Raw genomic sequence first — 135,991 nt, 5'->3', positions numbered from 1 at the left:
AAATATGGGTTTCCTTATCCAAAATGTTATATATATAAATATAATTTAAGACAGCTATATCCCGTTTCGCTAACTAAACCAAGTTTAATTACAAACTTTTACGCGAAATTTTAATTGGATTGATCGAGTCGATTAACTCAACTACAGTTTTTTACTGTGATAAAAAAAAACAGTTGATCGATTAATCGGACCAGCCCTAATTATTATTATTTTTTTTTCAAGGGGGAGCCATTACCGTTGCCTATCATTTATGTTTGGACTTGTTTGCTTCTAGTTCGATAAAGATCTACGAAAGATTCTAGATTTAGGACATACAGGAAGATTAAAAATTATATACAAGTCTATAATTAAAGTTTGTGTCTTCTGAGAAATTTATATCTTCAACTGTTAATCAGAAAGCTATAAAAAAACTTAATGTCTTGGAAGAACGTCTGAATGAAGGACGGGAAAGAAAAATTGAGAGCAAACATATCAAAACTGTAGAGGTTGTTTTCTATGCGAAACGTATTTCACACTCTGTAATTTTTTTGCAAACATTTGACTAAACTGCTCATGCTTCCATGGCAAGGTATCATTGAGGAAAAGCATTGAGTTTACAAAATGTGTTTTACTGAAGAAATTCTTTTGCAAACACGGTGATTGAACACTGATAGCTATGCAGAAAGTTTTGGTCATGGTCACCCCCAAAAGGGGTGAGGCTGACATGATTCCAGCCCTGGGGCCCGGGACGGTTGTTGTCATTTTTTGTTTTTTCACGCTATAAATCAACTATAGAGGGCATGGGGGCCCGCCAAAGACCTCTGCCCAGGGGCCGTGCTGAAGGATGTGGGAGCCATGGTTTTGGTCTTTGAAGGGAAATCGAAAATTATCCCTCATTCTTTCCATCAAAACGTTCCTAAAATTCCATAATTTTCCGAATTTTCATAATTTTCTGATGCTTTAGTAGAGTGGTTATCAAAGTGTGCGTCACAGCTTCTCTGGGGAAGGGGTCTCCGACTTAAGTCAGGGGCATCGCGGTGACCTAGCGATTGCGATATTGACGCGTGCCGGTTTAGTGCTTTGACGCGATTCCTCGTTGGAACATTATGGGATTAAACGTTGAATAAGACAAGGGGGGAATCGCGGGTAACAAAAATTTGAGAGCCACTGATTTAGGCTGTAGACAGCTGAGAAAAACGTGAATTATAGGCACTTTGTATATTCTGAAGATAAGAAAAATCAAAATTTTGTATTTATACAATCACTTTTGATCATGATTTCTATGATCATCATATTTTCGATACAATCACAAATTTTCGTTCAATAAAACATTAGGAACTATTGAAACATAGAGCTCTCGAAAACAAAAATTCAGTTGAAGCAATGAAGCAATACCAAATCACCAAGCTTATAAACCCTGAATATTTTTATACTATTATAATTATCCGAAATAAAATATATTGAGATGATACATCTGTATGCATCTATAGTTTTTTCGAGAAATATAAGTGTATAGATGTATAATATAAAGTTTGTGTACATAATAAACTAAATACTTACATATAAATCATAAATTTCAGGGGCGCGGTAGCCCGGCCGATAAGATGCTCGTCTAAAGTACCAAAAGGATGTTTAGAGGTGTCGCGAGTTCGATACCCGTTTCGTCCTTGTCAGAAAACTTTCCTGACACAGGGGTACAACAAAAAACGGCGACTTGACCGCAGCAAAATATTGCTACCGCAGGGAGTCCCCCATCGAGGGGTTAGCGTACCAACCTCTCGATGAATATGAAAAACAAGCCTGCCGTTCGGAATCGGCAATAAATTGTAGGTCCCGGTCTAATTAGCCCTCGTGTGCAGAAAATGGCCGTGGTGCGACAAAAATGATCATAAATTTCATGATTTTTTTTAAATCAATTTATATGAGCATTGAGGGAGAAATCTTTTAATGCAGTGGTTCTCGAACTTTTGTCCCTCGCAGCTTCTTTGCCTTATTCATGGTTTATCTGAGACTCCCTAGAATAGTTTAGTAGATATTTTGCATTAATAAGAGAACCACGTCAAACATAAACAGGCACTCAAGTCAATATATCCAGCTCGTCGCGACGCCCCTAACAAAGATTGACGATGCCCCTAGGAACCGCGACACACAGTTTGAGAAACCCTGTTTTAATGAATAAATATCTGCTCAGATGGGAAAATGTTATATAAGTCACTTTTCCCAAAAAAAGTAAGTTGCTCCGCATTCTGGAGTCTCGTTCTTTAAAATTTTGTGAAACGTGGCGAAATTTAATCGCTCTCTCTCTCTCTCTCTCTCTCTCTCTCTTTTAAATTATGAGGAAACAACGGAGGCAAATTGTAATAAATCAAAAAACCACAGCATCGCATGTTGCCAAAATATTATTTACAAATTCGCCATCGTGAAATTTTAAAAAAGTGACATAACATTTTGCCATCTGAGCATAGAAATAAGATTCCCTCACGTTAACTTTGCCCTTTTTTTCTTTAAGCTTTTGAAACCGTTAACCATTGCTTGTATGGGTATGTAATATAATGTGCAATATAATAATGAAAGAAATTCATGAGCTTTTCATTTCCATTACACGATTTTCTAATACTCGATTGAAGAGGGAAAGTTGAAGTACATTTATTTTTCATTGTGTTTTTTTTTAACTTTAAATTCCCTATTTTATTTCAGTATAACATCAGGATAATACATTCAGTGTAACTAATTCTTTAGCTTGTATATAGGCCTATTCAATTTCTAGAGTTTTCTCTTTCATGTCGGTAATATTCCCATATAAGGGGGGAATTTCGAGAAATACTGACGAAGAGCAAAGAACTAGAGAGGTTTGTTATGCGTGAGACCTTTCTTATAAATATGCGGCGCTAGACCATGCAAACAAAGCAATAATACGAAGGTTTTAGTAACTGGCTGAGATGAATGCAGAATCCACTGAGGAGCACTGAGTTTGTGGGGAAGGCGGGGGGGGGAGAAACACAAGGAATTTCTTCTTCCAGTTACTAATCTTCAAAGGGCCTTTTAAATTGAAAGTTGATTAAGATGGTACACAAAACTATTTTCCTTTCGATGTTTTATTATTTTGCAAAGATATTTAAAAACATTTTTATCGCTTGTGGGGGGGGGGGGGGTGTAACGGACTCACTGTGTCCCTTTCTGTGATGACCGCTTCTCTAGATGCGAGATGATATTTAGGTAAGAAAATTCAACTGCTTTTGCGGGGAATTGAACCTACGACCTCTCACATGCCGGGTGAGTGAGCTAGAGCACTATGCTATAAAATAATGTTTTTCTCAAACGATGGGCCACGGCCCATGGCATGAGTTAAGTGATTCACTGATTCGTTCTTCCTCATTTATTTTCCATTAGTCATGTGTATGACTAGGTCATCCAATTACAAAAAAAAAAGATCAACTGGGCCGCGGGCTTCAAAAGGTTGAGAACAACTGCTATAAAAGACACGACGATCTCACATCATCTTATATTATGGCTTGTTTGGGATCGCCCATGAACAGTCAGGCCAATGGAAGGGAAGCTCTAAGGAAAGACGTTCGTTGCTTCTAGAGCGTAGTAGTCTAGCGCGCTCACCTGGCATATGAGAGGACGTGGGTTCGATTCGCATAAAAGCTGTTGCATTTTCTTTCCGAATTCCTCTTCGTATCAGTCAGTTATTAACGCCTTCGTATGAATAGCGAAAATTGGCATCATGTTCAGAAAAGCAATAATAACGCCCATTATTGAATAAGAGTTCTTAATTAGTTTGTGGTTTTAACATATATTTTTCAATGATGATTCTCGCCGCAGTTGCAGACGAAACATCTGGTTATATTTTGATTTTTTTTGGCAATGGTGTGACAGCTAAGTAGAGAAGGAAGGACGTGTTCGTGTTATTAATTGATCATATGAATAATGTACAAAAAAAATAGTGATTATTTATAGTAGTTTGTCTGATTAACGTGTAAAAACTTTCAGGACTGGGCCGTAAAATCATAGAAGTTCAATTTACCTGGCCACGCCGGGGGTCTCAAAAAAGCTTGAGAAACTTCGTTATTAGAGGGCTCGGTCCCATGGGAGCTCTATTGATCCGAGAGTTCCAGTATTGATTGAAGCATCTCATCACACACAACCTTTTTCTTCTTCAAGCGTACTACATACTCACGACTGAAAAGAAACGCATGCTTCTTTAATATATACGTGGAATAATGATTTCATTTTATCGTGAACCGACGCCGGTCTTTCAAAATTGCAATTATAGGAAATATTTGCAATTACAGGAAAACGCGACAAACATCAGCATCAGCGCCAGTTCCAGTGTAAACACCTCGTACACTTTCATGTTGATCGGCTTTATAGATTCCTTTTGACTGGACGATTTGTCTGCTTTGCACCCTCAACTTCTCTCTTGGGATTCCAGAAGTCCAGACACCCAGCGATACACCACTTGGGAAAATATAGCACCTATTTGTTTTTCCTTGGTGGCGGTACACTTTCATGAAAGTTCTCTTTTACTGAAAGTTCTCTTTACTGCACATTGGAGACTATTGGAGGAAGTATCGATGAGTTGCTAAGGGATTTCGATTCTTTTACTGGGCACGATGGCGCCCTTTCCAGACAGATAAAGGATAATCAAGTACTGTATTTCCCGTTACTCTTTTAATGATTCCGACTTTAGTATTTCTTGGAAACATTTAAAATAATCAACTAATTTATCTGTCAGTAAGATATTACTAATTTATCGAATATTTTCATAAACGCCGAAAAAAACAAAATTTCTTTGGGGCTGTCGAGAGAGCAAGAAAGGCTATAACTATGAAATATACACAGCATTAAAATGAAAATATTAAATGTCTCGTTCAGGGCCGGAACTAGAGGGGAGGGGCAACTGCCCCGGGCGGAAAAATTTAGAAACACCGTTATGGAACTATCAAATTATAAAGTTGGGGGGGGGGGAGGGGGGTGACAAAATAATGTTTGCCCCTTGCGGCAAAAATCCTAGTTACGGCCTTGGTCTCGTTAGTTACTAATACAATGAGTTATTCGCTCGAATGAGGAGAGTAGGATATAGGAGAAAAACTTCAAAATATTGGGGACTTGGATAGTTTAATACAAAAATAAGCTCTTTTTGATAAATTTCACTTTTACAGGAATATGTATATCATACAATACTTGCTCAACCCCATGCCCTGCATCCAAATGCGGTCCGCGACCTCAAACCTAATTTTGTAAAACTGAACTGTGAGTGGCACATTCAGGCCTATATATCACTTAAGGGACCCGCGGTATATCCACAGACAGGGCAAGATCTTTTATCCTGCAAATTACGCGGCCTCACAAGGTGCTAACTGAAAGGAAACCAAACGATTTTTTAGGGTGCCAATTGAAGAGGAAGGCGATTTTTTATCACCTAAATATCATTCGCTTACTTTTGAAAATGTCCAGAACCTGTCCTGTTTACAGATCACTCGACCCGCGACACAGCACCAATGCACTGAAGTAGCCCGTGGTGCAACTGCACATCACTCATGTGGCCCGCGGTACATTTTCAGACCACTCAAGTGACCCGTGACACTTAAGATAACTTGAGCATCACAAGGCACATTTTCAGATCACTCAAGTGACATGAGACACTATTCCAGATTATTTGAGCAGCCCGTGGTACATTAACAGAGTACTTAAGTGACTTGCGTTGCAGTTCCACATCACTTGAGTGACTCGCGTTGCAGTTCCACATCACTTAAGTGACTTGCGTTGCAGTTCCACATCACTTAAGTGACTTGCGTTGCAGTTCCACATCATTTAAGTGACTTGCGTTGCAGTTCCACATCACTTAAGTGACTGTAAGTCCAGACATGGACCACGCTCTGTCCCAAGAGGGATATAAGCGATTTACCCCAAGAGGTTGGCCCTCAATCCCTATGATTGAAGCTCTAATTAAGTGACTCGCAGCAAAGTTGAAAATCACTTGAGTGATCCATGACACAGTTCCAGAGCACTTAAGCGACTTATGCTGATGTTCCTCATCACTTAAGTGACTCGTGATGATGTTCCTCATCACTTAAGTGACTCGTGATGATGTTCCTCATCACTTAAGTGACTCGTGATGATGTTCCTCATCACTTAAGTGACTCGTGATGATGTTCCTCATCACTTAAGTGACTCGTGATGATGTTCCTCATCACTTAAGTGACTCGTGATGATGTTCCTCATCACTTAAGTGGCCCACGGCACAGTTCCATATCACTTGAGTGACACGCGGGAATGCTCCAGGTCATTTAAGTAAGTGTCCAGCGACACGTTTCCAAATTAATGAAGTGGCCCGCACTGTCAAAAAGGTTGAACACCCTTGATGCATACACATACGTCAAATATATGTCAATGTATGATGCTGGACTCACTTTTAGTTAATTATTATTTTCTTAACTGTATACTCGACTGGTGAATGCATTTTTCTGAATGATTATTATTAAAAAAAATTTAATATTAATATGTAGTTATACTCGCTTATATATGGGAAAAAAATTCAAAAAATTAATATTATAACAATATTAACAGTAAATATACAGTATAATACATAAAAAAGGAGGTATTGCAAAGAAGAAAGCAGAAAGGAGCACGTGATAGTGCAAGAAAAACGTATTGCTTACTTGCCGTATCGTTTCATTTACTCCAACTCAAGCTATTGTCATCACCTTTTTCTTATTGGTTAAATTTGCTTCTAGCGGACGTTAACTACTATTCTAATCACCAGCGAAATATAAAACTTTGGGAATTATATCATCAGAGGATTTCGATACACAGGGGATCCCGCTTATAACTTTTTACAAAAAATCGTCATGAAAAACGTTGTAAGCGAGAAAACACTTTAAACGCGAAACATTTATGAGAGTAAGTTAGAGGTGAGACCACGAAAATAAATCGTACTAAGTAGAGAAACATTATATGTGGGAACGTTATAAACGGGATCGACTGTATGTATATAAATATATATGTATTAAATTCACAAACCCATTTCCAGGATTGAAGTAAAACTCTAAGCCCAATTTTGCAGATTGGAATTAAAACGGCATTTCTTAAAATCAACTTTTGAAAGTCGCGTTATAGTGAAATCGCGTAAAGCGAGGGATACCTGTAATGCAATTCGTATGTCTTAATCACATTTTTTTCTTTAACACGTGCTATATACAGTGGATCCCCCGCTTATAAAGTACCCATTTAAAACGCTTTCCAGCTTATAACGCTCCCATTTAGAACGTTTTCCCACTGGGTACGACTTATTTTCGTGATCCCAACTCTCACTGAATTTCCCGTTCAAAGCACAACATTTTTAGTGATGGCGTTTTTAAAAGACGTATAGATGGAACACTTGAATGGTTATTACCTGCTGACACATCATGCAAACGAAAGAACACAAAAGGCTTTCTGCTTAATAGACGTTTCATAAACGGCACATTAGCATCATCAAATGTTCATTATCTAATTTCCCTTCATATTTGTTACGGTAAACGTGATAAATCAGTAATTATGCAAAATCGCTGTTTATCAAGCATAATCATCAATCATCTCAGCAAATATGATAAATTTCATTGCATTTATCATTTTATCAGAGATTACGCTTCATTCTCAAATGGTGTTGGTAAGTTTGATAAATATGGAAGAAATCAAACCTAAACAACAGTTTAATTTAACCACAGTTTCTCGCTCGCACATGATATATTCGCACTACGTGTATATTTTGCCATGAAAATTAAAATAAGTGTGAAGATAGAAAAATAAAGTTTTTTATCGGCCTCATTGATGTTGACTTTCTTCATATTTATCAACACGTGCTAAAGTTATTGAAAAATAACGATGCTTATGTGTGTGCGTGTAAGATTATTATGTATACAAATTATAAAACATCTCTAGAGAGGTACCTAGAGATCATCGAAAGTGAAATTGGTATGCATATTTGTGTTACTCTATTGTGGTTCATTTTTGTGAATATTAAATCAATTATCGTATTTTGATTTTTGTTTTCTGCTTCAAAATTTCAAACTACCTTTCTTTTTTTTTTAATCAATCTCCTATTCTCTCTCTTGCAGGGCCGCAACTAGATGCTTGGTCAGCTGGGGCAAGCACGCATTTTATCGCCCCCTCTGGTCCGGTGCCTAGGGCACCAGACCCGTCTGCTCCCTCCCTCCTAGTTGCGGACTTGCTCTCTCTCTCTTTGCTTACGATTCTGTATTATCTGACAACTTTCTGTGTGCTTGTTTGTGTTTTGTCTTTCATACATATATACAGGGTGCATATAGTAAGCACGGGGTATGACACTTTACTAGCGAACCGTCGAATCTAGAGATATACAGTATTTCCGATTAGAAAAAGTTTCGAAATAACGTTTAGTATTCAGATATGTCATTCATGTTTCAAGGGGGTTGTATAGTTATTAAAATAAAAAAACTTTTAAGCAATTCCCGTATGCCCCAAAAACCCAATTAGAAAGTTGTTGCCCTTTCTCTCCTTATGCCAACAAAAAAAAAGTTTCACGTTTCCAAGTGCAATATTCACTAAGATATTCCAATTCAAAAAACGGAGGAAATATGGGAAGAAACAGCGTTAAATGCGGGTAAAACGGTTTTTCCCCCAACTTCCTTCTTTTTTTTTCGAATTCGAATATCTCAGTGAATATTGCATTTAGAAACATGGAATTTTTTTTGTTCGTATCAGGAGAGGCATGGCAACAACTTTCTAACTGGGTTTTGGGTCACACGCGGACTGTATAAAAAGTTATTCTTTGTATTTTAATAACTATACAACCTCTTGAAACATGAATGACACAGCTGAGTACTACACGTTTTTTCCTAATTGGAAATATCCGTCTAAATTCGACGGTTCGTCAGTGAAGTGTCATACCCCCTGTTTGCTAAGCACCTTGTATATCTTAAGAAATTGTATGTATAATCAAGAGTACTATAGGAAAAAGCTCAGAAATATCAATAAACAACTTTTTTCAGACAACAAATTTATTATTTTATGCACATACATGTACTACTCGACTCTATTCAGCTGGATTCCAATATGTAACAAATAGTTAATTCACGCATGCCCTGTTATGATTGGTCGAGTAAAGCTTGAGTATCTGTATCAACATGCGCATACCAATGTTCCAACCCTGGAGATCGGAACAATTACTGTACCAACATTTTTTTCCCCATGCTATAAATTCATTACAGAAGGGCCCGTGAAAAATCTGGTTTGGGGGCTTGCATAAGATCCGAGCCTAGGGGAATTGCTTCAGGGTGTGGGGAGGGGGGAGGGGCATGGAACCGGTAGTGGACCTCGGTAAATGTCAAAATCTGTCAAACCGTCTGTAAATTTTACAACATTCTTTAATGCTTCTTAAAGTTCCAAAATATGGGAAGTTAGTTATTATACTGGAAGTTAGTTGGAAAAGCCTTTGATTATACAGTAGACGCCGCTTTTCAGACTCACAGATATTAGCATCATTCGGGTATGTTATGACTTTTGCAAAGTACGGAACAGACCAATATCATGACATGGGAAAAAATTAGTTTATAGTTATCATAATGTCGGTTTGTTATCAATTTTTTTTCCGTCAAAAGTTTTTTATTTTTATTTTGACGCCCTTTCCTTCAGTTCTTGGTCAGTAAATAATTCGTAAAATCAATTAATAATTATCGGATTTCCTCGTGATGTGATCACATTAAGAAGCGGCGTGCACTGTAGAAAAATATGCGCAAAGACATGCAGTAATTTGTTCCCCCTCCCCCTCTTCCGTGGCTTGAAGGGAAAAACGCCGGATTACTGGACGGGCAGGATTATCGAGATTCTACTGTATATATTTCGAGAAAAAAATTCTCAAAATATCTCTCTAGTATGAAATACGAAACGAACCCGAGAGTCACATCCTGGATTCATTTGGAAAGGTCACCATTCCTGCGATGACGACGCATTTTTCAGAAATCATTTAAAATGCATCACGCGCGTGTATAATAACACGGCAATTTACAAAAAAAAAGGAAAGAAAAACACGTCATTTTATTTATTTTTAGTGGGAAGGTATCTAGCGGAAATGGCACTCCCACTGTATAAGCATAATTACGTACCATCATTGCAATTCGCAAATAAAATAAATCTATGATAAGAAAGAGTGCGAAATAGGTGGGAAAGATCAGGTGATGACGCAATTGCATCGAATAATGATGAGCAAAAAAAAATGGTGACTTTCGGGTGAATATTCTTTCTTTTTCAAGAATGTCTCGGCTAACACCCACTATAATCAGGAGCAAACACATCGCCGGAATAACCACGTAATAATTTCTTGTACTTCAATATAATAAAAAAATATATATTAAACTATAGAAATAGTACAAAAAAAAAATTAAATCGTAGTCACGCAATTTCCATTGACCCAAAGGAAGAAAAAAAAAATTAACGAACAAAAAAAAAGACATTAAAATTGATATGCCCCCTTGACAGACACAAGGCTACTACTACTACTACTACCACGTGATGAAGGTGCATGGAAGTGAGAGCGTAGACATCGACTTGGGAGGTGTCTATGTATAACCGGTGAATCAACTTCCAACAGCAATGTTGACTTGAGACACCCTAAAAGCAAACTGATAGCATGTCTGTCTCTAACCCCCCCCCCCCCAACCCCCCGCTTATTCATTCTCCATGGACATAAGAAAAATACTGAAAGAAGGTAAGAGAGAGGGTGAGGACAAAAAGAATTATTTTTTTTTTCAAGTTCATAGTCTGAAAGATCTCAAACCAATGTCCGAAGACCTGCCCGAGGCGAGGCGGAGTCTTGGGTCGAGACCACGCCTTGAACTAGCTCGACGAGTACCTGTTGGCTAATGAGAGACAAGAGGGAAAAACTATTTTCCCTTTCGTCTTCCCTTTTTGATGGATTTCTTCTATCTTTAATTCTGCTTTTCGTAGAGCTATGACTTGGCGATGATTGGTGAAGGATAATTGGCGATGATTCGGCCAACAAGATCGTGAGAAATATGATGCTTTTTGTATAGCAATTTCGGTAATCTTGTGATACGTGAATAGGCAGTATTTATTTTCATTCCAGATATGAGGATTATTGATTCGTTAATTATAAGAACGGATTAATGTACACTAAAAAAAGTGGTGAAATATGCTCTAAAAAATATGTAAATATGCACTTAAAAATTCTCAAATATGCACTAAAAAATCCTGAAAAAGTTAAAAATCTCGGAACATGTACCAGAAATGGGAAGTATGCAATAAAAAAATCACCATGAAAAAAAAAAAATTTAAATACATGTTCATGTATTTTCTATTTCTTAGTGTATATTCATTTACAAAAAAATATCTCCACGTATGTACATACTGTATATGCAAATGACAGCTACATATTTTAAATTTCGATATTTTTAATTTCTAGTGCGTTGTAACGAAATACCAGTAACAAAAGAGAATTTTGACACTATTTCTCAAAAAAATTGAACGCGCTTTTGACGTAGTTCTAGAAATAGTCTTAGAATAACACGGTTGATATTTGGAAAATACAGTATCACAAATTTTTTTTGTTAATTCACTAAATCCCACCTGCGGAAAAAACCGATGTTATGAAAATATTTTATGGGCAATTATTTATTTGGAAAATTATATTTAAAAAAAATAATTGAGCTAAACCAGGGATTTTGATTGAATCATTGTTATTTTACTGTTTCCAATGGTCACTTTCGTCGAGCTACCAATTTTGCATCCTTCATTAAAGCGTTTACACGCCAGAGAGTTTCGATGAAATTTTAAACTTGCTAAAAAATATTGCTTTGTTTTATTGACCCCAATATGTAGTTTGATTAAAATAACCGCGTGAAAAAACGATCGCGTAGTAAAAACTATGCAGTGTATGCATCTTCCCTCAAAAAACTTCATTTAATAGTAGAGAGAAAATTACCTCATTTTGGTTAAAAAAAAGTGTTGATTTTTTGGGAATTTTTTTTTTTTTTTCAAATATATCTCATCAATTTGAAAAATCTGGTGATAAATTTGCCAGTATAGGACAAATATATTACGTAATAGCAAGGTTTCTCTTCACGAACAGAAAAAACGCCAATCGTGAAAGAAGACGATCAAACTTGGCTTCTAACAGGATTGAATACAGGTACGCAAAATATACAGAAAACTGGATGTTGTGAAGATGAATATGGCCTTTCAACAACACAATGTTGTGTCATGAATACTGTGTACTTCGGTGCATTCTCAAAAAATGACAACAACCTCACCCCCTCCTCGCTGAGGGGATAAATTTACTTTCGTTCGGTGTTTGGCGCGTAACTGACCGTTACAAAAATGGCACGTCACTAAATTTCGAAACGATAACGATAGGCGCGCAGATAGACTTGGAAGTCTGGGAGGGGGCGCACGATGATGTTGATGATGCCAATTCATATATGCATATATACATTAGATCAGTCGACTTCACCTTTGACGCAGGGGGGGGGGCAATGCCTTACCCCCCGTCCCCCATATCTACGCCCATGGTCATAATTCCCTTAATATTCGTCCGATACTAAAACGGGAAACACTTTTTTCCATATTATTTTTTCACAAGGAAGCACGAGTGTAATTATTCGGGTGGTCGATACCCCCCCCCCCCCCCCGTATATATATATATATATTTTTTTTTTTTTTTTTGTTCCAAACGAAAATTAAAATATGCACCGTAATCTCTAGCATTCCGTTTCCAAGAACAGAATATCTCGTTTAGCGCTGTAGGTGCACAGTTTACAAGAAATACGATACCTATTGAAATTTGTTTCGGATGGAAGACATACCTCTCACGCAACGTTTTTCCTATGAGCTTATCCAATCATATTTTTACATTTTCCAGACCTTTCAATCCAAAAATACCCAAAATATTCAAGAATTTCGAGTAGTATATCTATTTGTCTACATTAACGTTTCTCAACTTCTCTGAACTCAATCATCAGCATCAAATATGTTTGCAAGTGCTGAACAGAACACGATGTAGTCAAATATTCAAAATATGTTTGCCGAAGTACAAAAGATGCAGAGATGGGACGGGGACGGCGGTCGAAACATTGCCAGGCAAAAGAAAAATACAACTATGAACAGGCCATAAACACAAATGTGTATTGTTTGGAAGAACAAATATATAACATGGCGCTGCAAAGAAATTTCAATGAAAAATATTTGCAAAGTACCATAGGTACTGCAGAATTGAGGGGGGTTGCAACATATTTGCAGGGCCCTACAGAAAAATACAACTGGGAATAGGTAATGTGAACAAGAGTGTGAAACGTCATGTTTACAAGCCATTTATATGGTGCTGGTCAGGAGATCTAGTATGTTAAAATACATTTGCAACAAGAAACAAATTGAAACGTGTTTGGGAAGATAGAATGTGTATGCGGGAACCATAAGCGGATACGGGCTCTTCGAAACAGGGTGGGGGAAGGAAATCATCGAGTGTATGTATAGTGATCGGGAGGGAGGCATAAATCTCCCCCGTATCCCCCTTCGGAGGAGAACACAACAGTATTGCAGCAAAATACAATTTGCTCTCTATCCCATATTCTGGTAGGGCACCTGAGGGCCGCCCTTGACTGTGGAAGCAAAGCTCAAAATAATTGGGGGAGGGAGGAGGCCTCAAACTCAATATTTCTATAGGTATTATGGAGAAGTGGCAAACATTACGCAGGATATAGTTTACGTTTACGATAATAATCAGTAAAATATCTAAAACAATTCGACAGAACATATACAAGTAGTACGTAGGTTTCATCTCACCCAAGACCATAGGGAGAGGGAGGGACCAGGCAGGGGGGGGGGCGCCGGTCCCTCGCCGAAACGTTAGAAATGACCGATTTTTATGGAATAACGTGGCATGTCCCCCCCCCCATATCCTGCAGCAGGCCTCTAGACGGCTATTTTGCCGCTGTTGTGGTCAAGTGGTCATAGTGTCTGGCTCGCATGGTAGGAAACCGGGGTTGAACCCCCACCCCCCCGTCGCCACAGTGGTGGTCGGCTGAAGTTGGTTTTTTGTGGTTCCCGACTTTGAGATGTGAATGCGAGCCGATCTGTGATGTGAGCCGATCTTCCCGTTAAAAGGTAACAGAGCAACAGGCCCACAACGGTACAAATATTTATCATTACACTTCACTTCTGAAATATAGATGGCAGCACTGAAAAATCAGACACAACACTATATATGCACTCAGACTGTTAGGTGCACACACTCACATTTCCGGCACAACTCACTCAGTAGAAAATTTCCCATGGCGAGTGTCGTCTTAAGGCATGGGCCCACCCGGGCACGGCCCAGGGACCTCAAGAGAAGAGAGAGCTTCACAAAAAACATCTGGCGGAAATTTCCAAGAATTTGCCTGGTAGAGCCACAGAAAAATTACTTGGCCCGGGGCCCAGGAGCCCCGTATGGTGATAGACCTGAGTTATGCTCTGTTTGAAAAAAAGAAAGACTGCTATTTTGGACGGCCTCTGGGTTTACGGCATGGGCGGAGATAAGGTGGAGTCGACTGATGACTGATCTAATGTATATATGAGCTGACATCATCATCGTGCCCCCCCCCCCCCCAGACTTCCAAGTCAATCTCCGCCTATGGCTTACGGGGCCTATATAGTGAATTTTAATGTGAAAAAAAATAGCAAGAATTTTTCCAGTGCCCTAAGGCTAGAGCCCTGTTCCCAAGGGCGTAGCGAGGGGGGGGGGGACTTGGGGGTCTGGTCCCCCCCCCCGAAATGTGAGAAAATGACCGAAAAAAGGGAAAAAGATGGCCAAATCCATTGTTCTGTCACTTTGGTTCCCCCCCCCCCCCGAACGAAATTTCTGGCTACGCCCCTGCCTGTTCCAATCTTTTGGAAGCCATGCAACCTGGTTTAGTCTAGCGCTTTCTCCCCCCCCCCCCCCGAAACACCAGTTGTCTTCTCCGGAAGAAATTTCTGTTTGAACCCATTTTGTGAATGTTACTAATACCTGGGGCATGCCACATTGAATTTTTATTAAATTGGAATAGAATTTCAAGTCTGCTTGCGAACCACCTCTGATCTCCTCTAATCCAGAATCATAAGTTGAGAAACTCTACTCTATGTTGTATCTAAAAATTTTTTCGTCTTGTAATAAAATTTGAAACCGTATGGGGGCGTTGCCTAACCAGCTAGTCATATTTTTGAGAGAGAATATTCCACAAACTTTTTTCTAAATTCGTAATGGAGTGCGAATAATAGCTGATCATCATGAAGTCTGGAATCATTTTCCTTCATTAATTATTAATTTTCATCAGTTCTAGAGATAATATTTCTCTTTCAATAATTCTTAAATTATTTCTTTCATCAAGGTGGTGCATGTCATTTCTGCATTTCCGTAATTATCTGAGCTTGTTGGAGGACCAAGAGGAAAACCTTCAATGTTGCCCACTGGAATGCTTTGAAGACCCTTCCCTCCTCCTCCCCCCGTATGGTGTTTAACAGTTCAATTCTAATAAACAGTTCTAAAACAGTTTAATCTTCTCAGCGGCTATACAAAGAAATTCCATGTTTGTCTTTCCGAAAATACCTAGTCTCTTAGGGAGTCTCGGTTAATCAATGGAAAGAAATTGAGTTTTATAACGCGTAGCCTGTTTCATTTATACAAATTTATGCTTTTCTTCACTCTGCAATAGAGTGTGAATAACCTATCACCGTATTCGTTTTTACTCTTAAAGTAAAACGAAAAATGTTTAGCGAAAAGAGGGAAATTGAGCTGTGATAGTTTCATTCCTGTAAATTTATAATCAGATTGAACTTCACAATAAAAGCTTTTTACGGCCCGTAATGAAAAAAAAAAAAAAGATTAAAAGTAAAATTTGAGCCCTTCTTCATTATACCTTTCAGACCGGAGCATTCATTTTTTTGGAATTTTTAAAATGTTTTTGAAAACATAAATATATGTCAGCAAATCTTTATTCTTTAATTATTTATTTGTGAAAAAATAACTCCTTACGTTCAAATTTTTTCATCCAAGATGTGTAGGACATATTCATCTATACAAAGGTTTTTAACAGCTGGCTGATGTGAAGATATATTTTGGAAAGAGAGAAAATTCAACTGCCCCTGCAGGGAATCGAACCCACGTCCTTTCACTTTCCAGGTGAACGCCCTAGACCACCAGACTACAGAGGCAACAAATATCTCAATCTTTCCTTGGAGCTCGTGTGCAATGGATGATGTGACCTAACTCAAGCCAAAGCTCACAATTGCTGACAATACCACCAGATGGCGACTTATCAGAGGATGATGTCACTTTCCGCTATCCATACAAAGGTTTTTAACAGCTGGCTGATGCGAAGATATATTTTGGAAATAGAGAAAATTCAACTGACCCTGCGGGAAATCGAACCCTCATCCTTTCACTTTCTGGGTGAATGTACTAGACTACAGAGGCAACTCTTCTAAATATATCTTCGCCTCAGCCAACTGTTAAAAAAACCTTCGCATATTCATCTACACATACAATTTTTTCCAGAATTTTATTGCTAAATTTTATGTAATAAATCACACTTTTCCCGGAGGCACTTTCTCCTGGAAGCCATCTAAAAACCCTTTGAAAGTTCAACTTCAAGTGCTGACCTCTGATGAAAGCCCCCAAAGTTCATGTTCACTATATTTCTAACTCACAACTTACACAATCGTTCAAGTCGGCTCAACTCCCTGAAGTCAGAAGAAAAAATTCAACAGTGAAAAAAAAGCAACTCATACATTTGTGGCACCAGGTCTGAAAGGGTTGTACGACAGACGTTTACCCTGCAATTATTTGAAGACACATTTGTGGAGACATCAATAATTGAAATTTTTTAGTTTTTTTTTTTTTTTTTTGTAGGTTATTACCTATTTCTTTGAAGAATTAGTTATTTTAGCATATTAAGGCAAAAAAAATCCAAGAATTTCAATCATTGAATTCTCAGAAAATTTTCACTGAAATGTTATGCTGTAAATTTGTAATGAAAGAATGCAGAAATTTTACTAGCTGATAATTTTTTTTTCATTGGGGGGCTATACAGAAGTCTAAATTTATATTTTTTTTCACAACTGTTACCTTACAGGAGTGCCACTACCACATTCCCTTCTTTTTATTGATCATTTTTCATATTTTTCTTTAATTTTAGAAACTGTAGAATTTTTATTCTTTTTAGATGCTCTTCGTGAAACCTCTGTACATTATAAAATAAACCCGTTTTTTTTTCATTTACAAATCTTTTAATTTTATGACATTTTTTTGATTAATAAATAATGCTACTATCAAAATTTATTTAAGTTGCATTAATAATATATATAATATATATAATTTTTATTGTTGAGTTATCAATTCAAGGACTTCATAACGTAATCCTCGTCTCATGTAGTTTAATCATGTGCTGGATAACGATTCCAACTTCAGTTTGACAATTGTACTGAGATGAAGCTGAAGAAAAATTCAACACGTGAAATAACGTCACACTAGAATATGAACTTGATAAAATTATGAATTTGGAAAAAAAAAACTATTTTCATCAAATAAACTTTAACGTTAACAAAATTTTCATATAATCTAAAATAAAATTAATATTTTCTTCAGTGGCCACAACTATGATTTTTGAATCTAAATATCAACAGAATTAATGAAAAATTAGATTTAAAAAATATATATATTTTAAAACTTTCATGATATAATCAATTTAAGATACTATGGAAGTGACACATTTCTTCCAATAAGAAAAATTTTATACATAAGATGGAGAAAAATTTTCCATCGATGAATACTTGAACACCTATTTTTTTCTACCCAATAATGAAGAATAATCGAAAATGAATTTTATGAAAAAAGTTCAGCATAAACTTAAACTTAATTTGGAAGAATCAAAAATATTTATTCATATCAACTAGTGTTTGAGCAAAACAATGCATAAAAGAAATTTCAAGCAAATACAATCTAACAAAATTCATAAACAATCTATTTACACATATAAGTAAAATTCATGATGAAAGGCAACATTCAAATTACTTGTAACTAAATTTTTGTTTCCTTCCTTATTGATAAAAATAGTTCGTTTTTCTCTATTCAGTAATACCACACAATGATATTTTAATAATCAGTATTTCCATAAAAAAACAGTTGAAATATCCATTTTAAACAAATTTAATACAAATAATATGGATCAAACACAAACTGCAATTCTATGCAATACATATCCCCCACCCCTGCAGATAATTTTGAAATGACAAAATTTTAAATCTTAATTTTGAAATTCCATTTTCAACAATGAAAGGACTTATAAAGCTTCACAACATTGAAAATTATGTTTTTCAACTAATATGTACAAAAAATAGCCTAGTAACACAGCTATCCATAATTTTTCAAGCATTTCACATCAAGATTGAAATGAAGGATTTAACACAGCTACCTACACACACAAGTTCCCAAATTACAAATTGTCACAACACACTGCTGCAATGATAAATAAATATCTATGAAACATGTTTGAAACTCTTAATAAATACTTAGGTATTCATCCATCCATTAAGTCAGATTTCTGACCAGTTATTGCTCTAATTTTTGTCACATTTTTAGTCACCATGAGTAGTGAACAATGCTGATGAAATCGAGGTTGAATTGCATCTCTCTTTCCCCCCCCCCCCTCTCTCTCTCTCTCTCTCACTGCCCATTTACAAATTACACATTTCGAATGCTTATTCAAAGAAACCTGCCTGATCACTATTACTTTTTTCAGAGAAAATTGATTTCCTAATAAGGTGGTTACCAAATAAAGGCAATTTAAAGAAACTATAAATATTCAAACTGAACAAACTGCAAAAATATCTCACAATTTTTTTCTAGAATTATTTATACTACTACTGTTGACACTCGTTATAACAACACAACACCCCCCCCCCCCGTTATAGCTATCGTTCCATTACAACGACAGGTAGGATATATATATATATATATATAAGTACCAAATGTTTCCATAAAACAAATAAAAAATATGTCAATATGTTTTGTCCCTTTTGATGTAATGCCCTTCCAATACAGCATCCTATGTTTGGAGGGATGATGGGGGGGTCATTATAATGAGCGTCGACTGTATTATTTTTCTCTATTTGTTTGTGAAATATAAAAACTAAAGAAATTTGATACCAATCCAAAGGAAATAATTTCATGCAAAAAAAAAAAAAAAAACACTTGTTCTGAGAATTATTTGCTTGATGGAAATTCAGAGAATTTGTTACTATTATTATGATTTACATTGGAAAGCATATTCCAGGCCAGTGGCATCGGAGCCAGTCTTAACGCATGGGTCCACCCAGGCACCTGAAGAGAAGAGGGGCCTCGCATAAATGAGATCCAGTTGAAATTTTCAATAGGATTTACCAGGTAGGGCCTCCGAAAATTCACTTGGCCCGGGGGACCCATGTTATTCTTAAGACGGCTTTGATCAGAGCCAGAGGTTCTGCAGGTACTCGAGTATGCTCAGTATTTTGAAGCACAGGTCCAAATACCCCAAAAAAGTTATTCATAAATAAAAATTTCTACATAAAGCTCAAGCTGAGCCCTCACAGGTCACAACAGGGAATGGCAGCATACAGGTCTGGTGACTCGGAACAGGGAGCCTCTGAATTAGCCCTTTCCCTTGCTTTTTCCATTTGTTCACCATTATAGAGCTCACATCAGAATGCACGCTTGTTCTGGGTGAGGAAGTGTATTTTTGCACCTAGTTAGTCCCTAAGCATAATCATAATAACTAAGTTATAACTATAATTTTGATCATAGGCCATAAGCATACAAAGACCACTTAACTGTTCAGAATTTATTAGAGGTACAAGCAGCTTGAATTCTGTTTTTTATAAGGCTTAATTTCGGTTTTATTTCATTTATAATTTATTGGCAATATGAAAGATGGATTCAACTTATATTTTCACAAGAATTAGTAAGAAATAAGTCTATATGTTTTTAAAAAACATTTTTAAACAAAAACAATGATACAATTCGTACTGTTATAATGAATAGCAATATTAGTGTAACATCAAGTGAAAAACCTGTTCAAATTCATAGAGAACAGGATACAAGCTCTTACAGTGATTGGACGGAATGATGCAAAGCTCAGACAATTTAGCAGAAATTATAATTGTAATTGTAGTATTCTCGCCGCTCAAAATTAATTTGAGATGCGTAGGTTACAAATCGTTTTTTTTTTCCATTTTTATCTTGACAGTTAGATGCTTTTTAAAATAATAATTTAAAAAAATGTAATTTTAATCAACATTTCCATCACAGTCTCATAATTTTATTTAAAAACCAAACTGAGCGTAAGTCACTGAATACTTCGAATTCAGATGATCATCTCATTACCATCATCATCAGGATAATCGCTGAAGTTAGCATCATCAATGGTATGTGAAATATCATCATTTTCAGCAGATATAGTATCTGGAATAGTTTTCATACAAATATATTAGAAGTAAATAGATATCACAAACATCCTATAACCATGGAAGTTAAAGTCCTATAACCAGTTTTTAAAAAAAGTCTTTAATCAAACCTTCACACAAACAAATATGTTTTTTTTTTCTTTTTTATAAAACATCGTACATTAAGAAATCTTTTCTATCCCTTGCCATCATTGAAGATAAACAGTGAGACATACCCCCAAACAGCAGAGGCATACCCAGGGAAGGGGGGGAGGTGCTCAGGGAGCCTGTGCCCCAAGCTGACCAAAAATTAGAAAAACATTTAATATTTTGGTAGAAAAATCAAAATATTGAAATAAGCCCTTTAACATGCTATATTATTGTTATTATGATATACTAGGCCAATTTCTGTTAATTTAAATGCTTTTTCAAGGGTGGTAACTCAAAATTTCTTTCTGTAATAAAATTTTTGTGTCCTCTTCCAAAGGTTGATCCTGCTAACACTCCTGATAAATAATGTTTCACATACAGTAGTTTTGACTATTCAAACATTTATGAATTTCAATGAAAAAAATGAAGCATTAAGAATATGTCCTAAAAATAAGTTTTCTGATACTGTGTAAAAAACAAAACAGAATATGCAGTATAATGTATTGTTATATATGGTAAAAGCCTTGTGGGGGAGAGAGAAAACAGAGCTAATAAAATATTCTTTGATTAAGGTCGTAAGCAGCAGAAGATTTTGGAAACAGATCTCCTCCACCCTTGAAATAAGAGCAAGAAAATTTCAAAAGAAATAACCACTGTGGGTGTAATCATGTGATTAACTTAACCATCTCACCAACTGTTCCACACAAAAACAAAATCTTTGCTATAGCAGCTACTACTACTATTTTTTCCACACACATATCTCGTACATATTTCTCTGCGGAATTTCTAATGAATCAGTTATATGTCAGAATGTGTGGCACAGAGTATATACGTTTATGTTGTCAGAGTTGTGCTTGATTCGTGTTCTTGCTGGTGCTGCCATTTGTTTTCCATATTTTGAAATGAAGATCCTGTTATGTAAGTAGTATCATGTTGAAGGTCTACCTGCTCTCTGCAGAGAGACTTCCTAAAATGGAAGACTGACTTGCATTCAGGCCTATGGTAGTACTATAATACAAACAACAAAAAGAACTTACCTTCCACAACCTCTCTCTGATTATTAGGCATATCTGGATCATCTAATGCTTCAGGATCTTGTTTATCATCACTTGAATCTGCAAACTTGCTACCAACAGGAATTGTAAGCTCTTCTTCATCTATCTGTTTTTCTGGATTTTCATCAATTCCATTCCCATTCATTTGAAAGACTGAGATCAAGGGAAAACCAAAAAAAGCAGCATTTCAAAATATGAATATAAAATGCATAAAAATACACATTTCCTTACATACCATGATGCCATAAAAAGTTGCCAGAGATAACTTTTCCTTAGAAATACATACACGTTCAAAAGTTTTTCAAACCATTAATCATACCACCGCCACACAAATGTTTCTTAATTTAGTAGTAAACTGTTCTGGTTAACGAGTTTCTTACCTGAAGCAGCACCAGATATATTAATGGATGGATTTTTAGACAGCTGATCAAAAAGGTATGCTATGTGCTTTTTCAGTTTGGATATATCTTTGAGTGCATCAAGATTACAATTTGACAACCCCAGATCATCAGCTCCTTTGCCCAAGCAGAACCTCAATAAATAAGTAAGAGAGACATTCAGTTTTTCTTCCCAACCCTGAAAAGAACAGATAGAAGTTCATTACAACTAACAAAATAAATGCAAAAATATAATTTTGTGTATTCAGTATTTTTTTTAAAAAAAACCACATGCTAGTGCAGTATATAGATATCCTATCCCTGCCGCTGCTCAGTCGTGTGGGCATCGTGCAAGACTCTCGCCCAGGTTTGAACCCCATTGACGACACAGTGGTGGTCAGCTGAAGTTGGTTTTTTTGTGGTTTTTCAGCTTTGAGGCACAAATGTGAGCCGGTCTCTCATTTGAAAAAGTCTCTCCGCAGAGAGCAGGCTGGCCTACAACACGATACTGACAAAACATGAAAATTCAAGCATTTCCATCTTTACTTCAGAAAATGAAAGCTAGATGGCAGCATGAACATGAAACAATCGCAACTCGACAACATAAATACATTAGGGACAAGCATACTCAGAACACACATTCCAGCATGTGCCGATTCATTTGAAATTTCGTAGAGGAATGTGTACAAGATGCATGTTTGGTTGAGTAGTAGTAGTATATCTATATCAGAAGAAAAATTAATAAAAAAAGGATGAAAATGGTTCTGCTATTGATATTTATGCACTATTTCAATTGTCCGGAACTTGCTTTAATTTAAAGTAGCTTGTATTGAGCTAGGCATCAAAGGAAAAATTTTCTTTGATATTGCATAAAAATTCAACATGTTACTGTATAATTATACTGTAAAGACTATTACTTAACTTTGTACACGCAAGGTTAAGTAAGCAAGGTGCATGTGTACATGCTCCTTAGACACATTCCTCTGCCAAATTTCTAACAAATTCATACATGCAGGAACATGTTGCGCAGTCATAAGGTACATATGTTGTCAGAGTTATGCTTGTTTTGTGTTATACTATCTAGGGCTGCCATCTGTCTTTCATATTTTGAAGTGAAAATTGCAGCTGCTTGAATTTTCATGTTATATTAGTATTGTGTTGAAAGTCTGCCTGCTCTCTGAGGAGAGACTGAAAAATACTTGTAAACGTTCCTATTTTGAACTTATCAAAAAAATTTGTAAGAGCCTATTTCCTTCTACCAATGATTGTGTGAACAAGAACCTATTTTTATTAATCTATCATTAACTAATGATCACTAAGTAATTTTTAGTTAACACAGAATACATTTAAAAATTTATTAACATTATAATTACTAGATGATTATAAATCCCTTGACAGTTCTATGTTCCAAAAATTGATTATCAAATAACAAGGAAGAATTAAGCATTTCTATTCCAGACTTTTATCAATTCTGTAAATCTTGGATTTTGCCAGTCTTCAGACTATTACCATGGCATGTGCAACTATGATGTTAAAACTTAAAACATAATTTTTTACAAGATAACAAAAAATAATCAAATTGATATTTGCAAGAATGATTGAATCGAAAAAACAAAATTATCATTTATACTATATATTTTACCATTTTACAATTAATTCATTTCCAGATGGAAAAAAAATTAATGACAAAATAAAAATCATGCCTGAATTGAATCAAAGTCAATGTCTGGATAAAAACATGCTGAAATAAATGAATATTCATCTTCTTTCAATTTGACTGCCCACCGAAACAGAACAAATATCAGCCGAGTAGCAGCACTCAGAGCACAGCAACTGTTTTCCAGGGTTATGGTAAGCTTCGCAAGTGATTCTGTCAATTGAAGGATCTGAAATTTGAATAGAACTTAGTGAATACATGCATCGCGCACACACAGCTTCATATTAATTTTCATATACATATTAAAAACATTTTGCTACTGAAATGTACACATTTTTTATGTACTTTAATGTGAAGTTTAAAAATTATTTTGTAAATTAGAAAAATGTTCGAAAATTGCATATTGTTTGCAAACAGAGGACAAGTTTGTAAAAACATGTTGGTATGTGAATTTGAAGTTCATAAAATTGAGCAGCGACAATATAATAAATGAGAAATATGATTTTGCAATAAAATTTTAACACAGTATAAAAAAATAGTTAAAAAAATGACTTGAATGAAAATTTCAGGATAAGCAAAGAGAAACTTTGTTCTATTCAGCCATTATTAATTACAGGAAGGACAGTTAGAGTCATATTGCCATATAATATTCCATATCTGTCATAATAACTACAACTTAATTTATTGAATAACCACAGTAAAACAAAACAGGCTACATTCAATACAATTTATAATTAGTTGGATGCAGAAATTAAACTTATAGCAATATTATTTATCTTTTATACCATTGAAAATTAGGAGAGTAGGTACATGGAATGAAAAAGTTCAATATTTGTTCATATAATGCAAAAGATTTCGGATACTTTATGATTAAAATGAAACAAATGCATACATGTCTATGAGTTGCTTCTAGTAAAGTGTCAAGATTATTCAAAGGAGTTGGGGTCTTATCTTTCATTTTTGTTAGCAATCGTTTCTGCACAACTCTGAACTGTTCTGCTCGCTGACCAAGAAGCATCTCCATTTCTTTCACTTGGGACCTGTTCTGTAGGTAAATACAGAAGAAAAAAATATTGTATAGTCCTAATCTAATCAAAATGGTTAACATATTTTCATTGATTCACTGAAATTTGTAGTGATAATTATGGATATTACATACTTAGTCAGCCAGGACAAGTGTGTATTTCGGCACCCCATTGTAATATTGAAGCAGAGGTTGAAGGGTGAAATTTTTGCACCCCCCTTGGTCCGGAACCCCGGGCACCAGACCCCCCCCCCCCCCACTAGTTGCGGCCCTGTATAAAACACATACTTGAGTCTCTGAAAAATCATCTCATTTACTTACACTGAAATGTTCTTCAATCACATTGAAGTATTCCTTCAATGGCAGTGATGAACTATGTATAAATATCAATTTTTCTCCCTCCTCTTTTTTATATTTATATTTCAACCTTCTAACCAGCTCTGCAAATACCAACCATAATGCAGCAAAAGTCTCACTCTGCAGCCTGTATCTAGCTACAGAAGAAACAATAACAGTTCTTTTAATATAATATACACGCAATCTGGAAATAAAAACCAGGAATTAAAAACTATATTGATTTTGCATATTATTTTAAAAAGCATAAGATAAATGCAATAATTCAAATTCTAATTTCTTTATTGACCATAACTAATTAATGACAGATCAGTTTAACTATGAAACTTCATCGTTATTTCTTACTAAATATCATTATTCAAGGAGTCTTTTTAAGGTTAAATTTGAATTATATATATCAGTGGTTTTCAAACTTTTCCCACCCGTGGTTCCCTTGGTTTTATCATCATTTACCAGAATTCCCAGAATAGTCTAGAAAAGAATTACTTCAAAGCACTCCACAGACAAAAAGAACTTCAACTCCTAGCAATGCCCTTAACAGGGGTTTGCGATGGCCATAGGAGCTGTGACACACACTTTGAGAACCCACTGTCATACATGAATAGAGCATAAAATATATAATGCATTTTTTTCAAGCTAATTAAATTTTCTCTAAATATATATATGCAGGAAAGAATGGCCTACATTTAGTGCATGTATTTTCATGCATAAAACATATAACATATAACAAGCATATACATATAACAAGTTATATTCAGAGTTTTATAAAATTAGTAAAAATATACTTGATTTTCATATATAGCGAAAATCCTATATAACCGTAATCACCTACATAACGGTATAACTCTCTTACTTTCTTGTCTCAATGCACTTTTCATAGTGTTAATATACTTTATCTATAATGGTAAATTCTTTATTATGATATGTTTCTATAGCCCCTTGAGTACTGTTATGTAGGTGTTTCACTGTATATTTTTGATATTTTAAATGATTGTTTGAAGGGTTTAAATATAGATCAGACAATTTATTATTTACAAGATGACTTGGAAGGAACAATGGTGACTTGCTGGCCCCCATAATATTCAATTCCCATAGCTCCTCCAACCACTGAAGTGCTATCTGGACCAAGGTCTGTGAAATAGAAAATAAATTGAGACATTTGATCACATACATCAAACAAATTTAAACAAGAAAACTTTTCATTTAAAAACTATGATTCTGTACATCTGAAAACAAGAATGCCTGAATATGACAAAAGAAAAGAAATGAAAACATACTAAAAAAAATAAAATCAAACCTGCATGCTATAACGGGTTAAATCGTATGGATAATGGTTCTCATTCCATATTCTCTCTCTCTCTCAATTATTTTTTTAATATAATGAATATTTAAGTTTGGACTTATTACTTATGAACACCATCTCACTAATGTTGCAGATCTGAAGGAAACAAATAAGCAAGAGGATTAAAATGAACGTTGCAGTTTTTTTTTCGACTTTTTAACAAAATCTATGTTGTATACAAATGTAATATCCTAATGCTATACTATAAATTACCTAAATGTAATTTAACAAGTAAACAATCAAAAAAAAAGTCTGAGAGATTTTTGAAAAAATTCACCTGAAAATATTTCACTAGATGGTATGACTTTCTTGTTCATATCAAAAGTAAGTTTGTATTCTGCATTTTTTGATGGTGGACAAGCTCTAGCAATCAAACTAAATGGAAGCACCGAAGAAGTCTCAAATACCCTTGGTGTCCCTAATTGACAGGAAAAGCAATCTAAGTTAATAACGATTCAAATTAGAAAATTCCTAGTAAGCACTTACAGAAACTGATTTGATGACAATGGAAAAATGACTTAAATAATTCTTTTTTTCTTCTTTCAATACAAAAAAAAAAATTTTTGAAAGCTATAGGTATATCTTACTGAAAATTGTTTCCAAATACGAGTGATATATATTTGAATGATTTCTTTCTTATAGAGTAAATAAGTACAATAAGGATTTGTTAACAATTTGTTAGCTTCAGATTCAATTAATTGCCAAAATTACTAGCATTCTTGAATTTTTCAAATTGGCAATCAAAAAAGAAAAATTTTAATGAGGTTCATGGTCATTGAAATACTGAAATTTTTGAATGGTTGAAATGCTAACTAAAACCACGTAAAAGATTTTATACATAATCACTTCCTTTAACCCTTTCCGACTTAGTGTGCCCAGTTTGGGAGCACCTAAAAATTCCCTTTTCAAACACTGAAAATAAATGATAAATAAAATGAAAATTAGTTTAGGGATTACTTTGAACCTTCTTCTTCAACACTAGATAACAGCACCACACAAGTGCATCCATATTTTTGGATTGTGTATATTTTTTGAAAACCCTTATTTTTCAAAGAAATGGATTTAAATTTCAAAGAATTTTTTTTAATATAAAAAAGGATTTCTGGAAAAAAAATTCTATGTTATTTTGTAGACTAATCCCTTTATTCTGTATAAGTTTTAACTTTTTACATTGAAAGCTTCCCTAAAATTGAGTACCAAATTCAAGGTTGGACACACCCACAAAATTAAAACGGTATGTGCAATCTTTACAAAATTATACTTGCATACTCCTCTAGGCCTGAATAGACTCTGCCCACAATTTTTTTTTTTAATTCCAACTTTAAAAGGTAGCAAGCCAGAAAGAGTTAAGACAGCAAAAAAGAAAAAAAATAGTGGTAATCCATATACTTTGGTTTTTTTATTTTCTCATCCATAACTTATCCGTTTCAAGCAAGATTAGAGTGATATCGGTTATTTTTTTAAGTGTTTTGAGTGATTTTACATTTTTTATTGCTATATAAAATAAAATGTATGATGCAGAAATAGGTATAGATCATATGTTGTTATGTGCTGTCACTTAAAATAAATGCAAAATTAAAACTTCAATTTTTATACCTTGGCTACTTGTATATACTGCATGGACGGTCAGCTTGAGACTTGAAGGCATATATACAGAATCAGGAAAAACTGAAACAGAAATTTGCATACTGTCTGTGATGGAACCAAAGGTGAACACGGTTTGGGCAGCTTTGAATGGTGGATCAGCATTTAACATCAACCTGACATCATGAACAGTCGTTGAGCATTTGATGTTCATCTACAGAACAGATATAATAAACATAGTTTATTGGATATATCAAGATTTAAAAACTAATTACTATGCATAATTTGAATATAAGCCACATCCTACTTCACAATCAAAAAATGATTTGCCAGTAAAATTGTCAACCTAAGATTTCTGATATTATTATGTTTAATAAGTTTATTTTTACAATGCTGTGAAGCAGTTTTTAGTCTCATCATCCCAATTTGAAAAAATTTAAAAATTAATCTAGCATGATATAGGGGTATATGGATTTCTTATAAAAATTACAAAAAAAAATCAATGGATTTTACTCAAGGTATATGGATGTAATTTATATTTTATTATTTTACATTCCATTATATCCATGATTCCTCAATATAGTTTTCATTAACTTTTTAATGGCCGAATTATATGATTTGAACTGATTTTCTAAATCGTTTTTCGCTATTTCCCCTTCTGATCCTTTAGTTTAGAGCAGGGGCCAGCAACCTTTTTGGATGTGGGTCAAAATTAACCAAAATGTGTGTATTAAGATGTTTCGGGTATATACTTTATAGGCCCAAATATAATTATACTTTATTTTCGGAACTCAAGTGGATCACTTGGTGATCCATTTCATAGGTTGGGCCTGGTTTGGAGCATAGTTTCTCAAAATTTTTGTTCAATCGCCCTTTCTGTATAAATTTTTTTTTCTCTCATCACCCCCCCCCCCCCCAACTCAAGCTTACCCATATGATCCTGTGTTATATTAGTCACTTCTATCGCCCCTCCCCAAAGACCATTCTATCGCACACCAGGGGGCGATATAGCTCACTTTGAGAAACACTGATTTAGAGATATAAAAAAAAAAAATTCTTGAATGTTTTTTGGACTTCTCCATGTCCATAGAAGCATTAAAATAAAAAAAAAATTAAATTTTATTCTTCCTTTAAAATAGATGACTTAAAGAAATTAAATTTATGACATAAGTGCTGAAATGAATGAAATTTTTGTTTCGTAAATGAAGTTTGGAATCTCGTGCATTCAGAAAAAACAATTCAAGTGCTTTCATGTAGGAAAAATATTTTTTTCTAATCAATCAGGCTGTTTGTTAAAAGGTTAATTAATGTAAAGAAAAAAAGTTTTAAGAGGAGAAGCAAAGGGAAGAAGAAAAAAAAACATTACCTTCACTGATACTGATGGGACTTCACCAAAAGAGCCCAAACATTCTCTATTATCTGCCACCTGCAAGTCATTGTTCAAAAAGTCAATTTTAATGATGATACTTTTCTGCAATTAACTGTAATATTGCAAGGGTACATTTTATCTTTTTTTTTATGTTAAGAACAAAACTTTGTGACATTATAATATGCATTTGAAACATAATAATATAACAAGACTTAGACTCAGAAGTTCCTATGAAGAAATTTGAAAGTAAAAAAAAATTTAATGCCTACTGCTACAGATTAATGGAATATAGCATACAAATGACTTACACTGGAAGCATGTGCATGTTGAGGCACAGCCACACTGACGGTAAGCTCATTCCCAAGATTATGTGTACCAAGTAGATCTGAAACCATTGAAATACACAAAAATCACACACAGTGAGTTAAAAAAAATATTTTTGAAGCTTAAACTCCAATATCTATCAAATCATTACTGGTCCAACAATTTAAGAAAAACTTTAATAAAATCTTTTTAATTATAAAATTTATGATATTACCATACTTGCTCAAGTTTTTTTCTTCACAACTGATGCAGTTTTCAAATGTTTTGAAGAAAAACTTTTGAATGATAATTTTTTTAACCAAAGCAAATGCACATAAAATTGAAATTGTGAATGGTAGAAGTTTAAAAAAAACAGACTTTATAAGTATTATTTATTTATTATGATTTTACTTTGATTTGATGCCTTTATGATCTTCTTTAATTCTTTCATTTCTTTTTCTGCTTCAATAAAATTTATAGGCTTTGGTTCAACCATTGGGGCAACAAATAAAGATGGTTCTGTGCCAAGATAACAACAAGCCAAATGTCCTTGAGGTGACAATAAGACAAGCAGACCTTTCACATCCCTATAAATTAAAAACATTAAAAAAGTATAAGAAATTTTTTAAGAATACTCGCAATATTAATACAAGAACAACTTTAAGTATATTTATCCTTTGAAATATATTTATTCTGCTAAAACAAACAAATAATAAGTAGAGTACAACAAAAATCTAAGTTTGGAATAGACGAAACTCAAGTATCAAAGAATTATCACTTTGGAAACCTCAAAATTTGGACATGGATGAAGATACTACTAAGTGTCTTCAATTTATTACAAAAATGGGCTGCATTATAACTAACTTTACTTTTTTTTGGCCCAGAGACTTTTTCCGTGGGCCTCTTGAAAGAGATATTATCATGTAAAATAAATTTGTTTTTTGTGGGGAGCTGTGTGACTCTTTTCTATTATTTATATAAATAAAGGTTATTTTCCCACCTGTAATTTTCCCCTGAGTTAATGGCAAATAAAAAATTTAAACATTTTTGGATTTTTTGACAGATTTTTCCCTACATTTTTTTAAATCTAAGGATGAATTATTGATAAAAAAAAAATACCACAACACATACATGAATGTGGCTCTTTCCATGCAGATAGGACGGAATGGCAACTGTGCAGCCCATTTCAGGTGGTCTTCACAGTAAACCAAAAGAGTCTGCTTCAGAGTTGCTATCAGAATTATAGGTGAGTTATCGATACCTGAGAGAAAACGAATGAAAAAGTGATGAAAACATATTTTGAATATTTTTTTTTAATACATGATGATGACGATAGAAAACAATGCATTGAGAATTAAAAAAAATAGTTATTGCAAAATAGTACCATTTTTTCAATCATGGCGTATTAAGTCTTTTGCAGCTGGTTTTTTTCCCATCAAAGTAGACTTGCCCAAGTTTTGACTACTTTTTTTTTTCTCCTTTTTTCTATATTTTTACTCTTTTTCCTCCTCACCCTTCTATATGACTTAGACTTGTTTTTCAGGTTTCTGCCTCTCACGAGATCTTTCATTTCCTTCTTCACAAATTCAAAACATGCCCATACTGCCCATCTAAGCCATCTTTGGCTATCTTGGACTTTAGAGAGTTAACAGGGCCACAGCGTGCTGCCTTGGGCAGACTTTTTCCCTGGGCCTCTTGAAAGAGACATTATCATGCAAAATAAGTTTGTTTTTTGTGGGGAGCTCCCATTTGGCTCTGGGCCCCAGAGCAGTTCCCCAGTTGCCCCAGCCTAGTTATACGCCTGTGTATCAATTTAAAAAAATGACAGATTCACAGGAAAATAAGACACAGCAAACATTAAAATTTGATAAGAACATTTAAAGTTGAGACTCATTCATTCCGAAACCTTACAACATTTGTAAGAGAGTATCTATCATACATATGAAGTATTTTATGAAATTTATGAAAAGAAAACAAAAAACTAATAGAATTGCACATACCTTCATTATGTACAAGCATGCAGCTCGGTGTAAAATTGAATCTCTTAGAAAACTTTCTGATACCACTTGAGCTGAGGGCAAACAAAGACTTGTGACCTGATCAAAAGAAAATTCTATTAAAAATCACGTGTGTGTGTGTGAGGGGGGGGGGGTAGGAACAAAAATTTTAGCGTGAAAAATCTAGAGATATGAAGATAGAGAATGAAGATATAGTTTAAATAGCTTTCTAAATGACAAATTAAATTAAGATAATTATTTGAAGGAAAGAAAAATAAGATGGAATTTATGTAAGAGTGAAATAAAACCTATGCAGTAGGTCCTTATCGGGGGAACCTGATGGTTGAAAAGTAGGCGTTTTTGAAGGATGACTAATTACACCACAAATGTCAACTCTTGTTCCTCGACGCCTGCCTTCTCAAAAACAGATTGGACAAAAAAAAAAAAAACATATTGAAGTAGTACACAACATTTGGAAAATATACAGAGCTTCAGGTTATAAGGATTTGAACGATGCATGGGGTTCCCTCGACGATGGACCAATGCATAGGTTCTATTTCACTCTTGCATAAATTCCATGTTATGTTCTTTCTTTAAGTAATTATTTTCTGTGTATATATTTTTGAACGAACAATTGAGCAGCACTAGCACTTTTGTCATTGGAAAAGCTATTTTAGCTATAATTCTTCATTCTACATTTTCATATCTCTAGATTTTTCACATTGCAATTTTTGTTCCTACTATATATCATGGCGTGACAAATTCTTTTGTGATTTCACAAAACATCTAGGCACTAGAAAATTTTTTTGGGAGAAAAAAAAGGTTTTTTCAAAGAAAAATATATTATAAAACTAATATTTCTTTCACCTTTTCCAGGACATAGTGGCCCCCTTCCATGTTGATAGATACGCTGACATGAATTCCTAAAGTTTTGTGTTGTCTTGACTCCAATTCAAGGGTGTAGCGAGGGGGGGACTTGGGAGTCTGGTCCTCCCCGAAATGTGAAAATATGACCAAAAAAAGGGGGAAAGATGGCAAAATCTATTGTTCTATCACTTTGCACCCCCCTTCCCCCAAACAAAATTTCTGGCTACAGTCCTGCTCCAATTTAGTAACCACATATAGAAAATTTTGGGTGCCAATCCAAATGTTTTAGTTGCCATAGTGACTTGTCGCCTGGGATTTGTCCAGCCTCGACATGTATATAAATACATTGTTTTTTAACCAATAAAATAAAGTTTATCTTTAAAGAAAGAGTGAAATATAACAAAACTTTATAAGAAAAAAAAACTTGCTCTTGCACACCTCCTTAAACATATTTACTTTCAAAAGTGATTTCAAACAGCACAGTAAACATTCCTACCATCGGTATGATCCAAACCTAGCAAAGGTATAGGAAGTGTTTTGATCTGTGGATGCTCAGCTTCAGCTTTATGTAGTTTTGATTTCTGAATTAATTTCCAGTGGTCTTTGGCTACTACTGCTTAAATGTACATGCACCTCGTAAACATAGAATCTCTAACAAACTGACAGGGCTTTGTTAAAAGGCCTTATGGGCCCCAGGGCAAATTAATTTTTCCTTGACTTTTTAATATTGGCAACATTGCAGAACCACAACATACCTAACATTACTATAAGAGGTAGACACTGGCCTCTTTCATTCAATGAGAAAATTTCAGTTCCACTTTCACCTGCATTGTAATTCCAATCCATCTATTAAAAAATAGTTAATATATGTAAAAAACGTGAAAAAAGAAAATTAATGTAGAAGTAATAAAAAAATAAAACAGTGCTATAATCTCCTGTAAATAAGTCATATTCAGAAAAATGATGGAGGAAAAGAGAATTTTGGTAGATCATTGATCAAACACATGTAAAAAAATGCTTGCTCACCGAAACTTTCTTTCCCTTGAAATTCTTATTCATTTCCTCCTCGCCACTTTCATCTTTAGCTGTAGCTAAAGTCTGAAATCTGTTGGTTGGGAGGGGGAAGGAATTTCTTTAGCATACACAAAATTTTTTACCAACACTTTCAGTAGTTTAAAATGAAAATTTCATCAAAAATATAATGTTATAAAAAAAATATTTTTTTAAGCATTCTTTGGCAAAACAATTTTCCATCAAACAAATTGAATAAACCAATTTACATTTATTCAATTCAAGATTTCTTTTTCTTCCAAAAAAGTAAAATTTATTATTCTTTATTTATTTTTCAAATTAAATAAAGATTGTGTTTAAAAAAAATAAGAAAAATTGAAAAGTTAAGTGATAGAACAAGAAATTTCCCCAATGTAAAATAATGTGTATCTAAAAATAATTACTTAAATGAAGAAATTCTCCACAAAAGTGTTTCAAACACTGGCAAAAAAAATTTTAAAAACAATGTATATACATGCAAATAATTTTTATTTTACAAAGTTAAAATTTATTTACTGAATTGAATTATAAATTTCAGATAAAACATAAGGCATGTTGCTTATTTTCTGTGATAAAATACCGTAATTGGACTGCTAAGAAAATGCAACACAAACCTGTAGCTTTCAACAGAATAAGCTGAAATTGTAACAATTGAATCTGTTTTCTTGACATAAGCAATAGGACCAGGAAGAAGAGCGTTTGGCAAATAACGACTGAAAGCAAATGTTTCCTGCTCGTAAAAATTCAGAGTGCAGTCCAAAGATTGAACACAAATAAGATCTCTATCTGTTGATAGAGGGGAAAAAAATCATACTCAATACCTTTATCATACACATGCTTTTCTTTACAAAAGTCCATTGAAAAATTAAGAACTGTTTCATTTGTACTTCAGTTAAAGTTATACATGAAAGAATTCACAGTCAAGCTTCTTTACATAGAGCTTTCAAAACTCGTATTTTCAATATCTGTAAGTACTATAATCTGTCATGCAATATAGTAATATTGATGACAGTGAGCGATTGATCTGATGAGAGAAAAATAGATCATGCAATATTACATGATCTATTTTGCTATAAATCATACTTCTATCACTTGAGCTAAAATCAATTTCCAAAAAAATTTTGAGGTATATTAAAGTTTGACTCTGTTTTTAAACTAATAGTAAAGAAAGCTGCTTAATTCTTTTGGACAAGACATAGTGATATACATCTTATACAGCAGGGGTTCTCAAACTGTACGCCGCCAAACTTTGTCAGGGGTGCTGTGGAAAAAGTTTTCAAATGACAAATTCAGTTTCATAAAATGTCATGATTTATTTGGTTGTAATATAAATTAAAAAATAAAGAAATTGATATTTTGTGCCAACTCAATCAGAAAGTTTTTGCCCTTGGCAACAACAAAAACTTCCCTGAATTAATGTCATTTTTTTCCAAACTTTTTTCCAGTGTTTGAATTGAAATATCTCAGTGAATAACTGCGCTCAAAAAAATTAAAATTGTTTTTGGTGGTCTAGGGAGAGAAAGGGCAAGAACTGTCTAATTGGGTTTTTTAGCACACAGGGACTGTATAAAAAGTTAATTTCTTTATATTTTTATGTACACTACCCCTCAAAGTAATAACATTTTAAGAAACTGTATGTTATTTGAAAACCTTTTGTAATTAAAAGTATGCTTCTAAAGTCAATGGCTGCAATGATGGACAAATATGGACACTATGGACAAACAGTTTGAATCACCCTGTACAATGGATAACATGTACACAGTATCAACTATGTGTGAGAGAGAGAAAACACAAGGGCTTACCTTGAACGCCACCAAAAGGTCCCACAACCATCGAGAAAGCATGTCTCTGTAATAAATGCTCATAGTTGAGGGCAAGATTGTAATATGTTCCGTGTTCAACAGTTCCTGGGACAGCTTCACAAGAATATACATTAACATCAGTATTAATTAATAACAAAAACCCTCATAATAATTGTACATGTCTGAAGACAGAAAAATTCAGCTATACTGAAAACGCTAAATAATCACTGACTTTATCTAGGTTCTCATATTAGTTACATTTTTAAACTGCAGTTCTCTTTAATAAAAACTGAGAAATATCTGCAGCAATGGGAAGCTAATGTATCAATGATTAAAATTCTCACATTCATTTGCATTATACTCATACCTAAACTAACAGTATTCACCTGTTATTGTGTAAATTGATAACTTGAAAGGATGTAATATGGCGAGATGAATTTGTTTGGAGGATCTACAAAAGAAAAAATTAAACAGATCAGTGCAGTTTTGATTGAAAAGTAATTCTTCACTAAATTTAAGATTTAATTCGATTTTTTTAATTTTTTAGACAAAATACAATTGATTGAATTATGACATGAAACTTACGCAACAAATAAACCAGCAGCAACATGTATGATAGGAGCACTAAGCTGAGCTTCCAGAAGCAGCTCATCAGCTCTGAAACCAGAATATGACCCATCTTCTTGTTTACTGGGTTGGGGTTTATAAATTCTTAGAAAACCACTATGACTGCCAACAACTATTTTAACTTCAAGTAAGAAAAAAAACATTTTTTTTGTAAAAAAAAATATTGTGTTAAAGTATTTGCAAGTGTCACTTATATATTCACAATGTACACTATTTCCAATACTATGTAACAAAAAAACACTTTGTTCTGGATTAGAAGTAGTTATTTCTGTACTCGCTTAGCCTGAATAGTTATGAAAATAATATATGACTATTATTTTCCCCCAAACTTTGCTTTTCTGATAAAGGAACCAATATTTGTAAATTGGTCATTTACCATTGGCTGATTGGGTGACTGAAATATTGAAAATGATTAGAAAATAACTTTTTGCACTGATAATCATTTTAAAAAACTTCAAATCCCTTTCAGAATATGTCATGTTTCCCAGGAAACAAAATTAGAGTTAAATTAAAATTTTTAATTCAAGAAATGATAGGACTTTGTCCATCTTTATTCCCACCTACACTTAATCTTCACGTTTTAGCTCCCAAAAATAATCTCCATGATATTTAAACTTGGTTGTCCCTAATATTATCACTCAAGAATAAGTTGGGAATTCCTAGGTGAAAATGTTTGGTTATTTTTTTGAATAAGCACCAATGCCTTCTTTGAATTTGTCGAGAAAGCATGGAGGATGTGATGTGCCAGCTACTTGTTTTTTTTTTTTTTTTGGCATTCTACTTTTATACAGATTTTCATGTTTTTCCCCACAGCTCAAGATGGTTTCTATCCTGTGATTACCTAGGAAGCCATTAAGCATGCAAATATATCTGAAGCTTCTTTTTGTCTTTGAGTTTTTTGGAAAGTTATTTTTATTCCCCAATCTTTACTGTAGTCCAATAAAACCTCTCTTTAAGTCTTTATTGCAGAAAACCTAAGAGAAATATTCTAGGGGTTTTAATGCTGCTGATTTCTCACCTAAAGGTGTGACTAATTATTTAATGTGACAAAATTTCATGTATAATTTGGCAGCATCAATACTTTTTAAAGATCAGTGATGTAAAATATCCAAAATGTTAGTATTTTTTTTGGAAATTATAACATCACATGATGCAGTGCTAACTAAGGAGAGGCTGTGACCAATCATACCACTGGATATACACCCACAGTTTTTGAATCTCAAATCAGCTATTTTTTTTGTTTGGCTAAACTTTGGTTTTAGTAATAGCAGTGGCGTCTTAATGCATGAGCCCACCCGAGCATGACCAGGGCCCTCAAGAGATGAGAGGCCTATGAAAAATGAGAAGTAGTTGAATTTTTCAAGAATTTAACAGGTAGGGCCTTAGTAAAATCACTTGGCAATAACAAAAACATTTGTTCTTCCAAGCTCAAAAGCAAAGTTTAAACCATAAAAGTGTCATTTTCCACCGTTTTTAGTCGCACGCGTAACTCATAAGTCATTTCAAAATGAGACACTGGTTAACCTTGGAACAAAAATTGGGTTATAGTTCATAGGTGGCTAATAAAAATAATATAAGGCTTAAATTGTTATCATGACTTGCTATGCCACAGGCATCCATTGTGTCAATCACAATTTTAAGTTTCCAGAAATGAAACATGCAGTCGAACCCCAATTTAATGAATCAGAAGAAACAGACAATTTTATTTGTCTAATCGAGGAAATCGTTAAATCTGGAATTGATCAGAAGCATACACACACACACGTGAAATGGCAAATTTTAAAAGCTATTTATTTTGGGGGTTGCTGTTACAATTTCTTTCTGACAACAATGAAAAAAACATAACTTAAGGATAAAGTTAGAATGCATGAAAAAATAACTAGATCGAAGTTCGTGTGATATGTCCGACACTTTTATCAAATTATGTCGAAATTGTAATTTTTTTGCTAATCAAAAAATATTTTCTCTTCAGATGGCCCGCCATTCTTCACCTATCAAGACAGAACACTAATATGAAGTAACTTCATTTTTTTTACTGAAATCTAAGAATGAGGCAGCACAATATTTTATGGTTTTGGTGTTATATCGATTGCTGAAACCCCCAAAGCAGAATGTGCCGAAATGTGCGATGTACGTCGCAGAACAACCAGTGCTGTTGCAGAACAATCTGGAAGAATTTTAAGAATAGTGTAGAAAAACGCTATTATGTATATGCGAATTTTTACTGCAGAACATTTTCAGTCAGCTGAGGGCTTGTTGCAGAACATCGCAAAACATTCTGCTTTTGCGGCTGAAACCTTCCGACATAGGCTATACCAAATCTATAGATTTGTGTAATTGAATCAAAATTTAGCCAGAGCTACATTAATCATATTCAAATATGAATTTCAAACAAATTTTACTCACACACACAAAAAAAAAAGATAACAAACCAGATCCATCAATGCTGTTGTCGATGTTGGCTACACATAGACAGCCTTTGTCAAACACTTCACCATCATTACCACAACTTGTACTCCACCAATCCCGAGCTTTGAACAATGACATCTCAGCGCATTTCAGAGATCATATAGTTTGGGCATCTTCATCAGCTGAAAGAAGAATGTTAACAGAGTGGGAAAAGAAAAGAAAACCTTCACGTTATTGAACAATCTTCTCATTTAATCAAATTTTTAAAATAAAATACAAGCAAATGATTATGACATTAATAACAATCATTTTTTACATTGACTATTATAAATATATACACCGTATATACTCGTGTATAAGCTGACCGCCCCCCCCCCACTTTAGCACTACCAAAACCGCAATAAATTGAAAACCCGTGTATAAGCTGACCCCAAGAAATCCGTGCATTTCAGAGAAAACAACTTTTATATTTTCATGCAAAATGAATAGCTTACGGAAATTCACAATAGAAAATGATTCAAACTTTTTAATCCGTTTCTTCTGAGTCTCCAAGCTCATGGTAATCCATTAGATCATCATAGGGGGGTGCAGCATCTTTGTTTTTATCTTCACCTGGGATGTCATCACCATTGTCACTTTCAAACAAGATATCATCTTCAGTTCTGTCCATCGCATTGCTGATGCAACACTTTTTGAAGGATCGCATGATGATTTTGGTGGAAATAGAATTAAATGCCTCATGTACCTATTCGCACACTAGGACAATGTCAGGTTTCAAGACACCACTTTTTGTAGTTTCTTTATCATTGGAACTTTCCCATTCAATCCACAAATTCTTCAAATAGTCTATGAGAGGATTGTTGATTCTCACATCTAAAGGCTGTACAATGAACGTTAGCCACCACCAGCCAATGATGTTTTCGATTTCTTTGCCTCGGCATTGACATTATCAGGTCTGTGGGGTTTGAACATATCCCATACCAATAATGCTGGTTTCTCAAACACTGCTACAAAAATTACTACTGATTGCGAGACTTGATATTTTTTCCATCAAAAACTGACCTGAGTATAAGCCAACCCCCTACTCGGGGAACAAATTTTTCCAAAACAAAACTCGGCTTATACACAAGTATATACAATATATTTCTTTTGTGATATTTTTGAAAATTATACAAAGGAAATCCATAGGTTTAGTGGCACTGTGCTTGGGAACCCAGTCTTTAGTAGAACAAAGCTAAGCACCCTCAGAGTTCATCAATCACTTGCTCACTCAAATTTTCTTGTCAAGAAATTGCATACAGCAAGGGTACTTAAACTGTGTGTTGCTACGTCCTTGTGCACTGCCAACCATCGACAGGAGTGCCGCAGAGCAGTTGAAAAAGTATTTAGTGGCTTAATTAGTTGATGAATAAAATCATATTGATGAGTTGGTTCAAGATTCAAAACTCTGTTTTAAAATATCAACATTTTAAAGATTTGCTTTGTATTGGTCTCAATAGGGAGTCTGCTTGCATTGAATTGCAGTGGGAAGTGAAAAAGAGTTGGGTGTTGGGGGATATTTAGAGATGTGGTTTCTACCATTCTCCAGATGTACGTAACTCAAAAATGCAATTTTTTGGAGATGTTGTTGTCTTGAACCACCTCGTGGATATAAGAAATCCATTGCTTTTATGAAAACTCTTTTTGTTTGTTTTTTTAAATTCATCAATGCTTGCCGGGAAGGAAACATCACCCCACCCAACATCACCATAAGCCAGTTACACACAGAATTCTCACAATGCCAGTTGAGGGTAAATTACATTTCCTTTGAATAAAGTATGAAATGCAAATCTTTCACCATTGAAATAAATGATTGAAAAATTGAAATTAGTTTAATTGCATCAAATTAACACGTGACTTGAGGGGAAAGGGGGGGGTGTTTAAAAGAAACCTCTAGCACCAAGACAGTGGGGGGGGGGGTCTATTTTGTTGTGGACAGATTTGTACTTTTCTCAACGAATCACAAGAAGCAATTTTACATAATTTTAATTCAGTAATGCCATTAATGGTGTTTGTGAGATTGTGTCTCAGCTTAAACGTTACCTTATTGATATTTTTACCCGGATGAGACGCATATCCAGCTCTGGCATCAATAAAATAAAATAACAATGCCGGTCACAATCATGATCCACCTCATGTTCAGATCATGAATGTCACAGCAACCGTACATTCAAGAAAATCTCTACGTGAGATGTCTCTTCATGAATGAATCAACAAAGCCATCAACAAAGTGACTTTGATATGAAGCTCAACATGAATATTTTAAACAACGGCGTTTTTTGCTGGTAATGCACCAGAGCAATTTTAACTTACGTTACCATGGTTACATCCAAGTACTGCACTTCACTTCTCGAGAAAAAAAATACATATAAAAAAATAAATGTCGAAATATATAATTCAGTTTCAACTCAATTTTTTGATTAATATTCAGTGTTCAAAACAGAAATTAATGAGTAAAATTTTACTCTAAAAAAAAAACATGTGTTTATGTTTGAGGTCAGTGGAAGTCACAGCCGAACGGATCAGGGTTTTTTTTTTTTTGTGAAAGTCACGTGAAGTAGAGATAGTGTATTTTGTATTGTAACGTGAACTATTTTGTATTGTGTTGTCCAGTGAAATATAAAATACGTTTTGACGCTGCTGAGCTATGGGAGAAATTTCTCTATAGTGTCTATATAGCTTGATAATAGTACGATTTCCCAATGAGGATTGGGCAAGTTTTCTCGCATAATAAGTCAAGCGTGTAACCAACGATTACCAGTAGATTCATATCCAAGAGACGTTTTAAACATAATAATGAATCGTTCAAAACGAAAAGTGTTGTCAATACAAAGCCATGTAGTCTCTGGGTATGTGGGAAACAAGAGCGCTTGTTTCCCTTTGCAGGTGAATTTCTAATTATTATTGGGCTTCTCCACCCATTATTATTCTCAGTTGTCATATATATATATAGGGCTATGTATTTCAAAATTAATTTTCATAACACTTAGAAAAGTAATTCTGTGCAAAATTGTAAACTACCATGTAGCGTTGTAAAATTGCATCACAACTTTAACTGTTCTAAGAGCGAGTTTCAGCCAATATTGTTGGAAATACAATAGGCACTTCTTACATCACAGATAATGTTATCATTCAGATATTATTATCTCTTTAGCTATGTACAGAATTGACCAGTATCATGGCATTGGAAAAAGGGGAGCTGCTATAGAAAATTCCCTTTTTGGCAATGTGTTGGTGATTTTTCTCTTTGGTGAGAAAAAATTTTCAATAGCATGACAAGAAGTTGCCAAGAGTGAAACAGTCATGCTTTTGGACATCTTTCTTTCCAAAGGAAAAAATCTCCAAAAAAGTATAGGACTATGACTGTTAAAATGAAAGAAATGACAAATTGAGTTCACAATGTCCTGATCGGACCATAGTCGCCACTATGATTCTGTGTATGCGTAACACTTCCTTTGCAATTCCTTTCTTCTAGTGAAAGAATGTGTAAGGTAAAATAAATTCCCTTTCTTCCGTTTGTGATCAGTTTCTTGCACCTCACGACATTCACAGTTGCTCGACCGGCAGATTTTCACAAGAGAATCTGTAGAATGTACAGCGCATTGTAAAAACTATTGTACTTCGTAATACACAGTATACAGTTCCATTCTAACTCCTCACAATTTCTGAATTAAAAAAAAAAGATTTATCTTGAAAGGGAGGAGGGAAAAATCCTGTTATACACAATTGCAAAAAAAAATTCATGATTTAACATTTTTATGTGAGAAAGAAAAACGTCCCATTTCCATTTGATTTTTTCAGATATCGTCATCAATCAGTTATTGTTATTCCAACCACAAGTCCTGATGTGCTCCCTCTTTAATGGCATACGCTGTATATTGCAACCGTGTTGTGGACAAGATCACTCCATACACTCATACGCGACTTCATCTCATTCTTTTTTTTTCTTCACATCAGCGCATAGGTTTTGATTTTTATGTCGTCATGTTCCATATACATAGAGCAGTACCTATGGGTAGTGAAGCCAAGCTTGGGTCTTGGCACCTTCCTAGAAAGATGGGTCACATGAATCCACTTATGGTGCTGTTATAAATGTATTTAATGTCCACTGGTTTCATTAACCTCGAAAACCAACTCTAATGCAATTTTAAAAAGCTTATCATCAAAATTTTAAAAAATATGTGATTCAAGTCTTATCAATATTTTATATTTTTTAAAACTCCATATTTAAATAATTTTTCCTCTTATTTACCAGCTGCTGGGATTTGATGTTGATGCGATAAATTCGGTGCAATTCTCAAACCATACTGGTAAGAGTTTCCTAACTTTTTCTTTCATTTGCACATACACATATCAAAGATCTTTTCAACAAAGGCCAGGGTTTGACAAATGATTATTTAGAAAAAAATCTAGGCTCCAACCAAGACCAACGGTTCTGAAACTGTGTGCTTCAGTGCCTGACACTTTTGTCAGGGGCACCTCAAGAGCGGTGAACCTGACAAAGGTTTTTCAAAAACATTCTTTGTTAAACAACTCTGTGGAGCCAGCTGAGCTTGCAGATAAGCATTGAATAGGGAAAGCTGCACCTCAGGTAGAAAAAGTTGAGAGAGCCCCTGATGTAGACACTTTTTGGCCCTGTTAAAAACAGTCTAAAATAATGTGTCTCAACTTTTTGAAGGCATGTTGATCCCTCCTTTCATGTCAGTATAGATATGCTGATATAAATTCCAAAATTGTTTTTGTTGGCTTTTCAGATTCCAATTTAGAATCATGTATAGAAAATTTTAAATACGATACCAATTTTTCAGTCATCTGGGATTTGTCAAGCTCGGTCAAAGGATATAATTTTCTTTATACATTGACATTGCAGTTTAAAAACTGTTGAACCCTTTTCTTTACAGCGTACAAGCATATGAAAGGACAGGTTTTATGCGCGAACGACTTAAAGGATTTATTTCAAGGGCTGAAACTCAATAATCTGCATCATTACTCTCATGTACTAACAGGTATATATATGTATTTATTATTCAAGTAGTAATAAGCATCATTTTTATTCGGTTTCTAGGGATGATGTTATACCAAGGTCTAATTACAATTATAAGAACTTTTTTTTCACCCATGCACAAACCAGTTATTACAGCGTGGCCACAGCCATACAAGATTTAGAAGGCATGGTGCAAGTCTCTTTGATGCATCAACACGAAATTGATCCTTACAAGTAGTCATTTCATTGCTTGTCTTCTAAATCATTGCAACTTTTCATCTCGTCCACATTATATGGGAGCTCAGCAAATCACTCGATTGAGAATGTCACATGATATTGGCAATACGTAGCATGCTTTCTATGGAACCAACCTTTAACCCAATCAACTCTGATTTCAATATCACGTTATGATGAAATACCCTTATGATTATTAAACACCCTATGTATAAACACTGCACTCAGATTTTACCGAATCAACTCATATGGCATGATGTTAACATTCTTGCCTTTAGTTCTGTTAATGTGAATGTCACGCGCCATGCATAAAAGTTTTGCATTTTTTTTTTATACTTGTTATCCTTACATTACTGATTTTTTTTTTGTCAATCTCGCTCTGTTACATTGATAATGTAATGTATTCCAATACTTGTGAACCTCTGATGAATGAGATTAGAGTTGCAAGTTTTTTTTCTTTTGTGATGTAATGATCCAAAATATGGGATTTAAATTATTAAGGAATTATAGGAATTCACGGGAATGTTTCTCATGATGTTTCAAATTTTCTTATCACTTCTATAATGTTCACCACCACACTGTATTTTGAGGTTGAAACAAAAAAAATCTTGAAATATAGAGAGATTACTTTTTTAGTGATAGAATTAATGGAAGATGAGCAATTAGCAATGAAAAAATATACCATGGGACTATTACAAGTGATCCTTACATTTGGCCATTCTGACTTTGTTTCTCGACATACCGATAGGTATGACATAACCTCGACATAACCTCCGCTAGGATCATAACTAGGATTTTTCAGAAGTGAGGGCACCCTCTCCACAGTAAAATATGGCAATTTAATAACATAGTTTCTTTTTCTGCTTAAAATCTGCCTTTCCCCCTCCCTCTCACCTAAGTTTTGCTGCCCAGGTCAATTGTCAACCCCCTCTAGTTCTGGCTCTGACAATACAGTTCTTTTTTTAATACTTATTGTTTTTTTATTTCCTTTGCTACTGAGGAAGGAATTTCATAGAGGTTGAAAATACTACTACTACTAAACCAGACATCCATCTCGTCCATATTCCTCTGCGGAACTTCTAACGAATTGGTACATGTTGGAATGTGTGTGTACATATAGTAAACCATGAAGTTTTTTTCTGTGTAATGGCTGTTACGTGTAGCACTACCATCCATTTTTCTAACTATACGTGAAGTGTAATGATTGAATAATATACTGCTGTAGTTGCTCTCTGTGGTGAGACTTTCTAATGGGGAGATCGGCTTGCATTTGCGCCTTGAAGTTGGAAACCATAGAAAACCAATATCAGCTGACCACTACTGTGGTGGGGTTTGAACCCGGTTTCTCGTGATGCGAGTCTGTCACTATAACCACTCGACCACCACAGCGGCAGGTTAAAAACACTGGAGTGTTACAGTTACTGCTATATTCTTTTGAGTTCATCCACATTTCTTACCTCTTATTGGAAAGTCCTGAAGTGTGCCTGTGTTAGTTACTATTCCATTTTCTGTAAACTTTACGTGCATTGTTTTTATTATTGAAAAAGTAAATGCAGAGCGATTTGTTGGAAGTTAATGAATGAAACTGTTTTTTTAAAAAGTTCAATATTTCTGAAAGGAAATAATAATTTGGAAGTTTGTTACTGAAAAAATTATTTTGCCCAAATGAATTTCAGGTTATGTTGGATCAGCATCATTCCTTTCTGAGGTGGTTCATGTGATTAAGGATCTACGTGAAGTTAACCCTGACCTTTGTTTTGGTGAATATTTTCTTCAGACGTTAACTTACGATTGAGTGTAGTATCAGCATTATTAATATGAAGAAAGTAATAAATTATATTTATTGCCTATTATATCATGCTGTGAGATAATCATGATTCATGTACATAGATTTTTTTTTTTGAATATATTTGTTTTTTTTTTAATTTCAGTGTGTGATCCTGTCCTAGGTGACAACAATAAAATGGTAATTTAAAGTTTTGCCTCTCATTCAGATTATTTATAATTTGGAGGTTTTGTTATTTTTCCCTTTCATAACAAAAGAAAATATTTCTTCAGTTTTCAAGCAATACACTTGTTAATATTATGTAGGTGTTCCATTTTTAGTTTATTAACATAATAAAAATTTGTCTTTGACTTAGTCTAGTACTTTTTGCGAAGGAAAATGATGAAATAACTTGATACCAACAAAAATAATTGTTCTTACTACATTGGAATTTGAAAATAAATTCAGTTAGCTACCATGTATAAATTCTGTGTAATGGACATGCAATCTAAAAAAATTGTTCATGCATTGTTTTACACAGTCTGGCCAGCTTATAACGAGCCCACTTTTAGCAAGAGTCTGTTTTAAGTGAGCAAAGTAATGTATTTTTTTTTTTTTGGCACGGAATGCCTAATTGTCATGGTAATTTTGTCGCTTTTAGGGAGTAAATCTTTCACCGTAAGTAGGATTTAATGATGTATTCAAAAGGAAAACGTTGAAAAAATGGGAGAAAATGGAAAATAAATGAAAGAAGAACAAAAGTATTTGAGTTCCTTTCACCACTTATAATATTGTGATAGTGTACTTTTTAGAAGGGATAACTGTCATTCAAATGGTTGGATAAGAGGCTTATCACTCCTCTACATTTGCGGTCAATGTACGGGAACAGCAACACTGGAAGGGACAAATAAGCGTCTAAAATGAAGCTAAGAAACTGACCAATCAGAATTTTAAAAAATGGCTAATTCAACAATGCTCTAACATAACATAACATAATTTATTTGTCCCCAGTCAATTACAATAATACTATACAAATTAGAATTTACAATTAAATTACATATATTGCAATATTTGAAAAAATGAGCTCCTCATTATAAGTGGATCTGACTCCATCTATTGAGACACATGACAGTGATGGCACAGACATTGTTTATAATATTTTTTTCTCTTTTTGCTAGTATGTTCCAGAAGATGTTCTTCCTGTCTATAGGGACCATTTAATTTCATTAGCCAATGTATTGACACCAAATCAGTTTGAAGCAGAGTAAGTATTGTTCCTCCCGCTCCCCCCTTTCAAACTATATGCATAGCCTATTGTGCCCATGTCATGTACATGATGATTAAGGTGGAAATTTTTGTTTCAAAATACTCTAGAATAAAAAACACTCGTCAGAATGTTTTTAAATTTTACATAAAGGACTCGTGTAACAATAAGATTAATGTAGAAAAAAATTATTACAGTCAATGGTTGTTTTTTCCGAACTCGTACGGACTTGGTAATTAGTTCGTAAATGGAAGAGATGAAAAAATGTGGGAAATAAAAAATTATTTGATTTAGTCATTTCCCTTTATTATTTCCATAAAATCAGTTATTTTTGTTTACTTGATTGCAACATTTTGGTAAATATAAGATTTTGTAGAATTTATGCAAGATACTATTTCACAAATCTTGCCTCTCTAAACTATTTTCAGGATGGTAGAACCCCACTGGAACCATTTGCCACACAGAAATGACCTTTTGCTGATCTTTGATTAAAGGGCTCAATGTAATTTTTTTTAATCCCGTACTTTTTGGCGATTTCTGTCTTTATAAGAGTTTGCACATTAATTTCTTTCCAAAATACTTTTTTTTCATCCACTGTGAAGCACAATATGCTTTCTTGACATTACAAAGAGGAAAAGTAGATGAACAGCAGTTGGCTTAAATAGTTCCATGGACTCTACATTTAGAAATAGCCTATTACCTAATGTATCATACTATTTCTGAAACCACCAGTTTATCCAATCATAATGCACAAACAGTGAATCAGGTTCTCAATGCATCTTCAATTCATGATCACCCCGCCAATAATCGAACTCTCCTTCCTGGCATGTGTTTGCAAAACGCCTGTATGTTGGTGATGACAAATTGGTAAACTCTCTACCTCCCTTCTTTCCCTTTATTTTTCTTTTAAGACACGTAGAACGTCCAAATTGCAGTTTACTTTTGATTACAATAAACTTGGAGGTGACTGAAAGAATAGAGTAGATGAAAAAGAAAGCAGTGAAAGAAAAGAAGTTCATAAAATAGAGAGGATTTTAACATTAGTTCTATGGCATGCTGTTTGGAACAGAAGACTAGTTCATATAAAAGAACATGTGTAAAATTATGCATCAGCTGTATTTGTATAAATACTTGGCATTTTTTTATTTATAAATATCTTGTTGCAGGCTATTAACGGGTATACCTATCAAAAACACTGATGATGCTTTAAGAGCTATTGGAATTTTACATGAAAAAGGGATTGAAACTGTCATTCTATCAAGTTCAAAACTTGGCGACTCATCGAACGGAGTACTCTTCGGGAGTTCCATCAAATGTATGCATTTCACCTTATTTCATAACAATCTGTTCATTCTTTAGTGAATCTAATGTTCGAGCAAATTTTAATTTATTTTCAAAAAAGAATATAAACCAAAACAAACAGAAATACTGTCAAATCCTGTTATAGCAAACTCCAAGAGACCAGAGAAATCGCTTCATTATAAAAAAATTTTGTTTTAAAATAATTCTAGTGTTTTACATTGTTCCTATGTAAACTTATCTGGGAATTAGGAAAGTTTTCATTGAAACAAGATTTTTGCTATAACTGTATTAGTTAAAACAGGATTCTGCAGTATTTCAAAAAGCAATGAAAAACAAAATTTGCACTCAGTTTTTTTCATGAACTTAAACAATGCTTATATACTTGAAATATAAAAACATGGGAAAAATAATAATGCAGTAAAACCTGTCTTTAACAGCATATGTATTAAGCAGAAACCTATCTTTATGTAATCCTTCCTTTCTTGCCAGTGTGAGTTCTACTTCACCCACCCTTAGATTAGCAAAAACTGTTTCCGTACTTCATGCTGTCATTTTAAAAAGCCATGTGTAGCAGAGCATTTGCTTTTTGAAATGGTGACAAAATTTTCCTGAAAAGCAGGCTTTTCTACGTTAGAAATCGGTATAAGTGTTGGATTTCCAAATGATGTGCAAGACCTACAAAATTGTATGCAAGCTACTTTCCACAATTGCAGTACTGAGCAGGGCTGGAATTAGAGGGAGACAAAGGGGGCAATGGTCTGGGCGGAAAAATTTAGAGGGTTGGTGAATTTTAGGGGCAACAAAAACACTGTTGTAAAACCCCTAAATTTTACAGTCATCTGGGTAGCAAAATTTGTTTCCTCCCACCCCATTTACAAAAATCCTAGTTACAGCACTGTTGCTGAGGATTACATAAACATAGATAACAGTGTACAAACTAAGATGACACTACAGATACCAACACCCTCATTAGAAATTTTAGAGAAAGCCCCCCCCCCCCCCTCCCGTCAATGCAAATGAATAGTGCGGGAGGGTGAAGTTTTATACAGAGATGTTGTGGAAATCAGAATTTTTAGTAATTATAAAGTAAATAATGTACATTATTTTATCTATATATCTATTCTATAATATAAAATCACAAACAAACTCGAAAAGGGCCTGTTGCTAAGCAACCGAGTGACGGAAGTCTGTTACGGAAGTGGGTTCGATTCATATATCGATATTCACATTCATATATCGATATGATATCATATATCGATATTGGGTCGATATTCACATATCGGGACCCATTTGACCCATCGGGACCATGTTATGTGCATGTACCAAGAGGCTCCTACATCCTACAGCAGAGCCCTTAGGCTGGAATTTAGATTTCGAGCCCCCAAACCAGCTTTTCAGGGGCCCCTCTGTGATTAATTTATAGTGTGAAAAATCAAAAAGTGATAAGAATCGTTGTGGCCCCTGTCAGCCCTTCCTTTGTGGAGGGGGGGGGAGGTCCATGCCGAGAGGTATATATATGTATAATATACACACACAACAGCAGTGCTCCCAACACAGGGTCGGGGTACCCGGGGAAGATTTCACGTATAAGTAAAAAGTTTTCATTTCCAGGGGCCCTTGATGGATCTCATTGTTTTCTTGCCGCTTTAACGTTGAAAAATTTCGATAGCGGAAGCAAAAGATATATCCAGTCTGGGGCCCCACCAAAAGTAAGCGAATTGGTGTCCCGGGTAATTGGTTGGGGGTCCTGGATTTTATTCGTTGGTAAAACGAATACAAATGAAAATTTTTCATGGCACTCGCTCCGGGGGATGACCGACAAGCTTCCAAGTCGGGGGCCCCATGTTTACAGGTTTCATTTTGGGGGCCCTGGATGAATCTCATTCTTTTCTGTTGTAGAATTTGCAACAGCGGAAGCCCGAGATAAAGCCAGTCTGGGGCCCCACCAAAAGTATGCGAATTGGTGTCCCGGGTAATTTTTTGGGGGCCCTGGATTTTATTCGTTCGTAAAACGAATACAAATGAAAATTTTTCATGGCACTCGCACCGGGGGATGACCGACAAGCTTCCAAGTCGGGGGGCCCCATGTTTACAGGTTTGATTTTGGGGGCCCTGGATGAATCTCATTCTTTTCTGTTGTAGAATTTGCAACAGCCGAAGCCCGAGATAAAGCCAGTCTGGGGCCCCACCAAAAGTATGCGAATTGGTGTCCCGGGTAATTGGTTGGGGGCCCTGGATTTTATTCGTTGGTAAAACGAATACAAATGAAAATTTTTCATGGCACTCGCTCCGGGGGATGACCGACAAGCTTCCAAGTCGGGGCCCATGTTTACAGGTTTCAATTTGGGGGCCCTGGATGAATCTCATTCTTTTCTGTTGTAGAATTTGCAACAGCGGAAGCCCGAGATAAAGCCAGTCTGGGGCCCCACCAAAAGTATGCGAATTGGTGTCCCGGGTAATTTTTTGGGGGCCCTGGATTTTATTCGTTCGTAAAACGAATACAAATGAAAATTTTTCATGGCACTCGCACCGGGGGATGACCGACAAGCTTCCAAGTCGGGGGCCCCATGTTTACAGGTTTCATTTTGGGGCCCTGGATTTTATTCGTTGGTAAAACGAATACAAATGAAAATTTTTCATGGCAGTCGCACCGGGGGATGACCGACAAGCTTCCAAGTCGGGGGGCCCCATGTTTACAGGTTTGATTTTGGGGGCCCTGGATGAATCTCATTCTTTTCTGTTGTAGAATTTGCCACAGCCGAAACCCGAGATATAGCCAGTCTGGGGCCCCACTAAAAATCTGCGTATTGTGTCCCCGCTACTGGATGTGGGGCCCTGGATTTTATTCGTTGTAAAATTGATAAAAATGAAAAATTCTCAGAGGGGGGTGTCCGACAAGCTTGCAGGTCAGGGCTTCATGGAAATGTTGGCAGGTTGTAATTCGGTGCCCCTGAATGTATCTCATTGATTTTTGTGGTTTAACATTGTAAAATTTGCAACACATCGGTAGCCCAAGATATATCCAGTGTGGGGCCCCACTGAAATTCAGCGAATTGAATCTGGGGACCCCCATGGGGGAAGTTTTCTGGGGATACTTGATGAATCTCATTTGTTTTTTGTTGCTTTATTATTATTTTCATTAAAATTCGCTTCTTCAGTAGGCTGGTGCTTTCACACGTCCCTTTCCCCTTTTCCATAGCACGCTGATGAAGTGGGACGAAATAAACAAGATATGTCCGGGAGAGAAGTGGGGGGGGGGTTGGCCGCCAAAGGCGGCAGGGGGGCAGAGCCCCCCTAGTATATATATATATTTAAATATTACTTTATTTTCAATTAATTTATTTTTATTTCAACTACATACGAAATTGTTACACAATTTTACACATTATACCAATTGAACCTTTATTAAGTGGAAACCTGTGTTCAACAGAAAAAATCTTGGTCACTTGTGATTCCATTGAAGACAGGTGTTTTACAATAGCAATTCATTTTAATACAGAAGAGTAAATAATCCTTTGCCTTATATAATCACACACTATAGACAAACATATTTTTTCATCTGAGCAACCCAGAGTGAAGATTTGGTAGCCAACCCAAGTGCCATCCCCAGTCAGCCTGATAATATATATCCTCTGAAGATGGCACCCATTGTTTGTGTCAAAATGCATTGGAAATTTCATGGTTTTTCCTGTATTTGCTTTTTTTTGTTGGTTTCCTTCTGTGGTTATTCTGTATTTAAAAATTTAGTATTTCATGGAGGGTAATGAGAACATTTTCACAAATGTTATGGGGGAATTAATTAAGAATTTTAATTTTTTTGAAATACTTATTTTTTGTTTTGTTATTATCACTTTTTTTTAACAGCAGGAGTAAAGATTTCTATCAAAATGGAAATTCCATGGTTGGAAGCCAATTTTATCGGTACTGGTGATCTTTTTGCTGCTACTGTGTTAGCATGGATGAGCAATCTTGATGGTGATCTCAAAGTTAGTTGTTTTACAAAACTATTCCATACTCAAAAGTAAAACTAAAAAAAATGAATAGAAATTTTAAATCATGATCGAAAAAATTTCTCATCAATTTAGATCATACATGCTCAACCCATGGCCTGCAAGTCAAATGTGGCCCTCAGAATCATGTGATGTAGCTTGTGACCTCAAACCTAATTTTGTAAAAATGAACTAAGCACCACATTTACAGATCACTAATGTGACCAACAGCACATTCCTACATTACTTAAGTGAACCACAACATATTTACAGATTATTTAAGTGACCTGCTGTGAAGCACCACATCACTTAACCCTTACCGCAGCAATCAAGAAATATCTTGTCAAACTTGATCTGCTTTATTTCGATCACCCCAAAATATCTTGAGTTCTTAACACGCTTTTATTTCAAGTGCGGCAATGCGGATCAGGAAAATTTTCAAAACTGCTTAAAGGGTTAAATGGCCTTCAGTGCAGTTCTACATCACTCGAGAGAGGTCCACAGCACATTTCCAGGACACTTTAGGGACCCGTGACATATTTACAGATCACTTGAGTAACCCACGATACAGTTCTAAATCGCTCAAGCGGCCCATGGCCTGTTTTCAAACCAAAGAAGTGCCCAGCATTCTCCTGAAGGTTGAACACTAAAGTGTGGTGTTTTTTTCTCAGTCTACTATTTAGTTTCACTTTTGATAGCAGTCAATAGCATAAATTAAAAAAAAAAAACCATTGTGTCTACCAAAGGTACTTTAGTTGAACTAAGCCAGGATTACACTGTAAAAGTTTATTTACAAAACTTGAAAAATTCGACTAATGAGCATATCGGTAACCAATAAGCTTATTGGTTGTTATTCTAAGTTTTATTAAAGATCTTTTATCTAACTTTTACTGTAATCCCAGCTTAAGTTTATGTTTTTTCAAGTAGTCATGCTAGCTAACATGTAGATAAACTCAACATAAAATGTTTATAAACTAGTTCAGTTTAATAATTATAGAAACATCTATAAATATAAAATAATATGTATAAATGGTAACATCTATTGATGATTCACTTGCTGAGAAGATTCCTGTGCAAAAAATTTTGCAACACTGCTGCCAATCTGAACAAGCTTCTTTGAAGTATACAGTACAAGTCTCTCTATATATAAAAGTATGTCTTATAACAAGAATCTTGCTATTATGATTGATTTTCAATTTACCATCAATGCTAATGTTGGAGATACTCATTGCTTACAATGAGGAATCTATTATAATGACAATTTTTTTTGCTATTGTGTAACTAACCCACTGACTTTTGGTGAAAAAGATTTCTTTCATTGTTTTCTACAAATTTTTGCTAAATATTATATATGCTATTGTTTTGGTTTTCAATTAAACCAAATAAAAATACTTTTTTTTCCTCTTGTGTTGCTCTTGCATCAATACTTTATTTTTTTTTAAATTGAAAAATTTATAGTAAGCTTTTGAAAAAGCTCGGTTAAGATCATTATTTAAAATGAAGATACAGTGAAAGACACAAAGTTATTAATGGGATCCATCCTCGCATATAGTTCACGGCTAAATTCAGAACCAATAAGACACTACCTTTTCTACACATCCTAGTAAGTAAACTATAACAAGTTTTTCTACAGTGTACAGAAAATCATTTTTTGTAGCATTATCATCACATCGCAGGTCCTACTATTGAAATGTCACACAAAATCTCGGCTACTCATCCTTATGTCTGTAAAGTGTTCGACATCCCCTCTGGCAGTGACTAGTTAGAACAAAAACTCAATTTTTCATTCTTGCAGTTGCTAAAGACAGGGAATTTGACTCAGAAATGGGTAACAGCATCATCTGAAAACCGATGAGACCTAAACTTAGAATCATCCTCCACAATAGTAAACATGTTTCTGTATAATTATATAGTTTTAAAATATTATTCCTCTATAATTATATAGGTTTCAAAGGTTTATGTGGTTAATATAAATTTTGCATTATTGTTGTAGGCTTCTTGCGAAAAGTCTGTGAATACTTTGCAAAGTATCCTCCAAAGAACATTAGACTACGCTAAAGGTAAAAAAATTTATTTATATGGGTCTGGACAAATATTTAAAACTTTACATGCCTGAGTTAATATTTTGCATTCTAATGTCGGTCATGTGGTTGAAAAAATACATGCCAGTCAAAATTTTTAAATAGATTTTTCCAGCTCTGGTCTCTACGATTTCTTTTATTGTGACCAAAAATTTTACCCCACATCAGGACAAAAAAAAAAAATTCCATTAATACAGTAAAACCTTCATTATCCAATATAATTGGGATAAGCCAACCTCAGTAAATTGTAACTTCCTGAATCTGCATCAATTTGAACGTCCTGCATTGTCTATAATAGTTATAATCTGATATAGATATAATTTATTTTTGTATGTCTGTGTGTGTATATGTTCTCTATACAAATCAACAATTTTAGATCGATACTAGCCAAAAATTTTGCAAACAGGACCGGACTTGAATGATAGGCTTTTCTAAAGTTTGTGAGAGCTGGGAAAATGCCTGAAATGGGCAATAAACTGTCAAGCAACAATGGTTCTTGGGGCCTCAACAATAACTTTTGTAATGCTTACTTTGATTACCATTGTTCCCAAACAATGTGTTTCAGACATGTATATGGGTCATTCCCAAAAAAAATTCAGAAACCGTTTCTGTGACTTTATAATTTTTTTACAAAATTCCAGAGCACTCTGGTGGTGATTTTAATTTTTTCTTCTAATTCTTCATTTAATTCTCTTTCATGGCATTTCTTAATTTGTTTCCGATGGTATCTATTATTATTTATTTATTTTTATTTTTTTGAAAAAATTTAAAGAAAGACATGGTGCAAATCTGGATATTTTTTTTTCTGAAAAACTTGGAATCACGTTTTATATATGTGCCATAGATAAATAAAACTGACAATAAAATTTTCAGTTTTTCGTATGAAAAAGTATTGTTTTTTCCATCTTAAAATGTTCACTCTGTTACGGTCATTTGGGAAATATATTTTTATACCAGATTAAATCTGATAACACTTTTGAGCTCATTGAAAGGTTTACTTTTAATGCTTGATCAATAATTTTGGATTTGACTTTTGAAAAATGACTTAAAATTCATGTTATGTCTTCAGTATCAGATTTTTCACTGTCAGATGTCAACTCTGTTACGTCATTATCATAAATAATTGAATTTTTTTTCATCTATATTAACATCAAGTGATAGTACATGGAGATATGCTTCAAAATGTAATAAAAATTTTCATCAATCATTTAAATTTGTAATGAAAAATATTGATTTAGGCTAATTTATCCACTCATTTTTAAATATTCCAAAAACTCCACCAATGCAACAGAATGGAAACTGTAATTTAAAGTTTTCTTAGTTAAAAGGTTTTTGCAGTTTTAAGTTAAATTTAATAACTTATCTATTCAGTTTAAACCCTTTGCCACATTCTCCATCATTTTATTTTGTCAGTTAAATGCAAAAGTTAAGTAGTACAGTTAAAGTACAATCTCTTTTTTACCCCTTTCTTTCAAACCAAGCACAACTCAGGTCTATTGCCATCTATGGGCAATAAGTAAAATCACTGCCAGACACAGATCCAGGGATATATGTCATAAGGGGCATTTTAGTATGAGTAAAGGTCATTATATGGCAATACATTCTGTATTTTATGTGACAGAAACTTAATTTTCCTATATTATTTTTGTTTTCAGGCTCTACCCCACCCCACTCTGGATCACTAATGTGAGAGGCATAAACACAAGATTTATATCAACATCAAATTAATATTCAATTTCAACAAAAAACGCTGAAGTAAAAGAAAAATCATCCTGATAATATAATATACAGCTAAGCAAGACCAGTATCCACTTTGACCAGATTTTAAATATTTTACCAGACCAAAATTCAAACTACGAGATGGGGGGGGGGGGTTGCGTGTTCTTTGAATTTCCTTATGGGGGTGGATATTTTTCAAAGGTTATATAGAAAAGTCTGGGTGACCAATCACATTTTGCATATAACTTTTAAGAAACTAAAAGTGTTTGTACATAGCCTATTTAGAATATTTGAAATATCTTTTTCTCAGTTAAACGTTTCTGTGCACGCTGTTACAATGATGTCCACTCTGTTACGGGAACTAAGATGATGTTCTTTTTCTTTACAGCAATATTTGTTTTTGTAACCGAGTGGACAAAATCCATGGCCTTTAGTCATAAAACCTAAAAAATAAAATATTATTACAAAATAAAAGTGAAAAATGTTTATGAAATATTAAACTTCAAGTCATTGGTTATAATTTCAGATCAATTTTATTTTGAAAACTTAACTCTGAATTTTTCGTTTCGAAAATTTGGAATGTACACTTTTTTGAGAATGACTCATGTTCCTTTACAATGGTCTGTCACTTTTCTTATGCTGCCAGCATATAGAAAAAACCTTGGCAGAGCTGGATATTTTTGCTAGTTGAATATAAAAAATACAAAAAAAAAGACATAGAAAATTTATTCATTCTTTATTTTGCAGCTGCATCATTGTGTTTTTCAACAGCTTTATTTTTATGAATAGCAACGTTCTAGCTGCTCTAACAGTGCGATTCCTCAGAAGCATCGCTTAAAAAAATTTCCCATGATTATTTGCACTTGGTAGGATTTGCAATTTTCAAGGATCAATAGAATAATTACAGACTGACCATTATTTTCTTACAAAAAGAAATTATCTCTGAAAAAACAAGTGTCAAAGTCTGTTTGAAACTGTTGATGTTTAACAAGCATTTTGGAAAAAATCAAGATTCTACTGTATTCGTATTTTAATGTTTTCTTACTTTGAAATATTTGGTATTGAATTGTGCATACTTAATTATTTTGATCCATTTCTAGATGTGCAAGTACATCAATATGTGAAATTTACAGAAGTATTTTTTTATAATCATTTGAATTTCAGAAAATGCTGGACCTGACGGTGCCCTTGTGCCAGAGCTTTTGGAGTTACAATTGATTCAAAGCAAGAGAGACATTGAAGATCCAAAGCCACTATTAACTGCCACTATTTTATCAGGAGGTATTATCAATACATATTTTTTTCTCTGCGATGAAGTTCATTGTGATTTACTCTATCTTTATGCGGTTGTGATTTTCAGAGTTTTCATAGAATATTTGCCTCTTTTTAACATTTTTTTGTTAAAATGTTTTTTTACACTTCAGTGTCCATCATTTATGTAGGCTGAGTGTATATGTCAACAAAAACTTGAATAAGGTGATGTTAAGTATGATTTATGATGCTTTTGTACCCCCTGAACCAATGAGATGTTATCCTGAACTAGTGAGATTATAATAGAACATTTTTTTTATTTGCCCACCATACAACCTACAATTTACCAAAAAGGAAAACGTTTTCATATATCCTAATGCCGAAGTGTTAGAAACTTTAAATTACTGCAACCATCAGTTAATTATGCCAATGAAAAATTATTTAAAAAAGCTGATATATTTTTAAATTCTAATGTAAATGATCAGATTTGATATGCTTAATGAAATGAAAAATGATAGAACCTTAAAATTTACTGAACCTTAATTATTTTCTGTTTTTCTAGCTGAAAATTCAATTACAGAAACATTCCCGCAAGTGTCATAACAAGCAAGAGAGAAGTGTTTGAAAAATTTCTGCAATTTTCAAAATGAGTGTTCAACTATAGAAAATGGCTGCAACAGTAGGTGTATACTTTGGGTTTTTTGATTATGTATGTTGGACAAAAAGATGATATTTCTTTTCTTGTGCATACCATGCTGAATGTTTTTATTTATAATTGTTTTTTTTAATTATTTTTAATTTTATATGATTTATTTATTTTATTTATTTTCAAATTATTAACTATGAAATAAAAATAGTGTATCGTTGTGTTTCAAGAAATTTCCAAATGCAATTCAAAATGTTGGAACCTTTTGTTGGGTATCTTGATAAAAATATTTATATGCATACTCCTCTACACAGAAAGATTAATTTGTTCCTGAAAGTTACATTTTGACCATCTCCTATCTCAAATTCAATTTTTTTTCCTGTATACGAGTAAAATGATTGAAACTTTACATTAACTTGTCAAAGAGTCTGTTTCAGATATTAAAGGAGTTTATCACAGCTTTTTCACCTACATCTCATACCTGTTAGTTAAATATTTACTCTTCAGTTGTTGCGTTTGTTTAACAAGTATTTCTCACTCATGATGTTAAATTACTTCCAAAAGAAAACACCCACCAAAGTCAAAGGACCACTTTATATATCTTTTTCTCCTCTTTATGTGGAGAAACTATATTTTTAATGTTGGCACTTCCTTCATTCCATTTAGTCTTAGAAACAAAGCATCACTATGTTGTGAGTTTCCTTTACAATCAGAACAAACTGCTATATTTCATCAAGGTATCACTTCTTCTGGTGCAATAAACATTCACAAAATAATTTCACTGGGAAATATGACTGCAATTCCTTTAAAACAGGGTTGCACAACTTTTAGCCTGCAGAGTGGTTCCATCCACCCTGTAAAAATATCAGTACATACAATAACTGCATCAGTTTATGAACTGCTTCCAGTAGCCATATGTAGACGACAGCAGACTGACAGTGTTGTTCACTCTTTCTGCTTTACATGTATGTGCACACAGCGCCGTCTTAACGCATGGGCCCACCTGGGCACCTCCAGAGAAAAGGGGCCTCACAAAAGTGAAATGTGGTTGGAATTTCCAAGAATTCACCACGTAAGGTCTCAGAAGAATCATTTGGCCCGGGGGCCCATGATGTTCTTAAGATGGCCCTGTGTGCACATGCACCCAGTGAATTTGTATACCTTTTCCTTTCTAGAAATAATTTTATTCTTCAAACAGGACTGACAATACAGACCTCTAGGAAGCAATTCACCAGATTGGCATAGTTCGTATCACAATGCACCACAATTATTAATGCAATTATATAGCCCCCACGCACACACACCAAGGCTCTCCCAGGCATTATTTGAGTGTATCTATGCATTAAGACAGTTCTGTCTTGGTGTGCTTCGTTCAGGTTTTTACTGTTCACATAGTTGTGTAGTGCATTTGTTTCCTTTTTTTAATCCAAAGGGGGTTAGATCCAACAAGACAATAAATTTGTATCATGGTCCGAAATCAAATGTAAAAGTGCTAGAGCCCCCGACACTCATTTTGCTAACATAAATGGGCACTTGTGCTATTCACTCTTACTATTTCATATTTTGTTTTCGACCATGATGACATCTTGCAAAAAAAATTGTTGCCTTGGTGAGTTCTAGTTTTTTTTAGAAACTGTAGAAGTTTGTGTGTGTGTGTGGCCAATCTTTTTTGAAATACCCAGTATATTGTCAAATTTAAATGTTTGTTTATTGGTTTAAACACCAGTGCAGAGCAAGTTATTGTTTGCTTCACAAGTGTGTGTGTGTTTTGCATTTTTATGTGAAAGAATTATACTGAATTATTTACTTAGTTTTTTCTTTGTTGATTTTATATATTTACAATTTATCTTGTTAAATTTGTAGCTGATAATTTTGGTTTTATATAATCCATTTTTTTTTCACTTTACTTAAGCACTAACAGCTGCAGTAATTACTAACAGTCGAACCCAGATCCTATGAATCAGTTGAAACTGACATTTTTATTCATTAAATCAAAGAAAACTCGATACAAGGGGTTGAGCTCAATGCAAATATTCATATGCAGACTTCTAAAAAATTGTTAAATTGAAAAATTTGTTAAATCAGAGTTCATTATTTCTGGGTTGGACTGTATTTTATTTATCAAAAGTCGTGTTGTCTCATGGGTACTTTTGTTAATTGGTGCAATTTCAACAAAATATCCCAATATCAAAATGGAAATCAAAGTGCATCAAGATGTGGGCGTTATCCTTTTATATATTTTTTAATATTATATGGATAATTCTAATCTGCGTGCTTGTTAATAATTGAAATAATAATTTAATGCAATAATTTGAATTTTTGTCTAAGACTGAATGATTACTTGTGGTTGTTGCTCAGTGAGGTGCATTTAATAATTTTTGGTAGTCTATTCTGCAATATTTATTGGTTGCTCATTGTAATTTTGAAGAATTTGCATCAAATGAGATGCATTTATAGAATGTATTATCATTCATTATTGTTCCATAATTATAATTGTGTACTAGTCAAAGACTTTATGTTCTTAGAAAAAGATATCCATGTAGTCTAACATATGTTAAAATTTTGTTCACATGTAGAGAGCACTGTCTCATTAGCATCGAAGACCCTTGTGTAAAGTGATGTTCTGGGGGTCCTTATCTGACTGGAAGTGCGCCTTCTAAATTCTTGCTTCTACTTTTGCTTTCGTGAAATTCATTATACTAAAACTAATTAACAATGAGGACCCTCCTATGTGATTGAGCAGAGGTCTGTCCAGCCAAAATTCTGGTTCCCTCACAAAATTCGTCTGAAAAAGAAGCCCTTCACACACAAAATATAAACAAACTCACATTGTTTTTCCAAACAATGAACATTTGCACAGAAACAGGACCCTGTAAAAAAGTCTGGATAGACATACTAACTGAAACTCTTTAGCTGTTCCCAGGTTTTCCATGCATTAAGATAGCCCTGCGTGTGGAGTGAACCCTTTATATATTGACATCAATCAACCAATACTGTTAATAATTTTTCCATAAATGTTTTTTGTAACGTTTAAACATTCTATGTTTGGTTTTTTTTAGTTATGTTGTGTATTTTTTTTAATATGTTTATGAATTGTTTTATGTAAAGAATTAAATTACAGAAATATTATCTTTTTACTCAGGTCTTATTTATTTTTGCCTATACTTGCCACACATTCTGTGATTAAAGATGGATAATGATGTTAATGAAAAAAATTCATGATATTGATTGGTTAATAACATAGTGTATTGATTATTACAGTGTATCCTCCCATAAGAGACATACATTAACAGACCCACCAGTGTCCCATTAACAGACACTTTTTGGTTTACGTCGACAGGCCTCAATATATTTTACTATCCATTAACTGACACTCTCCTTGTCAGCAGACAAAATATTCTGTCCAAAGGATGTCCATTGTCGAGAGGATCTACTGTAATGATCAAAACCAGAAATAACCAGATAGATGTATTTATTATATGTAAGTGTTGTGACTATAACAATTTTGGTGTTTGAATGTTTAATGGTGTAATGAACCTCCAATATCTTGCAGTGTTGTTCACGCTAGTTACTGTATTGAAATTGTGATTCGATGGTGAACAGATGTCTCATTTTTTTGTTATCCATGATATTAAATTGTTAAATTATTGACAATTGTTCAATGCATATAAAAAAACTTGATAAGCCATATTTTGATATCAAGTTTAAGCATGTAATAAGAAACACAAGTTTTGAATTTGTTTTTCAATACTGGAAAATGTCATGGTAACATTTATTCAGAATTTAATTCATAGTTTGTATGTTTTGTTTTAGTCAGTAAATTGAATTGCTAAGCATAAGCAGAGGTCATGCCAATAAAAACTCAAGATTAATCAATCAAAATCAGATTATTGTATCTGTGTACGAGCTTGCTTGTTGGTTTGTTCTGAAATGATTGAGATAATTGTTCATCATGTAGCAATATGCTAGCTTGAGGAAAAAGAATTATGGTGTTTGTTCCCCCCCCCCCCTGTCAATATATTTTTAAGCTTGAGGTGTGCTTTGGTGATGCAAGCTTGCTAAGTCTTCCAAAATATTTTAAAATATTTTATTTTCTGTTGTTATTTGTTAGCTAGAATATAATCACAAATTACTGAAAATAAAATATCAATGTAAAATTCATATCTAAGTCAAAATAAATTGTATGGAAAGTGCAAATTGATGATATTTGTATTATATTTATGAACATTGAGATAGTTGAATAAATATTTATGCAGTTGACTGGACCTTCCCTTCTTCTGAAGTCTGAATTTCAAAGTGTATTTTATTCATTGCATTATCATTGTTTTCAGGTATAGTATAAGTGTTCACACCATAGTTAACATTATTTCTTGTGTATAATCTGCATATACCAATATCATTACTTGAAAATGTCAGTCGATAAGCTGCTGCAGCATATGATCCGCTTATTTAAATTCTTCTAATTGTTGTCTTTATCAGCAATATGTAATTGTAAGGAATGCAAGGGGTTGTTGATCAGGTTCTTTTAGGAAAACATTGATTTTTCCGCTCACATCTATGCCTATGTGTAATCTATGAAAAGTTTTTATTTTAATATTTATTTCAAAATCTCGGGAAAAAAAGACTGCAGATAATGCTCAGTGGTTCCATGCTAAGAAATTACAATTTTTTGTTAATCTGCGGATAATATGCAGGGTATTGGGGTATATAGATTAAATCAGAAAGTAATGTGCCATTTAATTAAAATTTTTGACTAATTGAGGCTAATTTTTTAAAGAATTTTCTTTGAGGCAAAATAGATAATATAAATCTTACATTATAAGTATGCCGCACCAACGCATTCCATTATTAATGTATGAATTAATATCTTCAGAAGTATTTTATTTTGCATTATCATTAATGCCTCACATCTACACTGCTCAAAACAATTAGGGGAGCACATGGTTTTAACAAAATTACGCAAAGATGTATACCGATAAGTAACATAAAATGAATCATCCATAATTTAAAGCCTAGCAGGAAACGGAAGAAGAAAACTTCATATGCAAATCAAAGTTCATGACGTCAAAAACCAGAAAAAGGAGATAAGGGCAGAAATCGGGATGTTGCAGAAACGTCTGTTTTACTGCCGTAACTGTGAAATTCGATTGCGCAGTATTTTTTTTTTTTTTGAGACAAGGTGACTTGAGGATGTCTCAACAACGTGATTTACCGGAATCCATGGCATGGCGTGTTATAGGCAGACTGGAATCCGGGCAAACACAACGTAGTGTCGCGGACGCTGTTGGAGTCGCCAGAAGTGTTGTTGCAAGGCTGTGGAATCGATTCCAAGAAACAGGAAATGTTAGACGTCGACCAGGGCAAGGTCGGCCACGCGCCACTACAGTAACTGATGACCGGTATGTACGGTTAACAGCCCGTCGAAACAGAACAGAGAATGCTACGCAGCTGCAAAGACGGTTGCTCTTGGCAACAGGACGAAGGGTGTCCAGCCAAACAGTACGTAATCGGCTTCATGAGGAGGGCTCTATGCACGTAGGCCAATGGTCTGCATTCCGTTGACCCCACGCCACCGTGCGGCCCGAAGAAGATGGGCTGCTGAACATCCAGATTGGGAGCAACATGATTGGAGCCAAGTGCTGTTTACAGACGAGTCCAGATTCAGTCTGGAGTGTGACACCCGACGTGTTCTGGTATGGAGGGACAGGGGCACTCGAAATAACCCCGCATTCGTTCGTGAAAGGTCACAATACAGACGAGCTGGTTGGATGGTATGGGGTGGAATCAGCATAGGCGGACGTACGGACCTGCATATCATTCGGAATGGCACTTTGACGGCCCGAAGGTATGCAGACGAGATACTGCGACCTCGTGTCATCCCTTACGCTGGAGCCATTGGAGATTCCTTTGTTTTCCAGGATGATAATGGCCGACCGCATAGAGCTCGTCTGGTGGAGAACATGCTTGAAGCTGAAACAATACAGCGTATGGAATGGCCAGCGTGCTCTCCTGACCTGAATCCAATCGAGCATGTTTGGGACATGCTCGGACGACGCATTGCTGCGCGACCAAGGCCGCCTGTTACTGTCCGAGACTTGCAGATTGCACTTCTTGAGGAGTGGAACAGTATTCCCCAAAGTCTGATCGATAACCTCATCGCATCCATGGCAAACAGGTGTGCAGCAGTCTTAGCTGTTCGAGGAGACCACACGCCCTATTAAAACTCATGCATCATGTCTAAACAGTACTTTTTTTTATCGTTTACATGTAACCAAATTGTTGCCCTAAATCATCTTTCCATATTTTCAAAGAATTAAAGCTTAATTCCAAATTTTTTTACGTCTTTTTTCTGTATTGCGCATTGATACGCGTGTACTATCCATTGTATGCCAATACGTGGCTGTCTCGCACGGTTTTCTTCACTTTTTTGCTTGCTCCCCTAATTGTTTTGAGCAGTGTATTACATTTTATAAATTTTTTGATGGGCAATTCACGTGAAATTTTTTTGAGACAAGATGGCATTGAATCTATAGGGCATGATGCAAGAAAGCTCTACTAAAATTAAGTTGATTCATTCCTTAACCCTTTACCTGTGTCGCCCGAACCTAGTTTGGACAACTGATTTTGACATTGTAATCACTTTTTTTTTGGAACAAGAAAATTTCTTTTTTATTTTCACCTCAAAGGCCAAATTGAATTTATCTTTTAATGAACGAAATTCAACAGTTCACGTGCACTTTTTCTGAAACATATTCGACAGTTAAGGTGTTAAACAAAATTCGTTGTAGAGTAAAAGCCTCCCAGATAAATAGAGTAGTACTCTATTAGACTTTGGAGTTTTGGTTTTAGAGCAAGGTAAAAAAAACAAAAATGGGAGCATTCCGGTGAAACTTTAGTCTAATACATAGAGTGCATAGGAAAATAATAATAATAACAACGTGATCTTCACGCATTCCCAAGGGATCAGCATGATCCGTCCAGGGAATTTGTTAGTGTTAGTAAGCATCCATGCCCGAACCGGGATTCGAACCAGGACCTGCGCAGTGAGAAGTTAGTTCCCTAACCACTGCACTGCCAAGCGGCAGTGATAATAATATATAATCCCTTTATATATTATTAATTTATATTATTTATTTCATTCTGGAATAACTCATGAATCGTTTATCCTAGAAGCATATTTCTAATTGGAAAGAGTGTCCAAATAACGAAAAAAATTCCATGTTTTCAAGTGCAATATCCGCTTAGATATTTGAATTCAAAAATTATTGAAAACGAAGGAAAGGGTCGCATAAACGAATGGACAAGCTCTAAGCTCATTCTATGCTTGATATATGCTGTTCTTTCCCTAATTTTCCAATTCAAATATCTCAGTGAATATCGAACTTAAAAACATGGAATTTTTTTTTTTGCGCGCAGAAGAGACGGCAATGACATTTTAATTGTTTTTTTTTAAACAGGATGACCAATTAGAAAGCTACTTTTTTTATTTCAATAACTATACAACCCCTTGGAATACGAATGACGTATCTGAAGTCTACACGTTATTTCGATGCTTTTTCTAATTGGAAGTATGCTTTTAGAATCAGTGATTTGCGAGTTATTCTCTCTCTCCAAGATAAAGGGGCTTTCTTATGCACCTTTGTGTACTCTACTGTACGCGGATATTTTGACGTATGCGACCAGAGGCGGATTTACAGATCTGCGCTTGCGGGATATTTACATTTTGCCGCCCTTCTCCCGTTCTAATTTAATGTTCTTGACCACCAATTACTAAAATTTTATGTAGTTTTTCATTCACATTAAATTGCTGAGAATTTTAGAATCAAATAAGAGAACATTATGAAAATCGATCCTTACGCTGAGCACTCGGGCCAGGATTTTTCACGGGCCCAAAAATTGAAATTTAAAAAAAGTTAAGAGATGCGTCTCTCCAAGCTCCCTCGTAAAAAAAAATGGTGTGGGGTAGGGCATGATATATATAGGTACACTGCAGTTTTTGTAATCACTGTGTATGTGATTAGTTTTTAAAATTCTCTCATGATTATTTTTACTCATCCGAGGGCTAGTCAGCCTGCTCTACCCCTGCATTAAAATTTTCACCTTGCCCCTGTTGAGTTAAAAAATTTGTGTGCAATCTTTTTGCCTGTGGCCTGCATATACCATATTTAACTCCGTTAGCAATAAATACGTTGTTTGTGACGAACCTGTAGGCGCCGACGTCAACGACAGAAACGTGATAAGACAAAAGAAGATTGCGTAAAATTCTGATGAAGTACATCAAAAACACCTTGTCGCGAAATAAATAGTCTGATAATAATCTAGCGCATGCGTATTTAAATTATAATATACTTTCAGTCTTAATCTTCTTGTGTATGAATCTGTATCATCAGTGCTTCCTACAGCACAACGTCGAATCGTCTCGCTATCAGTGTCCCATCTAATCTACAGTATCGTCTGTTATATCGGATTGACGCAAGCTGTATTTTCATCCAATGAAAAACAACGCACAACCCCTTCTTAATTAATTCATACTAAAGTAACTATGGAAAAGAGGTTTTTCGTTTTTTCAAATGCAAAAAATGCACAAAACTTTTTTGGAATGCAAAACTCATTTTGACTTTTGATATTGTGAACAAAGCAGCGGATCTTAGGTAGGGGTGAAATAAACAACAAAAACGAACCGTTCCCGAATTCTAATGATCGCATCCATGAGAGAAGTTTATGAAAGTCACCCCGATTATTGTAAAAAATGCTGTAGAACTTGGTTAATTCGAACTTTTACAAACTCCCCTTGAGTTTTCTATCCAATTTAATGTTAAAATTTCATGTTTAATTAGAATTTTTTGGATAATTTGAAGTTGGAGGAGAAAAATCATGATTTTTTAGTATGGAAAAGTTTTTTCTTTAACCTTTTAAAAAGCCAGACACTGCTTTTCCGATCAATTTGTTAAAGAAATTTTCAAACACAAAAAGGTTTTAAAATTCTGTTTTTCTCTACTTTTTTTTGATAATTTAATGCCCGTTTTGACATTGTTCAGCTGGAGTGCATCGAGAATATGTACCACTTGATACCGATTATGCTTTTAACTTATAGATCAAGGTGTAACATTCATGATCTGAATCCTTTTGTCAGCATTAAGAGTATGAAAAGTATCGGAAAGTTCAGATTTTGTAATACGTTAATGAAAATACATTTCCTTTAATAGCAGAAGAATGATAAGCAAAATTCGGGAAATAGTGTCGTAACGGATGATCACACATGAACTTTTCCCTAAATCAGGCTTTGGACATCGTCAAGAAATTCTGCAGTGATGGTGATTCAGAAAAAATGGAATAATGCAGCCAAGATAATTATATTATAATTATAAATTATTAAAATTTTTGGAAAAAAGTTTCATAACCGATGACAAAATTTTAATGATTGGTAATTATTATCATGCATAAATATCGATGATTAAGTATTTGTAGTCAGTTTACGGATCCGCGATAGATTAATTATAAAAAGCGGGTTTGTTCACCACAACCCCTCTAGTTCACAGATAACGTGCGTAATCTTCAAGTGGAAGTCCTAAAGCTTTTAAAAAATGTGTGTGCAAGCAAAGCAATGACCAGATATTTTTACCACGGTCCTTAGGGAAAGTGCTAATGAACTATTGTGGCCAGTTTTGCACACATTTACAGAAGTAGTGTTGCTGAGGGTATCGTCTCAGGAGATAGGAAGCTTGCTGATGTTGTTCAGATATTTAAACAGGGTAGTAGAGAAAACGTGTCGAATTATCGTCCAGTGAGTTTGACGGCTCCCTCAAAAATTTAGGAAATTATTGTCAAAGAACCACTGGTGAAGTGGAGATGGACGAAAATAACATACTGTCGGAAAACCAGCATGGGTTCAGGAAAGTGCAGACCTGCCAACTCTCCCGATTTAGGCGGGAGACTCCGGATTTTTCATCCTTCCTCCCGCTCTCCGGATTTGTTAAAATTTCTCCGGATTTTGGCAGAAAATTATATTTCACGTTGTCGTGGCGTCAATAATTACCGTCGACGTTAGGGAAAACACCCGTAGAGGACAGCCGTAGTCATTTTCAAATACAAATACAACGCCACAACAGGCAAAATGCCCAACGAGCAGCCGTAAAAAAAGTCTTTGTGACCGCATTTATGCAACTGGCAAAGACGCGACTTTGTTTTCGTAGCATTTATCGGCAATCATTTATCAGGGGCATGACCTTCGTTGCCGAAATGTAATCGTTATTGTATTCCATTAACAGCCGCGCGGTAAACACGGTTTTTCGTCCGCAGCTTTGTAATTTGAATTTTTTTAAATCGTTTCTTCCGATTAAACATCTTCAGAAAGAAAATAGAAAACTTTACAGCTAAATATAAAGCTTTTAAGAATTCATATACCCAAGATTATCATCAATCACTGATAGCATCCACGAAAGGAAACACTTATAATTTATGAACAGTATGTAGATGTGATTTCTCTATTCTGCATGGAAAGACTGGCATAGAATTATATTCTTCTCAGGGACAATGCAGAACGTGCCTTGTGGGGGGGGGGGGGGAAGAATGTAACCTTTTCTTAATTTATTAAAAAATTTTATGATTTTTTTTTTTGATCGAGCCTATGAGTGTCGAGGAGGAGGGGGGGGGGAGAAATCGGGAGAATCTCCGGATTTCTGGATTTCAAATGTTGGCACGTCTGAAAGTGGGCAAGTCACGTGCAACCAACCTCCTTTGCTTCTATGATCACGTGACTAAGGTATTGGGAAAAGGTAAAAACGTCGACATTGTGAACCTTAATTTCTAGAAGGCATTCTATCGAGTCCAACATGGTAAACTCTTGAAGCGTTTGTTGAACTGGGTAGAATCGTGGTTGCGAGATAGGTCACGGTGAGTTATGGTGAAAGGGGAATTTTCGATTGGACGGGTGTTTAAAGTGAGTAGAGTCCCTTCACGAAGTTTCCTTGGTCCCATTTTTTTTTTTTTTTCACTTTTGATCGAAGTGGTTAAAACTTTCAACGGGGTGGATAAAATGATCCATGAGTTATTAATACATCGTCAATCAACTGCTTCGAACAAGGGGACACCAGTATCAATTGGTAAGGTATAATTCTAGGTGGTGTTGGTGAAGTCTTTCTCTAATAAGGTTGTGAATAAATGGAATAGATTACCTCCGGGGATCATGAATTCCAACACAATTGACACTTTTAAAAAGAAATACGATAAACATATTGGAATTGGAATAAATCGGAAGCTATCCCTTCTTAGATGGCATATGAGCAGTATGTATATTTATATTTTATAAGTACTGGTTTTTTATTACTCTTATTGGGTTGCTGTATTTTTAATATAGTTTAGACATATATTCGACAACCATATTTTCATGGGCTCTTTTTTCAGCCACCTCATTGGGAATTTTGTCTATTGTGGCGTTTGTAATTGGATAATTCGAACTTTTTTTCCCAGTGACGAATTAACCAAGTTCGACTGGTTTTTTTTTTTTTTTTGTATGGTTAAATAATTTCTAACTTTCCTTTTCTAAGGTGTAAATTAGAGAGTGATCTTATTTTCCCAATGATTTCTAATCACACTCGATCTAACAAGCTGAACAGATATATTTTTATCTTTATATACTGATAAAGTGTCGCGTATTTAATTAACACTAATAATTATGAGTCGTGCCAAAACATTGCATCAGCGTACGGAAATTATGGAAGGGGTGTTGAGGTTCTCTTCCACCCCCGCGCCTAGATTTCAGAGTGATGGGGGACCCCCCCCCCCCCACTCTTGAGAAAATCCTGCGTACGCCTATGGGCCGTATACTAAGCAATAGTGGGAAACTTCTTTTTTTCCTCCGGTGATTTTTCTGGGTGCGGCTTATTTACCGGAAATTATGATAATTTAAATGTCATCAAAAATATTAATCTTACGTCTCATTAACACGTAGGAGGACGCTACTGCATAAGCCAGAAATTTTTACGGTCCCCACTTTGATTTCCTAATGCAGCAAATGCATAGCGCAAAAATTTGAAAAATATATGAAGTTGATCCCAAGTTCAGCCTCTCACACTTCTATTATTGTTAAATCTGCAAAATCCCATATAATCTAGTTTTAGCTAGTTTTTTTTTTTTTCACCGTGATTCTTTTTTTTTATTATTATTATAAAAACTGATTCAATTCTTCCACTCTATGAAATATAGTTGACGCTCTTAACTGAGACTAATGTTGTTAAACATTAAAAGGGGAGGAGAAAAAAAAAATCCAAGCGATAAACACTTGCAAAGCTGTGAAAATATCTGTGGCTACGTGTTGACTGAATTCCAGCTCGCCTCCCCAACTGCCCATATCTGGCGTAAAGATTGGAATCGACAACTTAGTGCGAGGTAAAACTCGCTACAAAAAAAAATAATGAGAAGCAAATTCATGAAAACATATACGAGAATGCACATAAAAAAATTAAGTTATACATCGTTTTTCATTGAGTAAAAAAATCCGTCCCCCACCTACATGTACTTATATCTGTATGAAATCGGTGACGGGAATGTACTCAGTCAGGTCTTCTCAACAGCAATTCATAAGAGGCCGTTCAAGTATTGTCAGCCGATTTTTAACCATTTCTTTGGCTCCCTCCCCAGCCTTTCAGTAAAACACTGACCTCCCCCTCCCTTGTCAGCAAACTTTCTTCAGCTCTACCCCCCCCCCCCTCCTAACGCATATTGAGATCAGAGATGCACGCTATACCGCTCCTCCAGATCAAAAATTTATTTTTTTTATTTAAAAATTTTGGAAGAAATTTTAATTTATTATAATCAATTTTTCCGTTAATTTCAATGCTGTTTGAAGGGTAAGAACTCAAAATTTCTTTTTAAGAAATCATTGTGACCCACCCTTTGAGTCAGCCATCTTCAACCTATTGCTCGACTATTTAAGACCCATTCCAAGCCATATATGCTATACCCATGGCCCACGCGCCAAATGTGGCCCTCGAGGGTTATCTCACGTGACCTACCACCTCAAACTTAATTTTGTAAAAATGAAGTAAGCGACACATTTAGAGATCCCTCTTAAGTGACATGTGGCACAAATGGGGAATAATAGTTCATGTGCCCACAAACTTGGAAAAGGTTCTCCCGTTTTCAGAATTCCCAGCAAAGATTTTGCTAAGAATATTTCATATTTTTATAAAGGGTGGTTGATGGCTTATATAAGTATCATTTAAACACCGTTCCCCTCCTTGTGAACAAGTTAGCAAACCCTAGCCGCCGCCCCCCCCCCCCATCGATGCTAACGTAATACTTGAATTACCTCTAAGCGTGAACTTGCATCACGTTCATCAGTATGATCCCCTCCCCCTCAATATTTGCCCCTATCTACAAAGCATCCTAGAAATATTGAGTTTGAGACGCCTCCCCCCCCCCCCCCTAATACTCTATTTTTCTTTTTTTACTTCCTCCTACCGGTTTGACGAGTAAAAAGAGAAAAATACAGTCTAAAGTGCTGCAGTGGATAATCTGCGTGCACTGTGTACACCCTCCCGGCGCGAGTAAACTACACCCTCTCGGAATCAGAAACAGGCATGCTCTATATTCGCACCCTAACACGGAAATTGAGGTACCTGCCATTTTCACTTCCAAATATGGAAGGCAGATGGCAGCACTAGTAGAACACGGACACGCATAACTCTGTCACCATAAATACGTTGGGGCCATACATACACTCATAACACATTGCCACTCTGGCACGTTAGAAATTTCCCAGAAGAATATTCGATGGGCATCTGTGGTTAAGTATTAATAGTGATGCCTCGAAATTCGACGCTAAAATTCCTCGGGATCACGCTTGCATGAAATTTCCGGATGGACCTGTACGGAAAATATTGTCCCTCAATTCCAAAACGGATTGGTGTCGAATTGCGAGACACCACTACACGGACTTGGGAGGGTTTAAGTCGAAACATTCTGAACGAACCGACTCAGATTCGAGCCAGAAGAAATATCAGTTGGTAAATAAAAAAATACTACAACGCTGCCAACAAGTGCACTCAAGAACAAATTAAAAACCAATGTATCCACAATTTAATCCATACGTAGAAAGGCCATCAACCTCATGTTTTATTGCACATTTAACAGAGGAAAAAAATACACTTGCAATAAATACCCTTTCGACACCATCAGTTGCGAATTTTCTTGTCGTACGCTCTGGCCTCACGAACTCATTAAAAAAAATCTCTCATGTGAGAGAAATGTTTGCACATCTGCACCACGGCCAGCGATAACGTCCCAACTCCGAAATAACCTGCTGCTATACGATACAATTTCTACCAGCTCATCCTCCCACAAAAAAATAAAATAATAATAAATGAAACCGAGTTTTCTGCTATTCGACGCTGACCAAACGCGTCAGAATTTCGTCAGAGTCAGCCCGAGTTCCTGAAAAAATAAAATAATAATAATAATACGAATTTGTGTAATAATCAGAAAGGATAAAGAAAAAAAATTTCTGTCAATCGAGGAAAAATTTTGTCAGAAAAAAGTTTGAGGTGTCTTTCCAAAATAATGTGTGGCGCCTCTCCACTGCAGCTGACTCTCAGGATCTGTACGATCTTGATCTGCCTGCCAGCATACCATGGTAAGCGATCTCTTGTGATATATGTACTATCAATGCGTTTTGTGTGTGTAAACATTCTTTGGATAATTGCAGCACGTGAATAGATGGATCGCATCAGCTCAGTGTATCTGAATCCCATTTAAAGTTACTGGCCATAAATGTGAAGGGTGTTTCCCAAAACAAAACCGCGGCGGCTGCTTGTATCCAATATTAGGAATAGTGCATCGTGCAATTATTAGCATTAAGGCCCGTAGCCTCACGCTCAAGGATCACGAAAGGCCAGAACAGAGGGGCGATGAGTTCACTTCTTGTTCGTGAGTTCATTTCCATTCGCGAACAACCCGATGTACTCAACTGTCTTTCTTAGTACCGCTAGTTAGAGAAAAAAAATAGTTCCGAAAAATTTTTATTCTACAGTAAACGCCAGAGTGACGTAGGGGTAAGATGCTCATCTACCTCCGTGAAGGTTTCCGTCAGGTCCCAGGTTCGAACCGGGGAAAGAATATATATAACAAGATATTTTTTCCTAACGAGCTTGAGGTGACCACCGATGGATGGCACTTTCATTTCCAACCCAACTCGTTAACGGCAGTGAATTGCAGTATAGCTATATGATCGGAGTTGATGCGTGGCGCAGTAGTAATTAGAGTAAGTTTTATTACTTTATCGTTTGTAGCCCGCGTTTACGGTGATATGAAGAAAAAAAAACTTCTCACGCGCCATTTACAAAGAAGAAAACCGGTGAAGACGACCTTGTTATTGACAAACAATGCTTCTGATCCTCCCAGCCACGTGGGAGGGAATCGGTTATGAAAAGTTTGAGCTATTCGTACGAGTATACAGGGCGATTCTAAATTCATGGGACAAACTTTAAGAGGTGATATAAGACTCTTAAACAATCATTTTTGGTCTTCGAATGTGCGGTCGAATCGCGCGAATAGCAGAGGCGATAGAGGGTGGTTTTAGAGAGCGCACAAAACAGCACTTCACTGGGAGTAAATATCATATTTTCAGACAGATTTACTGCAATAAGTGCAATCAATCATTCGAGGGTTCAGGGTATTGTGATGTGGTACGCCTTCTCATGGTGCAACTTGGGTATTGCAAATTCTACTACAAGTCAATGTACCGCTTGATCATTGGCTCAGCATGATGGTCCTCGCACCAATAAAAAACTCAAATCCAATCCAAAGGTGCATGGACCCTCGAATGGTTGACAGCACATATCCGTCGGAAAAATATATTTGCTTTTGGTGAAGTGCTGTTGATCACTCTAAAAACACCCTCTACCCAGGCCCGTCATTTAGGGATGGGGGGGCGTTGCTCCCCCGGCTTTTGAAAATACACTAAAAATGGCATATATATATATATACACACACACATACATACATCGAGTACATGTGCTTTGCCTCCCCCCCCCGAAAAAGTTGAAATGATGGCCTGCCTCTACCACTTTTGCTATTCGACTGCAATATGCTTATTTAGGTGTCATCACGTCTTAAAGCTTGTCTCATGAATTTAGAATCACCCTATAGATAAATTATACTATACTATAACAACGATTAAATTTCTTGCCTGTCAACCTGCCTGCCCTCTAGTAACTCCTAAGGCGAAAAATAACGTACTAATTTGGAGAGCCGCATCTGGACTCAGATGGCATGCGTCTATACACAAGCATGAAAACATTTTGAAATGCAGATAAAAACAAATTTGTCTCGGCATGTTATCTCAGTGAGGATTCTATGAATCTCAGTCTCTGGTTTTTCCCGCCATTATTCATTCAGCTATGAAGTCAGCTCTCAATTCTGTTCAAGCTGAATAAGAAAATTGAATGTTTCTGTTACGCCCGTTAAAATAAATTATTTTAAGTACTATTTGGTTGTAGCTTACAATGTCTACCTCTGTTTAGTTTGAATTCTTTTAATAATTCGCAGCAAACAGATCAATGTAAAGTTTCTTATGAAATGTGTAAGTTTTTAGGAAATTTTATGCATTTCTATTATTTTTTACATGAAAACACTTTGTTCAGTACTCGTCACGAGTTTCGGAACGAATTTAGCGACGAATACCAAGATACCGCTGCATAAATTAAAAATATTCTATTAATTAAAAAAAACGTGAATTTGAAAGTTTTATACCCCCCTTCCACCACTCACTTAATCATTACAGGTCTGAACACCTTCTACACCAGTGGTTTTTAACGTTTATACTAGGCCACAACAACAGTGATTGACATACTCGAACCCTCCTTCAAATTATGAATACATAATACGTGGGAGAATATTTTTATCAAGGAAATTTTCTCAAGCTTGCTTGATTTCTTGATAAGATTTCTTTCTCGCAGCTCCAGGGATGCTGGTAAGTAACCATTTCTCTGTACTGAGCATCCGCAGGAGCATTCTGACATACTTTTTATGTTGAAAAGAAATCAGCTCTCGAATCAGCGCAATACTAACCATTGGATACAGTTCGAGACAAGAGCAGATACAAACTTCTCGAATAGGGGTGGGGGGCGCAATAGTTCCGCCCATGATTTAAGAGCGCTCGCAATCAATAACATTATCAGAGACGCAGACTTGACGAAAACATTGGGCTGAAAGTTGTCAGTCTTCCCGTATATACGGGACGCAAGCCTGTACGCAGAAGGTGAGGGTTGCATTGCATATCCGATGATTATGTATATCAGCTAGGGGATGATTAACGGTTATCCCCCAGAAAATTTATTGGGGGCTGAAATAGCCTCAGCTCCAAGGTTCCGGCGTTACGGGTATGATTTTTGACATAATCATCGGGTACGATTGGACATAATTAGGTGGAAGTTGCTTACCCTGTATTATCAGAGACAATGAGTGCGATACGAACTGTCAGACACTGTTCAATGAGAAAATAGAAAACAGAACCACCAAAACCGCAGCTTCTTTCAGTTGGAAAAAATAAAACTTTTCCCGCTATAAAAAACCGCAAATAAACTTTTCCCCGCTAACTTTTGCTTATAAATGCGATTATTATTTCTCACTCTCAATGATTGAATTCACTGTTATTATTTATTAGCCATGCCATGGACATACTGGTCTCCTTCCAAATCGACGACACGTGAAGACAACGTAGAGATAACGACAGCCGTCTTACAAGGCGTTTCACTATACTTCCGCTGCATGATAAACGTGAGTACAGTATTCACACGTCATTACATAAGTGTGTGGGAAAATATAGTATCACGACAGGAGAGCTATCGATAGTTTTACGGCTAATAAAAAAATTTAATAAGAACAGCTAACAAAACTACCGAGGTCATTTACACATATCGGGAACGATTTTGGCAGAACAAATAAAATACGTACGTAAAGCAAATAAATTATTTTCTAATGTTTTTTTACTTGGTAGCCTCGTCTTTAGACTGTCATGTTACAGCTGCATTTCCAAGATATTACAGCTTTCCATAAAATCACACACACTCACAAGGGGAAGAATTTCCCTTCATTTCTTTTTCACAGTTTTCCCACAGTCTATCCAAGGTAGCGTGCCAGGTTTTTTCCCGGTTCAACTCAATCTATTTATATTGGGGGGGGGGGGAATTCCCACACCCGTGAAATTACATTCTCGCCACTACGTTAATGAGCTCTTTCAATAAACGTCACAATCATCATCACTGAGGGATAGGTACAGGATGATCCCCATAGAAATCAATGTTAAAATTGCTGATTTTACCGTAGAAATGCGGAACTTTAGTGAAATTTTCCGCCATATCAATAAGTTTAAAAATTGAATTCTTGATTTCGAAATATTGAGTTCGCTTAGAGATACGAAGCCCAGAAAAGTAAATATAGGCCGCTGTGGTGGTCGAGTGGTTATAGTGACGGACTCGCGATGCGAGGATCCGGGTTCGAACCCCACAGTGGTGGTCGGCTGAAGTTGGTTTTCTGTGGTTCCCAACTTCAAGGCGCAAATGCGAGCCGATCTCCCCGTTAAAAAAAGTCTCGCCACAGAGAGCAACAGTCCTACAACGATAAGTCATTCAATCATAACACTTCACTCATAGTTTGAAAAACTGGTGACAGATGGCACCACTACACATAACAAAGCATTACAGAGAAACACAAAAAAAACTTCACGTCAGGTTTCACTACACGCACATTCCCGCATGTACCGATTCGTTGGGGGAGGGGAGGGGAGGGGTTTGTAGCAGTAGTAGGTAGGGCCTCCAAAAAATGGCTCGGGGATTCTTGATGTTTCTTAAGTCAGCCACCTCGTTGGGCAATTTGCCTGTTGTGGCGTTGTAGTTGCCAAATATAAAGTAATTAGCAGGACTACTTTTGAGTTGAATATTCATGTAACAACATTGATTTCAACTTTTTATTTATATCTTCTCAAGCACGAAAATGAAAATTAATGTCTCCGTATTGTCTTTTGATTATGCAACTGCATCAATCCATATAGTTTAGGATGTTTTGAAATTAATTATGGGTCCATAAATTACATTCAAGAAATTCTGCAGCAAGAATTTTAAAGCACTTTTTGAAGCAAAAACAGGCAGTTCGATAACTTCAACTTTAAGAAAATTTTCGAAACATCTAGCACCCATAAAAAAGAAAAGAAAAACGATTCATTTCTACGTTTCTTTAATTTAGATTTATGTCTTTCATGAGTTGCGCAGGAAGTTGCCATATTGGTTACCTTGTCTACGATTTGTATGTGTTCCTCAAGAAAGAGGGGAAATATCACGTAATCCAAAAAGCCTCGCGTACTGTATATTGACAATAAACAATTTTTAATTTCACAAAAATTTTGGGGTTTTTAAAATAAAATTCATAAAATTTTCTTTCAGAAATCGAAAATACTGATTTACTTGCCAATTTTTTATTTTCCCTTTTCAGTGTTTCAAGAACAACATGAATCTGGATTTGAAGGAAAATTTCTCGTGCGTACGTCTCGAATTAATCGATTATATATTTTTCGTTATATATTTTCTTTTCACTAACTTTCTTCTGACATTGCATAAAAATCCACCAAATTTTTTTTACTCTTAATAAAAAGATTTACTTTATGAATGCGAGTTTAAAACGTAAAATTTGCCGTGCAATTTTATGGCACAGGCTTATAGGCTTCTTATAGGCTACCAATCTTACGCATATGATCTAAGAAAAAAATATTTCACAGTCTGCTTATATTTCCATTTAATTCACGCAATCTACGCGAACGAATATGAAGGGTGTCCCATAATTTAGTAAACAGTTTAAAAATTCATAAAAATTGAAGGAATCAGTATACTTGAACACGGTTTACGAAATTTGCAAGACTGATTTGCACAATTCCTTTTTGTTTTCTTTCGTACAGCGGCAGCTTTCGACAAAAATTTTAACTGAATTTTTTTCTGTACCAAAAAAAATCTTCATGAGAACAATTTTTTTACAAACTCTATTCAAATAAAACAAAACCTGTCAATTTTCATGAATGTTTTAACTATTTACAAGTTTGTGGGACACGCTGCACTTGGTTTCTGAAATTTTGTATAAATCAAGACTTGTGGTAGTGACATGGTTCCCTCCCCACATCCTGTAGCAGGGGCCCTAGATTAGGATATTTGTCGGGCCCTCCTATATTGATTTTTTAGCATGAAAAAAAAATAATAGTGAGAATCGTCCAGGGTTCCTAGGCAGGAGTCTTGTCAGCCCCACCCTTGTGGGGCCATGGATAGAAAAAAAAACAAGTTAGACCTATCCGAACGTAGTTTAGTACAAAAAAAAAACAAAAACAGAAATGATTCTAAAATGATCTAGTAGGTTATGGAATATGGTTTCTGACTAGTAGAGCAGAAAGTTGTAGCTGTTTTCACAGTTGCAACAGATTTGTGCTTGGGCAAAAAATTTTAAAAAATGCGGCCAGCATCCCCAAAAAAAATTAGTTTTAAAATCAAAACTTTTTTGCAGAATTAAGTTTTATGCCTGATTATACATGGGTAAAGATAAAAGATTGTATTAAATCAAAAATTAATTTAAAAATTTCTTCAAGAATTCTTTTAAGCCAAAAAATTTTTAAGAAAGAAAATCTATTCCAATATAAATATAATATATATATATCATATGTATAACCATAGAATATATATATCTTTCTTCCATGTGCATATAATAAAATTTTTCCCCCCAGATGAATACATAATTTTCCAATGTTTTTGTAACTCTCATTTTTCTTCTTATTCCTCTTAATCCTAGACAGGCACGCAGGAGATGAGAGTTGTTCACAGTATGGTAGAAAAAGTATGCCTTCATTAACTCATTATTCAACTACTAAGTAACATTAATAGCAATCTATAAATTGTAAATATTGTTCTGACATCAAACTATAATGTCTAAAAAAAGTATATTGAATTTGAGTGCATAAATTTGCAATTTTGTAAAATGTAATAATATTTATGTGCATACATTTCTAAATTCAACTGTGATTAGTGAAATGTTAAAAAAAGAGGAATTTTATACTGATTCAGAAAATCCAAATTTACAGGCACATCCAACAGATGATCAAATGATGAATGCATTGCAGGTAATTTTTTCTCTCTTTGTGTTACTGTGTCTTCAGTCAAACTGTATATAAAAAATTGATTTTCTGTATGTGCGTCTGTGTTTCTGTTCTCTATGCAGATCTACAGTTTTAGACCGATCTCGCCAAATTTTTCATACATATCATGCGTAAAAAATTTTTTAAAAAAAATTGTTTTTTCACATACTAAAATGATACTAACATTACTTATGACATCAATTAACAAAGAACTTTTTAAGAGTGAAAAAAGAATGATTATATTGAAAAAAAAAATTATGACATAACAAAAAGTACTAGATGAAAATAAGATGGCATGAAGAAATTATGAATTTTTTCTTACCATGAAAAAAAATAGAGAGAGAGAAGATTAGTCGCATGAATTAAGATTAATTAATAAAATAAATATATGGTACAGTAACTTAACTTGTCTCCCCCTTACATGCTACTGTATGGTTATATGGTTATGCATAATCATTAATCTTCTTGGTGAGTTTGATCTTAATTTTATTTTGCTTTTATCACTTTCATCAGCGATTATGCATAATTCTCAAATGAAGTTGGTAAGTTTGATAAATATGGATGAAATCATATGGAAATATCACTTCAATTCAAGCACTTATTAGTTTTGCCCATAGGCAGGGCCAACGTCAGGCCTGAGGAAATGAGGCGGCATTTTTTACAACAGATGTGTTATTAGTGTTTCTGCATTTTTTACAACAGACATGTTATTAGTGTTTTTCTCTCCCAGATTTCTACAGATTGAAATCATTTTGAGAGGAAAGCACGCGAGCGGGTGAATAAGCACAAATATATTCAATGCTTTTGAAATGCTATTCAATGCTCAACTTATCTCAATACACCTCTTTTCCCGCACTTCCAAAAAGTGCCGCCAGTCCCAGTTGCACCCATCCTTTGGGAAGGTTCAAAATTGCATATGTAATAGAAATCTGGGTGCATATAGTTCTCTAAGTTCACATCTCTACTCTCTACAGAAGCTGGTTTCCAAAATTAGGTTTCTTCTCTTCTTTTTTAAAGGATCAGATTTTTTTACTCTTTATCAACATTTTACCAGTTGACTTTTCTTTTGGCTGAATCCCTCAGCAAGTTTGATTACTTGTTCATCTTCCGACAGATGTCCCTTTCAGCCAACACCATACTTCAGATAAACCAAGAATCAAGAGGAAAAAAGAATCGTTTTCGCTAAGAATCATTTATCAGCCCAAAAATCTCACTTGCATAGTCTTTAGTAAATCAACGTACATATCTTTTCTAGCCTTCAGGTTTTTTATTTATTTTTTCAAATAGAAATATTATATATCAGCTGAATACAATCTATTTGCATGGAATAGAATGTTACCCCAATGAATAGGAAGTACAAGCCTGCCTACAAGTGCTACTTTTGCTGAAAATCATTTGTTAGCCCACAAATCCCACTTATTTGTAGTCTTTAGCAAAATGACAAAACCATGGCTGTGATTTCCGTGGCATGGCAGTTATAATGTGGATCAGGAAAATTTTGAAAACCGCTTAAAGTATTTTTTACACTTATTTAAAAGTGTAAAAAAATAAAATTTTTTCTGACTTGTAAATGTTGCCTTTAGTCATATTTAGCAACATATGCAAACATTACCAATAGAATTCATCATTCTAGACCAAAGTTTATGCACTTTGTCTGGTAAAGCTAAGTAATTCATTGGCAATTTATCAAACTTACCAGTAACAGCTGGAGATTATACATAATCACCAGTAAAGGTAATGAATTTGCAATATTTATAAGATTTACCAAAATGTTCAGTGATTAAAAATAATATAACAGGCAATATGCATAATCACCGGATTTATCGCATCTACTGTAAAAAATATATGAATCGTATTAAAAACATAATAGCGGAGAATGTGACTGAAGATACTGTAAAAATAATAATTAGATTGATAAGAGGATAAAATAGAAAACATCTCTTAATGGGGGGGGGGGGGGGGGGGAAATAGTTTATATTAGCTTTACATAAAATAAATTAATGAATAGCAGGCAATATATAGATACAAAATATAATTTAAAAGTGCATATAATATCAGAGGTTTAGATCAGAAGGGGTATAAAACACACTGCACTTACACCCCTTGTGCTTTAGACCCTTCATATATAATATTCAGAAATGCAGAACATCAAATACATATTTGAATTTCCATCACTGATTATGTATGAGCGTGGTCTCATTAACAATTTAAAATAAAATTTCATTGTAGTGTCTACAAAAGGGATGTCGGCTACAAATGCATCCACCTCTTTGTGAAATGGTGAGAGATCTGAGTAACAAAGAAAGCAATAAAAGCATCGTGACAGAAACAATAACTATAGTTCCTGAGTGTTCCGGCAGCCAAACTGAACCACCAGATCCATATGAAAAAGAAAGTGATTCAAAGTTTCTCTCAGATGCAGCTCCACCAACATCATCACAAAGTGAAGCAGACATGTCTCCAAAGTTCCTATCAGATGCTGATCAAGCACAACGGCCACAGCCACCATCACCAAGTGAAAATAGAGCATCTTCAAAATTCCAACCAAATTCAACCCAATCTCAACAAAATGGAAAGGATACAGCACCGAAGTTTTTATCAGACATGAATCAAAAACAACAGCCCACATCACCAAATGGAAAAAACGATGACTCAAAGTTTATTTCAGATGCAGCTTCCCATAGCAAAAATGGAGATGAATATGATTTTAATTACTATTATGCACCAGATAACACAAGAGCTCATCAAACAAATGTTAGATCAGGATCACCACCTAGTGCTGGCAGTAATGACAAACCTGCATATTTATCAGCTTTCACTCCTGGTACAAGAAAGACAGAGAAACGATCAATTCGTGATGAAGATGCACAGTTTCTCTCTGATTTTACAGCTGAACCATCATTTATGGGACAAAAGAAAACAAGGGATGGACAAAGTGTGCCTTCGGAAATGGATAAACAAGATTATTTTTACTACTATGGAGCACCTGTCAAAAAAACATCAGAGGGACAAGGAGATTCTGAAGATAAATTCCTATCAGATGGCCAAGCAATCTCTAGAAGGAATGAACCTAGACAGATTTACAAATATGATACAACTAAAAAATATAAATTGACAGCATCAACACCAAAAAAGAAATTTGCAGCAAGTATGACACCAGAAATTAACACCATCACCACAGAAAAGACTAAACAAAAATTAAAATTTCCAAACAAAGGAATGACATCGAAGATTTCAAAAAAAGAAGCATTGATTGCAAAGGAAATATCTTCAAGAACCCTACCAATGAGTTCAGAAAAATACACAACTGTAACATTCCTAAAAACATCAATTACAAATCAAAACACAGAGCCATATACAACATCCTTGGCCATTCAGCAGCAGGAAGAAAATGGCAGTGATTCGAAGGAAAATATAAATGTAACAATAAAGCCTGATAGCATTCCGAATTCAACAAGTTTTTCAAGTGACAAAACAAGTAATAATTCATCTATGAATGGGATTGAAAACTATGGCGAATCAACAACAATCGCTGTTACACCAGCCATGGGGCTCAAATATATGAATACAGGAAACTCTGCACAGACTATTTTTGAAAGTGTAACAACAAATTCTGATCCAGTTTTTAATCAAACAGACGCTCCTGTATCAGGTGAAAATAATTTAACAACCTCACAATCTCAGGAAGATGCCACACTCAATCCATCAATACAAGACTCTACTGCAACCACAGCAAATGGCAGTGATTCAAAGGAAAATATAAATGTAACAATAAAGCCTGATAGCATTCCGAATTCAACAAGTTTTTCAAGTGACAAAACTAGTAATAATTCATCTATGGATGGGATTGAAAACTATGGCGAATCAACAACAATCGCTGTTACACCAGCCATGGAGCTCAAAAATATGAATACAGGAAACTCTGCACAGACTATTTTTGAAAGTGTAACAACGAATTCTGATTCAGTTTTTAATCAAACAGACGTTTCTGTATCAGGTGAAAATAATTTAACAATCTCACAATCTCAGGAAAATACCACACCCAATCCACCAATACAAGACTCTACTGCAACCACAGAAAATTCTCCAAAAGATAATGATGATACAGTAACAAACTCAAACCTATTAACAAACATGGAAGTTACAAATGCAACAGAGAACCATACGGGCACATCATTTTCCAAGCAAATAAATACAACCAGTTCACAAATGGCTAGTGTAACTTCAACTTCTGAATATGAGGTTCACGATGGAAGAACAGCATTAAAGACAGAAAATGAAACAAGCCCAACGAGCACTAATCTTCAAACAGAGAAACAAACAGGTTCATTTACTGAACAAAGTCGTACTTCAGACATGGCAAGTGAATACTACAGGGCCGTAACTGCAACGACAGAAGATTTACCAGAAGTCAGAACAACAGCATCATCAGAAGAAGCGGGGGGTATTTCAATGAAATACGATAATCACAGCAACCTCAGCACACTAACTCCTGCAAAACTTTCAAAAGAAGATGATGAAAGTATCACATCATCACTAATTATGGGTGCTGTTACAACCAATACTCCACCATACACAGACAATACTCAAACAAATGTTAAACCAGCGATAACTGAAGCAACTCTGACACCAAGTGTACTGTCCAGTGCAACAGAAATTCCACTGAGTGATACAAATGATGCAGCACCTATATTCTTATCAGACTCAGTTCCTTCTCAACTGGCAAAAACTTATGCTACGGAATATCCCTCCTCAGCTTCAGGAGATGAAAAAGATACAGTTCTAAGGCTCTCATCCGATTTAATTGAATCAAATAAAAATCCATTAGATCTAACATCTACATCTGATTCAATTGGATCACCACGATTCACAGAAGCAGAAAATCTAACAGCTGTAAACTTTTCACCAGATTCAATTGAATCAACGCCGTGGACAAAAACAGAGAACCAAACACCTCTGAAATTATTATCTGATTCAACTGCATCAACACAGTTCACAGAAACTGAAAGTACAACAGATCTAAAATTTTTACCTGATTATACTGAATCAACACAGAGCACAAAAAAAACAGAGAGTCTAACAGCTCAGAAATTCCTGTTTGATTCAACTGCACCAACACTTTTAACAGAAACTGAAGGAAAGAATACTTCACAGAGATTCTTATCAGATACAACTGAACCTACAAAGTTCAGTGAAACAGAAAATCCTGTGGCAGAAAAGTCCTCACCTGATTCAACTGTACCAACACTGTTCACAGCAACAGAAAATCCAACGACCCTAAACATTTCACCTGATTCCACTGAATCAACACAGTGGACAAAAACAGAGAATATAACAGCTCAGGAATTCTGGTCTGATTCAACTGCATTAACACAGCTCCCAGAAACTGAAGGCAAGAAAACTTCGCAGGCAGTAAAGTCCTCACCTGACTCAACTGAGCCTACAAAGTTCACAACAACAGAAAATCTGCTGGCAGAGAAATTCTCACCAGATTCAACTGAGCCTATACAGTTCACAGGTACTGAAAATCCAACAGCTCTAAAGTCTTCACCCGATCCTACTGAATCAACACAGTGGACAAAAACAGAGAGTGTAACAGGTCAGAAAATTCTGTTTGATTCAACTGCACCAACACTTTTAACAGAAACTGAAGGAAAGAATACTTCACAGGCAGGAAGATTCTCATCAGATTCAACTGAACCTACAAAGTTCAGTGAAACAGAAAATCTTGTGACAGAAAAGTCCTCACCTGATTCCACTGAATCAACACAGTGGACAAAAACCGAGAATATAACAGCCCAGGAATTCTGGTCTGATTCAGCTGCATTAACACAGCTCCCAGAAACTGAAAGCAAGAAAACTTCACAGGCAGTAAAGTCTTCACCTGATTCAACTCAAGCTACAAAGTTCACAACAACAGAAAATCTGCTGGCAGAGAAATTCTCACCTGATTCAACTCAACCTACAAAGTTCACAACAACAGAAAATCTGCTGGCAGAGAAATTCTCACCAGATTCAACTGAGCCTATACAGTTCACAGGTACTGAAAATCTAACAGCTCAAAAGTCTTCACCCGATCCTACTGAATCAACACAGTGGACAAAAACAGAGAGTGTAATAGGTCAGAAAATTCTGTTTGATTCAACTGCACCAACACTTTTAACAGAAACTGAAGGAAAGAATACTTCACAGGCAGGAAGATTCTCATCAGATTCAACTGAACCTACAAAGTTCAGTGAAACAGAAAATCTTGTGACAGAAAAGTCTTCACCTGAATCCACCGAATCAACACAGTGGACAAAAACAGAGAATATAACAGCCCAGGAATTCTGGTCTGATTCAGCTGCATTAACACAGCTCCCAGAAACTGAAAGCAAGAAAACTTCACAGACAGTAAAGTCTTCACCTGATTCAACTCAAGCTACAAAGTTCACAACAACAGAAAATCTGCTGGCAGAGAAATTCTCACCAGATTCAACTGAGCCTATACAGTTCACAGGTACTGAAAATCCAACAGCTCTAAAGTCTTCACCCGATCCTACTGAATCAACACAGTGGACAAAAACAGAGAGTGTAACAGGTCAGAAAATTCTGTTTGATTCAACTGCACCAACACTTTTAACAGAAACTGAAGGAAAGAATACTTCACAGGCAGGAAGATTCTCATCAGATTCAACTGAACCTACAAAGTTCACAACAACAGAAAATCTGCTGGCAGAGAAATTCTCACCAGATTCAATTGAGCCTATACAGTTCACAGGTACTGAAAATCCAATAGCTCTAAAGTCTTCACCCGATCCTACTGAATCAACACAGTGGACAAAAACAGAGAGTGTAACAGGTCAGAAAATTCTGTTTGATTCAACTGCACCAACACTTTTAACAGAAACTGAAGGAAAGAATACTTCACAGGCAGGAAGATTCTCATCAGATTCAACTGAACCTACAAAGTTCAGTGAAACAGAAAATCTTGTGACAGAAAAGTCATCACCTGATTCCACTGAATCAACACAGTGGACAAAAACCGAGAATATATCAGCCCAGGAATTCTGGTCTGATTCAGCTGCATTAACACAGCTCCCAGAAACTGAAAGCAAAAAAACTTCACAGGCAGTAAAGTCTTCACCTGATTCAACTCAACCTACAAAGTTCACAACAACAGAAAATCTGCTGGCAGAGAAATTCTCACCAGATTCAACTGAGCCTATACAGTTCACAGGTACTGAAAATCCAACAGCTCTAAAGTCTTCACTCGATCTTACCACACAGTGGACAAAAACAGAGAGTGTAACTGGTCAGAAAAGTCTGTTTGATTCAACTGCACCAACACTTTTAACAGAAACTGAAGGAAAGAATACTTCACAGAGATTCTCATCAGATACAACTGAACCTACAAAGTTCACAGAAACAGAAAATCCCTGGGCAGGAACTTTCTCAACTAATTCAACTGCAACAACACTGCTCACAGCAACAGAAAATCCAACAGCTTTGAAATTCTTGTCTGATTCAACTGCTTCAACACAGTTTACAGAAAATCCAAAAGCTTTGATATTTTCATCTGATTCAACTGCTTCAACACAGTTTACAGAAAATCCAAAAGCTTTGACATTTTCATCTGATTCAAACAAACAAGCACAGTTCATGGAAACAGAAAATCCAGAAAAATTCTCATCTGATTCAACTGATGCAACACAGTTTATAAAAACAAAAAGTTCACAACCACTGAAGTCCTCACCTGATTCAATGGTGTTGGCACAGTCAGCAGCAACAGAAAATCCAGCAGAACAGAGTGACAAAAATGATGACGCAGTGACAAAGTTTCTATCTAATCAAGCTTCTTCTCAAAATTTTATAGAGACAACAAGCTTATTTGTGAATACAGAAGTTGTAACAACATCAGGACTTCTATCAGAAAATATGTCATTCACAGGAACAGAAAGTTCAGAAACTACGTTACTCACAGCGACAGAAAGACCAACAGAAAATATTCAGTTTGAAGTAACAAAAAATATAATAGAAAATATGCAATCTAGTAAAGCAGAAAATCTACCAGAAAACATGCAATCTGACGAAACTAAAATTTCACAAACCAATATAGAAATTGAGAAGACTTCAGGGATTACAGATGCTTTAACAAAGTCATCAGTTTTTGGCACTGGCACCAGCAAATTCTTCAGTACTTTCAATCCTCAAATTGGATTCACAACTGCTTCAAGTGTGACCAGTGATAGTGAAGGATTTGAAAATACAAAGGCACATCCTACGGAAACATCAACAGACATGATAAGATCAACTGATTTTGAAAAACTTTCTGAAGAATCAATTCAAGGAAGTGCTTCTGGAGTACCCAGAACAACGGTCAATGAGAATAACTATCCCACACTTACAACGCATTACGACGGAAGAATCAAAAGAACGAATGAAAATGGAAGTGCAGAAATAGGTTACATGTCCAGAACTCTATTCTCAACCGCATATTCTAACTCTGAATCAGAAGCAGAAAAAGAATATTTGAACACATTGTTGCTGTTAGATGAGGAAAGTGATGTAACAACAGTAAATAGTTTTTACTTTGATGGAAAACTGTCACAGAGGACAGACAATTCCACACTACATGATTCATGGGTAAACATGAAAGAAAATGAATTGACTGAAAATTATTCGAGTAATAAATTTTTACTTTCTGATGAATTTATAAAAGAAAATTATTCATACGGACAGAGTGATGCAGAGAACAAGAAATTACAGACAGGTGCAAAGTCTGATATACTATTCCAAGAGCATGAAAACAAAATTAATGCAACAGAAGAAAGCACAGTTGTAGCTGACAGTGCATATGTGACCAAAAAGATCACCACTGTCTCCGAAAAATCAACTTATTCATCTCAAATAAGTATGGAAGATAATGCAACCCCAATAGATGATAATGAAAGCATGGATGAACAATACCCATTTGGAAATTTCAAAAACCAGATGCAACAAAATGATAATTTTGTTACTGAAACAAGCAAAAAAGAAACAATTTCAACAAGATCGCAAAACTCTACCTCTTATATTATCTATTCATTTGATGATGAAATAAAAACTCAGGATGAAAATGAAAAGAACAGTTCAATCTCTTTATCACAAACTCCTTTCAGCCCATTTATTTCTGATAGTATAAGTGATACGGAAGAATCGACACAGACTACTACCTGCAACCCTGGTTCAATCACAAATGCACCTTATAATGGGCAGACAGTAACAACTAGTGATGTACCAATGAATGAGTCAGATGATGGAATGGCCCAAAATGAAAGTATAACATCAGAGAAACAGACGACTGAATCTATCAAAGAAATGCAAAATGAGGATAATATCATAACAGAATCAAACTCAACAACCATAAAAAACAATTACTCTACATGGATAATGGACAACAATTTAAAACCGACTGAAAGTACAGATTTAACATCTACAGAGGATAATAACTCTGTATTGACAGTAGTTAAAAACTCTGCAACCGTGCCAGACAATGATTCAGTATTGACATATGAAAACAATTTTATCTTAACAGATAATAAGAACTCAAAATTTGAAGAAGACGCTCTACCAGAATATTTTGACAATAAAATGCCAATACAAAGCAACCAGGTTGAGAAGCAAACAATGATAAATGATAATTCTATACACTCTACAGATAACTCAATAACAAAAACTGATATTGATAGTGGTACAACAAGAGAAAGAAATGAACAAAACCCAGAAATATACAGTGCATATAACAATATTGAAATAGAAAATACAGAAAACATGATGATGTACATCAATAATGTAACTATGGAAAGAGAAATTATTGATACAACAACAGCTGGAAGTGTCCAAGCTATCAGTATTGATGACATAGATATGACCACCATGCCAGTAATGCAGGACAACTACATCTTTAAAATCTCAAGTGAATCAATGGAAAATTTCATCAAAACAACTCCTGATGACACAACTGTAACAAATTATTACAATAGTAAGTTTGCAAGTAATTCTGAAGAGAACATAGACAATGACAAAGAAATAGCTGTTACAAACAGTGTTGAACAGATGGATACAACATCCAAGCCTGATGATGCATTTTTTAGTAGAATTACTACCACAGAAAATGACATTATGGGGACTGATAAATTAACTACAATTCTTACTGAAGAAGAAAAAGATCTAAGAGATGATAAAACCAGTAAGCAAGTACATCTCACAACAGCCAATATTGCTCCTCAAAAAATCAGTGGAAGTGAAAAAACAACTGGTATCAATGGAGATGACATATATTATGCATCAACAGTGAACAAAAACATCTTTGGTACTTCAGAAAGACCTATAATGGGTAATACTGAGGAAACTACAAACAACATAGCAGAAACAAGTACTGTCACTATAACAAATGAGAGCAGCTTAGCTGAAGCAACTATAAGTGATACAACTGCAACACAGAATATATTAGGTGACAGAAAAAATAATCGTATGGAAAACGTCAATAAAAATGAAGACACAACAATCGCTACCAACAGACAACCAACAACTACAAGTCCTAGTATTGGTACTGAAAACTTCACAAAAATGTCAACATCAGCAACAGATGACAGTACTGAAACAGTGTATACAGCTAAAGAATACAGCTATGGTGAAGCTGAAAATGGGAATAGAGATTCCAGTAATGGTGGAAAACCAAGTAGTTTCACCATGACAACAAATAAAATCAAAGATATCAGACCCACTATATCCACTACAGAACTTGTTCAGAATAAAGAAAGTGAAAATTATATTAACACTTCACCTACAATGGTAACCAATTTTCCAGTCATAGATGGTACTGAAAGGGATGGCAAACTTGAGAGTGGAACAACAGATGCATTAGATTATCCTGTAAATTTTATATTTCCTAAAGTGGCTTCTACGATGACAAAAGTAAGGAACACAATATTTGTTAATGAAATAGCAGGAAAAAAAATTAGTACATCATCAGAGATGGAGGTAAAAAACTATTTCGATGAAAGCATCGATGAGCAAAAAAGTACATATCCAATGAATAGTTTCACCTCTAACTCAGTGCCTAACACCAATGAAAATGAGATTGATGACTTCAAAACCACAACAGTAATAAGAAAAGGAAGACCAGCTGCTTATGGATATGAAGATTATTTTATGACTGAAAACCCTCGCATAGAGAATGCATTACAAGCAGAGATTTCACGATCTGAACCGACTACTGCTCCAGACAATATCAATGAAAACACAAGAATTAATGAAGCAGAAGTGAAAAATGAATTCTCAACTGAATCAGATATTATAACCTTATTGTCGGAAAATAAAAGTACTGAAAATGGCATAATCAACACAGATTTATTCCAATTTGAAAACACGAGTAAACAAAGGGTTGAATCAGAAAACAGTAATAATGAACAAAAATTACATTCTATTAAAATGGGTTTCTTAAAAGATATGCTTAGCCCTACTAGTACAACAAAATATCAATCAGACATAACTGAAAATAATTTGGATTTCCAGACATATTCGGCTATGGAAAAAAGTATATCAACTTCCACTGAACCTAGAAGAACAAACAGAAATTTTGAGACCACAACTGCATTATCAGATCAACAACCCATAAATCAGAACAATATATTTACAGAAACTGAAGATAGCATTTTTCAAAATACAAAACGAGCAGAAATAAGTGAAAATGAGCAAAAAACTGATGTCAACTATACAGAAGACTTTTCAAAAACTGACTATAACAACATAATTAAACTTGAAAATGAAGTATTGGCTGAAGCGCCAGTTGACACTAGAGAAAATTCAGAAAATCAAAACAAAATTATTCCCCGTATATCAAACAGTCAACAGTTTTCTACAGCAGGTACCACCAATCAGCAAGAGGATGCCACAGATATAATTCCTCCAAATGAAATTTATAATACAAGCAAAATCAATACAAATACTTCACCAAGTATGTTGGACATAGCAAAAAGTGCAAGCACTGATAATGAAACTGAGAGCAACAGTTTGAACAAAGATACTCTTGAAGCAAGTTCAATAACTGATAATCTGACACCAACTGAAGTCATAGCTTCTTACACTGATACTTCACATTCAGGTATAATCACTGAAACAAATTTGAATTCTAAATCGAGTAGTCAAAATATCAGGAGTGACAGCCAAATATTTGAGACTGAAACTATAATATCTGCAAATAAAGACAAATTTGAAAATTTTTTTGAAGAAACTGATGCCACATGGTCAACCACACAGTCATGGATATCACCAAATTTAGGAAATGAAATAGATAATATCACAGAGGGAATATCAACAACAGTAGAAACAATAACAACACACGAAAAAACAGCTGCAGAAGACATGGCCACATTGATGGCAGCAATAACAGACGAAACTGCAACAAGTGCAGAAAAAATAGTCACAACAATGGCAACAACAGTAGACACAATAGCCACACCAGCAAAGACTAAAACAATAGAACGAATAGCGACAGCAACATCAAAAGAAATAGATGCAACAATTGCAGAAGCAGTAGCCACAACAATGGCTGTAACAGCAGAAGAACTGGAAACAGTATCAGTAGCAATAACTGAAACTACCACAGAAACAATAGCTGCAACTACCACAGAAACAGTAGCTGCAACTACCACAGAAACAATAGCTGCAACTACCACAGAAACAATAGCTGCAACTGCACCGAAAGGAGTAGCTGCAACAACAGCGAAAGAAGTAGATGCAACTACTCTAGAAGTAATAGTACAAACATCAAAAAGAATAGCTGCAACCGCTGCAGAAGAAAAAGATGCAACTACCACATATGCAATAGACACAACAACAATACCTGTAGCTGCAGAAGCAATGTCAACAGGGGCAAAAAGAGCTGCATCTACCACAGAAGAAATAACAACAACATCAGAAGGAATAGCTGCAACTGCTGCAGAAGAAATAGCTGCAACAAAAGAAGTGTCTGAAACTACCACAGAAGTAATAGCTGCAACCACCAGAGAAGGAATAGCTGCAACCACCAGAGAAGGAATAGCAACAACATCTAAAGGGATGTCTGCAATTACTGCAGTAGAAGTTTCTGCAACAACAGCAGAAGCGCTAGATTCAACAACATCAAAAGGAACAGCTGCAACTGCTGCAGAAGAAATAACTGCAACAACGGAAGGAGTAGTTGCAACATCAGAAGCAATGGTCTCAACTATTGCAGTAGAAATAGCTACGACAACAGCAGAAGAAATGGATACAATGACAACATCAGAAAGAATAACTGTAACTCGATCAGAAGGAATAGCTGTAACTCTAGCAGAAGAAATAGCTGCAACAAAAGGAGTATCTAAAACTACCACAGAAGTAGCAGCTTCAACCAAAAGAGAAGAAATACCAACAACATCAGAAGGAATGGCTGTAGAAATTTCTGCAACAACAGCAGAAGCACTAGATACAACATCAAAAGGAATAGCTGCAACTGCTGCAGAAGAAATAACTGCAACAACAGAAGAAGTAGTTGCAACTGCTGCAGAAGTAATAGCCGCAACATCAGAAGGAATGGCTGCAACTTCAGAAGGAATGTTCCTAACTATTGCAACAGAAATAGCTGCAACAACAGAAGCACTAGATACAATGACAACATCAGAAGGAATAGTTGCAACAAAAAAAGGAGTTTTTGAAACTACCACAGAAGTAATAGCGGCAATCACCAGAGAAGGAATAGCAACAACAGCAGAAGCCATAGATACAACATCAAAAGGAATAGCTGTAACTACTGCGGAAGAAATAGACGTAACAAAAATGGCAGTAACAGCAAAAGAAATAGCAGAATCTATTATAGAAACAGTCACACCAACTGCTGAAGCAATGGCAACAAAAACTGCAGAGAAGATAACAACAGCAGATACACTAGCTCCAAAGGCAGAAGTAACAAATTTAGAGGAGCAAAATCAATTTCCTGGGGATAAATTATATACTAGATATTTATTAGAAAATCGTCCTTTCAATGAAAGATTGTCAGAAGTGCTCAATGAAAACACAGAGCAGTCCCAGTATGAAAACTACCATAAATTCACTGAAGTATCTGAGCGCTCAAATGAAATAATCAACTATACTCCAACTAGTGCATTTCAAGCACTGGATGTAGATTCAATAACAATAAAAACTACAGAAACTAGTGTAAGCAAGGATTTGAACACCGCAGCATCGAAGCAACAGCAAAGTATCACTGAAGAACCAATTGAACACTCAAAATATGAAACCTTCATGGTAACAGAAGACACCACTTCTAGCAAAAGATTCTCAAACACTGACAAATTATATACAGCATATGATAATGCTGACACCCAAACTAGAAGCAACTATAAAGTGACCGAAAAAGAGACACTGTATTTGCAATATAACTCAGAAGAGCCAAGTTACCAGGACGTTACTAATTATGATACAACATCAAATATTGATATTCCTTCAACATCTACGGTGATTGATAAGGAAGACTCTGCAGATTCTTCCCGCAGCAAGAAAGAAGATGTTGATCAGCAACTCACAACAAACAGGGAGAGGAATTTTGAATATGAAAATTCAAGAAAAGAAGAAAAAATAGAGACTGAACAAAAGCCACAAAATGACATGACAGAAACTAAAATTGAATGGAGCAAAAAAAATATTGCCAGTGATAATTCAATGACTCAAAATATGATGCTCATACCTAGTACTCAAGCTAACACAGTGCCTTTCAAGAAAGATGTAATCAGTAGTGATCAAGTAGGTGAAAGTACACATACCAGTTCAACAACTGAAAAATATATTCAACAAATCTCTGAGGTCATGAATACAAGCCCAACTACACAAAATTCAATGCTGACTGAAGCTAGTAAAACATCTTTGCCAAAGGGAAATTATGTTTTTTTAACCACACCGTCCGCTAAAACTATTACAGAAACAGTAACAGAAGAGAAATATTTCACACTCTTTGATACATTGAGTTTAGAGGAGATGATCTCTCAATCAACATATAGCATCAAAAATTTCATTGAAAACAGAGTAAATGAAGCTGATGTAATCTCAACCACAATGACTGAGAATGCCGAAAATAACCCAATAGCTACAGAAGAAAATATCTATAGATTAAATGAAATAGTCACTGAATCAGAATACAACTCCACAACCAGAGAAACATCATCAAGATCATTGGAACAAAAAGATGAAGCATCAAAGACATCAGAGAAAAATAAAAACACTTCAGGAAATATACAACAAATTTCCACAACTGGATTAACAGATTATTCAACTGGAAGTAGTCCCATTACAGAACAAACTCAAATTCCAGTTACAATAGCTGAGGTGGTTTCATCCAAATCAAATGATGATCAATATAACAGTACACCAAAAGAAAAAACTGACATCGAGGCCTCAACAACTGTACAATTACCTGAACAAAATACAGAGGAGTATTATTTAATTGAAACACATAATGAGAGTGAGAAATCAGAAGTTACTGGATTTGACCAAACAACACAAAAAATGATTACTGAAACAAAGTTCACAACTACTGAGTCCTTAACTTCTGCAGGGCTATTGAAAGAATTATCTACCCAATTGACTACTCCAATGATTATATCTTCAGAACTTAGCATGAAAGATGAAATTACAAAAGAAATTAACACTGAAAGAACTGCTGAACCTGCTGCAACAGGACCAGCTCTTAGCACAGCAAATTCTGGAAGATCATCATTGGAAAGCAATAATATTGATGAAAAAATTGATTCAAATACTGTAAGTAAAACTGAATCAGAGTCCTCCAAAGAAGAAACTCAGTTCAAACAACAGCTACAAAAAACCACAGCACCTACAAAGCCATATGCAACTACAGCAGAGGAAAACCAAAACATTGAGGAAATGCCAACAGATAATGTGGTGAATTTACTAAAGACGTTATTAACCACTGCTTTACCTCAAGCTTTTTCTACCAGTTCAAGTCAGACAGAATCACAAAAATCATCAGGAAAAACCACATCCGAAATTCCAGCTGTGATCAAAGACTATGGTGATTATAATATTTTGCTGAAGGATCCAGATTTCAAATCATACAGGCAGAAACTGAGTGAAGAAATCACAGACTTTTTTGATTATATGCAAAAGTCTGGGAAAGACTTCTTTGGAGAGGAGTTCTTTGATTTGCTGGTTGAAGTGATATATGGTACAAACAAACCAGAAGATCTTCTGAAATACGAAATTGATGAAAATTTGTCCCAGGAAAATGAAATAGGAACTGTCCAGGAAAATGCACTGCTTGATTCTAAAGATCAGAACAAAACAGTAGAAGTATCATCAGAAGCATCTCCAGCAGAAAAAAATGATAAAACATCAGTACGCCCGAAACCAAGTAACATTAAAGATCTGGAAGAATATTACTTCAATGCAATTATCGATGAAATTGGGAAGTCCTCCTTTCCATCACTAACTTATGATGACATAAAACAAATAGAAGATGTGCTTCAAAATGGATACAGATAATTTTAATGCATCAGAGCTACACCATCATTAATGAAGTCATATATATAAGAGGCATTTTAAAGAAAGAGAATCCTAAGCTGTCATTTCACTAACATTGCTTATGTGTCAATCGCATCAAATAGAAAGAGTTGTAAACAAGTATAAGAATAAGTTGTATGAACTTATTGTAAAAATACACGAAGAGAACAAAAAAAAAAGTATATTCATGGAGTTTGAGTATGTGCCTATAGATTAGTGTAATGGTATCACAGGTATTCTACTGTATAATCTTTCTAAAAAACTAATTGCATGTGGCTAGTATCATTTGACTATCAGAGTGCCAGAGTTGAATGTATTTTCTCAAGCTAGTTTAGGAGAAAAAGTTGTACTAATAAAAATATTGTGCTTTTTTCCCCTTTTTCTTCTTGTGATTCATTATGCTACTTATTTACTCACACAAATTTTTATGCAACATATATAAAACTACAAAACTTTGATATCTTGAAGTGCTTTCGGAAATTTATATTACTCTGAACCACCAAAAAATTTGAGTCACAGAATCTGAATTAATAGCATATATATGAACAATTGACATGACTTTGAAGCATCAAAAAATTTGACTTATAGAAGTTTGACTGCCTCTCAAATACTCAAATTTTATTCACTCAGCTCAAAAGATTGCATATCCATTATTGCATTTTCCTCAGGGAGCAAATGAACTGGAAGTTATCACAATAAAGTCCCAATCACAAGAAATTTTTAGACTTCTTGGCAAAATCGATAGGGGAAAAACCAGTAACAATATAAACTGATATTCCTTTTTTTTACTTCGGTTTTTCTTATTTCATTTATTATACACATATTGCAAAATATACTTCCCATTGAAGGATAGACCTCTTTCCGAATATTAAGCTGGGGTCAACTCTCAGGAAGAAAAGTCTACTAGTCTCCACTGAGAATCAAACCCAGTCCTCTTGCAATCTGGGCAATCATGCTATCCATATACGCAACAGAGGACATGACCATTTCTTCTTTATTTACGCTCTATAACGTGACACATTGAAGTAGAGGCATAGGCGAAGATAAACTACTTGAGAGGCTGAAAAGGGGCACGATAATGAAAGCTGGATGATGAATGAAGGCATGATGATGATTATGTCAATTCATATTGTATATGCATGCACATTATATCAGTCGGCTCTGCCATTGACACTGGGGTGGGGGCAGTATCTCCGTCTATGCATAGTAGTCCCCCTTCAACAAATGACCCCTAGGTGGCGGCAGTAGAGAGATTGAGATGATTTTTTATTTTTCTTCTTCTCAGCCCAAGGTATAAAAGAAAGACTTTTTTCTGGATATTATCTTGAAGTGAACTTGGAAAGAAAAGTAGACTAGTCTACACTGGAAATCGAATCTTGCAATCTGGGGAAGAACTGTCTGTGGGCAATTTGGTGAAGTTAAGGTGAGGCTACTATACCCCTACTTCAGTGTGTCTGTCACACTATAGAGTGTAAATAAGGAAGGAATGGTAGTTTCCCCTGTGGTGTATATGGATAGCGCTTGTTCTGACTTCATGAGGACTGGGTTTGATTCGTGGCGGAGACTAGTAGACTTTTCTTTCTGCATTTGTCTTGGTATAATATCCAGAAAAAAGTCTTTCTTTTATACATTAGGCTGAGAAAAAATCAAAACTCATCCCAATTTCACTATACTTCCCATTATTATTATTATTATGAGTGAGCATATATATGCTTGCGCACACACGCACACCTACCTGTAAATTATCAACATACGAGAAATGCTGCAAACCTCAATGGATTTTATAAAAAGTGATTAAAAATGAGCAGTGATTAATGAAATGAGGTAAAGTAGATATTGAAAAATGAATAAAATGAGATTAAGTAAAATGAGGAATACAAAAACCCAATTTAACAAAACTTGTTTTAATAATTTCTTTTATTTAATTAAAGAAAGAAGAAATAAAAATGATATGTTTGAATTCACCATATTGTCCGATGCCAAGGATCTCATTTTTTGAATTTAATATTGTCTTGCTGTTCCAGCTCATCTAGTTTTTTAAACCTTTCAATGTCAAACATGACTTTATCCATACTTGCAACCCTTTTGGTAGAAGAAGCTATATTATGTGAAAGAAAAACAAAAGAAATGTGGATTGACTTGTGAACAATCAAGTGAACAAAATTTGCATGAATTATTAAAAGATAATATAATTATATAATTATACTTCAAAACATCTAATTCATACAGTAGAAAGTCTGCAACCTGCAACCAATTTTTCAAAAATATTGCACAATTGCACAGTTCTATTTTACATAATTTAATTTATTTATTTTTTAATATTATGGTAGGAAATAGAAAAACTGCAGGGTTAACCTATGTCAGTGTTTCCTAACCTGTGGTCCATGGACCCCTGGGAGGGGTCTGTGAGTAGTTTATAAGGGGTCCAAGGGATCATTTTCATTTATTACCATTGCAATGGATGACACATTTTGCACTATGAAATTGTAATTTATTCAAAATTTTTATGTGACACAAATTATAAAAATACAACAATACACTTTGCATTTTATTGGAGGGTAATGTCAAAATTGTTCTTCTGAAGTTATGGGGGGGGGTGGTTTGCAAAGTATTAGTCTCTACTACAAGGGGTCCACATCATCAAAAAGGTAGGAAAACACTGCCCTATGTTATGTTTCTTGATTTAAAAACACAAAAAAAGAAAGTTAAACACATTCTCTCACTAAAACACTTCAACCCGCAAACAAATATTTGATTTGATTTACAATCATAAAACAGAGAAAATGCTAAAAGCATAGGTCCTTGAAGCAGACAATGACTGAGTACTGCATTTGCCCTTGTAAGTAAAACTATTTAATATACATATTCTCCACACAATACACCGAACAGTACAATGCCAATTGGTTTTTATACATGAATCAATAGTGTGGGAATGTAAGAAAAATGAGAGATCACTGTAATTTATACAAGTAAGTCTTGAGGAAAAAACTAAACTTTCAACTGGAGATGCCAATAAATTACCTTATGAACCTCAGAAGTCTGATCATTTTATCATAGTTACTTAATGACAAGAACTACCCCATTCACTTAATATTTTAACTTCTGATAATGATGGCATGCCCCAGAATGGCAATGTAAAATTATATTTGCCTAAAACTGTGAAAAAGTGGTTGAAAGAGTCATCATTCAAATACTTGGGTTACCATCCACCAAAACCCCTTTTAAATCCAATCAATAACCAATAGAACTTGTCACAGAGATGTCTGAAGAGTCATTTGATTTCTGAATCAACTGAGGATATTGGTGTAACATTGATGCAAACCTAGCTGAAAATGAGTATTGAGATATCACATAATCTCATGAAATAATGCATGATGAACATGTTTTTTAATTGATAAAAACTGTTTTTTCGGGTTCAAAGACCGTCGTCCGTTTGAGTTAGTTCTCAACGTTTCCCCAACACTAGTGGTTGGCATCATCAGGAGAATTGATAAAGTTTTCCGGAGTCTCAGGTTGTATTTATGCACATAAGTGGCTTGAACTACACTATTGTTTTGCGATTGGTCAGTTGATTCTATGGCTGGCAGCGTATTGTAAACAGTTGTTATGCTGGTAGAACCTGATTGGCCGAGAGATGTGGAGTTATCTGATTGGCTGTTGTCGTCATTCTGTTGCTGGATCTGTTGCTTGAAGGGGAAGGTTCTTGTTCTTCTGAGAGCTGGTGTGCAGGATCTGCTCAATTTCAAAGAAGATTTCAGCATATTTATGAGTGTTATGTGCTTGACAAGCTGTGATCTTTCGAATCAGAAGTAAGAATTACAAGCATGTGAAGTGTAACATTTGTAATAATTTTTGTGAGTCTGCCTTCTCTTTGTGGAGACATTTATTTGTCTTTCATTCACGCCTCAAAGTTGGAAAACCAACTTCAGCCGACTTCACCACTGCCTGTAACGATTGCAGCCAGAAACCTCTCAAAACACCATCAGAATAATTAATTAGTATGTCTGTCTTTAAAAAGATAACAATAAACCTTTGATGATGAAACTCAAAGCAATAAAAAAAAAATTTCAGTTTTTGGCTAACACAGAAGACAAATATTGACCTGGAGTTTGACGTCGACGTGGGGTGATCTTTGCTGTTGTGGGTTTTGCAGGAAGATCCTCTTCAAAATCAAACTCATTTGGCTCTTCCCTGACAAATGATAGAAAAATATACATGAGATAAATTTCAATTAAAATAAATTTTTGTAATAAAATTCTCAAAAATAAGGTACTCTCAAAGTGTGATCTAATCACAAATTTCAATATCGCATAGTAGTATTGGGATCAATGATATTTATCATGATTGCCATTATTCCTGATTATCACTATTCACAAATATAAACTTTTAGGCCGAAAAAATTCACATTTCTTTTGCTATTATGGCAACCTGGGATTTGTCAACCCGCTTCTCAATGTGTTTATTAGGTTTTTTTTCCCCATAAATTTTTTTATTGTGATGCCCATAGCCATGGAGAGTAAGATGTAATGTTTTTAATGTCCTATGTCAAAATGGTAGGGCAGGACTTGTCAAATCAAAAAAGAAATTACATTAGGTTTAATTAGATTAAACAAGGCAATTTTTTTTTAGGAGCCAAAAAAAAATTTTCCCCTGAGAAGAAAGACTAAAATAATTTTGTTTAGAGTTTTCCAAGATTTGGAGAACATTTCCCATGTTGGTGGAATAGAACAGTGTTTCTCAACTGCCAGGGTCCTGACATAATCCCCCATGAGGCAGCAGGGCCCCCTAGGCTGACATCTTTGGTGGGACTCTCTATAGAAAATTTATAGCAGGAAAAACAATGACGAGAACCATCTCAGGTCTCCAGATCGGAGCCCTGTCAGCTCTACCTTTGTGAGGGAAGGGTCATGGTCAAGCCCTTGGTAGAAAGTTTTTTTTCTGTCTGGCAAAATAAACAAATAGTACTGAGCCACCAATCATTATTTTAATAGGTGCCAATATCATTACTACATATTACATTGCATAATTTGCCAATTTTTATTTAAGAAGGCTCACAGACAGAATAACTGTTCCACTCACAATTTCATGATACTTTGGTTTTACTTGTAATATTGACAAAATTATAGTCTGCAGACCAAGAAAGAATATCATTATATTCAGAGATTTATCCTTATATTGAATATTTTTTAGCTAGATTTCACTGTAGACCTATACAGTATGTTTGCCAACTGATACTAAACTTCACATGCACCTCGTCCATATTCCTCTGTAGAATTTCTAATGAGCTAGTGCATGTTAGAATGTGCATGTACATGTTGTGAATCTTACATGAAGTTTGTTTGTGTAATGCTTGTTATGTACAGTGCTGCTATCTGCCATAAATTTTTCTAACTATGAATGAAGCGTAATTATTGTATCGTTTCACAACTGCTATGATTTGGCATACATAATCTAATCGCCATACTTCCATCTCATGCCTCTGACTCGAAAATTGCTTAAAACTGATTATGTTAGCCTATATGGCTTTAAGCAGAGGTGCACAACCTTCTCAGACTATGAGCAAAATATGCAAAATGGCTACTACTCATGGGAGTACAAACTGGTGTACTTATCATATTGTGTGGATTTATACTTTTTGATAGGGACACCTTTCTTGGGCTGGGTGCCCGTATAATGGTACACGGCTGTGCACCCCTGACTAAAGCCCTGCTTGCACCGGTTTGGTAATTTATTATTAATTAAATTTTAAGTCGTCAAGTACTTTAGAATGTGTGCTAGCATCAAGGGCTGTTCACACAGGTTTAGTTGTTAAGCAACTTAGTGGTCAAGTAGAATAGAGTCCAGCCTATTTTTTCGATTAAGTAGGCACTAAGTGCATGCACCAGTAGGCATCAGGATTGGTAGTTTTTGGCGCATGACAGTTTTTGATGGAGGGTTTTAGACATGACAGTTCAAACTGCCTAAACCTTAAATATTTCTTTTCAATATAAAAATTCTCATTGGAAATGCACACATTAATTGCATGTACATAAAGTGACTATGTTATACTATACAAAGAATACTTAATATGACTGTAAAATAATTTTGTACTCTCTACAGAATTATTTTGGACAATATGTTTTTTTTTACGTATAAAATATGCAATTTGAATAGAGCATAGCATAAAAGCTGAAGGAAAACTGGAACTATTTGATATTCAATTCTCAGCGTGATTCTTGACCTTCAAAAATTTCTTCAACTGCTTATATATGTATATAGATATAAACATCTAAAGGACTTTTTAGTCCTACAATTCAGCATTTTGATTGCTAGATATATTCTAATGTTATACACAATAAGTCTTGTTTTAAGTATCATGTGATTATCTAGATAATTTAATAACAAAAAACAGCATTTCATGTGTTATAAAAGAACTTTTTAAACAGCTATTTATTATAAAAAGGGTACAGCAGATGTTTAGCATTGCTGGCTTGTTTTTGATGCTTAACAAATCCCCTGTATCTTATTCTTAGTGCAAAAGTAAGAAAGATTCAGTTATGGTACATTTATTAGCATTTATATAATGCAATAGTTTTACAATTGTAGCTGTATCTAACTGGCAAAACAATACTTTGGGTATCAAGTCCTGCCAACTCTGCCTTGATTGAAAATACTCTTTAAAACTTTGGAGTTATACAATTCGAACTAATAAATTTTTATGTGAGAATAAATGAGTTTAATAGTGTGTTAACAGATGCTATGCAAGAATTTTTATATGAGATAAAATTTTGGGCGGATCAGAAAATTTAAAATATCAAAATAGATATTTTTCTCAATTATAATTCAAAATATAAAATACTTCAATCTACATAAAAGTAAGTGTTCTGTTATTTAGCATATCCATCAGATAAAAAAACTATTTGACAACATTGGTAATAGGTTTTTGATTGCTTTAATATATACTGAGTTGGTTTCTGAAATCAAATACCTAACTCTAATTAACTCTAACTCTACCTATTACACATATTTTTAAATAAACAGGCTCTATTTCGCTTAGTCAATTGAACAAAGGTAATCAGTTCAGTAGTTCAGATAAAATGGGCCATAAAATTATATATTATCCTTTCTAGACTCTTTTTACGTTGAAAAATTCAAAATTGTAAATTATAATTAATATTTTGTTTCAATTATGGAAAATGAACCAATTTTTAAAAATAAAATGTTATAATATGCAAAAAAGTTAGTTTTTCATCATGTTACATACCAATTGTGTTCAAAACATAATCCAAAGTATTCATTTAGGTTTTTGCTGGTTTAAACCAGTTTTTGACAAGTGTCATGTCAAAAAGCCAACTCTGGACAACGCGGCTTCATATTATCTAATGAACCTTTACTACTTCATTACTTACGTTGGGACAGACTTAAGAGCGCTTTGACTTAACAGTAGTTTAACTACTTAATCACTTACCACACGTAAATGTCTCTTTGGAGTTTTGTTTCTACTAATGTTATTATACTATGTTTGTTTCATTAAAATAACGGCTTTTGACAAAGAATGATTATTTTATATGCTGTGGATACTTATACAAAGACAGACGTTTATTTGGTGTATGGCAGAACAAGAAGTGACGTCACTTCTGTGTGTCCAATCTACAAATACAACACCACAACAGGCAAAATGCCCAGCGAGGTGGCTGAGAAAAACATGCCCATAACAAATATGGATGTCATATATTTCAAAAATCTGACAGTGCAAGCACATTGGTGACAAGTGGATGAGGAAACAGCATTACCCAAGTTGATAGAGGGTGTAACTAGCAATACAAAATTTGATAGTTAAAATCTTACACGCAACACTAGTTTCTTTTTTCATCTCTCCTAAGTTTGTCCTTGTGATCCCCCCCCCCCCCCCTACTTACATCTTTGACCTTTTTTGGATGATTACTGATTTGTAATTTATTTCACTTGTATGAATTCAAAGTTAATATTAGGGGTTCAGTCATCCCTGGAGGACTCGTCTTGACTCGCATGGCCCTCAAAAGGGTGAGGCCAACTGGGCTCAGAATGATTCACATCTTTAATTTTTTTAACACTATAAATTCACTATAGAGGAAGCCTGCCAAAGGTCCTTGCCTAGAGGCCCAACTGCAGATTGTGGGGGAGGGACACATATAGCACGAGCCTTCATGACAATTGATTTATTTTTAATAACTTATACAGTCGGCCCACCCCCCCCCCCCCTGTATTCGCAGTTTTTTTCCTTTATTGGAATTTTTTTTTCAACTCTCAAAAATCGTCATTCATGCGTTTTGTTTACAAAATTTTAGTTGTGCATATTTAAAATGGCTCGCTAATGACATTACTGTCATCACCAGAGCCGTGGCAGCCCCCAAGAGAGAAACAGTCCTGTTGGGTTGGATTAACTTTTTGCCACAATGTGCACTAAAGAATACAACCACTTCTACAGAGTAAATTGAAGAGACTATAAAAGACATTGTCACGTTAGCGAAACAGGTGGGTGGAGAAGGGTTCAATGATATGGATATAGAGGAAGTCAAACAGCTAAATTAATAGCAATTCAGAGGTGTTGACCGAGGAGGAATTAATGCAGGTTGACTGCTCCTGAAACTGAAGCGGTACCAGATGAAGATCAAGATAAAGAAGTAGAAGACAGGTTCACCATGAGTAACATAGCAGAAAGGCTTCGCACGTTCAAATCAGCAATGGATTATTTTCATGGCACAGATCCCCATATGGTACACTTCACATTTAGAAAAATTGGTAGAGGAAGCCTTGCCATCATATTACAACATACTTGATCATATGAAGAAGACACGACAAACAGAAATCACAAAGTTCTTTCAGAAAACATCGCCAACAATTGCTGCACCCTCTTTTACATTTCGTTCTATCCTCTACGTCACCCTGCTCTTTCCCATGATGTTCAATAAACGAGATATACAAGAAGAAAACTATGGTTTCGGTTATTTGCGAATTTCTTGTATTCGCGGTCACCCCCGGAACGTAACCCCCGCGAATACGGGGGGCCAACTGTATTCAGTGGTGAAGGGATATAATGTGCTTGTTGCGTGAGGTGGAGAATCAGTGAGCAAAGCAGGCACACCCCACCTGCGCAAGCCGTCATTAAAAAAAAAAAGTTAAATTGCATGTGCCCATTGTAATATAGATGCAATAATTATTTGTTTATGTTCTATGGCAAGCTTGCACACATAAACTAAGCCTGAGACTTTATCAAATCTGCTGTACATCAAATAGGCCTAACCGTCTAGTGTCATGGGTCTCTAAAAGATACAGCAAGGAGCATGACATCTGCTGTACAGCAAATAAATGTCCGACTCCGTATAAGTATCTTCTGCCTATTTCATACAGGGCTATAATGCACCACCAGCAGCAGTGCACCACTAGGAACATACAGAATAAGGGGCGAATCAAGAGCTCGCTGTTGGGATGGGTGAGTTTACAAATTTCTAAAAAAATTAGTCTCAGAATGGGGGTGACCACAGTATCCCACATTTTGTCTCGAATTTTCCGTGCTAGTCCCGGTTTTGTTTTTTTTCTTCATCCCAACTTTTTTGAAAAATCCCCGGTTTTACCTGCTTTTTAGTCAAAGTTTTCTTGAATTATCACATTTTGCTTGGGGGGGGGGGGGAGACAACAGCTGTATTTTAATAAGTGAAAGATATCAACATGATTCATCATCGTGACAGAAACAATATTAAATAAAAAAGACCACAGTCAACTACACATGCACCTCGTCTACCTATAGAACCTCTAACACAGCGATTCTCAACCTATATTGACTCACGAAACTCTTTTTAGTTTTTAATTTCTATGGAAGAGCCCCGGAGGTGTAACATATCCATAGAACCCCTGGGAGTAAAGGTCCGAATAATGGGTCTCTAAATGTAATTTGTCAATATCCTTTCAAATATTTTTAAATCATAGATATTATTTAAGTTTCTTTCATTAGCGATTGATGTGTGTCGATCAGTTGTCTAAATCTGATTGAAAATTCAAATTTTGATTGAACATATGCTGTAATGAAAAATTATGTAAATTTTCTTGTTCTATGATGATTGGTTCCGGCGGTTCAGCAGGGGCAGAATATTGTTCCTTTATACCGCTAGTGTGCTGTAATCTTTGCTCTTGTTCTCTGGTTTTCATTCACATTTAGCCCCAAGTGCCTTAGGGCATTCGTCCCCAGTTGAAACCAGATACGTCCCGATGTCATGATGCTGTAATCTCTAAAATATGTTTACTGTTCATTCATCCAGATGTCAAGTAGTTTGATAGTGGAGATCCATCGGCTACTGATCTGGCATGAGATGATTGCTCCGGGAAGACACAAATTGTAGAGTGAATTCAGGGGCATGCTTGGGTTGACGATTGCATGGTCCGCGTGTCATCAGACACGTGAAAAAGGATTTTGATTGCGTGCAGGGTTGGGTCTTTGTCAGGACAGCGATGAAAAGTGAAAAAAAAATTAAATGATTGCAGAAGTTAAAAAATGGTTTTAAATATTTCACCTTTGTTCAGAAGTTAGGATTCTCAGAACCTGCTTCATGAAAGTACAAGTTCAAATTTTTAATTCTTTTGATTTTTGCCGTGACGGTTTTTCCCATGGTTTTTCTCACTATGGCAAAAAACTTGCCGATTCTGATTACGTCAGTTACCTAACTTCATTGGTGTTGTGCATATCTTCTAATGGAATTATTTCATAGCAGATTCTCAGGTCTCTTTGATCAGAGGAGCGAGTGTACGTATCAGCATGAGAAGGTGAAGTGGTAAACGTGAACTCCCTGATGTAACGCATCTGTTGATGCAGGAAGGAGGACTATTTTCCCGACAGAACGTCATAAATTAGTGAGATAATTTATAAATGCGATGTTTTTGCTAAGACTCTAACACTAAAGGCTTTAAAATATTGAATCTGAAACAAATTTAGGAACAGCTTTGGTATAAGGGTCACGCCAAATTGGTGACTTTTTTCCGACGATAAGTTGCCATCATTGGCGCGCTCTGGTTTGTTCTTGTTCTGCTGAGTTGTCGTTGTTCCAGAATGTTCGTAGAATTCTGCCAGTCGGTGGCGCTGACTGTTGTTTTTCCGTGTTCTTAGCGTCCCAGCGCGTCTTTCAAAAGGGTTTTCATGGGTTTTACTGCCATTTTCAAACTGGTTTTCTTTTTTTTCAATTCTATCCTCTCTATTTTTTTCTTCCAAATGACGTCACTTAATAGCCGCAGTGTTTTGAAAAACCGTTGGGATAGTAGTTCATATTTTCTCTTCCTTCCGTATATATGATGTAGTGTGTGTGTCGGATTAATTGGAATTATTTTGGATATCTTTTCCCTCAGGTTGTACCTTTAATATTTTCCAATATTTATTCTTTTCTACATGCAGGATGCCCCTCATCCTTTTTATTTTATTCCGTTGATTATTTATAAGAACCCGGATTCTCGGAAAGAGAGTCCGGGTTTTAATTTATAATAAATAGAATATTTTTATTTATACAACAGGACCGTTGTTTATTCACAACGGTCCGGGTTTTATTTAAACCCTGATTCATTTTTTTTTTATCCAGTTTTATTTTTTAAACACTCCTCAGCTTATTTTTGTTTATGCAATTTGTTTTTACTGTTTTCTATGCTGGCGACTTTTTTTTTTTCTGGCGCACATAGTGTCTGGCGGCTTTTTCTCGGGCCGTCTGACATATTTGGTGCCGGAAAACAAAGTCGCCAAAAATCGCCAACCTGTCCCTTATACCAAAGCTGTTCCGAAATTTAAATTGAAAGTTGTAAATGCTCTGTGGATTTTAATTGTTGGAATAAAAATAGATCTAACGGAAAAAATTACTTGCATTTACTTGTTATCTGCATGTGATTCTTTTAAAGATGCTAAACAAACCGTAGATACAAAAATTAATGTTGCAAAGAAGCGTCTTTAAAAAAAACAAAAACAAATTTACTGATTTATTTTTTTCGAGTGGCCACAGAGCTGGGAAGTGTGCAGAGCCCCAAGAGCTCGGCAGAGCACTGGTTGAGAACCACTGCTCTACTGCTCTAATGAATTGGTACATATTGGAATGCATGTGTGTACTTCGATGTAGTTTGTTTCTGTGTAATGCTGCCATCTAATTTCCAAACTATGAAAGAAATGTAACGAGTGAATATTTGCACCTTGTAGGAATGTTGCTGTCTGTGGCAAAAGTATGAAAGACTGAATACCAAGCAGAGGTGTGAAGAATCTGAAATAAAATCCACATCCCTCTAATGAGAATCCAAACACCAATCTCTTGCAGTCTGGGTGAGTGCTCTACCCTTAACAGCTACAGAAGACTGATATTTTCTCCCGTTGATGTGAGGAGTTGGTGGTTTTATTCCCTGCAGAGGCACATGAATTTTCTTTCTTTCATACTTTTTTTTGCTGTGGTGGTAGTGAAGTGGTCATAGTAACGGACATGCATCGGGGGACCCAGGTTTCAACCCCGCCATCACCACTGTTATGTTCAACTGAAGTTGATTTTATGTGGTTTTTAACTGTGGTTTTGGGCACAAATGCGAGAGAGAATGTTGATCTTCCTGTTAAAAAGTCTCACAACAAAGAGCAACATAAGAAGAATTAAACAGAAACAAACTTCACGATACATACAAGCAGATTTTGGGATGTACCAATTCATTAGAAACTCTGTAAAGGAATGTGTACAAGGTGCATGTACAGTTAAGTATTAGTAGTCTTTCATACATTGCATGCACAGTGGAGACTACTACTAAACCAAACATGCACCTCGTCCATATTCCTCTGCGAAACTTCTAACGAGTTGGTACATGTTGGAGTGCATGTATTGAACCTTCTGCGAAGTTTGTTTCCGTGTAATGTTTGTTATGTGTGGTGCTGCCACCTGCCATCAATTTTTCTAACTACGAATGAAGTGTAATGATTGAATAATCGTATTCGTATCATTAGGCCTATTGCTCTCGGTACTTACGTATCGAACGGCGAGACTTTTTAATGGGAGATCGGCTCACATTTCTGCCTCGAAATTAGCAACCACAGAAAACCAACTTTAGCCGAACACCACTGTGACGACCGGGTTCAAACCCAGGTCCTCGCGAGCACAGTAGAGACTGACATAGTTTTTATCTACAAACAATATTGCCAGCCATATAGTATAATCAATTTTGAGCATTTTTCAAGAATAGCTTTGGCGACAATGTCCACCGTATAGGATACTGCCAAACTACGATTGGTATTCGTTGTCCCGGCGAAGCTTTTTCTTGTGGTTAATTTATGACCTTACTCTTTATCGTCATCATCTTCTTCTTGAGATTTCCGATCGCCACACTCCGGCTCGTTGGCTGGCAAACTTGGCGATCTCCGTCCTGGACATTGCCATTCAATATCTAACACTCCTACAGTATCTAAAGTTTGATATAATTCGATGATTTCGGATGGAGAGGGTTCCCACACGTCTCCGGTAGTGATCTCGTCATCACTGCAATTGACGCACCAGTTGTCTTCACCGTTCGTTCCTTTTGACGCCGGTTCCACGCCATCCATAATATCAACGGACTTCATTTGTGTGTAGGACCATTGTAAACAAAGAAAGAAAAATCAAAACAAATCATTAGGACGGCTTCACTTACTTGGACTTTTCGTACATACAAACTGAAAAGATCGAAAATAAAAAATTTCGAATTCATAACCGATCAAAACACAACACTGAAAAATATTTTCTTTGTTGATTTGCCATATAATATTTTTTCTAATCTTTCAAAAGTAAAAGGAAAATACCGGTATAATAAAAATATATCGTTTTTTTCAAAGAAGCTTACTTACTTTATTTCTTCAAGATGTACAGAAAACTGGATGTTGTGAAGATATTTATTATTTTAGATTTGATTTTTTTAGGAGAGGAAAAACTAATTTCTGCCTCTACCGAGAGTCGAACCCGGGTCCCTCGATTGCCGGACGAGTGCTCTGACAATTAGAGCTACAGAGGAGATGGAGGTTTTTTTTTCGCTAGAGCGTATAAAGCCGAACAGAACCGTGCAATGGACAGCCGGAGTATTTTCCGAATATTTGTATTGCCGAACGGAATATTTTCTGTATACCTTGCATTAACAAGTGAAGAGAGACATCATGTCATATATATATAGTCATCTGGTGGCTTGTGAGCTATTAGCTGATCGTGTCCATAGCACGGTTCCGTTTGGCATATATACGCTCTAGTGAAGGAAAACCTCTATCTCCTCACTCGTCCGGCAATCGAGGGACCCGGGTTCGACTCTCGGTGGTGATGAGTTTTTCCTTCCTTAAAAAATCAACATCTCAAATAATAAATATCTTCACAACATCCAGTTTTCTGTATATCTTGCATTTATTTCTTATCTTCATCCTGGTTGTAGACATACACAATTTGCATTTTTGTATCTACTATTTTGATTTCAACACTTTCAAATGTCCAATATAAATAAAATTATATATAAGTACATTTTAATTCACTTTTTCATCACTTGACCACACAACTAACAATAAATCCGGGACATTGCCGTTTCTTTTTCCGTATTCCTGTCCTTCTGAACTTTTTAATGAAATAAATAAACTTACTAACATTTACGATCTTCACTGCAACCATGTGTGGTTATTCGCGTCAGAAATTTAAGTTCTTTTTCAGATTTAGATTAGCTCATTATTTTCCGTTACTTTTAACCAAACTTTAAAAATACAGTTGGTGATTTTTCCAACGTTTGGCAACTTTTTTGGCGACAGTTGGTGATGTCACGTATTTTTGAATCTTGGAATTGTTTCATAATTTTGCTGAAATAAGTTAAAATTTAGATTGAATTTAGACATTTACATTCATCTTATTTTGATTATATCATGTTGGTTAGCATATTTCAGCAGTTTTAATGGCAGCCAGCAATTATTTTGGCGATGAACTGAATTTCTCTAGTGAATTATGGTCATTGATGTATAGAGAGTTTTTTTTTTATGAATCTTCAATTTTCTTAAGAGAACAAAATTAAATTCTGTGCGAGGATTTCAAACTTGAGTGAAAAGTTAAATTTTTGAAACATGAAAGAAAAATATCCCAGAAATGTCAAAGATGAAAAGTCCCGTTAGATTGGTCGTTTCCAAAACATACATAAAACTGAATTGAAGGATCTACTAGTTTTTTTTTTCTTCACGATACCATTGGCATTTCTTTTTTTTTTTCTTTTAACATCCTAAAATCCTTTCAACGTTAGCGATCGCGGTGGACGTCGATAAGTTTTTGGGTGCGAAATGTTTTTAGGACGTGTTTCATAAGTTTTTTTTTTTCTTCTTCTTCTTCTCCGTTGTTGTTGTTGTTATTGTTGTTTGAAAAAAAAAAAAAAAAATCGACATCCCGATGCCATTTTGTCGCCCGCTGATTTTCTTTCGTTGGATGCAGATTTCTGCCAGACGACAGCGTCTCTCTTTTTTCATCGATGCCTGATGTACGGTCCCTCAACGAAGAATTGTTGGTTTGACGGATGCGTCCAAATAGACGCAGTCTGGCATTCGGTCGCCTGTCCGGCTGTCGGATGTCTGCTGAGGCTGGATTTTGTTTTTTACTCACCTGGGAATGAATCGTTTTTATTTTGAACTTTTTAGTGTCGTTTTTCTAATGTCAATTGATTATTTTTTAAGCCCGCCGAATTTCTACTACTCGTGTAACTTTGCCTTAGCTACTACTCAGGCGTAGAACTGGTTGGATCGCGATCAGTAAGTGTTTTTTTTTTTTTTTTTTTCAATTCAAAATAATAGTGTTAGTGTTTACATTGGGATTCTCCCACTTTATATCCCTCAAGGATGACAAAGATTGACAAATAATTCTAGTTTTTCCTCTACCTTAAATTAAGATTTCTTTTTTTTTAATTTCATGTTCATAAAAATACTGTGATAAATATTCAAATATTTGTTGTGTAAACTCTTGGTATTCAAATATTTGTGATGGCTTCCTGAAGTTTTTTTTTTAATACGTGGAGTAAAACTGTAAATTTTACTATTAAGCATTAAAATTTTTTTTCTTATTCTCATATTCATAAACTTGTATCTGGCCCAAGCCCACCGATATTTGCTGCAATCTCCATAATAAAAAATATTGGGTTTGAGACACTCTGTGCTGCCTTAACGCCCACTTGGACATCCTTCGGGGGCCTCAAGTATAGAAAGGGCCTCGTGATAATGAGATCTGGCCACAATTTTCGAGGGTAAGTATGTAAATAGGTGTGCATGTATTTCCAAATTTGTACGGGGGCTCTGGAAAATATTGCTGGCTCTCCCCCAAATCTTGATTCCGCCCAAGATTTCTAAACACGTTATGCCTAATCTTTTCTATATATGATAAAAATCTGTTCACAATCACAAGGAAAATTTTTGTTATAACAAAGTTCTCACTAAAAGCGAATTTCCGTGTTTCGCTCTGTCTGGGGAAAAAATGGTTGAACCAAGCTGCTTTAACCCTGGATACTAACTCTACGTTTCAGAAATGCAGTCAGTAATATAGGTCCCAAAGTAGAATATGCTGAAATGTAGGTCGCAGAACAATCTGGAATAATTCTAAGAAAAGTGTAGAAAACATTATTATGGTGATTTTTACAACACACAACAGAACATTTCCAGTCAGCTGGGGGCTTGTTGCAGAACAATGCGAAGTATTCTACTTTGGGGAATACACGTAACACATACAGTTTTATTTTAGTTGGTATTTTAGGGTTAACCACACTAAAATGTCTTTTACATTGTTTTGTTTAATGTTAATGATTGAATAAAACTCTTGTGGTCCTATAGTTATTCACAAAAACGTGCTGTTCTCAGGAAACAAGAAAAATCACTTTGTTATTATCACGTCTGGGTCACCAACTTTAACTTCACAAAATAACATGAAAATAAACAATGAAAATTTTATTCATACAAATAGTGAAAGAGAAGACTTCGTTGAGTGCGAACGGGATGACGACCGACTGGTTTTTTCCCTCTCAGAAGTGTGCATTTTCATTAACGACTGCAGCACTACTCTATAGTTATGAAATTGAGTTTTGGTCTTGCAACAGTGAATTCTGTAAGACATTTTTGCATAGAATTTCATGTTATCAAAGCAATTTTGCCAACCAACTGAACAAGTAAAGGGCTCTATTGCTATTTACTTCCACGGGGGCGTCAACAATTCCCAGTTAATCTGAAAGTTTGTAAGCACGATTTCTTCAATTAGTCCGAAACTACCAGATTCTTTAGGTTTGGGCTAAAATGCACTGTTCACCTCAGCATCGCCAATGTAAGAAATCACCAACGAAATTTGGCGATGCAATTTATGGGCTAGTAACTTACCCATCGCGCATTGCTGTGATCTCAGAAGAAAGGAAATTCAAGGAAGTGTGTGTGTGTGTGTGTAGGAAAGGAAGAAAAAAAAACTATGCCAGAGACCTTCGCGGGAGTGTACTCAACACCTTCCCAAAGTTTCATGGCGATCGGATGAATGGCGTAGTAATGCATAAAGGACAAACAGACAGACATACATTTGTTTATATATATATAGATTATACCCATATTACTCAAATGTACTATTTAACAAATTTTAGGCAAAATACACCAATTTTCTAGTCACCATGGTGACCCGGCAACTGGTGTTTACCATGCCTTGCAGTAAATTATAAGTACATTTGCTTGAAAAAAATATCTTATTTAAAAGTTGCAATATTTTCCAATATTTACAATATGGTTACAATATTTATCATAATCTTTATTTACTTACCAAAAGTAAATATTGGCTGTAATTTAGATCCAGAGTTTTCAAAAAGAAAAATGACTGAAAATATCGAACCATTCTCAACTGCAAATATCAAAATATCTTCGACTGGAAATAGCAAACTTTCCCAGATTGAAAAATACCAAGCCATTCGTGACTGAAGATATCAATTCATTATTGACTGAAGATATCAATTCATTATTGACTGAAGATATCAATTCATTATTGACTGAAGATATCAATTCATTATTGACTGAAGATATCAATTCATTGTTGACTGAAGATATCAATTCATTATTGACTGAAGATATCAATTCATTATTGACTGAAGATATCAATTCATTATTGACTGAAAATATCAGCCAATTTGTTTCTAAAAATATCAGTCCATCCTTGACTGAAAATATCAGCCCATCCTTGACTGAAAATATCAAAACATCCTCGACTGAAAATATCGTCCCATTCTCAACTGAAAATATCGTCCCATTCTCAACTGAAAATATCGTCCCATTCTCAACTGAAAATATCGTCCCATTCTCAACTGAAAATATCAACTCACTGTTGACTGTAAATATCAACTCACTGTTGACTGTAAACATCAGCTCATTTTTGGCTGAAAATATCAAGCCATTCTTGGCTGAAAGTATCAAATCGTACTAGATTGAAAATATCAGCCCATTTTTGACTGAAAATATCAAACCATTCTTAATTGAAAATATCTGTCCATCCTCAATTAAAACTATCAGCCCATTTTTGACTGGAAATATCAGCCATTTACAACTGAAAATACCAGACTGTGAAAATATTATCCTATTTGTGACTGAAAATGTCAAACCATCCTTGAATGAAAATATCAGACTCTTCTGAACTGAAAATGTCAGACTCATTCTCAACTGAAAATATCAGCTCATTCTCGACTGAATATTTCATGTTTGAACAAATCTGTTTATTTATTTACAGATGAATTAATTTATGATTTATAAACTCATTTACTAATGAAAATGCCAAATCCTTTTTTGACTAAAAATATGGAAAATATCACACGTCTTGATATTTTGAAAATAAAAAAAAATATCCGTTGCAGTTAAATCCCGTTATAACAAACTCCAAGAGACCGGAGAAATCGATTTGTTACAATAAATTATCGTTATAAAGGAATTCCAGGTTTTTGCATTGTTCCTATGTAAACTCATCTAGGGGATTATAAATGTCTTTGTTAAAACTGGATTTTTGCTATAACTGTATTTGTTAAAATGGGATTCGACTGTATATATTGTGATATATATATCAACGAACCCTGATAGTAACAACCGCGCGACACTGACGCTATAGCATCATGAGGGCATTTTGAAATTGTTTATCACTGTTCTACTTGGAGGTCATACCTGAAGGCAGAAAAATTGTCCTGATTATATCTGACTAGCTTACCTGTCGCGCGTTGCTGCGATCTCAGAAGAAAGGAAATTTGAAGGAAAGGAAAAAAAAATAATAAACAATGCCAGAAACCTTTGCGGGAGTGTACTCAACTTCCCAAAGTTTCATAGCGATCGGATGAATGGTGTAGTAATGCATAAAGGACAAACAGACAGACATACATTCGTTTTTTTATATATAGATTTACAATTTCTTAAGGATTAATCATCAAATATAAATTAATCATTCTCAGCTCAAGTACATCGTGCCGATAGATGCTTTTCATTTTTCAATCATGTGATAATACCTACCAAAGAGTGCTGGGGTAACCTGGAGGTTTGTTTCCTGAAACTTCTAAAGTCATTAGGATTATATTCATATGTTATGATATTTATTACTTTTATAATATATGTTTTTATTATACATGATATTTATTACTTTTTATTGCGTGATATAAATTAAATAAATTTTATTTTCATTAATTTTATTAATCATCCATTTATAATTAATCACCAGGAATTCGTTTTATAAACCCTAGAATACTAACTCTACATCTCATAAACATAGTCTGTAATACAGGCAACATACAGTTTTATTTGAGTTAGTATTCTAGGGTTAATGTATGTTAAAATTAAATTTTAATTTTTTTTATGTCGGCATTTATGATTGTGAGGAAATGACGTCAATCCGAAAAGCCTTCAGTGCAGCTTTTTTTAGTCACTGATGGCATATACACCCTTCCAATACGCATAATTCCCTTTTGAAAGATAAATAAATTTTGAATATATAAATAACTTGAGAATAGAGAAGGCAGGCTGTCATGACTAGAGTTCATAATAAATTTCATACCTTGAGGGCTATTATGGCATGTTCCAGACTTCTTTGAAGTATACGTTTCGTCCATTACTGCAATGTACATCTTCAGTGCTGTTTTGGACAAGCAAGGAGATGAAACGACCTCCTTGGATGACTGTTGTCCCCTGACACTTTTGCTGGAGATGTGGAAAGAACAGTCTCGTCATTGTGACGTCGAGCAAGTGACGTCTTGATGCTGATGGGAGGTGGCAGCTTCTGATTGGGTAGGGTGGGGATCAGAGTCTTCAAATTTGAACGGGGATCCAAATTCACAAAAGATTATCTAACTGTCAAGTGCACTTGAACAATGGCACCCGACAATCAGAAATACCAAGATCAAGATGGTCTCTTCTGAATTCAGATCCCCTCCCATTCAAATTTGAAGACCCTGATCCCGACTCACCACATCAGAAGCTGTCACGTCCCATCAACACATCACTTGTTCAATGCCACAACTACGAGGTTGATCCTTCTGTGCCTCCAGCAAAAGCGTCAGTGGACAAAACATCTGCTTCAAAGAAGCGTGGAACATGCCATTATAGCCCGAAAGGTATGAAATTTATTATAACTTGAGAATAGTCTCACCCAGATTAATATTTTCAAGTTATTTACAATAGTAGCCTTTCCAGATAGAATATTCCCCTAGATGAGAAATAAATAATATTCTCTTAAAGATTATTACCGAGAATTTTACATCTCTAGATTAAATGTATAAAGCTTTTGAAACATACAAACTTAAAATGAGTAGTCCTTAAATGCTCAAGGGTTTTTTTTTTTTTTTTTGAACTGATAGTTGTGTTCATAATTTTTGTGACAAGTATTTTTTGAAGGCTAAAAAAACTTAAAAATCTAATTCAAATTGTACTGCTTATACAGGACCTTAAAGAGAATGTATGGAGCCTCAAAAATAGCACATAAAATAAATGTGCTGAAGTAGTATTACTTCTCAAATATATCGGTCTAACTATCTTCTTTGTGATTCAAACTATGGAAGAAAAAATTTTGGATTGTAAGCTTCAAAGTAAAAGAAAATCAACAAAAAATTGCTCTTTACACACATGCTCTGCAACAAAGTATTTGAGGATGGTGTCACTCTCCGTTATCAATACAAAGTTTTTTAACAGCTGGCTGATGTGAAGGTATATTTAGGAAAGAGGGAAAAATTCATTTTTCCTTGCGGGGAATCGAACCCATATCCTGTCACTTGCCAGGTGAGTTCACTAAACTACAAAGGCAATGAATATCTCAATCTTTCCTTAGAATTCGTGTGCACTGAATGGGACTGTACATGAACGGTCAGACCTAATTCAGGCCAAAGCTCATAATTGCTGACACTGCCACCAAATGGTGACTTATCCAAGGATGATATCACTTTCCGTTATCCATCCGAAGGTTTTTAACAGCTGGCTGATGTGAATATATATTAAGGAAAGAGATTTAGGATAGCAACTAGGTACTTGGTCAGCCAGCTTAAGTTTGCATTATGATCTTCCTGTGTAATGTTGAAGCAGAGGTAAAAGGTAGAATTTGTTGCCTGAGGTCCTAGAACCCACTTGTCCTTCCCTAGACACAGCTCTGTAAACCTGTATTGGTCCTGAGGCACTCTCTGTCTTCTCCAATATTTACCAGTATTTTGATTCTACGCTATAGATCAGTTCCTCAACTTGGGAGCCATATGGCCCCAATATACACCAGGTGGGGGACTACGGGCGAGAACAGGTTGAAGGGAAGCCATCACAGGCTGCCAAGGGGACCACAAAACTCCGTAGAAATAATTTCAGATAAAAGAAATGAATCTTCACGTGAAATATGATGAAGAAAAATATGAATACTTTCAGAATGAAGCAAAACTGTCCATAGAGCCTGGGCCATGTTAACACATGTGCCCACGCAAATATAGCCTGGGCCTTGAGTGCATAGAAGGGGCCCACCTTAGTGAGAGAAACAGATTTGATACTCTTTTTTTTGTAGAATAAGTGAGTAAATTTGCATACAGGTACTCCCAGCAAGGTGTGGGGCATGACTCCTACGGGGGGGGGGGCTGCCAGGCCAGCAAAAGATCCCTCGGGGGGGGGCTACTTCAGGGTGTGGGGTCTATAGAGGGCTGATGCTGCTAAAATGGTCATGAGTAGAACCGATCGGGCCTCCAGGTCCATCTTGATGATGATGTAAAGAATGGGGGGGGGGGCCCAAGATGATGATATCAATTCATGTACAGAGCAGGGTTTAAGCTGTGGTCGCATTTTTTGCAAAGTGCGAAAGAGAATCTTAGAATGCGAAAGAAGTAGTAGCCACTTTCGCAAAAATGCGTACAGGAGGAACGAAACGAGAAGACATCCAACCATAAATCATTAGCATTGTAGCGTTTTGCTAAAGCATTTCCCCTCATTTTCGATTTTTTATCTAGTTTAAACCCAGATACAGGGTGTCCTGTAAGTGCTAATGCAGTCTTTATATCATCAACCCTCTGTCATAGAGGTATGCTAACAATTCAAAAAATGCTCAAAAGTCATTCAAAAATTTCCCTGTACCAGCTTTGAGAGGGAAAATATGGTGTGTCACAAAAATAAAAAAAATCTCTAAATTTTTATATGGTCCCCTTGTCCTCTAACTTCCAGGGGGTCATTCAAGTATTACGTAAGCAGATTTTCAGCTGTTTTTGACACCCCCCCCCCCCCCAGCAAAATTTTCATCAGCAGCTTGGAATATTTCATATCTTCAAAAAGTGGTGGTTGATGATGTAAGCGACCTTCAAACCCCCCCCCCCCGTCATCAAAAGTCAGCAAATTCGGAACCCCCCCCCCCCCCGATGCTGACGTAATACTTGAATGACCCCCAAGTGGAAAGTTGTTGTTCTGTATCTCCTGAGGCAAACAGAAAAATTCCATGTTTCTAAGAACAATATTCGCTAAGATATTTGAATTAAAAATCGGAGAAATAGTATGAAAGAACAGCAAAAACTAACGGACAATGCTCCTTTCCCTCATTTATGCAGTCTTTTCCATCTTTTCTTGGATATTTGAATTTGAATATCTCGGTGAATATCAAACTTAGACTGTAATTAAGAATAACTAAGTTTGACTAAGGATAAGTAACAGGAGTTTCTTAAGTGTCATGTACAAGCTAGCATTGCCAAATTAAATGATATTTTAGTTCTACAATTTAGTATTTTGATCGCTAGGTACATTTCAATGTTATGCACAATAAGAGTATCTCAGTGATTTATCTAGATATTTGATATATCTGGGATATATTTGTGATATATCTGAGATATATTTGTGTTTCTGTATTTGTGTATATCTGTATATTTTTATCTAAAGAAATCAACATTATATATATGAAATGTAATGAACTTTTTTAAACACTTATATATTCTAAAAAGAGTACACCAGATGGTTTATATCAAAGCACATATATATATAAGCAGTTGAAGAAATTTTGGAAAGTCAAGAATCATCTTGAATCAGAGAATAGTTGAATGAATCAAATCATTCCATAGTTTTCCTTCCAGTGTTTATGCTATGCTTTATTCAAATTGTATATTTTATAAGGAAAAAATTCCATTTATATTTTGTCCAAAATAATTCTGTAGAGAGTAGAAAATTATTTTAGAATCATATTAAATATTTATTCCTTGTATAACATAGTCACTTTGAACATTACATGCAATTAACATGTGTATTTCCGATGGGAATTTTTATATTATTTTGACAAAGGTTTTTGACATGACAGTTTAAACCGTCAAAAACTGCCGTGTGTCAAAACCTGCCAATCCTGCAATAAACATGTCTCGAAAGGAAAATATTCATTCCACATATTGAATACATTTATATAGAATTGCCTATATTTTAATCTCTAATACAAGATCTTGATTGAAATTTGTTTTTTCCAGTGAATTTGAGAGAATAATTCAAGCTTAGTAAAGCACAGTAAAATTTCCTCTAACGGCTACCTCTGATAATGATAATCTCCGAACAATGACCAAATTTTGTTATAATCAAACTGGTCTCATGGACTTAACATTACAAGCAACCTCAGAACAATGGCCACTTTGGACATGGAGTCGGGGGAAAATATGCATATCGTGATGAGAAAAAATAATTTTCAGGGAGTTTTCCCATATTGCCAGAAGATGTCATAATCTCCTAGAACTTTATGGGGGAAAAGATTAAGTATGCTTTCTTTTCCTGGGTACAAATGCCAGATGGGTATATTGAAGGCAGTAGAGAGGAAAACACTTGAAGAGATCATATAAGGGCTAACAGAAGACGAGTTATAAGATTGGATTGCTAGAAACCAGGATTGGCAAGGTTTTGGACAGTACGGTAAAAACCACGATTTTTACCATACTGTCCAAAACCTCCTATTTATAACTATAAGTGAAAAACTTTGCAATTTGATGAAGAGGTAACTTCTATAATCAAATTATAAACTTTATATTATATAAATTATATTATATTATTAAAATTACATTAAATATAATAAAATTTTGAAATTCAAAACAGTATGTGCAAAGGGTTACTTGACTGATATCAGGTTATCAAACAATTGAAAACTGAACTGTCTTGAGGTTTATTAGATTTATGGAAATATGAAAGATACAAGAATGGGATAGAAATTTGTCACATGAAAATTAGAAAAAAGCAATAGATATGACTACAGAATGAAATTAAACTTACGTAATAATCGAACACTAATAATCAAGTGCAGCTGCGCCTTTTAACATTTGATAACACGTAATAAATTTAGCTGCCTTATCTGTGCCAAGATGATTTCTAAGATAACAAAAATTGAAAATATTCTTTCAATTGATGCATAACTTGGGGGACACAAAAATAAAAAATGTGTTAAAGACAGTCTTTTGATATAAGCCTTTTTCTAGTGTTTTTTCTTATTGCTGTCCCCCATGTGATAGAATTGTAAATATAGCTTGAATTTATTCTGTGAAGTATTAGCTTCTAGCCTCATAAGAGCAACAATTTAAATTTAACAAAAATTTTGGTTCTTGAAGTCTTTTATCATCGTGTAGGCGTAATCAGTGTTTGTGAAATTGTGTTCTGTTAGTTATGTGTAGGTGCTACATATTCGCCTCATTTTCTTTGGATATTTTTCTTTATTTATAATTAGTTTTTGAGAATGTAAAATAGAAAGTTCACTTGAAAATTTAAAGAAAAAAGTTTGAAAAGTCAAAATAGAACAATTTGCATTAAATAAGCACTACACCATTGATATTTATTCACATCATTATATTGGTATCTAATAAAAAATAATATTTATGTTTAGTTTCACAATAATGCAATCATTATAACTGTGGCTATGTGTATTTGGTACCTTCAATATAATGTATTTTTTAAAGATAAATGTTTGGACAGATTTGGCAGGGTTTTGGACAAGCACTGTCCTAAATACAGTACCTGCTTCATAATCATACATGAAAAATAAGATGTGAAGTAGAAATAACATTTACAACAAACTAAAAAATTGAAAACAGTGTTTATGTAAACAGTTATATGAGTGATATTAATTTACTATCAGATTTCCAGCCTAAAACCATAAATTTGGTGAAACAATTAACTTAGAAAAAAACCAAATGACACCTTTTTGAAATATTTTTGATTTAGTTAGCTTTATTGTTTGCTAGTATTTTTTTTAATATGTTAGTGTTATGGGGGAAAAAAACAAAGGTTTCCACATAACATTTTGAAACCTGGAGGTTTTGGACAGTTTTTCCCACGTATCCTGTTCAAAACCCTAACCCTGCTAGAAACCCTTTGTTTATTAGGCACTCCCTACATCAAGGGATGGTTTAATCCAAAAAATGGTGCTTGCAAATAGGAATAGAAATGTTCAGGGTATTAATTTTTTAAAAGGGATGTGTCAATCTTTTTTTTTTCTTAATAAGGATGTATGTCAGCGCTTATGTCTTCAGTTATCAGATTGGACTTGAACATCCTGGAAAGGTCTAGTTGAAGGTTCTGTATGAACAAAGAGGGGGCTGGTGCACCATCTTGATTTGTATCAGTGTTTCTTGCTACTTGTGTTTTACCTGATCACTGCAAGCCAGAATTTTAGGATGTCATAATAAAAACTGAAGATTGATTAATCAATTACTATAATATTAATATAATCAATTATATAACTATCGTAATCAGTAGAATGGATTGTCATTTCACAATATGTTGATCAGAATTTTTTTTCCAGAAATGAAAAATGAAACTAACCTTTCCCAATAGCGGCACATTTTCATGGCCCCGTTAGTGGCTGTTGTTGGGAGATTTCACTGTATTTTATACTTAATATACTTACTAAATATATTATGGTGAAAATATTGACCATCATCTTGAGATTTTTATCTTTTCATTTTGATAGATCAAAAATGTTAAGCAAATATATTGAGCTAATTTTATTTAATTTTTACCTTCTCCCCCCCCCCCCCCTTCTTCATAGGTGTAATATAAACTCAGGCACAATGCAGAACGGCACATATCCTTGGATGGCTTCATCATCTTTGACGCAGAAGAGCTGGCCACCTGGTTATCAAGCCAGTCTTACCGATCTCTTCTTGAAGAAAAATCCATTGCATTTTAGCACTGGGATATCGCAGTTAGCTGCAGCCTCTAGTTATATTGAGAAAATGTCTGCAATCAACGAACCGCCTCCACCGCCGAAATGTCCTCATCCAGATGCGAAGGACAAACCTTATCCTTGTGATATTTGTCAGCAGTACTTAAGCCTGTGCAACACTCTCAGAACGGAGGGCTCTTCAGCCAATAATAATGTACAGCGAATGGCTAGCAGCCCAATAGTTACGAACTCGCCATCAGAAAAGCCTATGAACCTCATGCCGAGTGCATCAAATGTGAATACAGTGCCGACCTCATCAATTCAGTCCACGATTCATCCCCCTCCTCCTCCTCCCCCTCAGAATCAAGTAGTACCAGTTTCTTTACCCAACATGTCTATGGGAAAACCTAGGCCTCTGCCAACAAAGCAGTTTCCGTGCCCGGTGTGTCACAAGTTTTTTACTCAGAAAGGAAATCTTAAGACCCACATGATGATTCATACTGGAGAAAAACCATATGCATGCCAAGCATGTGGAAAATGTTTTACTCAGAAGGGCAACGTCGATACACACATGAAAATTCATACAGGAGAGAGAGATTACGGTTGCGACGCTTGTGGTAAACGATTCACGCAGAAGGGTAATCTGAAGACACATATAAGAAGTGTTCACACGAAGGAAAAACCTTTTGCCTGTGGTCTTTGCGGCAAGTGTTTTTCGCAAAAAGGCAACATGCAAACTCATTTGAGGACACATAACAAAGACGATAGATTCCCTTGCACTCTGTGTGGCAAAACTTTTTCACAGAAAGGAAATCTGAAAACTCACATGCAGCGTCACGCTGGTCAAATACCCACCAAACGACAATTTGGTTCTCGTTTGGCCAATCGAACTTTTGCCAATCAGCTTATGAAACCGGTGCACCCAACTCCTCATATGCCCCCTTTTCCGATGCCTTCTCCTGTTCCATCACAAGCGTCGACCACTTCACCCTTGCATTCACCGACTACAGCTCAGCCCGTGTCTGTGACTAGTCAGACCAACAGGCATGCCGAATTACAGAGTCCACGTCAAGGTCTTGGCCACACTTACTCAGATTCTCCAGTGGATTTGAAACCACCTGTTAGCAACCACATATCTCGACCAATGTCTTGTAATCAACCTCAAGCTCGTCAGAGTTCCCCAAGTCCTCATCAGTCTCAACTCTCCAGTCCATCTTCAGAGGGCGAAGAACATCCTCCACGTTTCCTGCCCAGCAAATTGTTTCAGGGCAATAACAGCTTACAGCAAAATCCGCACCAGCTGAACGAGCCGATGTCACAGATGCACATCCACAACAATCTGATGTCGAATGCTCATCAGTCCAGAATAACTAGCCCCATACCCATAGCTGCTCCAATGCAGATGCCTAACCATGATTCTGATTCTCGACCTTTTTACTCTGCACCACCAACTCCTGTGCCCGGCCCGATAACTCAAGTTTCTCGATGGTTACCTCATGGACCAACTAGGCACTACGAAAGCTTTCAGTCTCCAGCGGGTCTGGGTTGTTACAGCCCAATAGCACCTACCACCACACCTTTGTCTCGCTTGTCACTTCTGGCAAGTGGCTCAATGAATTCTCATCATAACTCAGTCGAGAACAACGATGAACAACATCAGAAAGATGATCACAACAATGAAAATAATAATAGTAATAATAATGCTAACAACAACAATAATATGGAACATCCGCAGTCTCAAGAACATTATCAATCGCCTGCTAATCCAGACTTTTCTCAACTTCTCGATTAATGTTTTAGCAGTTAATATATGACATAGATTTAGATGTGGTTTCTGTAGGAAGAAAAAAAATAAGCGATTTAAATTAGTTTTTATTAAGGAAACCTGAAACTGCATGTAAATAATTTTTTTTCATATAGTTATTCACATCACTTTATTGTGTTTGTTTTGTTTTTTTTTGGTGGTGGAAAATTAGAAATCGATCCATTTAATGTGATGTAGCCTTGAGCATACGTTTACGATCGCCTCGCTTCTCATTACATACAATCATGCATTATGTTTTGACTTTTGATTTTTCGCTTGTGTACGTGCAGGAGAAGAAGAAAAATGGTGCACACTTTATATGTTGTTCCATCTCCTTCATGTTGTATATTTTTCTTCATTCGAAGTTATTTTTTCATATGACTGTTGCTTTTTGAATTTTTAACGTTGCTAAGATGTATTTGAGCAAATGTGTTCATGTTTTTTTAAATGTTTTATTATATTTGCGTATGATATATATACATGCATACACCACACTCATATAGATATATATATTAACTAAAATGTTATTTTGATGAATTTGTTTAGTTCCTAGTATCAATTTTGTTTTCCTTCAAAAATGTGTTTGCCTGCATTGTGCTTTGCTTGTAATTTCAATGCACCAGTCATTTTAAATTTAATCTTTGACTCTGCAAAAAGAAATTGTTTCCCCAGTATTTTTAATGTAAATGATTTCTGATCATTGAATCGTGAGTCTTGTTAGGTTTGTGCCTTATTTTACTGTTGGGAGAAGCTATTGCTTGCACTATTTACTTTGTTATATGCTGGTTTATTGATTACTTGGATTTTTTAGGGCATGTGAGAAAAGCAACAAAATCCTCTTGTATATGTTTGGTGTCGAGTGCAATTTTCTAACGTTATTTTTCTTCCTAGTTTTTGCAAAAACTGATTTGAAAAAAAAGAGCAAAAGTCTTATCTTTGCATCCTGATTATTGTTAATTTTGTAGAAGCTTGAATGGAAATTAGATTTAGGCCTTTTTTCTGAAGTCTTGCAAATTTTGTTTATTCTTTGAAGTAAAAGAAAAAGATTATTATGTTATGTATTGTAATGAATAAGGGAAATTGATAAGGAAATTGCACTGCAGTTTCTATCCGTGCTTAAATCCATCAATCTTACCTTTATTACTTCAGCATTGAACCGAATATTATCGATTCTTTTGCTTACAATTATAGTTAATCAAATTAAGTTATCGAATCTGACAAAGAATTTTAAGTGAAATACTTTTGTTTTAAATTTCTTTTAAATTACTTAAATGAAAATATTACATCAGTAGATACAAGTAAAATTGTGTTGTTATGTGTTGTTTTTGTGGAAATTTAATTTTTTGTTTGGTTGGCTCCTATTTTACAATGTACTTTTTACGTATTATTTGTATGGAATCTCTGAATTTATAAATTAGAAAACATTTTTGCTGCCCCCAATAACTAATATACGTTATGCTTTTGCTTTAGACATACAGCAAGGTTTATTGTTAAAAAATTTTAAATATTCTTTTTTTCGGCTTATAAAATTTTGTTGGGAGAAAAATTTCATTGTGTAAAATCACATTTTAAATCAGTGTATTAACTGAATTCATACATTATTTCTTATGTTTTTTGTGCTAGTAGAATATTGTACCTTCCAGTTTTTTTAATGTTATTATTATTTTTTTTTAATTTACTTGCTTATACCTTTTTTTCTTTTGTTTTAGTTCCTAGATCCATTTTAAAAACAAAAAAACACATTTAATTATGCTTTGATTTTAAACTAAGGCTATGCATAGTCAAAAAATCTCGAACAACAACTTTTTTTTTCGTTATTATATACACATATTTTTTGTTACTTCAGTTCCTTGCGTTTAGTGTAAAAAATGTTTAGTCAAGTGATTGCTGTAATTTCTGTAATCACTTATGTTTGCCATAGTGTAGTGGTTCCCATCAAATTTTCTATTTCTTAAGGAAAATCCTATCTTTTTTTCGATTAAACGTATGAGCCTAGGACAAAAAAGGGGGGGGGGGAACTCCAAGATATAGGCATGAAACACTTTTTTTTAATAATTGCATGTAGTTGTGTTTTTAATTTGTTTTGAAATACATTAAAAACCTGAAACCTTAATGAATGCCACTTTACAATTACATTATGCTTGAAATCTACTGCTTTTGAACTACATTTCCTCTAATATGAAAGGAATGCCACCCAAGCATTGCAAAGGAAGAATCCTTATTTCATCCCACAAAATAAAGCTTTTTGTTGTACAATTCAAATCATTACATTTTTTGAATTCCTTGTGTCTAAAATTTTAATTTTTTTTTTTTTAAATAATTTGTTCCTTCTACTTTTTCCTCCTTTGGAGAGTTATGTATTTCAATCAGAGAGTTTTTGATAAGTTTTGTTTAGATGTAATATAGATTAATTTTTCTTGTTCATTCAAAAAGAAGCACCTTCTTTGCTTTGCATTACAGCAATGCACATATATCATGTGGAATAGTTGGTTTACTGAAGTGTTTATTCATTCAGCTATTCATTAAATTTGAACATCAATGTCTGGTATTTTACATGTTCACAAAAAAAAAATTCAACATTAGCATATGATAGATATATTGATTGGGAACCACTGACATAGTTTCTAAAACTGAAAGTTTTGCTAGTCTGAACCACCGTTTATGTGAATGAAATAGTTAAAAATTCTGGGAACTGTAGTTTTTCCAGTAATTTTCAACTCCCAGATTTTGTAAGCAAGGCTATAAGGTCTGTCTAATATATCTTCAATCTACTGTTTCATTACTCTACAGTATTTTCTCTTTATATGCACATTCCATTTTTGTGATGAAATTCACAAATTTAAGCTTCTCTTCTGTTAGTAATCTTTGAACATCATGTATTCAGATCACAGTTTATATAACTGAATTGCATCAATCTTGTTTATCTTTGCAGCAGGTTTATGATTAACATGCCGCATTGTCAATATGTACCCTATGCAATCAAACATTCACAATTTCATTATACTTTTTTTTTATGCTTGATTTTATTTTAATGTGCCAAATCGATTACTATTACAGTCGTTTTTTTTTTTAACTTGTTTAATCGATATGTTTTTTACCTTCTCTGCTGCACAAAAGTCGTTTTTGTTTGGCTTAGTAAATGTTTCAATAATTTGTGTTATAGCTTTTATTTTGCTATAATGGTAGCTTTTTTTTGTTAGAGAACGGATGCTGAAATGTTCATGTTTTTTTTCTAAGTGTTTATGGATGCAAAACATTTTTCCCTATAAGTGAATTTTATTATAGCTAATTAGAATTGTAGAATATGTTTTGTTCTCAAAATTTGCAATTTCTTTTGTTGAAAAATCAAAATTGTTTTGAGTTTACAAAAATATATATAATTTTTTTAATTTGTAAAATTGCTTCTATCATCAAATGTTTCAACTAATCAAAATTGGACTTTCTGTGGCAATGTCAAAGAGTTTTTCTTGATTTAAAGTTTTTAAATACTTATTTTCCCGTAAATTGCTTATTTTATTCCTTTGTAAGGACAGTGCAGTAATTGTTTTCACAATATTATAAGAATTTATTTATTACTGTATGAAACCAGAACTTTAGTTTAATAGAGAGCGGCTATAAATGCATCAATAATATCTAAATTTGTGCATTTTTTTATAATTATCAAGGCTATTTGATTTTTGAATGTGTTTTTATTATCATTGTTTAATACATTTTTTTAAACTTTATTTTCATGTTCTGTAAGGTCCGGATATTATCTGCTTAGCAAGAAATACATGATATTCATCACAATGTGTGTGTTATGTGAATTTTATTCTGATAGTTGCATACATAAGGTAGTTACGATATTTAACATTTATGCTATTTTTTGCTTGGGAATGTTTAACAGCCCTCCTCCACCTCCTAGCTTTTTTTTCTTCCTTTTGTTCAGCAAATGTGTTTCAATTTACTCGTGCACAAAACCTTCAAAAATTTTATCTTGGTTTACCTTTGGGTTCTAGTTAAATATCTTTTAAAACTATTATTATTGTTTGAAACCAATTTTTCTTTTAGGCTAGATACAAAAGAGTACAGCATTGAGATGTGTGTGAAAACATGCGGATGAATACATGAAGAGGGGGAAAAAAGTTTTTGGCTTGCAAAAACCAGTTGTCACAACTTGTAAACACTCAGATCAACTTAACAAATCGAATGGAGCTAATATGAATTTTTTCCTTGCTTTTATTGGCCTAATATATCAAAACAGCCAAGAGGTTGAACAAACCGGGTATTTTCAATGAGTGATGGTTTTTGTTTTGGTTTTTCATTTTATCGTTGTGGGTAGACCTATTCAGTTCTTCTCACACATTTTTAACTCATTTTTTAAAATCTTTTGATCTCTATTTTTTTAATATCAAAATTAGAAATTTTTTGACATAATTTTATTTTTCAACCCCCACCAAAGTGATAAGAAAGTACTGATTTGTGTATCAATTCATAAAATTTTTAATGTCAGGTATAGCTACATAAGAGATAATATGCAAAAATATATGTCTCGATCCTTTATAAATTTAATAAAAGATTCATAATCTTACTGTTAATTTCATTTAAATTTTGTGTTAATGCATGATTCATGTAAAGAAGCTGAGAAATTTCAATCCCTTTTTTTCCCGTCTGAAGAAAAAAAAAATTTTTTTAACTTGAAAAAAATGTCATGTAGGATATGAGCACAAAAAAAATTGTATAATATATATATATATATATATATTACGTATTTATATGATGTGTATATTAATTGGGAAAAAACTAAGAAACCTCAAACATGTTCTGTTAAAAAAAAATAAATCATGTAACACTTTTTGAATGTCCTGTTATTAGCTAGAGTTTCTCACAGCTGTATGTATAATACATACGAGTGATTATGGAGCATGCCATTTACCTCAGTAGATTTGTTGAAACATTTTCACTTGTGCATTTGAGCAGGAGTCATGAAATTTTTAAAACAGATTGTAATTACTTCATTTTTAACTTTACTTTAAGTTCGCAAGTGCTGGAATGTATGTATGTGTGTGCGTGTGTTTTGAGAGTATGTGAGAGTGATAATGTGGACACTGAGTACCATGTGTAGGCATCAACTGTCTGTGATACGAGAACTTCCACCATATGTCTCAAGGTATGCAAAAATTGTAAAATGACAGAGCAATGGGAAAAAAAATTGAATGTACTTTGTACAGTAAGTCAGAGTTTCGTGCCATGGAAAAACAAAAATATTTAAGAAAAGCTTTTTGAACTAGGAATGACAATTGAAGGGACTTGCATGCCTCTCGATACCTCATGGTTATCCAAATTTTAATTAAATATCTGGAGTTTATAAGCGAAAATTGCTGATTGTATGAATTATTTTATGTATGATTCTTTTGAGGGGGGAAAAAATTATTTTGCTGTATCTGTGAATAAGAATTTTGACATTTTCACAATTTTTACTGAAGGTTTATGCTCGTATGCATCTCAACATTCTTATTCAAGAATAAGGTGACACTGCCAGTATTATCACGAAGATGCCACCAGACTAATTAAATATTATTAATGGGGGGGGGGGAATTGCATGTTTGCCTGCTATTCCAGTATTGGAAAGCAGTTAAAAAAATTGAGAGCGTCCCCATATAGTTTTAATGTTAATTTTGTTAGTTATTTATTGCTTTGTGAATTTTATTGATGACTTTCTCGATAAGTTTGCAACACAGAAATCATTTACATTTTAAATTTATACCATTTTTTCCTCTTCTGAAAACGATGTCGCAAGAGGACCTGGGAGTGATTCCCAGAGGATACAACTAGATTTTTAGCCAAAGTTTGCCTTAGCATAATATCTAGAGAAAGTCTCTACCCAATATATCATTCTTTGAACATTGGTAGATATTTCAATTTGGGATTCTTCTATTTTAAAAAAATGGCCAACCTTTTTTCCTCAAGCATGCCAATATTGCGACCAAACATCTTTCCATCTTAGAAATTTTTATGTATGCTACTTAATATTTTTCAAGATTGCTGCCTACAGTTGTTGATAGAGCTTGGGTAGTGTATGAAATGAAATATTGCTGCCATCTAGGACAGGTTTGGATCTAATGTTATATGTTGGAGGAGGGGGAATTAGTGGGAGTCAGATGTATGTTGAATATATATGTTCTGTATTTTACAAGATGATACCATTTTGATGCATTGTATTTCTGGCTCGTTGAGGCGGTGATTTTCCCCCAGATTCTCACCTGATCTGAGGTTGCGAAAAGTCTGATATATAATTTACCTGTATTTCAAAGAAATTTACCAGTGTCTTGATACTTATGAATATACCAGTGTCTTTATACTATTTTGCAGGCTGCAATATATATTTGGTAAACCATTAGGTAGAATTTTTTTTAATCAACAGTTCTTTCTCTCTCTTACCAAGTAATAACATGGAAGTCGAAATTCCCCCATTTTTGAATATTTCTCACCATTTTAACCATTTTTCTGGGGAGCCCATTGAATGCTATATGTAGAACCATGTGGTGCCGCAGGTTGGCTATCCTTGTTCTGAATCTTAAATGTCCAACTGGTATTTTGCTAGAGATTTTCTGGTGTTCCACAGCATCAAAAGTTGTAAAATTTTCATTAATGGTGTAATGAAATTTTTTTTTAGAATTATTCGTATTGGTGTTCCACACAGACGTCTTATGGCCATCAAGAGTTCCACACAAACAAAAGCATCGGAAATCTCTGTTCTAGATTACCACTCTTATATACATATGAGGGGTTCACAACCATAACAGACTAAATCCATTAAAAAAAATATGGGATAGTTAGCTCAGGAGGTGCAGCAACATCTGTTCTGTTCACTGCCATAGTGAGTTAAGTTCGTAGTTCACCTACTTTCTCAGGGGTGGGGTTTGTTTTCACAGCTGGTGAATTAATGCATAAAACTTTTACAGCCATACTGAACCAAGTCCATTCATGATATGAATCATCGGATGATAATATTGTCAACGGTAGGTACCTAATATTGCAATGTAGCTGGGGATGTTTCAATAAAGATTGCATCACATCAGCAACTTCAAACTCTATAGACCGAGCAGACATTCTCCTGGCAACAAAACTGACATTACAGACATTATTGATCACGTATAGTCATTTCCAGCTTATCAGTCACTATTCCAGGAACGATAATGCTAATGGAAAGTACAGTACCTTCACCCTGATCTTTTGGAAGATGTATGACATTTATGTAGAGGAATATGTGGCAAAGCATAAGATCTCAGTGAAAGAAAAATTCTATTAAAAAATCTTCAGCACAAAATTTGACACTTTAAACCAATAAATACAGATACATGTAAATTATCCATGAAGCTTCTAACAGAAAATGATGAAATCACTGGAAAAAGTCTTGAAACTAAAAAAGAGCTCCACTTACAGAAAACACAGCAGGCTAGAGATAAAGCCTCGTACATTTGAATTGCAAAAAGCTCTTCCTTTTCCTAAGCTTTCAACATCCATAGCTTATTACAAACGCAATCTGTATGTTTATAACTTAGGGGTATATTCCTTCATGATAATGTGGAATACATGTACATTTGTGATGGAAGGGAGAAGAGGTTCTGAAGACATTTCTAGCATTGTTGTGAGAGAGCGAACCTCTAAATATAAGGAACCTCTAGAATTGATATTTTGTACAATGATTGATTTATGACAAATTGTAACATTTTTTATTCATTGTATATTGATTTGTAGTTTAAAAATATACCCACTGAAAATATTTCAAAATAGAGAATTTTTCATAATATAAATCATAAAATGTTCTTCACTTATACATTGTAGCATCATATTTTTTCACTTAGAAGCTTCAATTCATAACCATAGTGAACCAAGTCCTCATTATTAAAGAAAAACTATAAATTTACAACAAAAATACTGATTTATTATTTGTCAAAGCAGGGCACTAAAAAATATAAATGGATTTGGTCTACTATGGTTGTGAACCCCTCATACTCACACATGATAGAATTAGAAGGGATCATTATCAGGTTCTCATGAATATAGAATTTTATTTTATGCAGCCAATTGTATACTGTATCTCTTCTCTACCTGGTTTTGTAGAATGGGGGAAATTTTTTTTCTTATGCTTATACCCAGTGTCATTTCCAGTTCAAAAAGCTCTGTGTTGTAATGTAAGTTTTGAAAACTGCCATCTTTGTAATAAAAAAAAATCGCAAAGGTACATTTGAATGTGTAAAATTTTGGGAGAAAAAAAAATATTGCATGCTTTTACATGTATGTGCAAGTGTATATGTATGTACGTAATGATGCCAAGCTAATCAGTATTTGGTATATGCAAAGCAATGAGGTTTATGCACAAATGAAAATTTGTAGCGGAAATATGGGTATTTCTTGTAAAAACTTATTTAAAAAAAATTCAGAATAATATACATATATATTAAATGAAATCTAATAAAAATATTGAGAGTAACCTTTTAATGGCCAATGTTCCCAATTGGGAACATCGGTTTTATTAATTGGGGGAAAAATATATTTTTCTTACATAAAAGCACTTGATTTTTTCCCCCGCTGAATGCATGAGATTACAAACTTAATTTTCAAAACAAAAATTCTATTCATTTCAGCACTTATGCTATAAATTTAATTTTTTTTAAACAAGAATAACATTTAAAGTCCAGAAAACATACAAGAAAATTTTTCCCCGTAATTTTATGGTTGATATTTCTAAGCTAAAGGATCAGAAAAAATAATGGGAAAAAATTCAAATCTTCAGTTGGTAAAAAGTTAATTGGGCATATTTTTATGTCTTCAAAAATTAAATTATGTATTGATAATGTAAATGGATTTATTTTGGGATTTTAAGCATTATCCATTTTATTGATAATCAGCAGAATGTAGCATAGTAAAGACTATTATCACTTGCATTATATATCCATAGCTGCCAAGTCTCTAAGATAGCTATTCTTATCTTCGGTACTTCCAAATATTTCTTAAACATCCTTTTTTTTTGGGGGGGGGGCATTTTTGGTTAGGAAAAGATCGAATCTGTCAATTTCGCCTCTCAACAGTCTAATTAGCAAGATGATTATGTATTAATCAACTACACGTGGGCTGTTTCAATGAATCTTCTATTTTTGATATCTATGAGGATTGTTTTGCTTGTTATGATTTTGGTTCGAGTGTGATAATGACAGAAGATAATTTTTAACTTACTCTTGAGAGATGGTCGGAATAATATCTTGTTTTTGTAACGGTCAGCCGACCCATGCATTATAATATAAAATAATTTCTTGGCCAATTGCTGATCATTTTCATCAATTTGGCTAAACTTTTACCCCATTTTAGTGAGGGTTTTTTACTTCTTTTGATGCAGTTTTAGCTCACCATCAGAATTGTTGACAGTTTATTTCACTTTATAATAGGGGAATCCCTATGGTTTCAATATCATTTATGAAAAATATTAAATTTGATTGGGTAGGTTTCTTGAATAAAATTCGGATCCATGCAAAACTGTGTTTCTTATTCCATAAGGTTGGCAGCTATGTAATATATCTTATGAAAATACTTAGATAATTTGAGATTACTAGTTATATTTCCTAACCCTTCGTGGGTTGTAACATGGGCCGTTTATATGGGAAATAAAAAACCGGTATTTTTCACCTGACAACTAAGAATTGCAAATGATTGTGGGAAACCTCTATAAATCCACCAAAAAAGATGGTGTATAAAAAATACATTCCTATCAGTTCAAGGGGCTAAAAAGTCACCAAGCAAGTTTTTATTTAACAAATTAATCACCATTGAGTCCCAGTCTTGCATATGTAAATAGGGTCAAGGCTATAGCGTATTTAATGAGATATCCCTTTCATGATTTCAGCGGTTTCTTCTTCCACTTTATCATTATGGATTCTAATCGATTATTTCTACAAGGTATTTTCATGGTAGAATTCTAAGAGAAAATACACTGGCTTCAAAAAAGTTAAGCACGCAACTGCCTTATTTTACATAATGACACTACTTTAATGTTGTCTCTATGAATTGGGTGGTTGGTGGAACACAAACATGCAGTACTTAGGCATACAATCCCTTTATGTGGAGCCCCTTCAACACACAATACTGGCATAAATTGTCTTACCAAGTGATGCTACAGCCATGGGTGTAACAATTGTGGAGGTTGCTCGGCTACTATAGCAATATACCTATCATCAAAGGGGATGGAAACCTCAAGTCGATGGTGCATAGGTACAATTGCTTGAATATTTGTTTCCATAATCAGTATATTGCTATAGTAGCCAAGTGGAATCGATGAGCGACCTCTATGAGTTATTATATGCATGGTTGTAGCATTACTTGGTGACACAATATCTGCCAGCACTGTGTCCCAAAGGCTCCACGTGAAGGGACTGAATGCCCGAGTACCGCATGTATGTGTTCCACTAACCGTCCAAACTAGAAGGGCAAGATTAAAGTGGTAGTGTTATGCTATATAAGCCTTAGAGCATGTTTAACTGTTGGAAGCTAGAGTAGATTGGGTTGTATAGAGCAGGACTTGACAAATGCCAGGTCAACATGGCTACTAAAAAAAATTAAATTGGCACCTAAAATTTTCTATGTGTGATTACTGGCTCAAAAAAAACAATACTTGGCTCATTTGTCAAGCTCTGGTCTAGAGTACCTCTTTCATCATACAGGCTTAATATAAGTTTGATAAATGTTCAGAGTGCTTAAAATATGCTGTGAATTTAAGTGTCATTTGGGTTTTTTAAGAATGCATTCAAAATTGAAGATTTTCATTTCTGTATGCCAACAAAGATTGCTCTTGGTGATTCCACTAAATCTGGTGTGAGAGATTTTATGATCAAGTTAATTTTCAATGGGCAGAAATTTTGTTAAAAATAATGGTCAGAAGCAGCTGAATGGTGTGAATAAATTTCTCGCTTCTATACTATCAAGGGATAGATCTCGGAGTTAGTTGGGAAAATAGCTTAGATTGTGTTGTGATCCACCTACAAGGATAACTATTAATAACCTCAACCTGTCATATTAATTGACAATTAATAGATTACCAAGCATCTCAGGGTGATTTGCAGCTTTCTTATTTTAGGATTGATATTCTATATCAAGAGAATTCTGCGTTACAATACCTCTACTTTTTACGGATTTAAAAAAAAATCACTCACATTTTGATGCTTAAACATCAACCAACAAAGTGTATGTAAAATGTTTAATGGCACTAAATATTATTTAGCTCTTGATAAAAAGCAAGAATGTGAAATACCTCAATAGATTTTTCTAAACGATTTTGTGGGTTCAATGTCGCCAGAGAATATTAAATAAAATTATGTGGTTCTTTTTTATTCGACATTCAGGTCCGTGTTAAGACTGAGAACGAATTGATGTAATGCAGCAATATACATTGAGGAACTTTTTTTTGTTTCTTTCGGGAAAACAGGGTAGACGGTTGTGCAGGCTTATGGACCTGGTATGTATATGTGTGTGCGTCCACGATATGAATCTATGCTTAAAAAAATATCGTATTTTTCCGCTAATTTTTTTTTAAATCAAATTTTTGTTTTCAGTTTTTTCTAAATACAATATAGATACGAATATTTTTATGCCAATTTCTAATGTTCCCATTCATATTTAGTTCCTATTATTATTTTTTACTAGTTTTTATTAGTAGAACAGCATTTTTTTTTCAACGATTAAAAAAAACGGTTTCATTTCGGATGAAAAAAAAAGTTAAAGAATGATCTGATTTATTTGTACATATAAATGCAATTGTACAGTGTTTGTAGATACTTAAGCTGCTGCTTTGCAGGCTAAGGTAGTGCTGGTTTGTGGATTTTGTACCGAAGATTTGTACAGGTTGTTCGAGAGAAGAAAAATATTAAACCACTGCGGTGCCAATGGAAATTTTTTGTAGCTTCATCTGTGATTGTTCTGTAGGCCGTTCAGTTTTGAAATGAGTTACGTTTGTTGTACGTGTGTTGTGTGTGCCAGTTTTAGTTTTTTTTTCATTTTGGCACTCGGGAATATGAATTGTGATTTCTCTTTTGCTATATATATATATATATATAGTTTTTTATTCGCAGCTACAAAAAAAATGTCGAAATGGGAGTTTTCTTGTTTTTTTTTATTTGAAGAATTCTAAGCCGTTTTGTTCTTTGCTTGC

At 34.9% G+C, this 135,991-nt stretch overlaps 5 protein-coding genes and 1 non-coding gene across 7 annotated transcripts; 3 read left to right on the top strand and 3 right to left on the bottom strand.

The window, feature by feature from the left end:
- Positions 1-16,111: 16,111 nt before the first annotated feature.
- TRNAS-GGA (transfer RNA serine (anticodon GGA)) lies at positions 16,112-16,185 on the bottom strand. Its single transcript has one exon. It is a non-coding gene; the product is annotated as a tRNA-Ser (tRNA).
- A 1,706-nt stretch (positions 16,186-17,891) lies between these two features.
- On the bottom strand, positions 17,892-40,798 carry BBS9 (Bardet-Biedl syndrome 9). The gene is made up of 22 exons (XM_089244650.1): positions 40,498-40,798; positions 38,439-38,597; positions 35,965-36,127; positions 35,766-35,830; positions 35,380-35,493; positions 34,192-34,363; positions 33,554-33,632; positions 33,283-33,373; positions 31,664-31,759; positions 30,795-30,924; positions 30,075-30,250; positions 29,669-29,745; positions 29,358-29,417; positions 28,004-28,205; positions 26,685-26,825; positions 26,101-26,196; positions 25,033-25,205; positions 24,580-24,732; positions 23,734-23,916; positions 22,034-22,229; positions 21,636-21,806; positions 17,892-20,467 (listed from the first exon to the last, which is right to left on the bottom strand). The coding sequence occupies exons 2-22, from the start codon at positions 38,551-38,553 to the stop codon at positions 20,370-20,372; spliced, it is 2,751 nt and encodes a 916-aa protein (XP_089100776.1). The 5' UTR covers positions 38,554-38,597; positions 40,498-40,798; the 3' UTR covers positions 17,892-20,369.
- A 195-nt stretch (positions 40,799-40,993) lies between these two features.
- Pdxk (pyridoxal kinase) lies at positions 40,994-61,949 on the top strand. The gene is made up of 11 exons (XM_089244649.1): positions 40,994-41,340; positions 42,710-42,764; positions 43,356-43,460; positions 45,349-45,432; positions 45,604-45,638; positions 46,616-46,701; positions 47,868-48,016; positions 51,868-51,989; positions 53,986-54,052; positions 56,957-57,073; positions 57,606-61,949. The coding sequence occupies exons 1-11, from the start codon at positions 41,251-41,253 to the stop codon at positions 57,644-57,646; spliced, it is 951 nt and encodes a 316-aa protein (XP_089100775.1). The 5' UTR covers positions 40,994-41,250; the 3' UTR covers positions 57,647-61,949.
- A 10,083-nt stretch (positions 61,950-72,032) lies between these two features.
- On the top strand, positions 72,033-95,786 carry LOC149076926 (uncharacterized). Of its 2 annotated transcripts, XM_089244647.1 has the most exons (6): positions 72,033-72,321; positions 75,352-75,464; positions 77,175-77,222; positions 78,510-78,554; positions 78,799-78,837; positions 81,082-95,786. In XM_089244647.1, exons 1-6 carry the CDS (start codon positions 72,249-72,251, stop codon positions 95,386-95,388), a joined length of 14,625 nt encoding a protein of 4,874 aa, XP_089100773.1. In that variant the 5' UTR covers positions 72,033-72,248; the 3' UTR covers positions 95,389-95,786. The 2 variants fall into 2 exon arrangements, with proteins under 2 accessions (XP_089100773.1, XP_089100774.1); XM_089244648.1 differs by lacking the exons at positions 72,033-72,321; positions 75,352-75,464 and having other exon boundaries at positions 77,200-77,218; positions 78,514-78,554.
- A 1,519-nt stretch (positions 95,787-97,305) lies between these two features.
- Positions 97,306-109,022, bottom strand: Pa1 (PTIP binding protein Pa1). The gene is made up of 3 exons (XM_089244645.1): positions 108,702-109,022; positions 99,509-99,597; positions 97,306-97,504 (listed from the first exon to the last, which is right to left on the bottom strand). Exons 1-3 carry the CDS (start codon positions 108,977-108,979, stop codon positions 97,395-97,397), a joined length of 477 nt encoding a protein of 158 aa, XP_089100771.1. The 5' UTR covers positions 108,980-109,022; the 3' UTR covers positions 97,306-97,394.
- A 1,589-nt stretch (positions 109,023-110,611) lies between these two features.
- LOC149076924 (uncharacterized) lies at positions 110,612-126,372 on the top strand. The gene is made up of 2 exons (XM_089244644.1): positions 110,612-111,151; positions 121,890-126,372. The coding sequence occupies exon 2, from the start codon at positions 121,912-121,914 to the stop codon at positions 123,796-123,798; it is 1,887 nt and encodes a 628-aa protein (XP_089100770.1). The 5' UTR covers positions 110,612-111,151; positions 121,890-121,911; the 3' UTR covers positions 123,799-126,372.
- Positions 126,373-135,991: the final 9,619 nt, after the last annotated feature.

Source organism: Pholcus phalangioides, unplaced genomic scaffold, assembly GCF_987345545.1.
Source record: "Pholcus phalangioides strain wild (caught in Gottingen) unplaced genomic scaffold, Ppha-v1.0 ptg000015l_1, whole genome shotgun sequence".
In the NCBI taxonomy this organism is placed as follows: domain Eukaryota; kingdom Metazoa; phylum Arthropoda; class Arachnida; order Araneae; family Pholcidae; genus Pholcus; species Pholcus phalangioides.
This window is presented reverse-complemented; position numbering and strand designations above follow the sequence as displayed.

What these genes read in the sequence shown, in the direction of transcription:
- Pa1 (XM_089244645.1), bottom strand. Translation starts at nt 108,979, where the DNA reads ATGAAGTCCGTTGATATTATGGATGGCGTGGAACCGGCGTCAAAAGGA. An exon ending in GAAGATGATGACGATAAAGA is followed by an intron (nt 99,598 to 108,701) that starts GTAAGGTCATAA and finishes ATCATTTGTCAG; the next exon opens with GGAAGAGCCAAATGAGTTTG. An exon ending in ACGTCGACGTCAAACTCCAG is followed by an intron (nt 97,505 to 99,508) that starts GTCAATATTTGT and finishes CACATAATATAG; the next exon opens with CTTCTTCTACCAAAAGGGTT.
- LOC149076924 (XM_089244644.1), top strand. Translation starts at nt 121,912, where the DNA reads ATGCAGAACGGCACATATCCTTGGATGGCTTCATCATCTTTGACGCAG.
- LOC149076926 (XM_089244647.1), top strand. Translation starts at nt 72,249, where the DNA reads ATGTGTGGCGCCTCTCCACTGCAGCTGACTCTCAGGATCTGTACGATC. An exon ending in CTGCCTGCCAGCATACCATG is followed by an intron (nt 72,322 to 75,351) that starts GTAAGCGATCTC and finishes ATTATTTATTAG; the next exon opens with CCATGCCATGGACATACTGG. An exon ending in TGAAGGAAAATTTCTCGTGC is followed by an intron (nt 77,223 to 78,509) that starts GTACGTCTCGAA and finishes TCTTAATCCTAG; the next exon opens with ACAGGCACGCAGGAGATGAG.
- Pdxk (XM_089244649.1), top strand. Translation starts at nt 41,251, where the DNA reads ATGAATCGTTCAAAACGAAAAGTGTTGTCAATACAAAGCCATGTAGTC. An exon ending in TTACTCTCATGTACTAACAG is followed by an intron (nt 43,461 to 45,348) that starts GTATATATATGT and finishes AATGAATTTCAG; the next exon opens with GTTATGTTGGATCAGCATCA. An exon ending in CTTCGGGAGTTCCATCAAAT is followed by an intron (nt 48,017 to 51,867) that starts GTATGCATTTCA and finishes TTTTTTTAACAG; the next exon opens with CAGGAGTAAAGATTTCTATC.
- BBS9 (XM_089244650.1), bottom strand. Translation starts at nt 38,553, where the DNA reads ATGTCATTGTTCAAAGCTCGGGATTGGTGGAGTACAAGTTGTGGTAAT. An exon ending in TGATTGAAGAACATTTCAGT is followed by an intron (nt 24,733 to 25,032) that starts GTAAGTAAATGA and finishes ATTTACCTACAG; the next exon opens with AACAGGTCCCAAGTGAAAGA. An exon ending in TAGAAGCAACTCATAGACAT is followed by an intron (nt 23,917 to 24,579) that starts GTATGCATTTGT and finishes TTCAAATTTCAG; the next exon opens with ATCCTTCAATTGACAGAATC.